This window comes from Dermacentor albipictus, unplaced genomic scaffold (assembly GCF_038994185.2).
Source record: "Dermacentor albipictus isolate Rhodes 1998 colony unplaced genomic scaffold, USDA_Dalb.pri_finalv2 scaffold_16, whole genome shotgun sequence".
Lineage (NCBI taxonomy): Eukaryota > Metazoa > Arthropoda > Arachnida > Ixodida > Ixodidae > Dermacentor > Dermacentor albipictus.
Window position 1 is genome coordinate 8,575,849 of NW_027225570.1, and position 144,179 is coordinate 8,720,027.

Here is a 144,179-nt window from a genome sequence, read left to right on the forward strand (position 1 = left end):
GTACTTCTTATTTTCACAAGACCTACCACCCTCTCGTTAATGCTATAGAATTCCTATACATTACCAGCTATATCCTTGTGAATCAGGAATCCGACTCCTAGTTCTTGTCTCTCCGCTAAGCCCTGGTAGCACAGGACGTGCCCGCTTTTTAGCACTGTATATGCTTCTTTTGGCCTCCTAACTTCACTGAGCCCTATTATATCTCATTTACGGCCCACTAATTCCTCCAACAGCACTGCTAGACCCGCCTCCCTTGATAACGTTCTAGCGTTAAACGTTGCCAGGCTCAGATTCCAATGGCGGCCTTTCCGGAGCCAGGGAGTCTTAGCACCCTCTACTGCGTCGCAGGTCTGACCGGCGCCGTGGTCAGTTGCTTCGCAGCTGCTGGGGATTGAGGGCCGGGGTTTGATTGTTGTATTCATATAGGACGTTGTGGCCAAGTACTGCACCAGGGTGGCCAATCCTGCTCTGGTGAGGGAGTGCGTTACCGGTTGTGGTCTCCGGGATCAGGCCACACTCCAGGCTTGTTTATGCAATTTTATCAACCCGCGGATTTCTTTTATTTCTATAATTTTTTTAATGCGGTGGAAAATTGCGCGGCACCGGGATTCGAACCATGGTCCTCTTGCACGCGAGGTGGATGTTCTACCTCTACGCCACCGCTGCACATCCTGCGTAGATTATCGTCATCTAAACCACATTACCGAGAAAGACCTCTACCCCTTGCCTCGCATTGACGACGCCCCCAACTGTCTCCCTGGTGCCAACTACTTTTCATCAATAGACCTTCGGTCTGGAAAATTTCTGTGGATGAAAACGACCAAGAGAAGACCGCGTTCGTCACCAGTGATGGTTTATATGAATTCAAAGTTATGCCATTCGGTCTGTGCAACACCCTAGCAACCTTCGAACGTATGATGGACTCTTTGCTTCAAATGGTCAACATTCCTCTGCTACCGAGACGGCGTTCTCGTATTTTCGCCTACATTTGTGACACACCTTGAGCGCTTATCTGCTGTTCTTCAAGTCTTGCCCGAGGCTGAGCTTCAACTAAATTCATCGAACTGTCCCTTCAGTTAGCGGCAGATTACAGTGCTGGGCCACCTCGTCGACGCTTCCGGTATTCAACTCGACTCGGAAAAAATTTCGTGCTGTCACGTGCTTTCCTGTACCTTAGTTTATCAAAGACGTCCGATGTTTTGTAGGACTCTGCTCTTAATTCCGACGCTTCGTTAGACTTGGCAGCGATTGCCCGAAAAGTTACTGATCTTCTGAAGAAGGACGTGCCGTTTACGTGGGGCCACGCTTAAACACTGCCGCGTTTTCCCACCTCATCGTCATTCTCATCACGACACCTATACTGGCCCACTTTGACCCGTCCTCTCCTACAGAGGTGTGTAGTGATGCCAGTGGTCAAGGTATCGGCGCCGACTTAGCCCAGCGCCAACAAGGTCAAGATCGTGTTATCGCCGACGCTAGCCGCCTCTTCACAGCAGCGGAGCGCACCTTCTCTATCTTTTTTTCTACTTTCAAGTTTGCTGGCAGTCTCCTAGTATAACCATGTACCAACTAGCCAAACAAGCCACTCTCAGGAGCGCAACTATTCGATCACAGATCGTGAATGCTTGACTCTCATCTGGGCGGTTTCCGAATTCCGCCCGTACTTGTAAGGCACGCACTTCTCTGTAATCACGGACCACCACGCGCTCTGCTGGCTTTCCTCCCTCAAAGATCCTACCGGCCGACTTGGTCGCTGGGGTCTGCGGGTGCAAGAATATTCCTGTGCAGTAGTGTACAAGTCGGGCCGATTACATCAAGACGCAGACTGTTTATCACGCTATCCAGTGCACGAATCAGGCGCCGACCCTGACCCCGATGCCAACGCTTGCGCTTTTCCGTCTCTCAGCTGCTACACGTTGCCGACGAATAACGCCGCGATGCCAGCTTACGCACCATCATTGATGGCTTGGAATCTTCTCCTTCTGATTCGTCCGTTCACCTGTTTGTTCTCCGCGATGGTGTATTATACCGCTACGATATACGCCCCGACTGTCCTGACCTACTCGTCGTCATTCCTAAGCACCTCCGGTCAGCTGTTCTCCAAGAACTTGGCGATTTTTTTCTTTATTCAGACATATCACCGCTTAGCCTGAAAGCGTTACAGCAGGGGGGTTACAAATATGAAAAGAATACATCTTGATTCACACTGCGCATCTGTCCACATGAAAGTCGATTCGAGTGAGCGATAGCTTTAACAAAAAAAGAATTGGCATACAGGCCCATCGTAGCCCGGTATTCTCTAATATTGCACTGGTGGTCAGTGCATGCCGATATGCAGTTTGGCGGGTTTAAGTACATTTCTTTATAAATTCCAGTTCTGTTATGATAGATTTCATAGAGAAACTCTAGCCGCAGTTTCTTACGGCGAGACGACAGGGATTCCCAGTTGAGCTCTTTTTTCATTGCTGTGAGAGTGTACTTCCTCTCGTACCTACCCGAGACGAACCTGGCTGCTCTGTTTTGTATATTTTCTAGTTTATTTAAAAGACATATTTGTCACGGCTCCCAAAGGGTACAAGCATAAAACGACAGAAAGCTGAGCTAGTTGGTAACGATTCATAATGCAAAAAAGAGGTGAGGCGTGCAGACAGAACACAAGAGTAGAGAAGTGGACAACACGAACGCCGCCTATCAAGTAAAGGAGTTCTGAGGCGAAAAAAGAAAGAAGGCACAAAACTCATCTGCGCAAGCTCAGGAATGGTATCACCACGTGTCAGTCGGTTACATGTGCCAGTCTCCGTGAGAGATAACTGTTAAGGCACCTAATCTCTTCCTTATGTAAAGTAATCGAAGGCTGTCTCACGCACGCACTGGGACGGTGTATCACGCATGGGGCGGTGTATCAATCAGAGGCTAATGGAACATAAAAGGTCGTTAACCGGTGGATCGCCTTCTAATCTTTCCATACATTGCCAAGATTGTAACTGCACGCCCGAGTTCAATTATATTCAATTCTTTATTTGCAGAAATAGAACACACAGAAATACCACAACTGGTTGGACCCATAGTCACAGGCTAGTTGCGGGTCAAATGAAAAATTGATAACAATTGCAAGTACAAAGCAAATAAAATACATCACGTGCATACACATATTTGTCGCACACCATTAAGTTACACGAGCGTACACAATGAAATGCGAAACAGTGAAAAGCACCTTATACTATTAAACATTTCTAAGTAAACACAACACACTAGTTAAGAGGATTGCAGGCAAGTTTCTGCATTATTATGAGCACACATTATTAATATCGACAAAATCGAAACACGAAGATATGTTCAGCAGGTGTCAGCGAGTTACTAAAGAAAAGAAAGGACATCATAATTGTTACCATTTAAAAGCATTATTGAGGCTAAGCAAGTATTTCTTAAGAACCAATGAAAAATTATTTGCTTGTTTTATTTTTGCTGGTAGTTAATTCCAAATTTTTGCCCCTGAAAACTGTAGCAAACGTTGTCCGTAAGTATTTTTAGTTGGAGGAAGATTAAAATTACCGCACGTTTGATTTCTGGTCGCACGAGAAGATGGGTAAAATATAGAAACATGAAAACGCAGTTTGTGTTTAACAATGTTGAAGACACACGTGGCAATTTTTAATTCGTGTATGTTGTCATACGGCTACACATTCATTCTAGTAAATAAAATCAGACTTGGTTTATCGTAACGTGAATGGGTAATTATTCTCAGGGCGCGCTTTTGAAGTTTGCGTACATTTTCAAGATAAGTTTTGTATGTCGTAATCAATGATTCATTACAATACGTGATATGGCTATGGATGAGTGCAAAATATAAAATACGCAGTGTGTTAGTATCGAGACTATGCCGTGCTTCTGAGAGTGCACAGCATCCTGATGCGAGCTTTTTCCAAAGTGCGCTTATTTGTTCTTGCCAGTGCAGATTGCTGTCGAAAATCACGCCCAGATATTCAAATGAGTTGACTTCGTCTAATGGAAAACCGTTTATTTCTAAATCTAATGATTTAGCGGGAAAGGTATTGTTACGCTTTCGAAATACCACATACTTGGTTTTACTAACGTTAATCGTAAGTTTGTTCATTGAGAACCTATCACTTGCTTCTTTCAACTCTTCGTTTGCTTTAGTTTCCAGGTCACAAGTGTTATCGGATGTTACTACAATACAAGTGTCGTTGGCGTACATAATTGGGTATCACTTGTACCAAAAATAAGTGGGAAGTCGTTAATGTATAATGAAAATAAAAGGTGCCCAAGGACGGATCCTTGAGGGACTCCAGTGCGCGTATGCTTAGGCGATGATGCAATATTGTTCATTCTTGCTACTTGTACTCGTGCATGAAGGTAGTCAGTAAGAAGGTCTATTGAGCTACCGCGGAAACCATAATGTTGTAGTTTATGTAAGAGTATGTTGTGATCAACTGTATCGAATGCTTTTTTTAGGTCAAGGAATATGACACACACGAGTATATTATATTGTAAAGCTACACTAATCATTTGAGTTAACGTTAACACTGCTGTCGAAGTTGAATGATTCGGACGAAAGCCATGTTGCTGTGGGCACATAACCTTGTACTTATCAATAAATTTGTGGAACCGATGCGTTAGAATTTTTTCAAATATAATATTAATGGTACTGAGCACGGATATCGGCTTGTAATTACAAGGGTCATTTCGGTCTCCATCTTTGAAGATGGGGACAACCTTAGCAATCTTCAGCTGAGACGAATATCTAGAACAGTTCACGGAGTGGTTAAACAAGTATCACAATACTGCCCCTAACATATCTATATTCTCTTTTATCATTCGAATAGAAATACCATCTATTCCGGAGGCTTTATAGGCTGACATCTTATTGACTGTTGCCATCACGTCTTCAAGTTCAATGGCATACATAACGAAAGTATTAGGTATGGGACTCTGCAAGATAGATATATTTTCTGATTCACTAAACTTTTCAGCCATGGATGGACCGATACATGCGATGTATGTGTTACAATTCTCTACAACGTCGTTATCAGTGGTTTCGGGAAGCACAGTTAGCTTGCGTTGTTTTCCTGTGATTTCGTTTATAATTTCCCACAGCTTTTTATGTTACCAGCGGTCTGTGTAATTAGGTGAGCATAATAGGCCCTTTCGCGCGATCGAATCATAGCGACAGATTTATTCCGCTGTACTTTGAATTGCTGTAAGTAGTATAAATATTATCTTTATTATGGCGCCATTTGTCATGCCAGAATTCTTTGGCCTTAAGTGTTTGAAGTATGTGCTCTCTCATCCAACGGCACATGGGCGTATCATGTCGACCCTTCGAGACCTTGCGATTACTCCTATCTACGGCGATATTAATATATGTAATTAGGTTGGTTATTTCAATGTCGATATCCTCGTTCAAAATTTCACTGAATTTAATACGAAGGATTTCCTCTCGTAATAGCTCGTAATCTATTTTCATTCCAATGCGGTTTCTTATTTCTTTGGTACAAGTTGGATGATCTAAAGCGGCAAAGATAGGTAGATGATCAGAGATTGGCTCTTGGTAAACGCCTCCGGTAACCCCCGAAGATGAATGCGCGATATTGTACAGACATAAAAATGAAGATACGCGTCTTATGGTAGAGGCATGGCATATCTATAATGGTGGAAGTGCATGCGTGAGTCAGCCTTCGATTACTTTACATAAGGAAGCGATTAAGTGCCTTAACAGTTATCTCTCACGTAGACCGGCACATGTACCCGACTGACACGTAGTGATACCATTCCTGAGCTTGCGCAGATGAGTTTTGTGTCTTCTTTCTTTTTTCGCCTCAGTGCTTCCTTCAGTTGATAGTCGGCGTTCGTGTCGTCCACTGCTCTCCTCTTGTGTCCTGTCTGCACACCTCACCTTTTTTTTTTGGTACAAGCATATTCCAAGATAGGTCGTATACAAGTTAGGTACGCCGTGCTTCTAAGGTTAGAATTTGCACATATTAAATGTCTTTGAATGTAATTCAAAGCAACTGCCGCTTTGCTAACCACACAGTCCACATGTGCCCGCCAAGAGCAGGCCCGACAGCATCATGCCCAAATATTTAGTCGTGGATTTATTACTTCATATATTATTCATTGGTAAACCGCATATGGACGCGCTTACCCGTATTCAAATTCATTTTCCTCTTAGAGCACCATATGAAAATACGTTCTAGGTTGGCCTGCAGCTTGAGAACATCACGTTAATTATCATTTTACTATACACAATACAGTCATCCGCGAAGAGCCGCATGTTACAGTCAATCCCTAAGTTAATGCCATTGATATATATAAGAAAAAGAAGAGGCCCCAGAACAGATCCTTGCGGGACGCCTTATGTGAGCTCAAGATAATCTGAAATTAGTACCATTCAGGACAACACGTCGACGGCGACTTGACAAATAGCTTTTTATATCCAGCTAAAAACACTAGAATCTACATTTAACATTCGAAGTTTAGGAAGTAGTACAGAATGGCAAACAGTACCAAATGCTCTGCGGAAGTCCAGAAATATGCAGTCTATTTGCCCACCCAAATCAACTACAGACGCTAGGTTATCATAAAATTCAATCAGTTGTCGTACTGAAAAGCCCTTGCGAAATCCATGTCTGTTCGTAAGCAATGTGTTGTCCGTTAGATGTTTCATGATAGCCTAATATATTAAGTGTTCCATGATGTTGCACGAAATCGAAGTGAGATAGGTCTATAATTAGTAACCTCTTTTTTTGAGCATCTTTTGTGAATTGGGACTACATTTGCCATTTTCCAGTCCTGTGGCATCTGACCAGCAGTTAATGACTTGTGAAAAATTAAATAAAGATAAAGCGAGACAGCGCGAGCACACCGTTTTAAAATTCTGGGAGATAGCGATAGCCTTAGTTTCATCAAGGTTCTTTAGCAGAGTTTCGATGCCACTAACGCTGAATTCGATTGGTTTCATAAGAGGAACGTTGCTATTGCATTGTGGGCTGCATGCAGATTGAGAAAGACTGATTCGAAGTATCTGTTTAAGCATGTCGCTTTTTCTGCATCGTCAGGAAGGGTGCGTTCATTGTAAATAATTTCATTTATTCCAACAGGATCGGACCCACATCCCTTCAAATATTGCGAGAACGGTTTAGGACTTGTTTTAATTTTGTCATTTAATCGTTTAAGATAATGTTCTCTTGCTTTTTTTCAACAGGACTTTGTATTCGAGTGTTAATTCTTGTAGCCTTTTAAAACACCCGTGTCTTTCTGTTCTTTTGTATCTTTGAAACACATACCTTCATTTTTAACTAACCTCAATACGCGAAAGGTGATCCATGGTTTTTACACTTTTGGAGTCTAGCCGATTCAATACTTGGTATGAACTTCTCTGTAAGGTGAAACAGCTTATTTTTAAATGTTCTCCACAAATATTCTACTTCGTGTTTATCCTCAAAGCATTCAAAAACAGGAAGAAAATCAAGAAGTTTATCAGGTATTGATGAATAATCACCCTTTTCAAAGAAGAAAACTCTTCTACTGATGCACCTTTTTATGCGCTGTACTTTCGTTTTAATCCTTGCTACCACAAGCCGATTATCACTAATACCTGGAATTATATAAACATTAACAACTAAATTAGGCGAATTACGAAGGAGAAGATCTAGGGTACTATTCATTCGAGTGGGTTCGAGGACATACTGAAAGAAGCCAAAACTATCAACCAGGTTCCTCATTTCTTATTAGTACGGTTTGCATTCATAAGATCGCATGTGCCGTTTTTCCACTTTAGGTTGGGAGAGTTGAAATCACCCGCAAGCAGTATTATTTGGCCAGATGCCTCCGAAATGATATCGTACAGCATTTCCAAAACATGGAAATCCGTGCATGGTAATTGATAAAACGCTCCAGTGACGAAAGAAAGATTATTAGCCGGTGTAACTGCACACCAAACCTACTCGACCGAGTCATGACCGATGTTCAACATCGAAAACGAAAGGGACGAAGGAACTAATAGAAGAACACCGCCATGACCCGGCCTGTCGTTGCGATAAGCAGTATAGTTGCAGGGAAACACCTCGCCATCAGTGATGGATGGGTTAAGCCAAGATTCAGTACCAAACACTATATCTGCCTTTAATGATGTTACAAGAAGGCTCAAGAGATGGCGCCACCACCCCGCACGTGCTAAAACCCCTCAATCTCCCAAAGTAGCGCCATTCACTTCCCTCCTCCTCCGCTCGGCGCGGCCTCGACGGTGGCGCCGCCGGTGGTGGGCCTGCCGTAGCAGACAACGGCTAACACGCTACGGGAGGAAATCCGCGGAAAGGTTCGTTCGAGTCCTGCGGAGCAGTTTTTTCAATCTGGATCTTGCTTTGTCAGTCGGTAACTGGCCTTAATAAAGTCGTGTCGGATTTGCGGAAGAAATAGAGAAAAGCGCCATTATTCAAGGCGTATTTAAGGCGTAAAGCGCGCGCACGTTGAAAGTTCGTGTTGCTGAAACACGACACAAGCACGCGGTGTGCTCAGACACGCGAGTAATTATCAGAGTTTCAGGTTTTGACAGCGTGAAAGTATGTGCACGTGGTGTCGTAGGTTAACTTACGTACCTGCAGGATGCTTTTGTTCGGCCGGCGCGTGAGAGATTCCGACTGTCTGCGGTCAGCAAAGCCTGGCAGCAGGGCCGTTTCTGTTCCGCGCCTTTTACAGATGTACGTAGCTCATGCACAGGTTGTGGTGGCCATGAGCAACGTTTTAACACATAGGCGGTATAGATAATTTGAACAACGTACCAGCATATGAAATCGTTATTTATTTATTACAGTGCAAATGGTTAGAATTTGATAGAAAAAAAAGAAGGAACTTGATGGGACAACTGGAAAGAGGTTCAGAAAATAATTATCCCCCTCCCCTCATTGGCACCAGCAACACTTTTGTTGAAGTGCTAATTTAATCTCTGTATACTACTGCGTCTGTATTCTTTTGCGTTGTAAGTTTTCACAAGGAAGCAGTGTTGCGTTAACTGGAACAGTCAAGGCACACAAGACAGAAAAAAGTTGATTCTTGGGTTTTACATCCCAACACCACGACCTCATAAGGCACGCCATAATGGGGGCTCCGGATTAATTTTTTTCCAGCTGGGGTTCTTTAACGTGCCCCCAATGCACTGGACACGGGCCCGTTTTGACACGGGCGTCAAAAGAAGAGGTTGGAGGAGCCGTGGCACTTACTTCACAAAGCCGCGCGTTCTTTGCCACTTGCTCGAAGTCAGCCCGCCCGATCTTGTGAATCCACACTTTTCTTCGTTTTGCGTTGCGCCCGGCGGATGGTAAAGCAAAAAGCTTTTTGCCGTCACTGGGTCTGTTGTGGCAACCGTAGGCGCAGCAGCACGGCATCGCAATTAAGCACTCGGCCCTAACACATTGTATAAAACTACCGCGCTCCTTCAAACCGCCTGCCGTACTTTCGTCGCGCAGGCCCAAGAATGGGGGTCGCAGCGCGCTGGAAAGAAAAGATATACAAAAGCGAGACGCCTGCTCTGCGCCGGAAAGAAAAAAAATATACAAAAGCGCGGGGCCTGCTTTCACGTGACACAGATTGGCCAATGGGGGAGCGGAGGGGCTGGGGCGACAGGAGGAATGGAGGAGGAAGCGCCTGGGTGAGCGGGGTGGCGGGAAGATCTAAGAATGGCGCTACTTTGGGAAAATTGAGGGGCTTTAGCACGTGCTGGCCACGCGCCCCTTCTGAAACCTCCGCTCCCACCGTCGCGGCAGCCCTCATCCTCTATGAACTCTGAGACCAGACGACATATCAGGTTGCGTCTGGCTCTCCCGCTCCTCTCCTGCTGGTCGGCCGCCGCCCTGTCTCAAGACACTCTACTCTCTGTGCCTCCATGTAACCACACCCATTCCTGTGTACTCCATGCTTAATAAACCCAGTTAACCTCCGTTAACAAAAGTCCAGTGTTCTATCGTCCACTATACGAGGCATAACGAAACAAATGACTCAACCTATCCAGCAAACTCATCTTGTTGACTATACTGCGGCAATTTACCACCGCAATAACTAAACTATGATAAACACAGCAAATACCATTTGTACGTCACCGTTTTGACAGGGCAACAACTTCCTTCTCATCGTCCCATGTACACGCTCTGCCATCTATGATCAGCTTATCAGCCTTCAATGTAACATGGTTTTTATTATCCGCCTTCTTTAGTTTTTCGTGTTCCCAAAGTTTCGTTCGCACTGCACGAATTTCAAATGAAAAGTCCTGTTCTACACTGTAAGAGGAGCCCTTGAACTTGCTTGCATTTTTGAAAACGGCCATTTTTTCTTCATCGGATGAAAATTTACAATTATAGGTCTTTTCATCCGTTCAAAAAGCGACCAACCAGATGTGCCCTTTGAACCGACTGCAGTTTGATTCCCAAATTAGTAGCGCAGATACCCTTAACCAAGGCTTCAGCTTGTTCCCACGTTTCGGACCGATCATTGTCATCTATCCCGTAAAACACGAGGTTGAATCTACGGTTTCTGTTTTCGAGGTCTACATTTTTTTCTTTTGCAGAGTTCTTACTTGATGACTTAGATCCCTAATTACAGTAGCTTGTTCTTGTACTAGCTTCATAACGTCACCTATCTGGTCTTAGGCTGTGTCAAGTCTGCTGTCCATTTCAGCCATTTTGGCATCATGGTAGTTATCCTGGAATCAATGTTTTCTAACTTATTCATATACAGTGGCGTAGCCAGAAATTTTGTTCGGGGGGGGCTACGCCACTGGCCCAATATATATATATATATATATATATATATATATATATATATATATATATATATATATATATATATATATATATATACATATATATATATATATATATATATATATATATATATATATATATATATATATATATATATATATATATATATATATATACAGTGAAGTAGACGCGCGTATGAAGCGGTTTATTGACGTTTCGGCCGGGGTCCGGCCTTCATGAAGGCCGGACCCCGGCCGAAACGTCAATAAACCGCTTCATACGCGCGTCTACTTCACTGTCAATATTTACCCGGACCCAGAACTGTTTTTTTTTCTGGTATATATATATATATATATATATATATATATATATATATATATATATATATATATATATATATATATAAATAAACGAGAAGAAAGGGGGTTAACTGAGGGACCCGATAATTATTAGTCATATAATGAGAAGCCAACAAACACTGACACCAAGTACAACATAGGGTACAACATAAGTACAACATATATATATATATATATAGCCTCCTCCTTAAGAAGAAGCTTTAGCTCAGGTGCTCCCATTTAAGTACATGTAGAAGGGGAATTCGTTTTTCCCTGCAACCACTTCACCAAATTTGAGGAGGTTTGTGTCATTTAAAAGAATAAGTTTAATTCTAGTGACTACTGGCTTCGAATTTTTCATTTAGGAGGTCAATTATTTATTAAAAATTGGCCAAAATTGCAAATTTTCAGGAAACGAAACTATGAAGTTTAAAACTCCGTGACTCAACAATGAAAAATGATATCACAATTCTGTGAATTACATCTAATAGTACATCTACAGCGGACAAAATAGATATGTTACACATGAATCTCAAAGAAATTTAGTATTGTGAAAATACGGCTTTTGCAGAACCCTTGTACACAACGTAACCAATTCACGTAAGATACATATTGACACAGCAAACTTGTCCGCTTTGACTGTTATAATAAATGCCGTTTACAGAACCACAATATTTGTTCTTCATGCATAGCTATTAGTTTGTAAACGTCGTGCTTCTATTTTTTCAAACTTTTGAATTTTCCAAAATATTTTAAACAAAATTCAGGCCCTAAATCGAAGTTCTGTTTCCAACAGACACTAGGATTTAACTTTCTCACTCAAATGCAACCAATTTCAATAAAAGCGATTAGCAGGATTATCTCAGTAAAGCGTTTTGCGTTTTACAAGTATTTGAATAGGCCGCGTCGGATTGGGCCCGAGCTAAAGCTTCCTCCTAAACAATTTATCGTGGGATCAAATACATGAATAATAACTGCATTGTTTGGCCCGGTCTTGAAATGTCTTTGCAACGTCCTTTGAACCGTTTGCTCCAACGCTTCACAGTGGTCAATGAAATGCAGTGTTCAACGTACACGGCAGTCATATGGTGATTAATTTCTGTTTTGGAAACACCTTCAGCTGTCAAAAACTTCGTGACACCGAGTTGTTCAACTTTCGAAGTGTCCATTATGTGACGCAACCATATTCAACCCAGTGTATGAGAGCATTAAAGAACATTTATCTTCACACCTGCGTGTCACTTTTGTAAATGAGACATGCCGTTCTCCTACGCGCATGCCTCGCAGATAATGAACCGAACCATTATTGCGCGGTTAGGGTGGGCTCACTTTCATTTGACTCGCCCTCGTACATTAGAAATGCAAAGATACAATGGGATATGCAAATGCGAAAATACGGCTTGATAAAGGACAAAAAAGTGTCACTGGAAACAAAGTTCACTGCATGTATACACAAAACCTCGCAACAAGATATCCAATGAGTCTATGTATGTAAGAAGAAGTAACTGTATATAATGCGTCAAACAAGGCAAATAAACATGTTGCACAATCATAGATTCACAGAATCCTAGATTCCGCACCCATTCCATCCACTCCCCCCGATGTATTGCGCGCGACGGAAGGCGGCGCGCTTGCTCCCCGTTTTTCTCCTTTGCGCACACAAGACTGAGCCACCATCGTCGGCTCACCCATTCCACCTCCCCTCCTACGCTTTCACTCGCACATACAGCATGCAGTGCGTGGTCACGATGTTATCACCCTTGGACTTTATACGAAACATGAGGGCGATGGCAGGAATGCGCCTGGAGTGTCCATATAATTGCCTTCGCAATAATATAATAAACGCATCCGGCAACTGAAGCGTCCTGTCGCCCATTACTTTCCGCAAAAGAAGTATCAAAATCGAACTTTCACCATGCGGCAATTCGCTGCGCCGCAACAATGTATTTTTTTTTCTGTGAGGCGGAGGCACCGTAATGAAAAAAAAACGCATAGAAAAGTATGTAGGCCAGAATCTAATGCCTACTTCGGGCACCTAATGGGGCTACGGAAAAAATACCGAAGAAAACACTAGACGCTTGGTCCACTGAGAACCATACGCATACTGCTCAGTATCCTACTGCGGCGAAAGAAGACTTTCCGGAAAGGTTCCGCCCAAGGAATGCGGTGCAATCCGAGTCCCCGCAGTGATGGCGGCGAGCGACCATTGTTTTTTTTTTTTCTCGTCTGCTAGCCAGAAAGCGTCCAAAACTCTGTCCGGTGAAAATCCACTCGGCCAGAGCAAACCTAACGCGTACCGAAGTGCACCGCACGGTGGTCGGGGCCATACGAGAAAAACGTATGCGCTCTGGTTGGCTCTGCATGGCAGCCCGCGGGTAGGGTAGCGAGAACAAAAAAAAAATTGAAGAGGCTCAATGTGTCCTCGCGAATAAAAGTCAAAGTAGAAAAAATAAATAAGAACGTAGTTACTTTGGCTGGCTTTAGTGTCTTGACATGGATGTTCTGGCGTAGGTTAAAAAAAATGTTGATATTTTTTTATGTGACGTGACGGCACAAATGAACCACTCCAACGCTTCGTCTCATTGGACCTCGCTGCCTGCTTTGTCAACTCGTCTGCTAGTGTGTTGATTTGGCTTGTCTCATTGTATGTTCCGATGTAAGACTTTAGAAAAGTCAATAGACCTTTGGCGTCAAATGTTTATAACAACATTAAACCCACAAAGTTCGGCAATTGAAAATCTAAAGCACAACTTTGGAAATGTCAATGCACCTTTCACATCAAGAGCTTATGAGATTTATATCCATAAAGTTTCAAAATTGATATCCATGCGCTCCATAGATTCCGTGGCCTCAGTGAGATGCCGCGGCGAGCCCGCTCACCATCAAAGCGCCCTTGAAACTTTGTGCTCGGATGGGACTGCTTGGCGTTATGTGACTCCCGGTGTATGGCCGTTGCCACGAAATCCAGCCCGAGTTTGCAATCTTCGCGGTTAAATGTCTTTTCGAGCGTCAAAAAGACATTCTAGACAAAATCCAGAGTGATTTCCGGTGCCGGGGGTCGCTTTGGTCGGCGGTGTATGGACAGCACGAAAAAATTTCGGGGGGGGGGGGCTGAAGCCCCATAAGCCCCCCCCCCCCTGGCTACGCCCCTGTTCATATAGTATCCTGCAGTTTCTTCAAGAAATCCATTTCGCCTTTATCAAAAGGCCCAGGGTTGAGCTCAATGTCACCGGAAAGTAGCAAGAGCAAAACGAGCCAGAAAACTCGGTTCACAACTAAACGAAAACGTCTATCACGTCTAGCGTTTACCAACGGCAGGTCACCTTGGCGTCTCCCGCACCTACGACCGGATTTGCCGACGCTTCTTTTGGCCAGACCTTGCCCGCTCCTCCGAAAATACGTTGCGGCGTGTGAGAAATGCCAGCGCCGAAAAACACTATCGACGATCACTGCCGGGTGCCTTCAACCACTCGAAATTGCTTCGCAGCCGTTCTTTCACGTTGGCTTGGACTTACTTGGCCCTTTTCCTCTTCCACGTCTGGCAAGAAGAGGGTCGCTGTGGCGACAGATTACGCCACACGCTACGCCATCACCAGAGCTCTTCCAACAAACTGCGCCACAGATGTGGCCGATTTTCTTTTGCGTGACGTGATTCTGCAGCATGGTTCTCGAAACCAAGTGCTCACAGACGGTGGTCGGACACTTCTTTCTAAAGTCATCACTGACATCCTGCAGTGCTGCTCAACCACGCACAGGCTCACTACGTCTTACCATCCACAGACTAATGGTATCACGGAGCGTCTGAATCGCAATCTAACAGACATGCTTGCAAAGTATGTCTTGTCCGACCATACTGATTGGGACCTTGCCCGAACCTATGTCACTTTTGCATATAATTCTTCGCGTCATGACACTGCCGGTTAGTCTCCGTTCTTTCTGTTGTTCGGCCGAGAACCCACATTGCCAGTGGACGCATGCCTTCTATCCACCACAGAAGAGACTAGCGAGTATGCACTTGACGCAATCACCAGGGCAGCCCTAGCATGCGAAATTGCCCGCGCTTGCCTCCTGACCTCCCAAGAGAAGCAACAGCGTTTGTACGATCGCCAACACAGAGACGTCCACTTTTTGCCTGGATCTCTGGTACTCCTGTGGTCCTCGACTCGTCACGTTGGTCTGTCAGAAAAACTGTCTCGGTGCACAGGCCCATATCGAGCGCTGCATGCTGTGACTATAGTTCCGTACGAAATCGCCCCTGTCGGTACCAGTGCCTCACCTGCCCAGAGTTCCACTGATTTTATGCATGTCTCAAGCCTCAAGCCATACAACTCTCCTGTTATCACTCATATTTAAACGCACCGGGAAGTTGCTTCTGCCGCCGGGGATAATGATACATGCATATTGCCCTATCATAAGAAGCCAACAAACACTGACACCAAGGATAACATAAGGGAAATTACTTGTGCTTAATGAATGAAATAAAGGAATGATTAATTAAAGGAAATTAAAGCGGATGAAAAAACAACTTGCCGCAGGTGCGAACCGAACCCACAACCTTCGCATTTCGCGTGCGATGGTCTACCAATTGAGCTACCGCGACGCTGTCTCCCCATACACTTTTTTGGGTACTTATGTGTCCTAGTAGAACCAGTAGAACCCCGGGAGTGTTCGCCAGCGCCACTGCTCGCATACCTTGGCGGCATCCTTTTTGCCGCAGGCGTCACGGGAACGCGATCTTTTTGGGTGAAGGCAACTGGTCAATAAACCCACACATGTTACCTGAAGACATCAATGTTGCCGGATTCGAGACCCTCGTAGTGTAATAGACGAGAAGAGGGGCTTAACCGAGGGTCCCGATTTTCATTAGTCATATCATAAGAAGCCAACAAACACTGACACCAAGGACAACATAGGGGAAATTACTTGTGCTTAATAAATATAATAAACGATAAATTAAAGGCAATTAAAGTGGATGAAAAAACAACTTGCCGCAGGTGGGAACCGAACCCACAACTTTCGCATATCGCGTGCGATGCTCTACCAATTGAGTGTTTCTTGTGGACGATGCACGCGGGCGCCCCGACGAAGATGGCGAACGCTCGCTGGCTCTCGAGCTGTCGGCTGAACAGACCAGCGGGGTAGCTATCCTCTGTAAATATACTTTGGAAATAGTCTCCAAGTCCTAACCCTTCGTTCGCGTAACGATATAAACGACTTATCGATGATAGCGTGCGCGCGGCATGGCAAGAAAATGCCCTGGCGACACCTCTGCACATCTCTATACACTATACACCTCTATACGGCTTGCCTGCTCTATCGCCAACGATATTCTAGTACACTATAGCCAACGATGTCGCAGGGTGTGTGTGTGTATATATATATATATATATATGTCAGTGTTTGTTGGCTTCTCATGATGTGACTAATATATATACACATATATATATATATATATATATATATATATATATATATATATATTGACCCATTACTCAAGTATTATTGTGCAAATAAAACGACACTAACGTAAAAGAAGACACACCACGATTAGGCCATGCGCTAGGCCTTCACCAGAGCGCTTGCAACAAGCTGCACCACGGATGTCACCAATTTTCTTTTACGTGACGTGATTGTGCAGCACGGTGTTCCAAACCAAGTACTAACACACCGTGGTCGGACATTTCTTTCTAAAGTCATCGCCGACATTCTGCAGCCCTGGTCAACCAAACACAAGCTGGCTACGTCTTACCTTCCACAGACCAATCAATGGTCTCACGGAGCGTCTAAATCGCACACTAACAGATATGCTTGCAAAGTATGTCCTGTCCGACCATACTTACTGGGAGCTCGCCCTACCTCACTTCTTCTCTACGTCCACAGTTTTTTTTTTTTGCACAATATTGCTCGAGTAATTGATTATCAACGTGCCCGGAATGCTGCTCTCATATATATGGGCCTATATTGGCTTTCAGCATAACCGTCGGAATAAAGTTATCACGATTGCACCTAATAAGAGCTGCGACACGGAAGCAACGTACGTTCAACATACCGTCAACACGCTAACTTATTTGTTGACAAAACATCATTTTACAACAAGCGCTGGCCAGACAGAAAACTTCGTCGGCTGCGTATGCCAAACTCGCTCCAAAGACACTCGGGGCGGCCAAGCAATCGCTGACTCAAGCCACGGCCGGGCTTCGACCTAGGAGCGTCTTGAGAACATTCACAGGCAACTGCCAGGAAGTCAGCGAGTCGTTGAAAGTTTTTGTGCCAGCAAAATGGGAGCGAAATTGAAACATCTTCATTTCGAAGACAAATTTAGAATATCCACCATCTACAATTAGGCATCGTGAAGCATTGAGCCACGCAACTTGCTTCACCGCTAATCTAAGAATCCTCGGGCTAATCGCAGGACATATATCGAACCCCGCATCGCAAGAACGGGCTATTTTCCCATGCCCTTTACCTGTGGTCTTCCCTCACACAGCGAACACAGCATTGAAACTCAATCTATTTAAAAGCGTTCCTCGCTTTTAGTCTCACACGTAGTCCTGTATTTTGCATTTGAATACTTCCCAGCTCTCCTGGAGAGGCATGCTGTAAAACTGGGATTCAGAAAAGGGAAAAAATTGCTAAGCCTGTTGTTAATTGCGTCAGTTACCTTTTTTATGTAGGATTGTTTTCTTACGTTCTTTGCGCCATTCAAGGCAGAACGAAAACTCGGCATGGATAACTCTGTGATCATTAATTTCTTGAAGGTAAGTTATATGTGATAAGCTCTTAGGATTCGTAGTTACTATAAGATCCAAGATATTAGCACTGACGCCAGAAACAGACATTCGTTCCCTTACTAACCGAGTGAGATTGGCATTCAAACATATTTCTATAAAATCCTTTAATTCTCTGTGGTTTGTACCTGAGGGAGCTAGTTTCTGTCAGTCAATAGCGGGATAATTGAAATCTCCGAATAGCAATATATGTGAATTGGATGTGCAGTACCGAGATCACTCAGAATATTGTTCAGCTCACTTGGAAAGTTAGGTGAAGTATGCGGAGTCCTGTAGCAAACACCAAGTAAAACGGATTGCGCCGATGAGCGAAAAATTAACCATAACATTTTAGATCAGAGACGATGTATAATTGTGTGCACGATAAATTAGGGCCCACAGCAATCAAGACACCACTCCCTCGAGTGCATCTGCGGTCATTTCTGAAAACTTGGAAACCTGCCAAATCAGCAAGTACTTCTGTATCAGTGACATCAGGGGTAAGCCACGTTTCGGTTAGTATAAGTATGCTGCTGTTTTAAGAAATCATGATGTTAGACACGAGTTCACGCTTAGGTAGGAAACTGCGAATGTTTGTGAATATGACAGGTAATGAAAGATTATTTCTTGGTATGGTTTGGGGGCGGGTAATCACATTTTTTCGGGCGGAGGATTGCTATAACACTTCTCTTTTAGTTTCATATATGCTATCAAACACGTAGCGCTTCGGTCCGATGTGCAGGGTTTTGTAGCGCAGATTAAATGGGGCAGATTGCTTTCTGGCAAACGCCACGAGGTGGCTGAGAGCAATTCGAACTGCACGAGAAAAATCTTCGCCAATACTATAATTGGTACCTTTTAGTTTCCGGGCACTCGACAGGACAGTTTTTTTTGTTTTGAAAAATGTGAATTTTGTTATTATTGGCCGGGGTTTGTTATTCGAATGACGTCCGAGACAATGGGCGCGCTCTATCTCTTTTGCATCGACGTGTATATCTAAATGCCCCCGGCAATGTCTAATGATAAGTTGTTCTGATTGTGCGTACGGTTCAGGTGTAGTTTCAGGGAGTCCGTAGAATACCAAGTTGTTCTGTCGCGTTCGGTTTTCTGCATCATCAAAACGTGCCTCTAGTTTTGAAATTAAGCGAGTAGCTTTAGTTGCATCGGCGCTGAGAACTTCTGTATCTGTTTTAAGTGTTACAAAGCTTTCGTAATGGCTCTCAAGTTCGGCCATATGTTTGCCGAGGTCAGATACATCTCTGTCTGTCGCTAATAACTGAGATTTTAGATCTTGAACTTCAGAAATAAGCTTGGACTGGCCAGTATATATCTTCTTTAGCTCAGCGAGGATAGCTGCAGTATCCGGACCAGGGTTAGTTTCTATATCACCGGAGAGTAGGAGTAGCAGCGAAAAAAACGACATGAAAACAATCAGCAACAACAGCGTTAAGGCGCTGTCGGCTTGGCAGCTGTACTAAGTAGTAGTTATTGGACTGATTTACGCATTGTAATAATTTTGAATTATGCACTCCTCTTTTTCTCTATTATATTTCCAGTGCTTCGAAACTGTGCTTGCAAAACAGTGCTTCAATGTGTATTTGCCACCCTCTGCATTATTTAGGTGCTTTACTCATCATGCATTCGTACTTTCTATTACATTTTTTCTTGAGCTTTTTCTACTCCTTCACCAATTTGTTCAGTTTTCTTTTTTTTTTGTACGTACCTTTCCCCTTCTGCCTGGGCCTTCTAGGGCCTGCGGTATTCCTAAATGAATAAAGATAAATAAATAAAGTAATCCTTTATTCACACCACACCAGCCTTCCCATCACATGGAGATGATCTCGTGCGCCTTGGTTTCCAACAGCTTCTCCATAGAGGCAACATCTGCGTTCCATGCATCCAGTTGCTTCTTCATGCCTGCAATCTGTGAACCATCCACAATATCACCTACACAAGGCAACACACAGGCATGCATGCAGGACATCCAAGCAAACTTTAGCCGGTTTAAAGGTTTTAGCAAGGTTTAAAAATATGCCACCAAATGCATGTTGTGCATGTATGGAGCAAGTCACACTATTTCTTGTATTCTGTTGAATTGCAGAAATACTCAGTCAACTAAGCAAGTACAGTGAAACCTCTTTAAACCGTAGTTGGCCGGAGCTCCAAAAAAGTATGTACTAAGTGGTTGTACTGCTTAACCGAGATAGCATGAGATCGCCCACTTACCTGTCAAAAACGGAACTCAGGGAGAGTGCAATAAAAGGGCAAAAACATGCAGTATTTATTCACTTGGTATGACAAAAGTCTCCTATTTTCGTTTGATGCTGCGGTGACCTAGCAGCGACGACAGCAGCCTCAAACTGACTGAAGCTGCAAACCAGCTTTTCAGCCAGACCCCTCTTCTGGGCAAACCCTCGCATTCACTTCTCGTTAGTGTTGCATATTCTCCATGCATGGGTGCAGTAGCGCCCATGCACGGCGAATGTAGCACCCGCGCACGAGTGTAGTAGCCAAAAGAAAAGAAAAAAAAAACTGAAAAAGGCTGTGGAACCAAACATGGGTGACTTTTCATGAAGTGTGCCGAAGGGGTTGTCTAAGAGATCCCCCTTTCGTGTGGTCGGTCCTATATAGGTTAGACCGGGCGTTGTATTAATGAGCGTGTCAGGGAGCATGAAAGAAATGTTGAGCAAATGAAAGAGGGCCCAAATTCTCCTAAGCACATCGGGACCTGTCCCTCACGATCTTGTGAACCACGTTTTTAAGATGTGCGGATTCTTGCCTGAAGTAATGATACTAGAGCAAGGGAACTGGTTGAAGCCTATCACATAGGCTAGAAAGGCAGCTTGTGCGTTAGCGAAACTTCGATATCATTATATAAGGCTGAGATGAGGTTTCTTGAGCGTTGTGTGTCATGAATGTTTGATTAGATGCGTGAGTGAAAGTTTGCTCTGTGCGCATGTGTTGACTGACGGTATATATGTGCCTGCGTTCTGGGAATAAAACATTTGCGAACGGCGCCCTCTCCCATTCTCTTCTCTTGTGTGTGTTCGTTTATTTGACGTCTTTATATTTTATAATGAACAGCTACCAACTAGCCCAACAAGAAGTGCCATCCCCTTATTTTGATTTTTCCATGCAATTTGGTAATAACAATTATCGGTTATAACAATGAAATTTTTGTGACACTTGAATGTTGTTATAAGTGGGTTCGACTGTTTTTGCGGCCTCGTAAGACGCTGCGCAAGACCGTCTTACTCGTAGAAGTATGGATCGGCACACGCGCGAAACGTCCGCGTTGCTTGCCGACGCGGAGCCAAAGAGGAAAAGCCTTCTCCTTTCCACGCTGAAGTAACCCCGCTGTTAGGTGGCGTTAGCAGAGCCACACTCACGCCATCTCTTGCAATGCGCTTCAACCACACCGACTGCCATGGGCACCAAGCCACGTGGCGAAGCCGGATTACAGGAGACGAGAGCTGTGCGGGTAAGCAACTTATCAGGGGACTCGTGAGAGTTACGCATTTCCACAAGTTCCAGCCAGGAGCTGGCAATGTTTGCTGTATGCAATCCAACCCATTTTTCTCCTTCTGTGAATTTCCTTCGCATGATCAGAGATCCCTGTGATTAATTGACCTAGGTCAACATGCTCTTCACAGACTCTAGAGGCTGACTGGCGATCTTCAACTCTTGTTTCTTTGCCTGGCTATTTATCATTATCTTTCTCTTCTGCATATTAATCTTCAACCCTACTCTTACACTCTCTCTGTTAAGGTCCTCAATCATTTGTTGTAACTTGTCTGCATTGTTGTTGAATAGAACAATGTCATCGGCAAACCAAAGGTTGCTGAGATATTAGTCGCCAATCTTTACTCCTAAGCCTTCCCAGTTGAATAGCTTGAATACTTCTTACAAGCACGCAGTGAATAGCATCGGAGAGATTGTGTCTCCCTGTCTGACCCCTTTCTTTACAGGTACCTTCCTGCTTTTCTTCGGTCTAATTAAAAGTAGCTGTAGAACCTCTGTAGATATTTTCCAAGGTATTTACGTAAGTGTTCTATACTTCTTGATTATGTGATGCCGCTATGACTCTTGGTATCTCTACTGAATCATATGCCTTTTTGAAATCTATGAAAGCCATACAGAGAGGCTTAATACACTCTGTGGACTTCTCGATAACCTGATTAATGACATAAATGCGTTCCATTGTAGAGTGCCTTTCTGAAGCCAGCCTGTTCCCCTTGGTTGACTAAAGTCCAGTGTTGCCCTTATTCTATTGGAGATTATTTTGGTAAATAGTTTATATAATACTGTAAGCTAATGGGCTCATAATTTTTCAATTCTTTAACGTCTCCCTTTTTGTGGAATAGTATAATGTTTGCATTCTTCCAGTTTTCTGGGATCCTTGCAGTCGATAGACACTTCGTATAAAGAGCCGCCAGTTTTCCAAGCATTATGTCTCTTCCATCTTTGATTAAATCGACTGCTATTCCATCTTCTCCTGCCACACTTCCTTGTTTCATGTCTAGCAAGGCCCTTCTGACTGCATCGCTAGTTATAGGAGGAGTTTCTGCATCCTGTTCATTACTGTTTCTAATTGAGGTATCTCAACTCCACTACAGGTCAGTATTGAATTCTTCCGCTGCTTTTACTATACCTTCGAGATTGCTGATGATATTACCCTGCTTATCTTTCAATGCATATTGGTTTGTCCTATGCCAAGTTTATTTCTCACTTATTTCAGGCTGCATCCATTTTTTACGGCTTCTTCAGTCTTTCCCACGTTATAGTTTCGAATATCACTTATTTTGGCCTTGTTGATCAGTTTTGACAGTTCCGCAAATTCTATTTTATTTCTTGAGTTGGGCACTCATTTTTTGTCATTTCTTTATTAGGTCCTTTGTTGCTGGCAAGAGCTTGCCTACTGGTTGCCTTGGTGCCTTGCCTCCCACTTCAATTGCTGCCTCTGAAGCCAGCCTAGTTACGGTTTCATTCATTAGCTCTATGCCATCCTCATCTCTCTGTCCTAAGGCTGCATATTTGTTTGCAAGTACCAGTCTGAATTTGCTTGCTTTTACCCTTACTGCCTCTAGGTTGACCTGTTTCTTCTTGACCAGTTTTGCTCTTTCTGTCTTCAAATTGAGGTGAATCCTAACCCTCACTAACCTATGATCACTGCACTTCACCCTACCTATCACTTCTACATCCTGCATAACTATGCTGGGATCAGCAGAAAGTATGAAGTCAATTTCATTTCTTGTTTCCCTATTAGAGCTTTTCGAGGTCTACTTTCTGTTGTTACGCTTCCTGAAAAAGGTGTTCATTATGCGAAACTTATTCCTTTCTGCAAATTTTACCAGCATCTCTCCTCTAGCGTTTCTAGAATTGACATCATCGACGCCAATTGCCTGTTCACCCGCCTGATATTCCCCTACTTTTGCATTGAAGTCCCCCATTACCACTGTACACCGCGTTTGCACTTTTCCCATCGCTAATTCATATTCATAAAACTGATATATTTCCTCATCATCATGACTGGATGTTGGAGCATAGGCTTCTACTAACTTTAATCTATACCTGTCTGTTTGATTACCTGTTTGATTACGACTACTGCTACCTTCTCGTTAATGCTGTAGAATTCGTCAATGTTGCTTGCTATGTCCTTATGGATTATGAATCCTACCCCGTATTGCTTATCTAGGACACCTCTATAGCAGAGGACATGTCCGTTATTCAGCAATGTATAGGCCTCAACGTGTTCTTCTAATCTCACTAAGGTCGATGATATAAGGCCGATGATCATCGACTAGGGGCATACTAGCCTGCTAACTGGTAACCTGTAAATACTTCATTATATTCCTGAATAAATCAAGCAGTCTGTTTTGCACAACACAACCTTCTTGCTCGCCTGTTTGTGGCAACACTAATCCACCTGTATTTTATATATATATACATATATATATATATATATATATATATATATATATATATATATATATATATATATATAAATGCATTAAGCTTGAAGTGCAGCAAGCAGATTACTACGAGGCTTATGAGTCGACTCTGAATGCAAATATGTAAATATCAATGCCTCAGCATTGCACAGAGCTAAGTTTTTCTTTTCATCATTTTTCTCAAGATATGATTTTTGGTCACTTTGCTTGTTTGCTGTATCTATATCTTTGGATCTAGGAGAGCTAGAGCTATTATTTCTTTTGCAGCACAAAGCTAAAAGCATTGAGAATGCAACGCTGACAGCAGATTTGTTTTTATTTTCAGCTCCAAATTCTTTTTATTTATATTTACACTTGCTCTTATTATTGATACTGTGAATGCAGAATTTTAATGGGCTGTAAGATGACAAATACTTCAAATCTCAACTTCAAATCTATTTCCAGCAATGCTATTCTTACGCACTCTAGTATCCAACTATATGTTGTTTGCAAGTTTCCCTTTTGCAGGTAAATTTTAAGTGTTTCAACAAACCATAAAAGGTAATTATTAATTATCTGAGCAACTACCATGTATATGCAAAATATATTAAGATATTTAAAATAAACACAATACAATGAATGAGCACATGCAGTTTTACCAGATTTGATCAAGAAATAACAAAGTTATGTCAAGAACCCATGTCCCCCCTTTAAGTACCCCAACGGGTGCTTTCGCATTTCGCCCCTATTGAAAGGTGGAGCTTATGTTATATTTCAGCTATTCTAACAATTTCTTTACTTAAGAAATTAATGCATAGATTGTGCACAAACCCCAATTTTAGTGTATTATATTTCTTCAGAATTTTTTTTTTGTGAGTCACAGTTTCACATGTCAAGATGACATCTTCTTAGGTAACTTTGGTGGGCTCTAACTCTAGTTCAAATTGACCTGGGATACCTTAATGCATTGTAGTTTATTTCCATATCCTAACCACCAAGTTCGGCTTTCTTGTCTAGATGCTAATTTTCCTCCAAGATGAACCAAATTTGTACAATGTCACAAGCTACTTGACTTAAGACAAAATGTTTGGAATCACCACATTAAAATACACAAGGTTTGTTAATGTAGTTAAGGTACAATTGACGACCAATAATTCGGACTCCACGGGGAACCTAAATAATATCAAATATCAAACGTCTGGAAAAAAATGAATGAATCCAAAAAAGATCATTTTATTTACATGTTAAGGCCCTTGTGCAAAGAATAGGTAAATAGTCGATTCGTTGCTGCATGCACTTCAGCTTACGTGCAACCAAGTACGCCTGTATTTCTGCCAGTTTTATGCTAACGCTGTAGGCTGATGCAAGGACTGCAAAGGCTCAAGTCAGATCTGCATGTGAAGGCTCTGGAGCACAGGGCAAATCATCATTCTAAAGACCTTAACCATGACACCTGTGACAACACAAATAAGGCCATGAAAATGCTCATAAATGATTTGCACACCAACAGACCCAAATGCAGAAATCACCCTGACAACAGTACTTCCCAGGATCGCAAACAAGCACAGGCTACTTATACAACAATCAAGAGTCAATCCTAGCTCTTGCATTAGGGACAAGTAAGCTCAATGATTTCAGTGATGGAAGTGCTGCACCAATTGTGCCAAACTGCGCCATGAAGGAAATCCTGCTACATGCTGCACAAAATTCTAGTTTATGGAAGGTATTGTGCTAGGCCTGCACCGACCCGCACCTGCTTCGAATTGGGAATACATAATTTGCATGCCCGAGAAGGGGTCGCGCATCAAACCACTCTTCTTCGCAACTCACCCTCACAGACTTTTATCGCAGCTACAGCATGTAGACCTAGCCCTATTTGCAAACGATAGGCACAGTCAATGTATTGTATAGTATTCTAGGCCCGATAGTGCCATTGTATAGGTTACGCTCACATTCACGATTGCGCATTTTCTTGCGGGGGGGGGATGGCAAGGTGCCAGAGCCACGATTTGATTATGAGGGACACGGTAGTGTGGAACTCCATATTGATTTTGACTACCTGGGCTTCTTTGACACGCATCGAATGCATGTTCTTGCATCTTGCCCACATTGAAATACGGCCAAACAAGACTGTAGGCATATCTCGCTGACCGCCACAATAATGACGACAGACAGCACCAGCGATCTGGCCACATCTCGTCATAGTGTGCTTATCTTTGACAACACCATTAAGTGGACTTAAACGAACTGATTTTTTTGGTTTTGTCGGTGTGGATAGCAAACAAAATGCAGTACTTGCAAGCCACCTGAGCTGCCTCGCTGACCGGTGTTTGCTTTTTGTCCACGAGATGAAATGCCGTCGGATCGTTGCTGGCAATCTTGCCAGTGGTTTATTTCTAGGCATTGCTTTGTGAAACACTTGCACATTTGATCTAATGTTGTGCTGTTAAGTACTCGGGGTGTCTACCAAGTTGAAATTTCTAAGTTTCCTGAGTTTTCCAGGTTTTTCCTGAGTGCCTTTGCAATATTTCCTGAGTGACACAGAACTTTGTTTTATGTCAAGACGGGCTCCCTACATCATGTATACTTTGTTTAGCACAAAACAACAGACACAAGGAAGACGACAGGACAAGGCGCTACTCTCAACTGACATCATTTTATTGCGTCACTCTTTTATAGACCGCTCAAACTAGAGGAACATGCGCAGTGAGCACCATACGGTGGAGCCACCAACATCCGATCCTCGGATGTTGGTGACACCACCGCCCGAGAGTTATCGGAGGCATTTTTCATTCAGTCATTGGGGTCACAATGCATTAGTGTGCCTTCCTTAACCTTGTACAGCGCTGAATTTGGTTTTTTGGATTCTGTCGCGTGAGTGCGCTCTTGGGATGGGATGTTGGTGGCTCCACCGCATGGTGCTCACTGCGCATGTTCCTCCAGTTTGAGGGGTCTATAAAGGAGTGACGCAATAAAATGATGTAAGTTGAGAGTAGCGCATTGTCCTGTCGTCTTTTTTGTGTCTGTTGTTTTGCCCTAAACAAAGTATTCATGGATTCACACCAACTAGCCCGCCAAGGCATTGTGCTCCCTACATCATGTCGCCCCGATGGTGTCACTCTCTAGTAAGCATGTTAAAAAAAATAAAAAAGGCAACTTAATCCAGTTTGAATACTAAGGGGTAGTGTTTATTTTATTCAAAAGAAAACAGAAGGGAGGTGCTAGTAAAATGCACAGAGAACAAAATATCTTCGAAAGGAAATAGTAAAACCCATTGCAAACTGAGTCGAACATTTTCAACTACAAATAAAAAAGAAGATGCATACAGAATATTTTCGTACATGAGCTATTTCTATCGATCAATAGCAAGCTAATTGGTATGAGGCACGAAATTTATCAGAAGTAAGATTGTCTCGCAACAGGTGGTAAGTCAACCTCAACTGTCCTGAGATACTCAGCCCGCGCACAATGCCTCAGTACTGCGTTTCACTGCTTTAAAGATTTTTTTTTTTTACTTGGATGAAAGACACCTGCATCTCCGTGTCAGCCAACACTGCTTTTAGAGTGCAAGCTCCCTAAAAAAATTGGCAGTGTGCTTCCTTCCCCATTCATTTCTCAATGCGTAGGTCCTTTTTCTTCTTGTTCTCTTTAGGCTGCACATTAGCCACACGAACTATTTGAAGCATCTTCTTGGACAATTGTGCAGTCAGCGTCCGATTTTTCGGACTCCCCAGGGACCGACAAAACGTCAAAAAAATGAATGCATGTCTTTTACAGCCCTTAAGGGTTGAAATCGCCACAGGCACGCCCGAAAAAGTTCTGAAGGCCTGCACTCATTAGGTATATCGGTGCGCATACTGTGACAAGATGGCTGGTGTACGCGTGTATAATTAAGGAATACATACTGTGTCTCGTAACAGTTGCCCCTTCCCGTATTTGGTATGCTTCACAGCGTAACACTTCTGTGATGCGGTGAAGCTAACTTTCGGAAACCAGCATTATGCAATGCACCATCCTTTCCGAACTTCGAAGCCAGTCGCGATGACCACAAAGGCGGTGTTGGTGCCATTATTGACAGCTGCGAATTCTTTCAATGGAAAACACGGTACAGAACGGCAAGGAGCTTAAGCTAGGTCTAGCATTACCGCGGTGGTGGCTACGGCAGCCAGCGGATCTGCGTGTGATTGTGCCGGTTCGAGGCGGCGAGGTTATCTAAATGACGGTGGTTGTGGCTTTTATTAATGCCATTTCGGGCCTGCAGTCACGGGAAAAAGTCCGGAAAATCGGAAGGCGAAGGGTTCTTGCGTCCGAAATTTCAGCTTTCTTATACATTGACCCTATGTGGTACGTACTGGTGCCGTGAAGCCGTCCAGATTGTCTGGCATCCCGAAAGTCGCTCGTTGACTGTACTCTGGCAACTCCTCCAGCAGACGACGCGGCGTAAAAGACCATTCGCTACGATTCCTCTCTGTTACTCGGGCCAGCATTGCCGTGACTTTGGGTTCCCTTTCAATAAGTTAACAGCAAATTTTCCCTGATAGAAGCACAAATTCCCTGAGTTTTCTCTGACTTTTTCCAGGCTACTCAAAATCCCTGATAATTGCCGGTTTTTGGTTGGTAGACACCCTGGTACTACTTCATGTGAAAAAGAAACTAGCAGAGTCAGACTGAGACTCAAGACTCATTCCGAGTTCGACTGCGAGGGCACCGTTGGTGCCATTTGATGCGGCCTGTTGATAAGTTCACAAGAAAGACTTCTTGGAGCCAGCAAAATGCTGCCTGGAAGGCAAATTAAACAAACAAGCTCAAAACGGTGAAATGCTGTCCGAACAGTGTTGCCACGACACATTAAAAAATAGTAGATTTTTTCGCAAAATATCAGTAGAAATCAGTAGATTTTTTAATTTCAATTTTCGCACTCAGTTTATGAGCCCACAAATCCAGCGCTTATATTAATACTCTGTTGAAGTATTGTAGCTTCCAGGGAATAGTACAAAAATTGACCCCGAGATTCTTAGCGATACTTTTGAAAAACCCGGGGATCCAGAGAGCCATTGTCAAACACGAATTTAAAAACAGTGAAGCCCTCCGATGGCCTATTCAAAGGTGTCAGATGGTAGTTAGTACCTGAAAGCTTTAGAGTATAGTATCTTCCAGACAGGGGTAATTGGAGATCGCTGGGAGAGGCCTCCATAGAGGCCTCCGTGCTGCAGTGCACATAAAAATAGGTTGGTCATGATCATGATGATGATAATGGTGGTTTCATAGTTGTGGGGTTCGGTATGCACCAGTATAGTAACTCCATGGTATGCACCCACTTTCACAAATTCACTGCCTCACCTTTTCCCATAGAGCATAGAAACTCTATGCCTTTTCCCCACTTTGCTCTAACACAGAGTTAGCGCCACGTTTGAGAGTCTGGAAACGCAAGAATGTATGTTAACCTCGGAAACAACCACGTTTCTTTTTTTCTCTCGTTAGGTGGCATCACATTAATATAACCTCTGTAATCAATCGATTACAGAGGCTATATTAATGTTAATTAATGGTAATTAATCGACGGACGGTGCGTCGGCTCTTGATCCCAGTCGGTGCTCCTGGCGACTTGCAAGCTTTGTTGTCGTGGCATCGACCGGCCAGCTCCTCTGTCTCGGATGCCGGTGTCCCGAACTATGGCGGTGACATGGCACTCCGGCCTGCCTGGCTAGGCCTAACACCGGGCTCCGCCGCTACCTCTTCTAGTGCCGGCAGGACGCCCCGGGGACTACCGTCCATGCTAGTCTGCCGAAGAAGGGGGATCCAATTCCTGGAGTGCACGGCACTGCCGTGGGAGGCTGCAGCAGGTCCAGGGAGCCTCGCTCGAACGTCGCCGAGGTCGACGGCCACACCCTGGGTAGCCAGTGTCACGGGACAGTCCGAACCTCCATGGGTCCCGTCGCCAGTGCGAAGCTGGCACTCCAACCTTCTTGGCCCAGAGCTACGTCGATAATCCCAGCTTGGCGCCGCTTCTCCTCCGATCGCACCTCGGGTCACACGCCTCGAGGGCTCGTGCCGTTCGGACCGGTCGCGCACATCGCCCTCTTTTCTTTTTGTGTCCCATGCCTCTTACACATGACACATGGGCCAGTTAGATTGACAGTGGAAGCGGGATTAAGTTTGTCACCACGTGTCCAACACAGTCTCTATGTTGGACGCTGATCGACTCAAACATTGCGCATGCTCTTGCACATTAGGACGTGCTGCTATTGTTACTATTCCCTCTGCCCGCATCGCATTATCATTTCCATCGGTCCTGTCGACCAGGGTGAACATTGTAGAGGCGGCCCCAACAGACGCTGCACTGCTCTGCGAATTGCTGCGTTCGGGCACCGTGTGTGCAATCCCCGCATCGGACCGATGTTGGGGAGCACTTGCAGTGACCAAGTCCGGTACCACGTGAGCCGGGGCCATCCTGTCCGCCCACAGCCTGCTCGGCACTGCTTTAGCGTTGAAAATGAAGCAAGGTGCTCGTTTGGGCAGCATCAAGCACAAGGGGGCGGGGGGAGTGTTGTGCAGCGGCCGCGACATGTGGCACTGTGCAGTTCTCTATATCAAATATTTAAAAAATCGAATACTAGATATTCTATTCGGTAATATTCGAGTATTCACACACCCCTAGCTGACGCACACAAGTCCTAATGCGATTCTTTGGGAGCACACTTTTCAGTATGTTAATCTGTATCAAACCTATTTCCCACCAACATTGGCCACTGGGAATGAGCCTAAAAAGAAAATGTGTGCCACTGTGTATGTGCAACTTGGCATATGGACATACCTGGCCAGTCTTCCAGAATGACCCAGAAACACAAAGAAAACAAGAGGCAAACTTCGGCAACAGGAAATGGAACAAGTGAGAAAAGGCCAGTGCAGTGTGGAGAAGGAAATGAAGCAAGTGGATCAGAGCATGCATTGCATGAGAAGCAACATAGAAGTGAAGAATTTGGCAACGCAACGATGCATCAACATCGGCATTCATTGTGAAATAGGTTCTGCCAAGATTTCTGGCGGTCTGGTAGCGCCCACGGCTGAGAACCCAGACACCATCATGAGGGCAAATGGCGAGGATGCCCTGATGTGTGACTTGTGAAGTAGCGGAATGGACATTCCTGTCACGGTAACATTTGAAGACTTGGCAAGGGCAGACAAACCAATGTGCATAGCTCATGTACGATGAAATAGTGTGTGAAGTTCTTCCACAGCCAGAAAGTGGTTTCAACAATGATGATGACTGCCCATAATCGTCGGTGGTGGATACCACAAATGTAGTAATGCTCATGCAAGTGTTTATGGGGACGACATGTCTCTTGTACAAATCCACGCAAGTGGCCTATAAACATTTTTTTTGTCTACATGACGGGACTTTCGTGCTGCGCATTTTTTAAATTATTTTCCAGTGTCCGCCTAGACATAAAGATCGGTCGAAAACTGTACTTTTGTCAATCTGTAGTGACATTATGACAACTCACTAAATACTGATTGATCAAGTTGCATGCAAGCATATGTGCAAGCAGCATTCTGTTGAGAAGGCGACACACCTGCCACAGACGCCCTTACCTGGTCGCGTGAAAGCACACGTGGCTGCACCCACTGCATGTGCACCTGTCCATCCACCTGGTCAATGGTGCCTCGCACTAGGCCTAGGGACAGAGCCTTCATCACCAGCACCTCCACCTGCATCGCACGTCAACGCTGGTCAGACACTGACAAACACGTTGCGGCCTTGCTCCAATGAGAACGGTCATATGACACAAGTCAGAAGCACAACAGGCAACTCTCCCCCTTTTCTGTAACAGGTGATAGGTGGGCAGAGCAGGTGACACATCAGGCATGTGCACCCCAGAAAGAATTCTTGTGTACACGGCATGAAATGATGTGGAACAGCACCTGCCTGCTTCGCCTTCCCCCATTTCAGACCAGTTCCTACATGTGCACCCTCCGTTTTCCCATTTCTTTCCACAGGCTAAAGCCACTGGGTCTCTGATTTGTCATCCTGGACTGTCCAGAGCTGCCTAAGATGCTGCATATGCAATGCTCATTAGCTCGTAGCCCCAGTTCAGGCAACTGCCAGGCAGTGCTGCTAGTTTAGTGATTTTGTTGCTAGATTTAGCAACTTTGTGTCTGTTTAGCGACGAATTTTTCTATTTAGAGACTGCAACTTTCTTTTCTCTTAATGCCAACTAGAATATTGGCTATCCTCATTTGCTCTCTGATCCGTTTGTCTCTTCACGTTACGCTTAACATTTTTCGTTCCATCACTCCTTACGTGGCCTTTCTTTGAGCTTCTTTGTTAACCTCCAAGTTTCTGCCCCATATGTTATCACCGGTAGAATGCAATAATTGTACACTTTTCTTTTCAATGAGAGTGGTAAGCTCCCAGTCAGGATTTGGTAATGACTGCTGTATGCACTCCAATGCATTTTTATTCTTCTGCAAATTTACTTCTCACGATCAGGGTCTCCTGTGAGTAGTTGAACGAGATAAACATATTCCTGTATACACTAGAGCCCGACTGGCGATGCTGAATTCATGTTTCCTTGCCAGGCTACAACCCCACTCTTGCACTTCCTCGGTTAAGGTTAACGAGAGCTTCAGCATGAGGCAAGTTCAATTTGAAGCTCGTGCCTGTCTGCCGCTGCACTACATGTGAGGTGGCCTGACTGCATCACACACTTCTGGGCGCCACCAATAGCAGCCTATTTTCTTTTCTTATGCAAATCGACGTGATGAGAATTAAAGTGAGAAAATGGGATGAAACCACTCCACATTGCTCTTCAATTTCACTTCAAATTATGTGTGAGCAAACTTTCGGCCCAACTCATTAACATGAAACTTGAATTTTGAAATCTATCTTTAAAGATACCACGCTTAACAATCTACTACTTGTTTATGCATGCGTGGCGCCAATCTACAGAATTTAATAATACATAAACCTAAGTCGCATGTCCAGTACGTTTCTTTTTTCTAAGTGCTCGCGTCTCTGCCTGCTGGAACCATCATCCTGTCGTGGCAAACTTGTTGAGGCACGGGGCCATCCCTGGCACTGCGCACAGAGAGCGAGCTTGGCACAGTGCCAGAAACACTGGCGGCTGTACGCGCCCACCTATCTGAAGCCGAGCCGTGCGAAACTGGTGCAGTAGAACCCCGGTTATACGTCCGCCGACTCTGTGACATGCTGGGTTTTACGATGTAATTGAGCAGTCCCAGTGAGGACAATGCGTTCAAAACCTCCATTATACAACATGCAATTATACATGTCCCGTCTCATGCAATGACCCACTTGAAACTGAGAACATTTTGAGTGGTTTTGGTTTCAGAGTCCTGCAGAGTATTAGTTTATAGTTTAAACCGAAGCTCCTCGCAACTCTTTTGTGCAAAACCATGCATTATAGGCAGAATTTATTTTGGTCATATTACATAATACCCGAATTATACGATGCTTTAGCATGGCCCTGAGAAATTTGTATAACCAGGGTGCCATTCTAGCATCGCCCAAAGTGATTGACCAAGGAGAATACCGCTCCAGATCGTAGTCGAGCACAACATGAACCCACAATACAGTCAGCTGAAGCAGTTCAATGTACCCACAGCAACCTTCATGAAAGCATGGCTCTGTTGCCACCTTGAGATGACAACCCTGTGCCTGACAGCTTGGGCTCGCTCTGCATGTGCTCCATCCAATCATGCACAGAAACTTGTGCACAACTGCCAAAGAGATATTTTACAATAAATCAACGTGTCGCTGACACATTAAATAAAAAAAGATATGTCCTTATTCATTGGTCTGCAGCTGCTAAAGCAGCATCTACAACAGCATCTACATGTACAACATTATACAATGTTGTTTCATTGCATATTTCCCTGAAGAATAGAGCTGTTAAAAAGCATGTGTGTGGTGCTGGTACAGGCTTTACATATAAGCTAATGTGCCACGTGTCCGTTGTCTTTAGCGGTGTGAGCATGGACTGTCATCTCCTGCCATAGGAGGAGAGGGCATCGGGAGAAAATCTGCGCCCTAAAGCTCTTGCCTCAAAGGGCCCCTCACCAGGCCCCATAGAAAATTTTGGTTGTTCACTGGAATTTGTTACGTGTCCTCTAGGGAACGTTCTGTCGAAAAAAATTTTCAAATCGGCTCATTAATAGCCAAGATAGAATTATTTTCGTGCCGCGAACCCATGATTTCAGCAGGTGGGCTCTACTACCAAGCAAGGTGCTCTCTCCACTTACCCCTTCTAGCCTTCGCAAGCGAAATGCCTTCCCTGTGTTCGCCCGTACCAGACCTCGAGGATCGCGTGACCCATACTTCGCAGGCCCTGCCTTCATTATTTTTCTCCTCGCTTTTTTTTCCCTGCGCTACGCCTTTCCGCTGACCGCGCCACATGCAATCTGTTGTCTCGTTCACGCAGCACACGATTTTGCATGCTGTGCACAAGAAAACATGACTAGCGGTATAATTCAGTGCTACACAAATACTGAGGCAGAACAAGTGAATCGCAGAGTGTGATCACATGCAGGAACATCGTAGAAAATGGCATAGTTTCGGTACCTGCGCACAGGACAACACGACCGTGGGAACAAGCAGACGAAGCAGAAGTACATCTCTCTTGCTTCGGTGTGAAGTAAAACGAAAAGAAATACGCAGACATTCTGTTTGTGTGTTTTGTTATTTTTCTAAACTTCAATTTGTCAATTCAAGCAACAGACTGCACAGATAACAGATGTTGCCTTGAATAATTCTCAAAGTCGCGTGTCATCACGAGCTACGTCACACTGCGGACACAATTACTCAGGTGCAGGAGCCCGACTACATCCCCGTCCTTCTCCGCGCGGATTTGCCGCGAGTGAAGAGGGAAACAGAGTTTGGATTGAAATTTCGGCCTTTCCGCAGCACGTGGTGCTGTAATTCTTTGCAAACACGATTGTGGTGTGCATTGTATGCTCTGCGCTTGTCTGCTCAAAATGACCAAACCTGGTGAGGGGCCATTTAAACTACAATAGTAGGCATTCGGCTACAAATGCACCCTGCAACTGGATCGTGCCAGGGCATGCAACCTTTGTATTAATGTTTGTGAAAGTCCGTCCACCACTGACTGCCACCCACTGACTACAAAAATAGGCTAAAGAGCCAAACAAAGCTATTTGCTTTAAGGGGGAAGGCTACCCTCAAACACAATTTTTTGTGTTCCTTGAAATACAGTATAGACTGCTTATAACATCAGTTGTTGGAGTCCCGAATATTGGCACTATAGCAGTAGGGCACTATCAGGGGTGGCATACTCTCAAGTTCAACAAATGGCCACAGAGGGAAGAAAAATTGACCGTGTGGCACTGCTAATAAAACAAGCATAGTATAGCAGTTTGAAGTCTTCATGCATGAGCCCTACCACTGCGCTAGAAACGCAGTAGTAGGTGCAATTTTAGCCTACACTTCCTCACGCACTTATTGAAGCGCTTTTATATATGCCAAAGAGCACAAAGTTATCATTCCTAATTATACATTGTACTTTTCATTAGTAAGTTTGTAGTTTTTTGTTGTTATAAAGGCAAAATAACGTTCAGCACCATCAACCTTTCACTTGACCTCTGACCTGGATTTAAAATGTTTACCGGTATTCTCGCATGCATGGCAAGCATGGATTCATTGGCTCGTACACTTAAATTGGCTACTTATTTTATGCTAAATGCTAAAACCAGTTTATTGCACTTCGTTATCTCACATTATTTTAACTTCAGGCAAACTGACACGCTTGCACGTGGAGATGCAAGCCCGAAAGCTAGGTTTCGGTCGTGAACAATGTGGAAAATGTCTGCATCGAAACAGGAGCCGGATTCTGTTGCAACTGAAGATGGCAATACTGGTGAGTCATTTAACATGGCTGCTTCAATCGTTATGTAATATTTGTCTCGTTAACTTACAGGGGGAGACAAGTCAGCGAACTAGATCCTGCATTACTTATGGGCATCCGTTGCTGCTTCTCAAATAAACCTTTAGTTGTGAGGCCGCCACTTCCCCAAAAAATGTTACGGGGAGATGTGAAGAAGGGTTTATCTAGAATATTTACACAGTGGTAGCGAGTGGCACAACAACAAAGATGGCAGGCTGGGGCACAGCTCGTCTGCTTTTTCTTCTGCTATGCAACATCTTAGTGGGTATGTGCCAGTGTTTGTAAACGAAACGTCTCTTTCATCTACAGGACAAGTGGCTCATAACAATATAATTTCTTTCCGCGAGTTCGTTAAGATTTTGGTGCTGGATGGAGGACAAATTTTCGCATTTGCGGCAATGCCACGTTGACTCTAGAATTTCCTTTGAGATTAGCGCTATGCATAAATCAAAGTCTAGGCACCGTTCAGCTTCTGGTGTCCACGTGCTAGGTGGTCTAAGAGTTTCTATCCTGTTTTCCTATGTCTCGCCTATCAAAAAAGAATTCCTTGATGCGTATGCATCTTGATAACTCTGTTATATCTCTGTGCAGTTCGTATTGGTTTACTGTGTTGTTCGTGGAACAAGGCATTAGACCACATTTCATGAGATCCACTTCATGGGGGTTAGACTCTGTGATATGTCTACTACGTTGCTGCAGTGCGCTGGATGCTCGCTTGTAGCATTATCGGTAGAGCTATGTGCTATAGGGGTCATATTAGTTTTCTTGGGTGGATCTGCTGCTCCAATACCTTTGTGCTGGCATTTAACTAGTAGGTTTTCCTCCCTAGTTTTAACAAATTGTTCAAGTTCTCTTTTTTTTTCAGTTATGATAAATTATGCTGTTGAGCTTATTAGTAATTATCATAAGTTGTTCCTTGCAGCGTTTTTCCAGAATATTAATTAAAGAGAGCGATGCATTTTCTAGGACAGCATTCCATTTGAATAATAGCCTGGCAGGTAAAGAGCCGAGGACACATCTAACCTTAATTCTAAGGCTTTTTAGGATATAGGTGAGATCTGTAGTTTGTTTGCTTGGCAGCGAGTTTATGGGATTGGAGAAAAGGGTGAGATTTGTTGTTGAGTATGCTATGCTTAGTGTGTGGTAGTCATTTCTATTTAGTTTGGACAGACCTCTGGGGCAAAACATCTTGAGGTGGTTTTTCTATGCTTATTTTGTTATCGAGGCCTGTATCTGCCTGCTTATTAGTGTCTGCAGCTGCTTGCGTGAAGGCTTCGTGGGTGGCTGAGGGCATCCACATGAGCAGGTGCTGCTCAGATGGTGTTGCTTCAACCGTCTGTGCTTCTTGGGTTCTAGCTTTGGTGGAACATGCATATGAGCTGCTGCTGACGATTTCAGGCATGTGTTTCTGTTTTGGAGATAACTGGGACGAGGGCTTTACTGGTGTTGGTGGTTGTGTTGGTTTAAAGGGACACTAAAGGTTACTATTAAGACAACGTGGACTGTTGAAATACCATCCCAAAAACCTCAAAACGCTTGTTTCGTGCCAAGGAGAGACTTATTTTAAGAGAAAATGCGTTCTGAAGCGTCCGCGTACCTCTAGCGATGTTCAAATCGCCCGACCTCCGATTGAGGAGTACTGACATCATGGTCTCATAGTGACGTTGCGCCATCGGTGAGTAGAAAGGCGTCCGCAGACGGCGCTACGGCTTTTCTGCGCAAAATGCAAACGCGCGGCCAGAAACAGAGCCAAGACAGAGCCGACAGCAGAGCGAAAGCGGGAGCCCGCAGTATGGTGGCTAGCGGAAGGAGAAACACACGACCATAAGCTGGTACTTTATTCTATGACGCAAACTTCGACGCTTGTCGCAATGGACCCTGACAACGACAGATTGGCTCACGATGCTGGGCTCAACAACAGTGATTTGAGCACTGACGAGCGCGACCTGCTACTGAGGGCTCGCACTGCCGGCGTCGTTGCGTACTACGATGGCAGCCTCAACACCGGCTCTCCGGAGCGGGAAAGCAACGAGGGCTTCCCACAACATCACATGGACGTGGCATTCTCGCTGCTGGTTCCAAATGAAAGTTTCATGAGCCAGCAGAACCTGCACAACACGACGCAATAACGAAGCTACTGAAACTCCAAAGCGTGCGCGGCGCAGAGTCGAGCGAAAACGAAACCTTTCGACCACCCATACTACTGAAGGGTAACGTCAATATGTTATTTTTTCTTAGAATCGAATAGACGTAGACAAGTAGCATTTTCTTCCATCTATAATCGAATGAAATGATATCTTTAATACGAGTAGTTGAGTATTAGTAACACAAATTATGAGGAGTGCTTTCGTCATCGGGCTAGTACCAGAATGTTGCTGGGGGGTCTCAAATTGTGTCATGCATTTACTTCAATTCCTCGGTTACTAAAGCTTTGTTCACGATTATATTGACGCCTTAGATGTTCTAGAACATTGCTCTACCACTTTACTTTACTTTCTGGTAACCTTTAGTGTCCCTTTAAATGAGTTACTGAGCCTGTACTTGATGTTGTTAGCAATTACCTTGATGCCATAAAAATTGGGGTCTAGTCCGTCCCGGGCGAACAGAATGTTGGGGTCCTGGTAAAATGCAGCATCGTGGATGACATCGATGTTTTCATGTTGGTTTCCAATGTCCAGAAGAAAACCACAGTGATGGATGCGGCACTTGGTCTTTTGGAACAATTTTTGGACCAGAAAAAATCATAGTTTGGGGAAGAAATATATGCTTTCAGAGCAGAAAAATTTGCTGTTTGAAGCAAGAAAAGAATGCTTTGGAGCAGTAACTTACTGCTCTGGTGCAAGGAGGAAGCTCTTTACAAGTTATTTCTGAAACATTGCATTCAATATGTATTATACCATGATGCAAATATTTTTTTCTTCAACTTGCTGTTCCAGTTCATTGTTGTTACATTGACGCGAAATAGGTTTGCACGTGTTGACACGGGACCCTTAAGGCGAGAACGACGAAGTTCGTGGTTGCGCGCGGGCTCTCCGAAGACCAGCCATCGTTAAAGGCAGACGTTTTTTCCCAATCTCATCATCATCATCATCAGCCTGGTTACGCCCACTGCAGGGCAAAGGCCTCTCCCATAGTTCTCCAACAACCCGGGTCATGTACTAATTGTGGCCATGCCGTCCCTGCAAACTTCTTAATCTCATCCGCCCACCTAACTTTCTGCCGCCCCCTGCTACGCTTCCCTTCCCTTGGGATCCAGTCCGTAACCCTTAATGACCATCGGTTATCTACCCTCCTTATTACATGTCCTGCCCATGCCCATTTCTTTTTCTTGATTTCAACTAAGATGTCATTAACTCGTGTTTGTTCCCTGACCCAATCTGCTCTTTTCTTATCCCTTAACGTTACACCTATCATTCTTCTTTCCATAGCTCGTTGCGTCGTTCTCAATTTGAGTAGAACTCTTTTCGTAAGCCTCCAGGTTTCTGCCCCGTAGGTGAGTACTGGTAAGACACAGCTATTTTATACTTTTCTCTTGAGGGATAATGGCAACCTGCTGTTCATGATCTGAGAATGCCTGCCAAACGCACCCCAGCCCATTCTTATTCTCCTGATTATTTCCGTCTCATGATCCGGATCCGCCGTCACTACCTGCCCCAAGTAGGTGTATTCCCTTACGACTTCCAGTGCCTCGCTGCCTATTGTAAATTGCTGTTCTCTTCCGAGACTGTTAAACATGACTTTAGTTTTCTGCAGATTAATTTTTAGACCCACTCTTCTGCTTTGCCTCTCCAGGTCAGTGAGCATGCATTGCAATTGGTCCCCTGAGTTACTAAGCAAGGCAATATCATCAGCGAATCGCAAGTTACTAAGGTATTCTCCATTAACTTTTATCCCTAATTCTTCCCAATCCAGGTCTCTGAATACCTCCTGTAAACATGCTGTGAATAGCATTGGAGAAATCGTATCTCCCTGCCTGACGCCTTTCTTTATTGGGATTTTGTTGCTTGCTTTATGGAGGACTACGGTGGCTGTGGAGCCGCTATAGATATTTTTCAGTATTTTTACATACGGCTCGTCTACACCCTGATTCCGTAATGCCTCCATGACTGCTGAGGTTTCGACAGAATCAAACGCTTTCTCGTAATCAATGAAAGCTATATATAAGGGTTGGTTATATTGGGTGACATTTCTGGTGGACGTGCAGGGTACGGTTGATGTTAAGATCTCCGGAGCATACCCCAGACCTAAGCCCGGCGAGTAGTTCAACCGAGCTTACCCCTGTACACGTACGTGCCAGCTGACGCCTCCAGGGACTCCAGCCACAGTACGGTCTGCTACCTGAATGAACTAGAATGACGACCCAACCACCTCCTGCCACTCCTGCAGCATCGCACGGTGTCGTCCATCACATCCGGATGCCGAATCTGTTCCACGGAAGTGCTTCAGAGGACGCCGATGACTGGCTTGACCATTTTGACCAGGTTGCCAACCTCAATGACTGGAACCACGAGCGTAAGCTACATTACGTGTATTTCGCTCTTGAGTATTCCGCGAAAACATGGTTTGAGAACCACGAGGCGACACTGACGCCATGGGAAGAATTTCGTAGGCAGTTCCTCAAAGCCTTCGCCAGGGCGGACAGGAAGGAGAGAGTGGAGTTAGCGTTGGAGGCAAGAATTCAAGGCCCGAATGAGCGAGTGACTGCGTACGTAGAAGACATGAATCGGCTTTTCAGACGTGCGGACCCTTTGATGACTGAAACAAAGAAGGTGCGCCATCTCATGCGTGGCGTCAAAGAGGAAATGTTTGCTGGCCTAATTCGAAATCCGCCGCCGACACTTGCAGAGTTCCATGACGACGCCACTACTATGGAAAAGGCCCTTCAACAGCGGGCCAGGCAAAACGACCGCGACGCCGTGATTTCAAGGGAGCTCTCTGCCGTTACCCTCGGTAACGACGTTGGCGCCTTGCGAGAACTCATCAGGGCTGTCGTCAAGGAGGAACTGCGGAAGATGCAGACGACCACTGCCCCTGTGGGACAACTTTCCATTGTGGAAATGGTGCGCGCCGAGGTCAGACGGGCCGTCCATGTTCCTGGACAGTACGAGGCACCACAGCAGGTACCGCACGCCGAAATGAGTTACGCTGAAGCAGTACGCCGTCCGCCACCCTCAAGTGCGTGCAGCATGGTACACCCCACTCAACAAATGGACGTAAGCTTCAGGCCGCCTCGCAGCCCACCGCACATCGCCGAAGAAAAGACTAGGAATAGCGAAGTCTGGCGCACCACAGACTACAAACCCTTTGTTTTCATTGTGGCAAAGCCGGGCACATCTACAGAATGTGTCCTTATCGTCATGTGGGGCTTTGTGGATTCTCGCCCAATGCACCTCGTCCACGACCTGGTGAGCGGCCGCCGGAAATAGAGAGTTTCGTCGCGAATCGTCGCAATGTTGATCAGCGATGGCCGGAGCCCCGTTTGTCGTCTCCTGCTCGTTACAGGTCACCATCACCACGCCAAGCCTTTACTCGCGGCGCTCTGAGACGCCGCTCGCCTAGCCCGGCGGGTCGGGAAAACTGAGTTCAGCGACCTCCGGAGCTGAGGCCGCTGACGACGACCGTACGCAATATCCTCCACTACGACGACAACGACGAAAACAGAATGACGCAGACGTACAGACGGAGTCGAACACCTTACAAGAGGTAGTAACGTCAAACATTCCCGTCACCATAGACGACGAAGAAATAACGGCGTTAATCGACACCGGAGCGGACACCTCAGTTATGAGCATGGACCTTGCCTGCAAGTTGAAGAAAGTTTCTACCGAGTGGACAGGGTCGCAGATTCGAACTGCAGGAGGCCATCTGCTAACCCCGGTAGGAAGATGCACAGCGCGTGGGCATTCGTGGGTTTACGTACCTCGGAGATTTCGTTATCCTCCCAAGCTGCTCGAGGGACCTAATTCTGGGAATGGACTTTCTGCAGGCTAATGGAGCTGTGATCAGCTTACAAAAGTCGCGGGTAACGTTTTCTATGGCGCAGGCCATAGCAGGGAGCGGCACTGACAACACGTATGTCAACACCTTTAGTATTGTTGACGAGAACATCACGGTGCCGCTAAGGAGCAGCGTATTGACCCTCGTCACCTGCGACGCATTCAACGGCTATGAGGGTATTGCCGAGGCAAACATCCCGCTGCTGCTTGAAAAACACATCTGCATCGCCCGGGGCCTTGTTTGAATACAGCATAAGTGCTCGCAAGTTTTGTTGACAAACTTCAGCCATGAGTATCAGCACATCCCTCAAGGTACAGCTGTGGCATTCCTGAACGAAATTGCTGACTTCTCCGATATCGACACGTTACAAGTGACTTCACCGAACGCAACAACTCACGCCAGCCTGAATACCCACATCCACATTAATGCTGACTTAGCAGATGTCCAGAAGGATCAGCTGCTGGGCCCACTGACAGAATTCTCCGGCTGTTTTTCCACGGAATCCAAAGTCCAGCGCACTTCTGTTACGCAACACTGGATAGTTACAGAGGAGTCGGCGCGGCCTGTTCGTCAGCATTCGTATCACGTGTCACCTATGGAGCGGGAGGCGATTAAGCGTCAAGTTCAAGAAATGCTAAATGATGACGTCATCCAGCCGTCGACAAGTCCGTGGGCATCGCCTGTCGTACTAGTAAAAAAGAAAGACAACACACTCCGCTTCTGCATTGACGGCTTAACCGAGTCACCAAACGCGACGTTTATCCCCTGCCACGGATCGATGACGCTTTGGACCGTCTGCGTCATGCTCAGTTCTTTACTTCGTTAGACCTAAAGTCAGGCTACTGGCAAATCGAAGTGGACGAGCGTGACCGTGAAAAAACCACCTTCGTGACTCCCGATGGGCTGTACGAATTTAAAGTGCTGCCTTTCAGTCTCTGTTCCGCTCCTGCTACGTTCCAACGAATGATGGACACTGTACTCGTTGGACTAAAGTGGCAGACGTGTCTAGTGTACCTAGACGACGTTGTTGTGTTTTCCAGCACGTTCGATGAACATCTCGCCCGGCTACGAAGTGTTCTTACCGCAATACGCAAGGCCAACCTCACCATCAAGCCTGAAAAATGTTACTTTGGCTTCCAGGAACTCAAGTTTCTAGGCCACGTGGTCAGCTCCCAAGGTGTACGACTAGACCCAGAAAAACTCGCTGCCGTTGCCGAGTTTCCTCGTCCTAAAGACAAAAAAGCTGTTCAGCGGTTCCTGGGCCTCTGCGCTTACTACCGTCGTTTCGTTGAAGGCTTCTCAAGGATTGCTGAACCGCTCACGAGAATGACGCGACAAGATGTGCCCTTCGCGTGGACGGAAGAACAAGAGCAGGCCTTTACCGAATTGCGTAAACGCCTTCAATCCGCTCCAGTGCTGGCACATTTTGATGACACCGCGGCAACTGAAATACACACCGACGCCAGCAACATAGGACTCGGGGCCATTCTGGTTCAATGGCAAGATGCCGCAGAACGTGTAATTGCGTACGCCAGTCGTAGTCTGACAAAAGCAGAAGCTATTATTCAACGACCGAAAAAGAATGCTTAGCAGTTGTGTGGGCCAACAGCAAGTTCCGACCATACTTATACGGCCGGCCATTTCGAGCGATCAGTGATCACCACTTGCTCTGCTGGCTTGCCAATCTACGAGACCCGTCAGGTCGCCTCGCTCGTTGGAGCCTCCGCCTCCAGGTATACGACATAACTGTTGTCTACAGATCCGGCCATAAGCATAGTGACGCTGACTGCTTGTCAGGTTCTCCTATTCCTTTGACATCCTCCAACTTGGAGCTAGATTTGCCGTTTCTTGGTGTTGTCGACGTGGTGCGCATGGCTCACTATCAACGTGCAGACTCTGAGCTGCTACCAGTCATCCGATATCTCGAGGGAGCTGACGTTGTTGTCCCACGCCCACTTTCACGAGGATTGACATCGTACTGCCTGCGAAACGATGTCCTGTACAAGAAAAATTTCGAGAACAGCCAGGAAACGTTCGTTCTCGTCGTTCCGACGGCACTGCGCGAGGAAGTTTTACAGGCGTGTCACGACGATCCCTGTGCCGGCCACTTAGGCTTCGCGAGGACATTAGCGCGCATACGGCAAAAATACTATTGGCCACACCTATTTTCGTCGATTCAGCGCTATGTGCGAACATGCCGTGACTGTCAGAGGCGTAGAGTTCCACCCGTCAAGCCTGCCGGCCTCCTTCAGCCTTTGGATCCGCCTCCAGCGCCGTTCCAGCAAGCGGGAATGGACCTTCTTGGGCCGTTCCCCACGTCCTCCTTGCAAAATAAGTGGATGATCGTGGCAACTGACTATTTAACTCGCTATGCGGAGACGAAAGCTCTGCCGCGGGGAACTGCTGCTGAAGTCGCCAGCTTCTTCGTCCACAATATCGTGCTTCGTCACGGTGCACCCGCTGTACTCATTACTGACCGTGGTGCAGCGTTTACAGTGGAGTTATTGCAACAAGTCGTCACCCTGATGCACACCGACCACCGAAAGACCACAGCCTATCATCCCCAAACTAACGGCTTAACAGAGCGCCTAGACAGAACATTAGCCGACATGCTCTCCATGTACATTCATGTGGAACACAAAACATGGGATGAAATTTTGCCATACGTCACGTTTGCTTACAATACCGCTGTGCAGGAGACCACCGAGTTTACACCATTCGAGCTTGTTTACGGACGTCGCGTTACAACCCCCTTAAACGCCATATCAGGCCCAAGTATTGGCAGCACCACTCTGTGTATCTCTTCAAAAAATGATTTGGAATGTCATCTGGTCCGCATGATTTTTTAGGGTCAAGGTTGAGCAACATGTTAAGGATACCCGCATCAGATATGATTAAAGGATCGATGCGCAATGTTGAACTGCTACTCAAGTCTGAAAGGTTGCCGTCATCTTCTGTGAAGTTCGAGTGAAAATATGTATTGTAGGCATTAGCGTTGTTAGTTTTTTTTACTCAGGAGACAGGTCTGATAACGTGTCTTTAGTAGGGCGGAAATGGTTGCAGAATCGCTGGGGGCTGTTTGTCAGAAAGTTAGGCAGTGTTACATGGAAATAATGTTCCTTCGCTTCTTTGGCTGTCTGTCGAAAATGTGCTACTGCACATGCTAGTTTGTTAGTTTTGGATGGGCGTGATCCATGATTTTCAACAGAGTTACGTATTCTTTTTACATGACGCTTTGCGTGGATGACTTCCCGAGTTATCCATGGACTTGCTCTCTGTGGTCGCTTTTTTTTTTTAATGGAACATAGTTAGTTACGCAGTAGGAAACCATATTCTTAAAATGGAGCCAGGCTGCGTTCACATCGATTGACGGGTCGGAGGTTATTTCAGTAAAGGCTTGAAATTCGTATGCAAGGTGGGTTAGTATGCTGGCGCCATCCGCATTCTCGAAATTGGGTACTATAGATGTACTACAACACGTTCTTATCGAGCAGTCCAGAGGCAACAAGCATAGCGGTATGTTGTGATCTGAAATGCCTTCAATAATTTCTGTCTGTGCTTGGTGCCCTAAGAAATGATCACTGCTTAGTACAAGATCAAGGATATTGTTTGCTGAACTGTGCTTACGCGTTGGTTCTAGAACTATTTGGTGAAGGTTAAATGATAACATTAGGTCAAACAGAATTTCTGAAGATGATGTGTGATGCATAGTTACCCAGTGCACGTCCGGAAGGTTAAAGTCTCCCATAAGGAAAATTCTAGAGTTGTTAGCATATCAGTGTAGAAACTCATGAATCGCAGAAATGCTTTCATCACCCGAAGAGGGGCTTCTACAGAAGCAACCCACACAAATATAGTATTGTTACGAAGAAGCCTGCAAAACACGCTTTCAGCACCTGACACATGTGGCAGTAAAACAAATGGAAGTTTTTTCTTTATCACAAGAGCCATGCCACCACCACGGGAACCCGGATTTTTGCGAATGACTGAATAGTTCGGTGGCATAATTTCATGGCTGAAAATATCCGGTGAAAGCCACGTTTCCATGACGGCAACTACATTGGGTTCGCGATCAGTTAACAGGTTTTCGAAAGATTCTATTTTGTTTAGTAAGCTTCTTGCATTTACATTTATGATTGTTAGTTGTTTTATTAAGCTCTTCTCCGCGTCATTCGCGGGCCGTTTATTTTGCTTGATTCCGCTTCACTTTTCTTAAGGGGTACTTTGTCATTGGTTACATCGTCCCAAATATGGGCACGACTGTTAATGCACAGTTTGTCGAGGGAAACTTTGTCGCAATTGTCTTTGGCACTGTTCCACAGTTTCTTTCTGATGTCCCGAATTTTAGGAGAAAAATCTTTGCCAATGGCAAATTTTGAGCCTTTAAGTTTAAAGCCTTTCTTCAATATATCCGATTTGTCGTGGAAATTTAGAAGCTTAAAAATTACTGGCCTAGTCATTATAGTTGTGATTAAAAAAAGGTCACAGTTTCGCTCAAAAGGTGCAGCATCAACAAATTAGTAGACAGCTACACTAAAAATAAGGATAGTTGTTTTATACGCTGTATAAGCTTTTAAACATTCACTTACTAACTAATTACTAAGCATGGTGACATGCGCACAGAAGCAAACATGAATACATTTCGCGCAATGACCGCGGAAACTCTATCAGCGATAGCAGGACCGAGCGGATCATAGAGCGAATTGACCTTCGCGCGGCCTCTCACTTCAACGTGAACTAAGCGATGAGAGCACAGCGCGATGCGCGCCTAAATGCGTAGGCGACCATGTCTCCATCGCAGATCGCTTTCAAGATAGGTGCCTCGTGGCCGCGCCATGCAAAGCAGCCGCCGTAGTAGAATGCATCTCCTGTTTGCCCCAGTCCTGAACGCAAGTTTGGGAACTTTGAACACCCGTGATGCAGCCCGATTTCCGTCTATCACCACACACATGATCACTTTCCTTTTAATTATGGCATCGTGATGAAGTCAGCCTCTCTTTGCAGTAGGCCCTTCCATGCTGATAGCACAAACGCAGAAAACGGAAAGACGGATGATGCAACATGTACCACAGCACATGGAGGAAGCTACGGCAGCTAGGCTCGAAGCGCGTACAAGGCGGCCATATTGAAATGCCTATGACGATACGGTATAGCAGATTTAGGGTCGCACTCGTTTCTAACGTGCACAAAATGTTTGGACCCGTTTTATGAGGCAAAAAGTGCACGTTAGATTCAAGTAAATACAGTATTTCGAATCTGCTTTTTGATCTGATAATGGCACTGTTCCTTCCTTCACCTCTCCTTTTGTACCAGCAGATATCGATATATCTTGTTCTGGAATTCATGACCTCTTACTAAATAAGCATAGACATTACTAAAAGGGCTCGTCTAGATAGTATTTCAAATATATTTTTGAAAAGGTACTCCGAATGGCGTGCACATTACTTAATAATTATATTGTCACGCGGTGGTGACGTTGAAGAACACAGTAGCAACACTGTGAAAGACAAAACTAACTTTTATTGGGCGAACCTGTGCCCACAAAAACAGGCTACCCTTATAGCACAACGATAGCGGCGAACACGGTTGGCGATCGGCGAAAATCTGATCAGCGCGTCAAGCGCGTCGGCTTTTATACATCAGTCGTCGAATGTTCCAGAGTAATCATTGGGACCCGCGTGCCTTCCACAAAGTTCTACACCATTCGCGTCGCGCACACATGCGATCAGATTACACAAGGTTCAGACACAGACAGCGGATGGAATCATCAATAACATTCCAGAAACTTCTGATACATGCAGGCGCGTCCTGCACTGTGCGATAACATTTGTTAGGCGGTGAAACCTGTCACCCGATAAAGACAAACAAGTACACGTGTCAATATTTAAGAAATCACTTGACTCCACACAAGTGCCACGAATTTCAACAGCTGCCAATGTCATTCCTATCTTCAAATCGGGCAAGAAAGACATTATTTCTAACTATACATAAATTTCATTATTATCTACATGCTGTAAACTTCTGGAGCATATAATTCACAAGCACATCATTCAATACTTCACTAATAACGATATCCTTTCACAGCATCAACATGGTTTCCATAGTAGTTTTTCCACTGTTAGACAGTTGAGTGAATTCACGCACAATATTGCCTCATCACTTAACAATCGTGAACAGGTTAACGCTATTTTTATTGATTACTCAAAAGCTTGTCCTTAAACTTCACACCTTTTTTTTACAAGCTCCTATGCTGATAAATTACTTGGCTGGATTACACATTATTTGCACCTTAGGACTCAGTTTGTTAGCTACAATCGGCAGCAGTCATCAACAGTTCACATTTCCTCGGGCGTTCCACAGAGTTGTGTCTTGGAACCCCTGTTATTAATAAATTATATTAATGATGTCATTCAACTTGTTACTAACACTTGAGTTAAGCTTCATCTCTATGATGATGACTGCAATTTGTACTGTAACGTCTGTAGTGTCACTGATCATGTTTTTCTAAACCAATGTGTTTCCTTCTTTCTATAACTGAAGCAGAACGTGGCGAACGGAGATTAATTTTAAGAAAGCAGTGACAATGACATTCACTAATAAGCAACAACCCTTGGAAATTAAGTATGGCAATGTGGAACACACACTAGAAAGAGTTCAGGAATTTAAGTACCTTGGTGTTGTATTCTCTTCTAACTACTAAAGTGGCACAAACATATTGACCTTATTTCCGCAAGATCATTTTAGAAAATAGGGTACTTAAGAACTTTGAAGGGTATGACCAAAGAATGCAAGCTAACAGCCTATAAATCACCTCATCTTGTACATGACACCTCATCTTATACATGACAAAGATAAAACTCAGGTCCATGCAGCAGAAAGCTATCAGATTCATTTTTAACCATTACGACTGCAACTTTTCACCTTCAGGGCATTACCATGTCTTATCTGCGAATTGCTTAGAACATTGATGAAGGTGCGATCGGCTTACCATGTTACGTAATGCTGTGTATAAATCCGTTTGTACAGCTGCCCCTATTTTTTTCACTGGTCATTCTACACCTGTGAGCCCCCCTCCCCGGTCTGACCCTTTGAACAGTGTGCCATTTCTGGTCTTTTTTCTCGATTGTCACAAGTATTCTGTTTTTCTATGCACAGTTCACACTTGAACAGTTCTCTGCAACAACTTCCCTGTGCACAGTTTGTAAAGCAAGTGTTTAAATGTGTGTCTTCATATTTCCTTTTTCTTGTTTTATGTAACCGCTCCTGCAATGTCTCAAACCTGTGGCAGCAGTATCTGTAAATAAATAATAAAAAAAAAGCTATGCGGTTTCCTAAAACTGGACTTTCTCACAATTGCTTTTCAACTTTGGTGCCCACCCTTAAAAAGCGCCTTAAGCTACCTAAGTACCACAAACCTGGACATGTCTGGCTACTACCGGTTGATTAAAAGCACAAAGCAGTCTGCACCATAGAGCTCCCCCAATCCACGTGGCAATATCTGACAGGCCTCTGGCAAGGTCAGCCCTGCTTGCTGCAGCAGCAGCAAACGACAGTACCTCGTTGAGGGGCAGGCACGCCTGGGCAGCAATCTCCTGGAAGGAGAGGCGGCTGCCTGGCCGCTGGAAGGCCATCTCCATGAGGCACAGCAGGCACATCTTCTGGCGCAGGGACAGCTCACAGGCCGCAAGGTCCGGCTATGGCCACAAGAGCGAGCAACACATTTGAGAGGCACTCATGGCATGGCAGGGAAAGCATGCGGCCACGCCACTAAGGCATCAAAAACACACAAGGAAAACTTGCCAACACACCCGCCCTCAACTGCAAAAACTTCCTCGGGGCAACCAAGGGAATGCAGCAGCAGTGTCTTTTCCTTGGGATGAGCAACTTCTTCAGCTGCACAGCTTGGCCCTCGTGCACAAGTCCGATACAGCTTAGACCACTTATAGTTAGAGGTGTGCAAATACCAAAATTTTTGGATTCGCATTCGATACGAATAATTAGCATCGAATATCAAATAAGCACATGCCTTTATCAGAAAGTTGTTTTATTTTAACATGTGTTTGTATCCGGAATGCGGTGTATGCCCTACCTTATCACAACAGGACGAACACACTAAGTGTTGTTGACTATTATCGCGCTCTTGCCTACATAACGACCTGACAATAAACCCTGGGTACATACTTGTTCCTGCCACCATGTAGTGCCTCAATCTTTGGCAAGATGCACATCGCTTCGCTAACAATACAGCGTCTCCTTGCCTGTCCCCTTCTTTGTTCTCGCCAACCTGTGCCTTATTATACTGCATAAATTTCCCGTAAGCTCAGAGGCCCTGTCCCAGTCGCCACTCATTTGCTGTCAAGAAATAAGCTCAGGAGTGGGCTTGGAGCCTGCAAAAGAGTTCCCGCTCGCTGTTCCAAAACCCGTGCCCCATGCTGCTGAGAGAGGGTGTGGGTATGTTGGTTATTCACCGTAACGCAAGTAACACAGCGCAGTAAGGACGAGAGGCAAGTCGAAACAGGACATACACCCATCCAAATCTGTAGAGAAGGTAAACCGCCACACACAGACTGTGTTAAGAATTCCAGTTCCTTCACTGATAAAGCCACTGACAGCCAACTGACACAATCATCTCCTGCCCATGTGATTTCGGTAGCTTCTACGATTTCCCTGCTTAAGCTATTACAATGGCGATTACACGACAACAGACTGATCAAAAAGAGGATGGCAATGTGGCTGCACATCACATTTTTTACAACGGGCTGCCAGTTGACAGTCTGTAGTTATATTGCTGACTTTATTGTTGTACTCTTTCAGACGCACATTCAAGCCAGTCTGACCACAGCAGTGTCAATGTGGCCACTATAGTTGCTGCTCGCGATTTGTTGCATGCCCACGAGTGCAGACGAGAAGAATCGAAAGGCGCCTTTTTTGTTGTTGTTGGCCAAAACCATTATTAACCCTACAAGTAATAAAGCCAAGGCAAGTTTGGTTGTAGCTTTTTTTTTTTTTCATGGAAGTGCGGAAAGTGATGAAAGGAATGAAGTGGGGCATCTGCTTAAGAATGTTTGGTGCATGCAGACCTTGATATATATTCAAGAGTCGTTCGCATAGTATTTTACAGCATTCGACAGATGGTAAGCGCTATCATCATAAGCTAGACTTCGCACAAGACATATCGCTGCGACAAGTTCGGGGTGCAATCACTATGCGAGTGCGATCATTATGCGAGTAAATACGGTATACTCATCCTATTGCACCTAGTTGAGATTCCCAACTCTAGATGACCACACATGTCCATGTTGTGCCACTTGTGTCCCGCCTTTCATTACATTGCCGCCTCTGACACCTAAAGCAAGGATGCCTCCTCAAAGCGAGGCAATGAAAGCGCGTGTACTAAAAGAAAAGGTACTTCAACGACTCCTCATTGGACCACAGCTCTGTAGTTCTTTTGCCAGGAAACGGAAAGTGATGTGTTCTCATCTGATGACTGATCTGTGGATGGCCTGGAGGACCTTGCAGCTTCCCGTGAGTCTACCATAAGAAGACAGCCTAACTGCCTTAGGAGCTGCGTAAGAGCAGCCACTATTTATGTGCATATGTTTGCAACATTTCGGTTATTTGTTTTCTTCATATTTTTTTTCGTAGTGTATCGAGCTCTGCAAAATGCCTTTTCGCAGGACACCATGGCCATGCAGTGAAGCCTTCTGCAACCTATCTTTTTACGCAATTTGTGAAATAAAGGAACTCCTTTGAATTGAAATAATCGTGCCGTTATCTTCAGAAAAAAGAAAGCTCTACAAACTGAGCAAAAAAAATTTCAGGTAAATTTGGTACAATTTTTTTTTTCTTTTTTTTCCATGACAGCGAAAGGGTTAACGCATTAAACAATGCTGTACTAGAGAAGAGATCCTGCCTCTACAAGAGGCAGCAGCATCTGCCTGCACAAGCTACCAACTGACGTACCTGCAGTGACCAGGCAGGCCGCAGGGCCTCGTACTGTGCCAGGGATCCACTGTTGAAGGCCGACAGCAACTGCACCACCCAGTGGCGGTCAGTGCCCTGCAGGCACTCCAGGATTGGGTGTGCCAGCTGTAGTCATCAACACAAGAGCACATTATCATGAAGCAGAACGACAACAATTTTTCAGCATAGACTGTTCATCAGATTCACTCCTTAATAAAAACAGGTGAGCAGTTCACACATTTACAGCAAACTTCTAAGCCTGTCCTTTCCTTGTCTTCTTCAAGCACAAGGCAAAAGAGGAAAACGAGCAACCAGTACCCCTACCGTGTTTCACAGATGTACCTAGTGTCTGTTTGCGTTATTACAAAAAGTACTTCAAACAAAAATCAATCGAAATCTCAATTTATCACATTCTTTCTGCAATGCAGTGGTTGTCTTCAACTTATATTTTAACCAGTCATGGAGGAGTGAGGGGCAACAACGATGTTTCTGGTGAGCACCACTGGGAAATGATGCAGTTGGCAGTGGTGCAGTGATTTGTTTGAATGATTAAAATACAGTGAAACCTCGTTAAACCGTAGTCGGCCGGAGCTCGGAAAAACTACGTACTAAACGGTAGTACTGTTTAAGCGAAATAGCATGAGATCGCCCATTTACCTGTCGAAAACGGAACTCAGAGAGAGTGCGATGAAAGGGGAAAAAACATGCAGTATTTATTCACTTCGCGGGACGTACGTGTTATTTTCGTTTGATGTCGCGGCGGCCTAGCACGACGACAGCGGCTTCAAACTTACTGAAGCTGCGTGCCAGCTTCTCAGCCAGCCCCCATCCTCTCGGCAAACACTCGCACGGCAGAGTCCTGGCGTTACGTATTCTCCGTGCACGCGCGCAGTAGTGCTGCATAAGTCCAGGGGCGCCTTTTTTATTGCCGGGTGCCGGAGTTGGAAAACTTTTCGTTTGGAATAGTTACGTTATCGCGCCCCTGTTCTCCTTGCGACGATCGCATTAACGAGGCTGACGTAACGCGCAGCTTCTGCCACTGTCGGGCCTGAATAGCCCGTGCTGTCGCTTTCCGTGTCGTCCTCATCACTGTCGCTAGTTGACACTTCGGCAACAACAGCGGCATCGATGGTGAAAAGTCGAACCTCGTAGCCGACATCTCTTCGCGGTCGCAGCAGCGCTGCCAAGCAACTTCGCATTCCAAATGCCACACACTGTAGTCAACAGCATATCCATGTAGCGGGCAAGCGCCGACTTCTTCGCGTCACGTTCGGTAGCACGCACGATGTCTAATTTTTCTTCTATGCTGAGCACCCGGCGTCTTTTTTGTCCTCGCTCGCACGACGCCACAACGCTCTCTGGTACGACGTCCATGCGGCGTCGAAATGATGTTGATGTTGATGCGGCTTCACGTGCAAACGCACAGGGCGCTTGGAGGCCGTTGTACCGATCTCTGAGGCTTGTTGTTCTGCCGGGCCGCCCGATGGAGACGACGCACCGCCGTGTTTGCGCGACGAAAAGTGGAAACGCTACGTTTTAACCGATGCGTACGCAATAAGCTGGTACGGTTTATGCGGATACAAAATACATTATGTTCAATGGCCGCTGAGTCGGGGAATTGACTTTACTACTTTTAAACCGAAACTACTGTTTAAGCGGGTACGGTTTAACGAGGTTTTACTGTATGGTTATTCTGATATCGGTTGTTTGACCTACTCTAGAAGCACCTCCAGTTTATGCATCTGGCAACAGAAAGACGGTGGCCTGAAAAGTGTTCGAGGTTCCTTTTGAACCGGATGCAACAAGACTCCTTTCAGCAAATGGATCCAATGCACATCTGCAAGGCATGCAACTGCAGCAGAAGTGACAAAACAACAGAGGAAAACAGTAGCGCTGACTCCACTCATCTGAGAGGGACACGTCATAAAATGCCGGTTGGCAGTTCACAACACAATAATCCCAAGCAGATGTTTGTACATGGAATATGAGTTTGTCTGTTGTGCCTTTTTGTGCAGTTTCCTTTTCTTGTTTGGTTTCATTTAGATTGAAGTTTGCAGAGAAAGAGAAGGAGTTTATTTATTTTTTGTTTCTGTACGTGGAACTTTGTTCAGTTGCTGTTTGATCAAGACACCCCTGACACGGATGGGTAGCGGACAACAGAATCTACAAATGCTGTTGTGCCCCACCAATTCTGGGAGCAAATTCATCAGGACAACTGCAGCACAACACCAACCCAGTACTCCGCATCACAGAAAACAGTTTGTGAACTTAATTTTCTCTAAACCAAGCAGTGAGATATTAATTAACCATACACTGCTTCATGAGTAATATTACTACTAATCTGGCAAACATTCCACTACAACATGGTTGGCAATAATAGTGAATGACTATACAGTCAACCTCTATTAATTCGACACTGGCAGGACCAACGAAATATATAGAATTTATCTGGTGGGTCGAACTAAACAAGACGCAGAAAAAACGCCAAACTGGTGATTCATTAGCCAGTATCTGCACAAGTCAACACACCCCCGAACCAAACATATAGAAAGTGGGTGCCACTATCTATGTGTCCAAAGTAGAAAACATTGTAGAAGTAACAATAAAGCTCCTAAACAAAGTAGAGATCTAACACACACTCAATTTCTTAGCAAGAAAAATGGGCAAGGGTTCAACATGTGCTGCACTATGGCGACCGGTTTCCAAAAGTCAGCTTCGTTGCATAGGTAAAGTCAGCTTCACTGCAATACACTTGAGTTAAACAGTAAAGCATAAAACGTTGCAAAGGCAGTTGTGGTTTCGTATTTGATTGCACTGCACAAGCAATGTTAGGCCCAATTCACTCAAAATAAATATAAAGGCAAGCAGTAGAATCAGGCAAAGCGAGTTACGGTTCTAGGTTTCAAATTTTCTTACGGCCGGCCGCATTTCAAGCAGAAGGTTTGGTGCGTTCGACGCGTTCATTACCCACTAAACTCAGCCAGACAGACGTTGCCCCTAAAGAGTTTGCTATAGGGGTAACCATAAGCATGTCTGTGCTGGCTGGTCAAGTTCAAATTATCTGGTGAAGGGCAATTTTAGGATAACTAAAGTTTGCACCTATAGAAATGCAAGCCGGGACAACCTTCAGTGTGGATCGAATTAACGGGAGTCGAAGGAAGTCTGCTGTACTGATGGCAGACAGCATGTCACTTCTCTGCCAAAAAAAAAAAAGATGCCTATTGGAAGCAGTTATACAGCAAATATACAAGCATGAATGTGACAGTAGAGCGGTAAGTTGGGCTAGTCGGTGGAAGTCCATTTTGTAATAAGGCGCGTCCTGTCCACTTATACTTCTGTTGTCCGTGTGTTCATAGTGCAGTAACCCCCCTTATTACAACATCAACGCGACACCTGACAGTACTCAAGCTATGTATACCAGGTAATATAACCAGCTCCAAAGCCCGCAACTACATTCTGTTGTGAACTATGCAGAGCATACCACCAAGCTCTTTGATGCACTGTACCTAGATATTGAGCCAGAGTGAAATAGCAGTGACTGACGGTGACATCCGGTGCAGGAGAGAGAGATGGGTTGTTGTCATGGCAACAGTGCTCACCAGTTCGCCAAAGTTGTAGACACCCTCTCCCAGCAGGGCGGCCAGGCACAGGGCAAAGGCACGCTGACGCTGCTCCGCCACTGAAGATCGCCGGGACAAAAAACAATATTTCATTATCTAAATCGCTTCTAGAGCTTTGTAGTAACAACCACATTTATCATCAAGCGATATAATCCAAACAATATTAAGAGAGGCCTCAAATCACCAAGAATCTGTTAACCTGCCAACAAACAGGGGTGGAAGTCACCAAGGGTGCTCTGGGAGCAGCAGATTTGCCACATGGGATCAGCTTGGTAAAACCCAACATATTCCTTATTTGTTAAATCACTGCAGAATAAACGTCAAGTTAAATCCCCAGTAATTGCTGCCTGTTTTGTCAGTTTTACACATTGCTTGCCGCAAGAAAGCACTCCGATATATTGAACAAAAATAAAGAAAGAACAAAGTGGGCCCTGCGCACACATTGTAGGCAGTCGCCAACCAATAATTTGGACGCTGAGCTTTTGCTCGACCATTTGTCTGCAGCACTGCCACAGGCACCATGCGTAAGTGGGGCATCTGCTTTTGGGTAAAACTCGATGACCGTTTACTTTCGCACACCAAGCAAGTGTCATAAAAAACTGGGTTAAGCCTGACATCTCCAGGAAGTTCCACTCTTCGATAAAGGGTAAAAAAATAAGCAGGCATTACAAAACCAGTCAGCGCTACCACGCCAATATCGACATGAGAGGGTTGTTGTGGAAAAACATAGCTCTGCATTGCAAGCAGTAGCTGTGATGTTGACAAGACATTTCCGCAACTAAGGCGACGCCCGGCAGGTCTAGGACAGACACCAAAATGCCGAAAATAAAAATAATCATGTACGTCAACGAGAGCTTCCAAGACAAGGAAAAGCGTTCTTGCAGAGCATGCCTGTGTGCACTAATTGTGCTTAATTGTTGTCCTGAAAAAAAAAAAAAAACGCAAATGAATGTGCAATCAATGTTAGTCTGTACTGTTTAGGATTTTCTTTTCTTTCCATTTCTTATTTTCGGATCACTCTTTTTTCTTTCTTTGTCTTGTTAGGAATCTGTACTTTTTATTTTTGTTTCCACTCCTGTAAGAGCCTGTTAAGGCTTACAGTATTAATAAATAAATAAATAAGTAATAATCGCCTAGCACGTGTCTATCGGTTTATGTGGCATTCTAAAGTATAAAGAATGCCCGACAGCAAACGCATAAGTTTGCCGCATGAATTGCAAGAAGCTCTCTTCCTGTAAACCTTTAGTTGCAAAAGAGAAGCCGAATGAACTGTAATGCCATCTGAATGGGACTAGTTAATCATTTATCAGTAGAGATGAACTCTATTGAATTCTAAAGGAGCCAAAAATTGAGCACGTTCCAAGAGCTTGCACAAAGGCTGAAATACGCCAAAATGCATCAATATACGTGGTGCCACAATGACTCTACTGACAAATTGTGATTTCAATGTGAAATTTGCAAAATGTGAGTCTAGCTTTCGTTTTCTCTCCCAATGGTCTTGATACCACAAAGTTAAGGAAAATTGTGTTCTGAAGGAATCAGACTAAGTCAACTTGATATTTCTCTTGTTATTGTCTCTTTTACAACAACTTATTCTTTACAAGAGAGGCAAGTGGTACACCTGGCATGTTAAGCTGCATCCAAATGCTAAATGTCATGTGTGTAAAATCACAGCCATAAGGAGTCCCACTGAGTGGACCATGAAGCAAAGTGCTTCTGCCTTGTTTTGTGTATCGGAACATGCATAATTAAAAATATAACTTTCAAATGTGCCTCCTGCTTCTTTATTCTGACACTTCTGCCGTCCCCAGCTTCGAACTGTGCTCCTACTGCTATGAAGAATAACGCAGTCACTACTGGCCAACTATGAACGCTCTTATTCGGTTGTGCTCGTCGCATCTCCCACTCTTGTCACTTGATATCTCGCCTTATGGCCAACCTCCTAAACCTTGTTGTCCTCCTTATTGTTTGGAGATTCCAGTTACTGTGAATCTTGGTGAAGACTGCACTGCCACTACTGCAATCGCTTGTAGGCCCATAAAGTGCTTCCCAATTACTGCAAGACGGAAAGAGTGATGCAGCTAAACAAGAGCCAATACTGTTGAGCAGTGCTAGATCTTTGCTGCAGGATCTGATGAAACAGTATGATGATGAAGATGCTATCATCAAATGGCTATGATGATGATGATGGTTTATTGGCAACTCCTCTGAAATGGGGTAGTGACAAATAGTCACCTAGCCTGCTTGAGTTAACTCAGGCATTTTCATGTATGTCTCCTAAATCTTTCTCTTCCTCAAAACTTCTACACCTACCTTGTATTGCTGCCTATGCCTGTAACGGACCCAGTCATACCGATCCCTGCTTTTCTTTTCCCACCACTACTCTAAACGTCTCTTGCTTATATTGACTGCTGACCAGTCGATGCTTTCGTCCACTTTGAACCCAAGCACCCCTGGAAGGTGCACATTACCTTCGGGTATCACGGGGTAAATGTCTGCGTATTCCATTTGGATGTGCTGAGTGGTCTCCGGATTTTTGCTGCAGCATACACGTGCCTCATCTATAACCAAATATTTGCTCTGGTATGTTTTTGCACTTAGGCAACCGGCTCGAGCCTCAAACAGCAAGGCACTGTCCTTTGAATTATTGTGCAAATTTTCCCCTCCAATTTCTTTCTTCTCATTCTTGTACATCCATATGGTCCTTTTTGTTTCCATTCTTTGCACCCATTTAACTGTCTCTGTTTCTCTCACTTTCTTTCTGATGACCCCTGGTTGTCTATTGACAGTTTCAATTACCTTGCACTTGGTTGCCAACTTCCTTGACCTCTTCCTCCATTCTAAGTCTACGCTTTTCAAGTTCACATACTTGTACACTTTAGCTGCCCATATATTTTCATCCATGTTCCTGAGTATTTCTTCAAAAACTAATACTGCTCCGCGCTTCTCTGACTTCACAAGAGGCCTAACCCATGTCCCCTTGCACTGCCTCATTTGTGCTCCTAAAGCCAACCAGCCTGGCAATATTTGTTTGCTAAAAAGAGGTGAGGCGTGCAGACAGGACAAAAGAGTAGAGAAGTGGACAACACGAACGGCGTTCGTGTTGTCCACTTCTCTACTCTTGCGTCCTGTCTGCACGCCTCACCTGTTCTTTTCCGTAATGAATCCTTACCAACTAGCTCAGCTTTCTGTCGTTCTAAGCTTCATTTCTAGTACTCTGAGAACTTTTCCATGTTCCCCAACTTATCTGCACAATTCTGTTTCGTTAGCTTCCTTAATTGCGATATGGATGTTCCGTGCCAGAACCATGTCGTGGTTTAGTCGTAAGCGTGTCGTCCCATTGAAAGTTTAAATGATGTGTGGCTTCCTTCAACCATCAACTGGGCATGCCAGGAGGATTGGAGCTATTCTTTCCGCTGAATCATGCCGCCAAGTTAGGTTCTATCAGGAGTGTCTAAAGGTCCGTTGCGCGGTCGCCATTGGAACCGCCTCTACGCCGATTGGAATGGGTTAGCCGTGCAACACACGGACTTCCTATGGAGGATGAAACTTCCGGAGCTTCAACAAAGTAAGAGGAAACACGTTTCTAATAATTCACCGTCAAATAACGTACTGGTTCTTGGAGACGCCATAGTAAGTGATACCCATAGAAGAACCCTTGCCTTAGGTCCTAAGCACAGTTTTAAGACTAACATAAAACCTGTTGACGTTTTAAGCATACCGCGCTGTATTTCGGATTGCATTGCTATCATTAAACAATTAAATGCTCATTTTAAGACGTCTGACCCTGTCCGACCGTTAATTACCTTGAGGAGCATAAACTTAGACCCGTAATATCTGACAAGGAAGGTTATTTCATAATTATGCCAGATGACATGCTTTCAGAAAAAGCGATTTCAGCTATAGAAAAGAATTTACAGCCGGTAAAACCCAAGCCTTCGGTAGTTAAGCAATGTGCGGTTGACCTCTTGTCAAGACACAATCTTGATGGGGTTGTCTGTAATGTCAAGAAAGCAAAATCCCTCACCTTAGAACTGTTTTTCTCGGCCAAGACCCATAAACAAGAAATTCCTTTTCATGCTACAGTGTCAGAGAAAGGGACTTGGCAGGTCTATGTCGCTAGTTACCTACAGAACTGCTTAGTTTCACTAGTTTTTTCAGAACCCTTTTGCTTACGCAATTCTCAGGCACTAGTTCAGTATTTAAGAAAGGAAAATCCTGGTGATTGTACAGCTTTTAGCATGAATATTGAAGACCTGTATTATTCCTTGCTGCATGATGGGTTGCTAAATTCTGTAAATGAGTGCATTAATGAACAAGTGCAAGAGTCGGCTTTTATTGACAGATGTGGTGTTTCCACGGGAGCTTTTTCTAGAAATTCTTTCAATGTACTTGAAGTCGATGCTGATTGGGTGGAGAGATGGCGTTTTTCTGCAGAAATAAAGCATTTGTATTAGCTCAAAGGTTGGCCCTATTCTTAGCAATAATTACCTGAGTAAGGTTGACAGCTGCTTAGAGAAAGCCTTAGGTGATAGCGTTATCACGATATTTCGTTACGTTGATGATTACCCGATTTTCTGCAATTGGGAAGAATTAACATAACAGTAACACAAATACAGCATAGTACAGTGAAAATGGCATTGATTCCAACCAAAAGCAACTTTAGACTTCGGTCGACTTGCCTATGGATTGGATTGAGACATAAAGGCGCAGGTCGCAAAGGTAAGGCTAAAAACCACATAACTAAGTATATTTATTTTAAACATGTGAATTTTGACATTATTCGAATATAAGGCGAATGAAACCAGTTATCAGCCGGCTGCAGTTTGTCCTCGCACCAACCTGTTTCTGGCGATTGCATTCCTACCTATTTATATTCTGCTGTAAATTTACTTCTTATGATCAGGGTCTACTATGAGTAATTGGTCTAGTTAAACATACTCCCTCATGGACTCTACAGACTGACTGGCGATCCTGAACTCTTGTTCCCTTGCCCGGCTGTTGATCATTATCATTGTCTTCTGCGTATTAATCTTCAACCCCACTCTTACACTCTCTCTGTTAAGGTCCTCAATAATTTGTTGTAAGTCGTCCCCAGTGTTGTTGTATAGGGCAATGTCATCTGCAAACCGAAGGTCGCTGAGATATTCGCCATTGATCCTTACCCCTAAGCCGTCCCAATTTAATAGCTGAAATACTTCTTCCAAGCATGTGGTGAATAGCATTGGAGAGATTGTGTCTCCTTCACTGACCCTTTTCTTTATAAGTATTTTCCTACTTTTCTTGTGGAGAATTAAGGTAGCTGTGGAAGCTCTGTAGATACTTTCCAATACATATTTTTTCATTCACAAATTCTTCAGTTTGATTACAGAAAGCCATGAGGGTCAGGACTAAAGGTGCTAGCATGCGCCTGACTCCTCTACAATCATGCGCTCTAGCGAAGCAATCAGGAAAGCGTAAGAAGAAGGAGAAAAGGAAAAAAGAAGGGGAGGGGGGATTTGAACAAGGAATTCATGAGGCAAGTTCGAGAAAAAAAATTATGCACTGCAAGCTAAGAAAAACAAACACCTGATGTGCAACCATAAAAACAGCCTGAGCAACACAGTTTGCAACCACTCCAGTGGAACAATGCACGTGACATTTATTGTACTGTACTGTACACCCGTTCGAAGCGCCACCCGTGATTCAGGGGCAGAGACGGACCAGTTTGCTCAGGGTGAAGAAGACCACAGGTACTCCATACCTACACGCCACTTTCTTGAAATTATGACTAACCCTGTGACCCTGTAAAAATACTGAAAGATATCTATAGCGGCTCCACAGCCACCGTACTCCTCCATAAACACAGCAACAAAATCCCAATAAAGAAAGGCGTCAGGCAGGGAGACATGATCTCTCCAATGCTATTCACAGCGTGTTTACAGGAGGTGTTCAGAGACCTGGATTGGGAAGAATTGGGGATAAGAGTTAATGGAGAATACCTTAGTAACTTGCGATTCGCTGATGATATTGCTTTGCTTAGTAACTCAGGGGACCAATTGCAATGCATGCTCACTGACCTGGAGAGGGAAAGCAGAAGGTTGGGTCTAAAAAATAATCTGCAGAAAACTAATGTAATGTTTAACAGTCTCGGGAAGAGAACAGAAGTTTACGATAGGTAGCGAGGCACTGGAAATGGTAAGGGAATACAGCTACTTAGGGCAGGTAGTGACTGCAGATTTGAATCATGAGACTGAAATAATCAGAAGAATAAGAATGGGCTGGGGTGCATTTTGCAGGCATTCTCAAATCATGAACAGCAGGTTGCCATTATCCCTCAAGAGAAAAGTGTATAACAGCTGTGTCTTACCAGTACTCACGTATGGGGCAGAAACCTGGAGGCTTCCGAAAAGGGTTCTACATAAATTGAGGTCGACACAACGAGCTATGGAAAGAAGAATTATGGGTGTAATGCTAAGGGATATGAAAAGAGTAGACTGGGTGAGGGAACAAACGCGAGTTAATGACATCTTAGTTGAAATCAAGAAAAAGAAATAGGCATGGGCGGGACATGTAATGAGGAGGGAACATAACCGATGGTCATCAAGGGATACGGACTGGATTCCAAGGGAAGGGAAGCGTAGCAGCAGGGGGCGGCAGAAAGTTAGGTGGGCGGATGAGATTAAGTTTGCAGAGACAACATGGCCACAATTAGTACATGACCGAGGTAGTTGGAGAAGTATGGGAGAGGCCTTTGCCCTGTAGTGGGCGTAACCAGGCTGCTGCTGCTGCTGCTACTGCTGATGATGATGATACATTACCGTATTTACTCGCATAATGATCGCGCTCGCGTAATGATCGCACCCCTAAATTTTGTCGTCAAAATTCGTTTTTTTTTATGTCCCGTGTAATGATCGCACCCCGAACTTGCCGCAGCGATATGTCGTGTGCTAAGTCTAGCTAATAATGATCGCGCTTACCGTCTGTCGAATGCTACGCGAACGACTCTTCAAGACACGCCAAGCGGCCTGCACGCACCAAACATTCTTAAGTAGATGCCCGATTTCATTACTTTCATCACTTTCCGCACTTCCATGACAAAAAGAGGTACAACCAAGCTTGCCTTTATTATGGGTTGCTTTATAATGGTTCATGTCAACAAAAACAATAAAGGCGCATTTCGATTCTTTTCATCTGCACTCGAGAGCACGCAACAAATCGCGCGCGGCAATGATAGTAGCCACGTTTACTCTGATACGTTAAAAGCGTACCCTATTCATACGCCGACGCTCGTAACACAGCTAAGATATTCGCCCACCCTTAGCGGAAACGTGTCTTATAAGGATAGTAGTGAAGACAAATGCCGCAGTTTCCGCAGCACGTCGGCCATGAATTTCTATGTCACTGGCAGCTAAGCGCGCCCACCTGTTTCTGTCCCCTCAAAGTGGACATGGCTACATTATTGCCGCAAACTTGCCGATATTAACAATATTATTCATCACCGATACGGAAGAAACTGTTTCAATGCTCGTAATGTACTCGCGAGAAGAAAAAGAAATCGCGTTCGGCTTGCTCCGCCGGCCGCCATTTTTGTTTTGGTGTCCTACACCCGCTATCCCGCAGCAAATGCGGGACGAAAAAAGATTTTTTTTTTTTTCGCGGGAAATTTAACCCGCGTAATGATCGCACCCCTGAATTTGCGTCAATTTTTCTGACAAAAAAGTGCGATCATTATGCGAGTAAATACGGTATTTGATTATATCCCGGTTCTTTACAACGATGTTTGGTGTAGTAGAAAAGGCAAAAATGTTCAATTAGTATACGTTTCACTATTGTTTTTCTGGAAGGCAGCAAAAATCAGTAAATTCTAAAGGTCCATCACTGAAATCTGGAATGAATCAGTGAATAGCTGTGGCAGTACTACATGTAAGGCCTGCACCCCACTTTCAGCCGCGAAAATTTGTTCACGTTTCAGGAAGGGTCATGTGCATGCCTACATGCTTGGCCTCCAAGATTGCAATGCTGCAACGTTGCAATCTCAGAGGCCATACCTGCATGCTGGTTAATTTCTGCAAGCTGCTACTAGATGAGACTAATTACTGTCCAGCTGATGATGGCACTGTCATCGTCACGGTCTCCCACCGGATCTCAATCACGTGCTTAGATTCACAGTGCTTCAACGGTAATGGCTGTGCTAAGGTGTATTGCTGCGAGAAAAGAGTGCGTGGATTTTGAACATGTGCATGGCTGTTTTGCTTGAGGCTGCAGTCCAGAGTTTCAAGGCAATGGAAATTTCAAACTGTAATGGACAGCAGAGAGGATGACCAGCTTTGGCAGAGATCTGATAAGGCAAGCTCATCAAACAAAGCGGGCAGCAGAAGCGGCATCAACAATTGAATAAAAGCACTCATGTCTGGCCACTAGTGGTTGCTACACTATTCTTCATAGCAATCTGAGCATCTTCAGTGGGCAGCCGTAAGCTTGCCTCTTGCAAGACCTGCACCCTGCAGAACATCCAAAAAACAATGTACAGCCCTTACACAAGCAATGTACAGCACAATGTAAAACAATGGTCAGTTCCGTACAAGAGACTGCACCCAAAGGTAAGCACTGTAGCAGCCAAGCTAAGGAAAGGCTCTCACCGGGAATGTGGTCAAGCGATGTGCAGCCGAGGAAGCGCAGGGCGTCCCGGTAATAGGCCTGGTGGTCACCCATCTGCTGGTGGTAGTCACTGCACAGCTGGTAGAAGCGGCCATGCACCTTCGTCACGCCCGGGAGGGACTCGGCCTGGGACTCTGTTTCCTCCAGAACCTTCTGCAAAGTGGGCTCGAGATCAACCTTCGTGCCAAGCAGAGGCTGCAACAGCAATCTGTCTCTCATATCACACTCACCTGATTCTGGTTAGTACGCAGAAGTCGCAATCATGCAAAGCTCACTACAGATCCTAGCCAGAGATATTAAGCCATTTCTTAAAGCAATAGAAGCAGACTGAGGTCAGTACTATTACTTCTGTTGCAAATACAGACAAGGCTTGGGTAAGCACAACTACCACGGCAGCAACGAAACGTGACCAGAATGTGGTCGGGTCTCGATCACGCTTTCAGGTCGAACATGAGCGCGCATTAGAGTGCTCTGAAAGAACCAGGCAAATGTGTTCAGAGTTCTAAATTCTGACCAAAGGAATGCAAAGAGCGCTGCCAGGGCACCCTTGTACAGTCGAACACATTTAAATTCAATGGTTCTGCGAAAAGTGGTAGTTCTATCCATAGTTTGTTATATATGCACACGGCCTTGAAAACAAACAAAAAGGACTGAAGCTGGCATCAGCAATTACAAACCGCCTTTTTCATTTTCCTGTGCTGCCCTCTGCAGCAGGCCACTGTAAATGTTTTGGAAGGGTGCCAGGGCATCTGCCGGTTGATTTGTGTACCTGCACCCATGTTGAGTGCGCGTCGAATGTGCATTTCATGGATCACAAATAATTATTGATATCTTCTCTGGAACTGCACGTCATTCTTGGAAGCCATGTAGCACTCACCGACTACTGGGTCAGCAGGCCTGAGTGTGCTCTTGTGCAAACACTGGGGTCGATAAAGCCACGCTGAGTTCAGTTTGCCGACACAGCTGACTTGGAAGTTTGTTGGCGGTGATTTCTGCACTTGGAGTTCACTTTTTGTATTCTTTTTAGACATCATTTAGGCATTTTGCACATTCAAGAATTCTTAGAGTGCACTCTTCCACGTCGGATTTATCAAAGCGGTGCACTTGTTCACATATTGTGGAAGAGATGCATTGCTGATATAGAATAATGCCAAATGTAGCAAAGTATGCATATCTGCACATATGTAGCGTGTTGCTCCACTCTGAGATGAGTAAATATGAGCGGCCGAACCACTTAAACAATGGCAACTGTGATACAGATGCACATATTAGAGGCTGTTAATTTATTACTGATTTTCACTTTAATTTAACTCTATTACACCTACAGTCTGTGAGTGCCATGAACCATCCTTACAGAAAACTGTTCACACATAGGCGCTCATTAATAAGCCGTGTTGTTCTCTCGCGAAAACACGGATGCCATAACTGACATCGTTGGTAAAACTGAGTGAGACTGTTGCTATGCTGCTCTGTACCAAAATGCACCATCTCTTGTTTCCTGTTTGATGCAGAGGTAAACAGTGAATCTCTCGAAATGAGAAATGTGTCAGAATAACAACATGCACATACCCACCCATATACGTCACGAATGCGACCGACAGCCTACACGATGAGGCAGAGATTAAAACCCCCTACTTTAGTACAGATGGCACTGCAGTGCCGTGTTGCCACTTCCCGCTTATTGCGTACGTGCTGCAAGAACTGAACTGTAGCTGATTTCAAATCGCTAAGGCTAGAACTGAATTATAAAAAGAGTTTCTGTGATCCTAATTGCTTACATTTCAGTACAGCACCGCCAGTAGCAGGCGCAGAAACTCGACAGTATCAACATCGGCTGAAACCATGTGCACGGCACTTGAGAGGCTTGAAGCTTGTGCATTTCAACTGGGTAGGCATGCTTGACTCATTTTAAGCACAATTAATAATTTATACATCTGGAGACACTGTCGCTATCGCTATCGTGTTGTCGGTTCGACGGCCGATCGCGTGGGGCCCAGACGAACGCAAGCTGATTTTGTCGGTGCCGTCGACAAGAAAGCCCGTCACAGTAGAACAACTCACACTCGTCGATTGCGTTGTATGCAGTTGCGTCGTTGTCGGCCTGGTACACGGAGCAAGAAACATTTAGGAGTGGAAACTCCGCTGTTTGCGGCGACCAGATAAGGTCACAAGCCCGTGGAGCCATTATGCTAGCGGCGCCTGGTGGCCTGGAAAAATATTACCGCCGTTTCAGTTGCCAGGGCAACCGGTCGAGTGTGTTGCTCCCATTTGGCCGTGCGCGCCTGACTTCTATTGAGGGCACCGAAGAAGTGGCCGGAGAGCGCGCCGGAGCCGCCTGCCCGGGCACTGCATTTGTTTTTTTTTTTTTTTTTGCTGCGGCTTCTACGACACGCTGCAAGGCACCGCCACTGCATACGGCCCCGTCGGTGCATACAGTTGTGACCTTATCTCGTCGCCAGTGCTCGCTCGCGCTGACGGGATTTTTTTTTTTTATTCAGCATTGATTCAGACACAGTGAAGGTCTTGGATGGCAAGGCTAAAGGCAGTACATTGTCTGCCTGACTAAGGCCCTGTCACCCATACATTGCTCAACAGTGTGGTAGCATATAACATACAGATAGTATACACACATATCAATAGCGTGGATTATACGTACATAGCATACATTGCACACATACGTGCATTAAATACAACAATAACTATACAACTTTCTAAGTAGAAACAGTTTAGGATCAACAGAGTAATATAAACACGAAAAAAAAAACTATATATATATATATATATATATATATATATATATATATATATATATATATATATATACAAGCACAAAATGAAACGCACTTAAAATAATTGTACATAAGACACACAAAAAAAACAATTAGCACAATGTCAATCAGAAAGGGAAAGCAAATATTTTTTCATGGCACTTTTAAAGCAGTTTAATGATCTGAAGTTTTGCGCGATAGTGATCGTGTTAGGATGTGCATTTATGAAGGATGGGACTAAGTATGCTAATTGTTTTTTACCGTAGTTCGTCCTGCAAAATGGAACTCTAATATGGTCATGCCTGAAATTGTATTGGGTTTAACTTGAGAGGTGGTTTTGATAAAAAATGAGTGAATTAACCTTCTAAATGTCTTCCTCCGTGGCCTGGTATGATGGTTTCAGTGACACACTGTGCTGAATAGTCGGTCAATCGTTGGCATAAGCATCTTGTCGGTCTCATATCAACTCAGTGTTACAGCGCCTTAAACGAGTACATGAAGTCAAGAGCGAGCTGCCACCACCAGCAAGTGTGGGCCCACGCGGTACAAAGACTTCGTCAGCAACGTGACATGTTTAGGTGTCGCCCAAGCGTAATACACGGGTTTTTCCTTAAATTTGCTAGCCATCAATGAAAGGCAGCAACTACATGGCACACGGTGTAGTCCAGACCACTCGGACAAAGCCCTGACCGCTTTCGGTTTTAAAGAGGAGTTGCAGTCTTACGCTGCGTATGTTTTCGGCACCGCACCGATGTCGAGCTACTAGTGTTTGCAACAGCGTGTCTCAAAGAGCTTTTTATTATTATTTTTTTCTTCAGTGGACTTCTCAGCATGCAGCCACACGCGAGACCCTACCAAAACGTTTTGCGACGAATTTACTAGGGCAGGACGCATGCGTCGTTGCACCATGAAAACGGTGGACTTGCCTTGGTCTGAAAACCAGATTTGCAGTGTCATTTTTGTTCCCGGTGCCTTCTCTAAAAACGTCCAACTAAAAGGTGAAATGCAGTGTCATATAGCTCCTTCAAAGTGGTACCCGGTTCTGTTCGCCTGTCATTTTGAAACTGAAAGCGCAGCAGGCATTTTTTATTAAAGAACTTGTGATATATTTTACTACTAGCGGATGCATGACAGTATTCTTCAGAAGAGATGGAAGCATTCTAGTTGGCCAGGATATAAAATTCAAAAACTACCGCGAAAGTCTTGGACATTATGGTGTCGGCATGATGACTGCACAAAAGCCACACAACAGCCATTAAATAACTTTACCTATGTGGCTTCGGAGAAAAGTGTCGAACAGCTGTGTATTACCAGTACTCACCTACGGGGCAGAAACCGTAAAGGCTACTCAACAACAGACCATATTGACACTATCAATCAGGCAATAGAGAAATGTGCGGAATATAACCAACCCTTATATATAGCTTTCATTGATTACGAGAAAGCGTTTGATTCTGTCGAAACTTCAGCAGTCATGGAGGCATTACGGAATCAGGGTGTAGACGAGCCGTATGTAAAAATACTGAAAGATATCTATAGTGGCTCCATAGCCACCGTAGTCCTCCATAAAAAAAGCAACAAAATCCCAATAAAGAAAGGCGTCAGGCAGGGAGATACGATCTCTCCAATGCTATTCACAGCGTGTTTACAGGAGGTATTCAGAGACCTGGATTGGGAAGAATTGGGGATAAGAGTTAATGGAGAATACCTCAGTAACTTGCGATTCGCTGAGGATAGTGCCTTGCTTAGTAACTCAGGGGACCAATTGCAATGCATGCTCACTGACCTGGAGAGGCAAAGCAGAAGAGTGGGCATAAAAATTAATCTGCAGAAAGCTAAAGTAATGTTTAACAGTCTCGGACGAGAACAGCAGTTTACGATAGGTAGCGAGGCACTGGAAGTGGTAAGGGAATACATCTACTTAGGGCAGGTAGTGACCGCAGATCTGAATCATGAGACTGAAATAATCAGAAGAATAAGAATGGGCTGGGGTGCATTTGGCAGGCATTCTCAAATCATGAACAGCAGGTTGCCATTATCCCTCAAGAGAAAAGTGTATAACATCTGTGTCTTACCAGTACTTATATATGGGGCAGAAACCTGGAGGCTTACGAAAAGGGTTCTACTTAAATTGAGGACGACGCAACGAGCTATGGAAAGAAGAATGATAGCTGTAACGTTAAGGGATAACAAAAGAGCAGATTGAGTGAGGGAACAAACGCGAGTTAATGATATGTTAGTTGAAATCAAGAAAAAGAAATGGTCATGGGTAGGACATGTAATGAGGAGGGAAGATAATGGATGGTCATTAAGGGTTACAGAGTGAATTCCAAGACAAAGGAAGCATAGCAGGAGGCGGCAAAAAGTTAGGTGGGCGGATGAGATTAAGAAGTTTGCAGGGACGACGTGGCCACAATTAGCACATGACCGAGGTAGTCGGAGAAGTACAGGAGAGGCCTTTGTCCTGCATTGGGCGTAGCAGACTGATGATGATGATGATTTCGCTTCGGGCAATAATAATGACATGTTTGAGCGGTAAAACATCACCGTGAACAGTTATCAGCTATCGGCAATGCGTAAATGAAGCATCGCCAAACTGTGATCTCCTAAGAATGGCACAGTGACCACCGTTCCTTCCCAACATCGCATTGCGGCAGTGCATGGTACAGCATTCTCGCCGACTCAGGCTGCATCAACAGGAATGCTTGAGTGGCCATTGTTCCCAGGATAGAAAGACAGAGGGTCATGGAATTGGCTCTGCGATGGCGGTGCCATTTGCGACTTTGCTGTGTTTCATGCAAGTGTTCACGAGAAGCGATACTGGACAACTTTGTCACAAAATGGACTCGCTGACTGCACCACAAAGCAGCCATGTAATACCCTTACCTTTGCGATGCAGATGACTGTCCTTGTGATTACCAGCCTGCTGATGTCGACTGTGACACGGCTGTCTATAGGGGCGTTATCGGTGTTCGCACTGCCAGGCACCGAAAATGAACCAGAATTCTGCCACCTACCACCTGCCAACTGCTCATCTTCTCTGAATGTGCCACCAGAGGGCTGCAGTCGCCGGAGATCGCCGTTAAAAAACCTAGATAAAATGCTCGATAAAAACATCATTGAGCCTTCTTCGAGTCCATAAGCATCATTGGTGCTGTTGGTTAAGAAGGATGGGAGAGGCACTTCTGTGCGGATTACTGCCATTTGAATGAAGTGAGTAAGAAAGGCGTGTACCCGACGCCGCAAATGACAATGTCCTTGACTGCCTCTACGATGCCAGCTACTCCTCCTCTAATCACCTTCGATCTGGATACTGGCAGGTCGCTGTCGACAATATGAGCAGAGAAAAAACCACATTTATAACACCTGATGGTCTTTTTCAGTTTAAAGTTATGACTTTTAAATTATGTAACGTGTCGGCCACTTTTTTATTATGATACATTGTATTGTATAGTATTGCTTCAGGGTTTCAAATAGTCCACATGCCTGTGCTACCTTGACGTTATCGCCTTTTGACCTGCATTTTATACTCACGTTGAACAACTCTCTACCATACCCGACGTTTTTCGTAAGGCCAGGCTGGAAATCAACTAATCGAAATGCCATTTCAGTCACCACCATATTACTGTTTTGCACCAGCTTGTCGACGCTTTCGGTATACGATCTGACCCAGACAAAATTTGTTCTGTCCGAAACTTTGCGGTTTCGAAGTGAGTCACATTCATAGTTTTGTTGGGCTGTATTCCTACTTCTGCCGCTTTATTCAAGGTTTTGCTGCTATTGCTCGAGCTCTCACTGACCTTTCCAAAAAAGGCATACCCTTCCCATGGGGACCTCCACAATCTGCTGCCTTCTCTCGTCTCATCACACATTTGACCTTACCACCAACCCTCGCCCACTTTGACCCTAATGCCCCAACACAATTTCATATGGATGCCAGTGGTCATGGTGTTGGCGCTGTCCTAGTCCAGCATGGCCAAGATCACATTATCGCTTAGGCCAGCCACCTCCTCTCCCCCCCCCCCCCCAAAGTGCAACTATTCTATTATAGAACAGAAATGCCTTGCTGTTGTCTGGGCAGCTGCCATGTGCCATTCTTACCTTTACAGTCAACCCCTTTCCATAGTAACCGACTACCATGCTCTCTGCTGGCTTTCCTCCCTCAAGGATCCCATGGGCAGGCTTGGTCGTTGAGCTTTGAGACTCCAAGAGTTCTTAAACTCTGTGATTTACAAGTCCGAATGCCCGCATCAACACGCGGATGCTTTTCTTGTGCCCCCGTTGACAGCTCGCATGCACCTGACATCGAGAATGCCACTTATGTATTCTCCTCTTTTTCCATACAAGAGGTATGGCTGTGAACCTACTCTTGTGGTCGACACATTGCTACCATCAAATATGACCTCAACAAGTGAATATCCAATAGCCAAAGTCATTGATGACATCATGCGTGCCTGCTCAATACAGCATAAATTTACCACCTCCTACCACCCTCAAACGAACGGCCTCACTGAGCGTTTGAACCGCACCCTTACAGACATGCTATCTAAATATGTTTCAGACGATGACCGTGACTGGAACGAGGCTCTACCTTACAGTAAATTTGCGTATAACTCTTCCCATCTCGAAACTGCTGGCTTTTCGCCTTTTTACCTTTTGTATGGCCGTGAACCAACGCTACCACTGGACACTGTGCTTCTGTCCACCACAGCTTCAACTAGCGCTTATGCCCGTGATGCTATCGCCCATGCTGACCATGCTCGCCAACTTGCATGCACTCGTCTACAAGTCTCTCAAGGCAAACAAAAGCAACACTATGACCTCCGTCACCGTGATGTCCATTTTGTGCCCGACACCCTCGTGTTGCTTTGGTCACCATCACGTAAAGTTGGCCTTTGTGAAAAACTGCTTTCCTGCTACACAGGCCCTTATTGCGTGCTTCGCCAAGTGACCGATGTCACCTACGAAATCGCTCTAGCCACGCCCACTACGTCCTCCGCTGTGACAACCAGTGACATTGTCTATGTCGCCCGACTCAAACCCTACAACTCTCCACGCGCCTTGGATATTTAACAGCACCGTGACGGCGCTTTTGCCGCTGGGGGGTAGTACTATTACGATATCATCGAGCGATGCTCAAGGGATGAGCCGCGGCGAGAACGACGACGAAGTGGGTCTGTGCCCTTGGCACGGGCGGGTATCGGCCTGGTGGTCTGGCTCCAGTGTAAATACCCTGTGTATAGCCTCTTTCATCTGTGTTTTTCCACACGTAACAATATCTTATGCTAGGTGGTCGCTGTCAAAAGCGGAATGCAATTATGCTACGACTGAAAAGGAATGCCTCGCCATCATTTGGGCTACAGCAAAATTCCGGCCTTACCTATATGGCAGGCCATTCAAAGTGTGTGTCCGCTGTGTCCGTGTCTTGCCTCTGTCTCTCGTCCCTTTTCTGGCGCTAAAAACCTCAGTTATGGAATACCAACACACCCTAACCTACGCTCAAAGTGGTCAGCGACCATCACGGGTTGTGTTGGCTAGCTAACTTAAAGGACCCTTCAGAACAGCGGGCGTGGTGGAGCCTCAGACTGCAAGAATATGACGTCACGCGAATCAACAAGTTGGGACGAAAACACTTTGACGCCGACTGCCTAACGCGCGCCCCCATCGATTTCCCACCGCAAGACGATAAGGACGGCGACGCCTTCCTCGGAATAATAAGGGCGGAAGACTTCGCTGAATAGCAACGAGCAGACCCGGAGCTAAAAGGCCTCGTCGAGTATTTGGGAGGGAACACCGACGTAGTCCCTAGGGCAGTTAGGCGCGGATTCTCTTCGTTCCCGTTACAAAACAACCTGCTCGTAACGAAGAACTTCTCACCAGCCCGCGCCAGCTACCTTCTTCTTGTTCCGTCAGTGCTGCGTCCAGAAGTACTGCACGCCCTATATGACGATCCAATCGCTGGGCACCTGGGGTTCTCCCGAACGCTGTGGAGGGTACAGGAAAGGTATTACTGGCCGTGTCTGAACGCCGACGTCGCCCGTTACGTCAAGACATGCAGAGACTGTCAGCGACGCAAGACACCACCGACAAGGCCAGCAGGATTACTACATCCAATAGAACCTCCTCGCCGACCATTCTAGCAGATGGATTTGTTGGGGGCGTTTCCGACGCCAACATCCAGGAATAAGTGGGATCGTCGTAGCGACGGACCATCTCACCCGCTTCGCTGAAACTATAGCTCTACCAGAAGGCAGCGCAACCGAAGTGGCGAAATTTTTTGTCGAGAACATCCTGCTGCGACATGGTGCCCCAGAAGTCCTCATCTCCGACAGAGGAACGGCTTTTACAGCAGAGCTCACCCAAGCCATTTTGCAATACAGCCATACAAGCCACAGGAGGACAACTGCCTACCACCCGCAGACGAATGGTCTCACAGAGCGCCTGAACAAAACCCTCGCCGACATGCTAGCAATGTACGTCAATGTCGAGCACAAGACGTGGGATGCGGTCCTGCCGTACGTAACCTTTGCTTACAATACGGCGATGCAAGAAACAACACAGATCACTCTGTTTAAGCTGGTTTACAGCAGGAATCTAACGACTACTCTGGACGCCATGCTGCCGTGCGTCTGCGACGAAGAGAATCTCGACGTCGCCACCTATCTACAGCACGTCGAAGTAGCCCGACAGCTCGCCCGCCTGTGGATCAAGAACCAACAAAGGACCAACAGCCGACACTACAACCTTCGATGACGCTACGTCGAGTACCAGCCCGGCGACTGTGTTTGGGTTTGGACCCCTATACGCCAACGAGGACTGAGAGAGAAGGTTTTACGCCACATTTCGGACCGTACAATATCATCCGACGCATTGGCACACTCGACTATGAGGTCGGTCTAGACGGCATTTCGCTATCACAGCGGCGCCACTCACAACCTGAAGTAGTTCATGTTGTGCAAGACTTCAGCCATTCCACCAGCGCTAATGAACTTTGGGGACGTTGCATAGCTGAAGTTCGGACTTTTTTAGGGATTGTGTCACCTTGGCCTTTGTTTTTTGTTGTTTTGTTACTTTGTTTAACAAGTGACCTTTTGTGTTTCACTCTCCTGTTATGTTTGTAGCATCGGGACGATGCCTTTTGAGAGGGGGAAATTGAGACATGAACTCGTTTATCTTTTACGGGTGAGCGCTTTTAACGTCTAAGAAATGTTATCGCTCAGCACAGGACGCGTCTACATGTATTGGAAGTTTCTACAATGTTATTGATGCTTCTATCCGCTGTCTGTTGTTGCCGAACCTTGCTTGACTCGCTGATCAAATTTTGGTGATCGCCGAGTGTGTTTGCCGTTGTAGCCGTTCTTTAAGTGTAGCCTGCTTTTGTGGGCACAGGTTCGCCCAATAATAGTTAGTTTTGTCTTTTACAGTATTGCTGCTGTGTTCTTCATATGTCACTCCACGTGACAATATTGTAAGAAAAGTATATTGTACATGTATATCCACATAGTGAAGTATTAACCATGGTGAGAACCAATTCACACTCTTATTTGGATGGAAGTACTCACCTCAAACCCATTAACAGCGCTTGTTGCTTTAAACGGCCCCTCATCAAGCCACATAGCAAATTTTGGTTATATGCTGAAAGTTGTTATGTGCCCTCTAGGGAACGTTCTGCTGTAAGAATTTTTCAGGTTGGTTCATTAATAGCCGAGACAGAAATATATCAGTGCCACAAACCCATGACTTCAGGAAGCAAGCACCACAGCCAAGAAAGACTCTCTCCACTCATTCCATCTAGCCTCCGCAAGTGAAATTCCTTCCCTGCGTTTGCACATACCGGAGCTCGAGGATCGCGTGACGCGTGCTTCACGAGCACTAACTTTCTTTTTCCTCACTTTTTTTTTGCTGTCTAGCACACTTCCACTGACAGCATTGTGTGTGAACTGTCTTTTGTCTAGTTTCGCGCAGCCCACAACTTTGTGCGCTGTGCACAAGGACACCTGACTAGCGGTAAAAGTCAGTGCTACATGAATACTGAGGCAAACACAAGCGCATCACAGAGCATGTTTGCACGCTTGAACACAGTAGAAAATGACAGTTTTATTGTCTGCACACATAACTGCAAGACGTGGGAACAAGCAGATGAAATGGAAGTATGAACATCTCTCCTGCTGCGTTGCGAAGTAAAACAAAAACATGCAGACATTCGGTTTGTGTGTTTTATTATTTTTCTAAACTCCAATTCAGCTATTGAAGCAACAGATTACACAAATAACACATGCTGCCTTGAATAATTCTGCAAGTCACATGCTACCATGAGCGATGTCAGCACTATTACGTACTTAGGTGGACTTGTGTGTTGACTCTCCAGCTGGGAGCAGGGCACCCACGAGGAGAAGAGCAAACAGAATTTGGTTTGAAATTTCCGCTCTTTCCGTGGTGCGCAGCATTGTAATTCTTAGCAGACACGATCGTTAACGCACATTATATGCACGGCGCTTGTCAGCTCAAAATGGCCAGACTTGGTGAGGGGCCCTTTAAGGTCACCTAAAAATTATTTGCTAGCTTTTTTTTTGTTCAACATAAGTCACCCTGTAGAAATTAAATCTTCAATAAAACAAGGTTGACCCTGTATCTTTCTAGACTCGCACTGGCTTCAGGAATATTTGCAAGGCCTGTGAAATTGCAGGAAAGGATGTTTCTGACCTTAACGCTCGCCATGTCTTTGGCAGCCAGCTTGTTCTGACCATAGAGCACATTGCAGAGGACGACAGCTTCAGGGTCCGCCTTCACCTGCACACACCAATGTGGAGACATCGCTTGAGCAAACAACAATCACCTACCCAATTTGAGAGCAAGTGCAGTGAAGTGCACAGTAACCTAGCTGTATCATCTCGCCCTTTTCCTCGCCTCCTGCGACAAACGAGCAAGAGAGCTAATGAGTTGTTACAAGTGGGTCTGCAGCAAGCAGTCAGTGTAGAGCGAAGACAAAAATGGGGACCGAGCTGTCATCTGCTGGATGAGCCTTGCACTGTTTTCGCTCTCTGTCCACTGACAACACGGCGAAGCAGCTTAAAATTACTGCTTTCTCCACACAGTGAATCATTCAACGCTGAATATTCTGCACAGTGCTGATGGGATGCTTGTTGCTTCTATTCAATGGTGCCATTCGAACGCGTCAGTATTTTGTCTGCTAACTGGGAAGGATTTGGCTTCACTTATTAAAGGGGGGGGGGGCATGGGTTGTAGAGCTGGCCTATGTTATTTCTTGATCAAATCTGATGAAACTGCATTATCATCATCAGCCTGGCTACACCCACTGCAGGGCAAAGGCCTCTCCCATACTTCTCCAACTACCCCAGTCAGGTACTAATTGTGGCCATGTTCTCCCTGCAAACTTAATCTCATCCGCCCACCTATCTTTCTGCCGCCCCCTGCTACGCTTCCCATCCCTTGGAATCCAGTCCGTAACCCTTAATGACCATTGGTTATCTTCCCCCCTCATTACATGTCCTGCCCATGCCCATTTCTTTTTCTTGATTTCAACTAAGATGTCATTAACTCGCGTTTGTTCCCTCACCCAGTCTACTCTTTTCATATCCCTTAGCATTACACCCATAATTCTTCTTTCCATAGCTTGTTGTGTCGTCCTCAATTTAAGTAGAACCCTTTTCGTAAGCCTCCAGGTTTCTGCCCTGTATGTGAGTACTGGTAAGACACAGCTGTTATAAACTTTTCTCTTGAGGAATAATGGCAACCTGCTGTTCATGATCTGAGAATGCCTGCCAAACGCACCCCAGCCCATTATTATTCTTCTGATTATTTCAGTCTCATGATCCGGATCCGCAGTCACTACCTGTCCTAAGTAGATGTATTCCCTTACCACTTCCAGTGCCTCACTACCTATCGTAAACTGCTGTTCTCTTCCGAGACTGTTAAACATTAGTTTTCTGCGGATTAATTTTTAGACCCACTCTTCTGCTTAGCCTCTCCAGGTCAGTGAGCATGCATTGCAATTGGCCCCCTGAGTTACTAAGCAAGGCAATATCATCAGCAAATCGCAAGTTACTAAGGTATTCTTTATGAACTCTTATCCCCAATCCTTCCCAATCCAGGTCCCTGAATACCTCCTGTAAACACGCTGTGAATAGCATTGGAGAGATCGTAACTCCCAGCCTGACGCCCTTCTTTATTGCGATTTTGTTGCTCATTCAATTTTTTGTGCTGAATTTAAATATCAATTATATTATGCATACACATAGTAGTTGTCAAGATAATTAGTAATTACCTTCTATTGTTTGCTTGAATTAAAATTTAACTGCTAAAGGGAAAGTTGTAAACAACACATACACAGATACTGCAATGCATAAGGATAGCAACGCAGGAAACATATTCGAAACTGAACAATTACTTGTGATTTTACAGCCCATTGAGCTTCTGTGTTCACAGTATCAATAATAAGTGCAAATGTTGATGCAAAAAAAAAAACACTTTGGAGAAGAAAATTAAATATCTGCTCGCAGCATTGTTTTTCCAACACATTTAGCTTCATGCTGCAAAAGATATAATAGCTCTAGCTGTCCTAGACCCAAAGATAATGACGCAGCAAATAAGCAAAGTGACCAAAAACCATGTTTTGAAAAAAAAAGAGAATTGAATTGAATATATCTTTATTTCCAACAGATTGGAGGAGACAGGAAAGAAAAGCTGCAAGTGCAGCTTGAAAAAACACCCCGCCCCCTATGACTACAAGACATGGTCAGCGCGGAGCTGCCGCATGTTTTGAACAATACGAAAATACACGGTTTGCAAGAATGCGCAAGAAGCACTAAGTGAAAAGTGAGTAGTTGCGCGTAGTGAAGTTACAAAATGTTTCACACATGAGAGATGAAAAAAAAAAAAACACACACATATATATATACACATATATATCTAATATAAATGTGAACAGAAAGCTGTAAACTCATCTAATATGACTTCTGAAATAGCTGACCATATAAACATGAATATTAGTCCAGCTGAACAAGTCGAGAAAATTCTGATGGGGTAAGGGCACATATATCAATTCCAGATTTGTTGTAAGCATTTAAAAGCCTCGGTAAATTGTTTTTTAGCATTTATGAGCTGTAATTAGTTCTAAAACAGTGCACTGTCCAGGGTTTGGTGTTGTGTTTCTTGTGAAACGTGAGGGGACACGTTCTTCCAAACATGATAATTTAACAAGGGATAGATCGCTTTTCCTGTTCATGTGATAAAACGTCTGCAAAAGTCGACACCTACAGATTTCATGCACTGCAATAATTTTAATCTTGTCAAATTAATGCTCGGTGTGTGAATCGTACGGAACATTTGCGAGGACGCGTACTAAAGAAAGAAACTTTACTCAGTGCTATGCAGTAATAGCTACTTCCATATTTACACTAAGAACTGACTAGTAAGCCCCAGGAATATAGTTCGACTGCTTGGCTGCACTGATGTGCCTCTTTACTAGGCCAGCTGCAGGTTTTCGGCTCATGAGCGCCTGCGTGCTGATGCCACAAAACGACGGTCATCTTTTTCGGTCATGCGCTTCGTACTGAGGGAGCCAGGGTTCAGCCCAAGTTCTTTCAATATGTCCCCAGAGCTTCTTTCATTGCCTGCATAAAACTGCATAACTGCCTCAGCTACCACAACTTCCACGCTGAACAATGAGGCATGTCGCTCCTTGGGTGCAAGTGCCCATATGGTGGAGTGCAAGCACTCATTGCTGTTCTGCGTTTCGCCCCGTAGAAAGCGCTGAAGCAACTTCTTATCAGAAAGTCTCTGGTATACTGGAAACAGGGCCTTACAGGCATGAGGAGGCAAGCTGCAGGGATGTTTTTGTGCAGGCTCGCCCCCAGCCTCTGCAGCGTTCTGCCAACACTAAGAGTTGGGCCTTGTTGGGCAAAAGGTGTGGTTGGCCACTGTATCACTGAAAGTGATATGATGGTTATGTGGCCATCACAGCCCTCTGCATGGCATCGACATCCATGTGCGCCTTCAGGGCCCAATAGGAACTCAATTTATTCATGAGATCATTGTGATTAGATGAGATCATTATTCATGAGATCAATTTATTCACTAGAAATCTTTAGGTTTTCGATAGGTTTCATTTATCGATAAGGTTCAATGTTAGCATTTTATTCTATTCTTTAGGTATTTTGCGTATCACTGTTTTTTCCATTACCAGTAAGTTTTCCCTTTCTATGTTGTCATGACTATGTCATACACGTCGTCCAGTTTTGTGCAATATCTTAGTGCATATATCAGAAGCTCGTCTACATTTTGGTATTGAGGGCGTCATATAAAAATCTTGTTTTTCTTTAATATGTGTGTGTACATGAAACGGCCTTCGCGTTTTCTAGCGCTTTTTTTTTATTTTACCGTCTGTTAACTTTTGTCTTTAGTACTCTTGTATATGTCATGCACCTTTCACTTTTGCTCATTTTTTGAGCGTGTATCACACCACGTTGCAAGAAAAATCTGTTTTCGGGAACGAAGTCAATAAAGCGAGACTAAACATCTCTAGTGTTGGAAGTGGAATTTTTTTTATGTCCCAACACATGCTGGTATAATATAAGTATGGGCAAGACTGCGTGCGTGCCAATGCATAGCCCACGGCGCACCACGCACCAGCTCGCAAGCAATGCCAATGCGCAGCGTCCCGAGCTGGCGCGTGGTGCACCGTGGCGCGCATGCGATTTAAAAAAAAAAAAAAAACGTGCTGCATACAGGTTAAAAAAAGTAAGTGGCGCGCACGGCATGGGGGAAAGAGAGCAGAGTGGGTCGCCACAGTAAAAACAAAAAGAAAAACGTTTGGGAGAGGAGGCACCCCAGGGCTGCTTCTGTTGCCATGACAACGTAAACAATCGTGTGCGCCGCCATTTTGCTTCTGCATCACCCTGCCGTTAGGGCCGTAACTGAAGGGGTCCTTGGTGCTAGCGTCAAAAGAGTGTCTGCTCGAAAACAGCCAATGGCAGCCATGCGGAGATTCACCCTTGTGCTATGACTGCTTGCTCCATTGGCGACAGCAAAACAAAATGGCGCGCGCATGTGCATGCTTCAGCGCCGTGAAGCAAACTACGGAAAATCCGCTAGGCCCATCAGATGGCTCACTGCGTCAAGCAGCCAATATGAGTGTGCGCTGGTACATCACGATAACGCGTTTTTACTAGAAAACCAATGAACAAGCAGAGACTAGGGATTTGGTCATCCTGGCGGGACTGTATGACACTGCGCCTGTGGGGAGCATAAACACACAAAGTCTTGTGAATTCTTGGAACACCCACAGCACTTTTCCAGGTAGTGCTCAAGGAATGCATCAATTTGCAATAAGGGCCCTCGCAGCACTGTCTCAAGTTCAAGGCCCTTTCAAGCAGGTGTAAAAACACTGCAAACTCTCGCTACACATTGTACACATGCATAGTTACACCCACCTTCTCCTTGGTCTTGGTGATGAATCCAAGGCGCTGGTCTATATCTGCAATGCAGTAGTGCAAAAAATTAGCAACACACCGACACCGCTGCATGGTGGCTCAACAGCAATTTCATCAACACTGCAGTCACACCCCAGATAGCCACAAACATCCAATAGATGTACTGCAGTGATCCAAACATCCAGCAAAAAATGGGATGCCCTATGGACATCCTTTGCATGCACATACATCTAAGGGATGTACAATGCTGTCAAAGTGTTGGATGTCCAATGAACATCCATTTAGTTCGTTCGCAGACAAAACTTTGGATGTCCATGGAACGTCCATAAAGTTTGTACTTCAGACGTGCATTGTAGGCCCCTTAAAGCTTTCACATTGTCTACGCGTGCGCTTTTACGATTTTGATGTGCACAATGCTGCATAGTTGGAGCCTGTAGTTTGGTGCGACAATCGCGCGGTATCATCAGTGATCATGTGATGGATGTCCATAGACTTCCCATTCTTTTGCAATTAATGACTTCTATACTTCCGACTTTGGAAAAGTAATTGAAAAAACAAGGTACAGTATGTTTGGGAATGAATCGACATATATAGTAGAAAAAAAGTACTGCATGAAAATTGTATCAAGGCACTCTACCCTTGTTCAGCACCTCAAAACTATTTTAAACTGTGGCAAACTTCCAGTGTGGAAGTGATTGCGTGGCCCCCAACACTTGACACTCCATCTTGGAGACCATGTGTGTCAAAAGCATGCTGGAAAGCAAGGAGCCGGAAGCATGCCAAAAATTTTGCCCTAAATGAAAAACGATGTTTAAAGACGTCAGGAAAGTTAAATGATTTAAAGAGATTGTATGCAGCATTATTGTCCAACTATCAATTATTCTCACAGTTGGGTGCCTGTCACCATAAGCGCAGCCATTGCAATGGTGCAAAAGATCGCAAGATAGCGCTATGGTGTTCTAGAAGGGAGTAGTGGGCTCAGGAGCCAGAGCCCCCTATGCATTGCAGAGAGGCGGCGAGTGCGGACAGGATGCGGATTTTGGTGGCGGCGCTGTAGTCACGTGGGCTGGCTCCCTCCGCTGCTTCGCCATAGAATAAGGGGCTTCGCGTGTTTGTTCATGCATGCTTGAATCGCGACGTTGACTGTTTTTTGGTGTTTCAACCTACCGTTCAAGTTTGTTTCGTGTGCAGTCGGCCGAACACGTGAGAAGTAGGAATGTTGAAACGTCAACGGCAACGACACTGCTTTGCTTCCGACTATGAGACAGGATATAAGTGGAAAAAAGGAAAGCAGCCGTCGTTCACCATGCCAAAAGATGAAGAAAGACGGTGAATTTGGGAACGCAACTTGCACCACCAAGACAAAACCTAGAAGAAACATGTGCGGTTCATGAACTTCATTTCAACCCATCGTGTATTTTTTGTGCGAGACTATGTGCACATAATAAACGGTGAAAAGGTGCATACTCCACGAGGTAAGCCGGAGCTCCTGCCCAATGCAGTGCCAACGCTGCTGGCAAATGCCATAGTTACTTGTCAGAAAAGTTGGTACAGCCAAGACGACCTAGGAAGCGAAGCAGCGCCAACGTGACATGTTACAACAAAAGGTCCAAAGTGTGTGGTGATGAGCAATCCGATTGTCATGAAACGGAAACGGATGCCGATGAAGCTGCCGCGACGACGTCTCAACGTGAGGCCGGTGTGCCTGAGAATTTACTGGCTTTGAGTGTTCCCTCCATCTGCTGGAGTTGCTACCGTGTTTCCGATTACACTGGTGTTCTGTACTGCAAATTGAGGATGCACGCCAACCAAGAAGTAACATCAGAAAGGGTGGTGATCTTCTCGCCAGATGCGGAGACGAGGACGCTCGGCGTCACATATACAGTATACCTTTGTGGCCGAATGGTCGACCAAGGATACGTCACATGGGATGTGGAAGCCGAGAAAATTCTACAAAATGTTGACACATATCGTATCTGCAAAGGTGCATTGCAAACTAGCAGCATGTCATGGGCGGACTTAACTAAGGGCCTTGAGCTGCAGGTGATCACCCGTGAGGGCACGTACTTCAGCAAGCGCTGTGCTGGAAAAGAACCACCGGAAGGTATGTTTAACTGCTGCATGATTGTAATTATAACTGTCACGCAAATAATTTTTCATCATAGTTTTTTAACACCTGTACTGTCTGTTAGAACGGATCAGGTAACTGCCCCATTTGCTGTTTTTGGTTTTCAGGGTAAGCATGCATCTCCTGTCGATACCTGAGAAAGGCCCTTCTAATGCAACAGTCAAGGCTGAAGCGACAACTTAAGAAGAAAGTCTCAATTAAGGCACAGAAGCTCCGCGCAGCAAAGAATAGAATCAAATGACTGGCACCTCGCTCTGCAGCCCTCAAAGACCAGCCGATCAACATGCAGCAGGAGAACGCCTCAAAACCAGAAGAAGTCCTGCGAGCACAGATAGAAACTCTGCCTCTCAAGCAGCAGGAATGTGTTATGTACTGTTTCGCTGCTGCAAAGAAGAAAAATGCTAAAGGAAACATCTATTCAAACGATTGCATTCTTGAATGCATTCTATCGAAAATGAAACGCGCCAAATTGTACGAGCATCTTCACAGACATAACATCATTTCCCTCCCGAGCAACAGTACATTGAAGCGCTACCTGAGGCTCTACAAGAGTGGATTTGGGTTCAGCCACAAAGTGCTAAAACAGCTCAAGCTCAGAACAAAACATATGAACAGCATGAATAGACATGGCGGCCTTTTGGTCGATGAAATTAAACTGTCTGAGCACCTTATGGTAACTCCTTCAGGCCACATAGAAGGTTTTGTCTACATGGGCCCTTTCACGTCTGAAGGGCAAACTGTAACCTGCAACCCCGGCATGGTAGTAATGTTCGTGCCATTTACTGGAAAATGGAGCCAGGTTATTGGTGCATTTGCGACAAGCGCTAACGTGAAAGCAGAAATGCTTGCAAAAATATTCATTGAGGCAACAATTCTTGCTGAAGCAAGTGGACTCTTTGTCGATTTTGTTACGCGTGATGGCACATCTTGGAATAGGCAGATGTGGCAAATATTGGGAATTTGAGTCAAGTCAAACAATATCACCTGAAAGCTAGACCACCCTGTGGACTCTGCTAGGCATCTCCACTTCTTGTCCGATTTTCTGCATTTGCTGAAGTGCCTCAGGAACATGCTCCTCAAGCATCCTCTGAATACACCTGATGGCATGGTATGTGGCAAAATTTCATGTAACATGTTATGTTATGTTCATGTAACAAAGTCCATAATTTCACTTTCATCTTGTGGACGTTCCAGTAGAGTGTTATTTATGCTTCTAAGTACAATAACACAAATAAAGAGCTAAATGTCTGTTTTATATTATTTGGCCATTTTTTTCAGGTTTCTATCCAGCCTTTGAGGGAAGCTTTCAAGATTGACTGCACCAACATCACTTTGAAAGCAATGCCTGACCTTTCATCTGTTCATCTGCAGCCAAATGGTTCTGAAAAGATGCGAGTGAATTTCGCTTTTCAACTCTTCGGAGATCGTGTTATCAATGGACTCCAGTTTTATAAGGATAGACTAGAGGCTTCATGGGGAAGCATTGATGCTACACTGTCACTCTTTCGTTAAGCAACACAAAAATAATCCATGTTACTGTTATTCTGCATGATGGAACAACCCCATAAAAATATCTAAGCAATTGTACTTTGCATTGTTTTGCGAGAACATGGTTTACCTCACTTTCCATATGCTTGCTGATAATAAGCAGGTATACTGACTGTATTAAGGCGTCACATAAAATAAAATATAAAAATCGTCTAGTGGCAGCCCCTATTCCAAAAAGAATTTCCATTTCTGTACTCTTTCAGGACCATCAACTGCCTCATCAAGACGATGACATACCACTTTGCAGCAGAAGCTTTGCACCCCTGCTCCAAGAAGGCACAGACACTGAAAGACTTTCTTGAATTTCTTTCTTCTTGGCAGAGTCATGCTAAGGGGTAAGTGGATTTTTAAGCGATTCAACTGCAGATGGCCTAAGGGTGACGATATCCAGCACATTATCAGTGCTGGATTATGTTGTCAGCCAGGGATTTAGGTATGTTATGACATCCAGGTTAAGCCAGGATTTGCTGGAAAACGTTTTCGGTATAGTCAGGCAATCATGTGGGTCTAATGACCACCCAACACCAACACAGTTTCTAATTGTCGTTAATTGCCTATCCTTTTATAACCTTGCGAAAATAGTAGGCTCAGGCTATGCTGACATTAATGGAGCTAGTGGAGAAATGAGCTCTCTCCTAAGTGCACAAAATGCTCCATCTCAAGAAGCCAGGGTTGCTGCAATCGACCAGCTCATTGAGGAAGGAAACCTAGCTTCAGCCGAGCACATGCTTCGTATTATTCCTGCTGAGCACAGAGAGTTGGCGGAGCAGAAGAGCAATGACCGTCGAATACATTACATGGCAGTGTATGTTGCTCGAAAGTTTCTAAAGCGTTATGACTGCATGCCTTGCAAGGCCTTTCTTTTGGAAACCCCCAATACGAAAAGCAGAAACTCTGAATTCACTGTGACATGCGACAAGGGAGGGTTGTTATATCCTTCGCTGGAGCTTTTCAGGGCAGTGGAGAAGTTGGAGAACATCTTCACTGAGTTTTTCAGCCGAGAGAAACTCTGCAGTGACAGCATAGTGGATGTAATGCTGCTATTGAAGGAGAAATTCGGCTATGCCTTAGGCTGCAGCCAGCACTCAGATGCGCTCACAACAGAGTTGACCATGTTCTATGTGCTGACCAGGCTGCACTGCTATGTAAAAGGGATCAACCAATCGCGACAGGAATGGCTTAAAAAGAAATTGCACGCGAAGATAAGCCATTGCTCATAGTGCCTCTCTCGTAGCAGCCGTGAACACTGAAAATGGAAACAAATTGCATGTGAATATGAGCCGTTCCTCACAATGCCTCTCTCGTAGCAGCCATGCACTTTGAGAAAGGAGTAGCTGCCCATCTTTTGTGCCAATAAAGAGTTGTTTTTGGCCACCATGAGTTCTATTTATTTTGCTGTGTTACGAAATTTCGCTATCCCTGGTAACCACTACAACCGCATAATAGTGGCATCGCCATAGGATTAATAAACTCCCCAGCTTTCAGTGGATATATGCTTTCATAAACAAAACCGCACTTAAAGGAATAAAACCTCATCATATCAGGCCTCTGCTCCGAACGTGTTAGTACATGCGCCGCAATTGTTTGGCTCACTTGAACTTGTGAATGCGATTTAGTCCTGAACTGTATAAAAATTGTTAATGGCAAATGAATTAAGCAATTTACCCATTCACACATTTACCTCTTCTACGGTGTTTGCAAGCTTTTAGTTTAGAAATCAGTCGCATTGCAGTGCGGCCGTTAGTCTGCACTCGTTGGGTCGGCTTTATTTGCATGCAAGCTTGAAGAATGTCCGCCTTTCCAACTTTCTCTGTGCCTTGTCTTAATTTCAGAGGAAGTTTGCAGAAAACATGCTACGGAGCTGCGCGCTTTCTTTTTTCGGCATGACACCAAGTGCACACGGCTTTCTCTACAATGAAAATACTCAGAGTTTCGCGTTCCGTACAGCCCATGCTCTAGTGGCGCCATCTGCCGGCGTCGACATGAGATGCCACACCCGCAGGCTCTCCCTGACCCCACTACCCCTTTCTAGTTCGCTATAATAGCGCTAACCTTTCCGTTCTCGCAACGAACCACTTTTATGTTGCAATGCTGATGCTGCTACAATTCATTTCTTATTCCCAGCCATGTCTGCATTGGTGTCCGGTTGTCAGCAGGCACATGGTTTTCAAGGTACGTCGGTGGCTTGCTTTTGTACTTTCTTCCTTTTTATGCTGATAATGAGCGCTTAGCATGGGCCGGGAGAGCTGATGCACAATGCAAATGCCCAGCGGTTTCAGCAGTACCCTTCAAGGCATGTCGGTGGTATTTCTTCTCGGGATAGTATTAAACTGAGCCAACTGGTGCATAGCTAAGACTAGTTTGAACAGCTGAACCGCAACCCGAAACAAATGGCGATAGAGAAGCGTCATTCTTGTTTGTCTTCCTTTGTGCCGTGTTTCAGTTCATCTTCTCATACTCGTCCTGGTCTTTCTTTACTGTACGTGCTTCTCGCGGTCTGCAGGTTTTGTGCACAATAGCACAGCACGATGGTTTCACTAGTTCTGCCACACATTTTCGATAGTGGTGCTTGATGTTGTGAGGTAGTCACCGTTCGTGCATTGCTTTTCTTCTGTCTGCCGGTGGAGGTCTTTTGTAGTAAGGGCTGTCTGTAGAGCTATGTGATATTTTGCTCACTTTGCTGCTCCTCTGTAGGTTTACATAGCTCCTGTATATAGCGTGCAGTATTACGTGCTTGTATCATTTGTAGGCACAAGCCATGTACTTTCACGTGTTCTTGAACAGTCTATCCTTTTGCACATGATATAAAGGTTTGCTGTGCTCTACTGCTTGCAAGGACAAATTTTATTGCCAGTGGTACTATTTAAGCAGATGCCTTAGATCTGTCTCCATGATAAAGATGCTATAGGTGTCCATTTACACTTTAGGATTTTAACCTAATCACTGAATTTAGAGAAGCTGAAAACTGGTTACTTTACGCGTCTTAAGCTACCTTGTATATCTTACTCATGCATTCAGAAATGTGCCTTAACCTGAAGCCCATGCTTGATTTGGTCGAGATAAAGCCAGGCACCCAAGGAGAAACAGCGAGTGTCTTGGGCACGTTCACACCTGTCGTTACACTGACAGTCAAGCATGGGCTTCAAGTAAGGGTGAATATCTGAATGTAGGGTAAGTAATAAGCAATGTGTTTGCATAATTGTAAAGATTCTGTCCTCTTTTTCAGGTTTAGGATGCTAAAGCCAGCCAACAAGAGAGTAATCTTCCACATACGGTTCGCCCTCCAGCCCCACATAGGAGCATACCGTGTGCCTTTAGGAGTGCTGACAAATTTTCTTCCTCTTTTGAAACTGGTAGCGGTCTAACTTGTAGTCACAGTAATGACTACAAGGCTAAACCTCACAATCTTCAGCATCTAAAAATAATGTTCGCTTTGAAGTGGCAACCTTAAGATGAGCACTCACTGCAACATGCTTCCTTGGTAATACTGCTGTGCGTGCCAACCACTGCTGCTATGTTGAGCCGAGTGTATGAACACTAACCAGATAACGCTACAGAGATGTAGATGTAGCATCTCATCTCCAGCATCAGCTGAATCAATGATTTGGCCTTTTGTGGCACCTGATTGCATTTTAAGTAGTGCTGTACATTTTCTAAAATGTGGCAAATATAGAATCCTGTTACGTGACGTTGGGCTGAGTATATGGAAAGCAGTGAGGCAGTTAAAAGGAAAGGGCTGATTTGATACTGCTATAAGTGGCTCAGCACTCTGAGCAGCATGGTGTGGCCTGTTACCACTGCATTTGGTTGACGAGTGCATGCCAAGTGTGCTGTGCTACCAGGTAACCACTAACTGAAACTACATTGACATTCCTTATGATCCATGAATCTACATACGTATTGGCTGTAGTCTCACTCACATGGAAATATGGTATGGTTATTCTACTCAAGTAATTTATAGAGCATAACATATTTGTACTTGTACTGCACGTTTACTTATTCGAGGACAATGACTTCCTTGTCGAGTGAGAACAATATATTTTTTTTTTTATGCAGTAGCTGTGTTCCAAATTTTTCTCCTTTATGGAGAAGCTGATTTGGCACCCTTTTGCTGCAGGGTGTTGCCTGCTTCTCTTACAGAATTTCTCATTGTGCTAATGTATTGGTGATTTTCAGATTCATGGTTATATTGCGCTCAGTTTTACACAGACGATATTAAGGAAGGACAGGACGTGGACAGACGCAGTGCAAACTACCAACTGTTTAATACTGTCAAAGAATGCGCTTATATACAAGGAGATATGGCGCGGGCGGCATAAAAGATATGACAAGTTGACGACATGTGATCATAGTTCGGGTCAGGCATACATCATTCACTTGCACCCGTTCGCCCTGGCAAACTCGACCTCAGCTTTGATAAGCACGACAGACGGAGTGCTTACGCACATTTCTTTTTCTTTAGCTATCGCAAGCGCCTCCCATATTTCTCGCTCCGTTTTTGTTTTTGATGTGCCAATGACTGTGGTGCTTTCTAGTAGCGGAGAGCATTTGCATTGTTTGCAATGTGCAGCCAAGTTACTAGGTGCTGTCAGAAGCTGGCACGTGTATTTGTGCTCCCGTAACCTACCATTTAGACAACGTCCAGTTTGCCCGATGTATACTATCCCACAATCTAGTGGGATTTGGTAAACAACTGAAGTAGCACATTTCACGTACTTTTTCACGTGCTTAGTCTGACAGACCGTAGCACTACGGTTTGCCTCTGGATCCTGCGTTCACCCTCTTGCACATGCCTTTTAGTTTTTGTGGGCGGAGAACAGAACTTGAACATCATGGCGTTGGGCTGTCTTTTCTATCCTATGTGACAAGACATGAATGTAAGGCAACACCACGCATTTTTTCAATTTTTCTTTTTCCTGTGTTTTCTGCCTTTTCCTGTTGGTTCTGATTTTGGGCAACAAGTTTTCACAGATTTGCACCACCATGCTATTTGGGTACTCGCTGTTTCTTAAAGGGACCCTGAAACGCTTTTGACCATTTTCTACAAACATACTCAGTCGTTAGAGTAGGTCCTTCTGATCATTAATTGACACATCTAAGTGCTCCGCGTAAAGCGTGTAATTTATCATAAGGTTTTAAAAATGCACATCGCTGCCGATCACAGCACACTGCTCGGCGGAATTTCAAGCCGCCCCTACCCATATGACCGAAATCACGCATACGACGTCAGTGGGGCGAGCTATCCGATTGGCTGACCAGGGCGCGCGATCGATAATTTTTCCAACTTTATGGTAAACAAATGATTTTCGTAATAGTTGGAATGTTAGTTAATTTGTTTTTATGAAAAGAAAGTAACATAAAGAGAATGCACAAGAACAATTTTTCAGTACACTTAAGCACTTCCAGCACACAGCAAGTGTGGTCTGCTTGTGTTACAACGTACTCCATTTTGACGAGAGCTCCACGGTCAGAGTCGGTCTTAGTCTTTTCGCGAGCAATATTATTCGACTTTGTTGCCTTGTGGACTGCAAACGTAGCGACTGGCAATATGTCAAGCTGCGGCATCTTGTCCCTCTGTAAGGCAGCGTACGAGCGAACTGGCTGCTGCGCATCGGACTGCCGCTATTCGATCGGCGCCAGGATTTGCGCGCTTGTGGCCGTCACTTTACACCGGAAGATTACTAACGCAATAGCGTTTCGCGAGTCCAGTATTAGGGAAAACGCAAGGGCAAGGGGACAGAGTCTGGCCGCTTGACTGTGCCGTAACGGGATGAGCCATGAGATGAGCAGAAGGGCAAATGTGAACGGTCTGCACGGTGCAGCCACCTGGTGGCACAGAGCTCAACCATACACAGTAGCAGCAACAAACAAAGTGTACTCTTTTTTGCTGCTGGTGTGTATTTTTCGCAGAAGTGTAATCATCAACACATTTTTATAAATGTTTAAAATGTTTTACACTTGGTTAGAGCAATATTAGCACTATGTTTGGCTGGTTAAGCGCCGCGCCAAGAAGTGTATGGATCGTGCAGACCGATCAGGCCGCTCACGTACATCTACGCTAAAGTTCCTTTATCAGCTTGAGTTTATGCTTCAGTCATTTGCCGAAATTACCAGCTTGCCTGTGGTTACTGTAATACGAGACACGTTCGACGCTACGACAGAATGCTCGCAACGCACGCTGCTTCGATAGCTCTCGCTTGGGGTCGACAGCCAAGCGGCTAGCGGAGAGGTCTCACGTGGGAGGGGGCGAGCTCCAAAACAAACGGAAGCGGACGATGTGACGTCGCATCGTGACACAAACCAGTGAAGGCGGAGCTTAGGCCCACTCGCTCGGCAAATGAGTTGAGGAGGAAAAGCATGGCTAAGGAGGAGGGTAACTTCTAATCGCTTGTAGCTCCATTAATACGTAACGCTTCACTTAAATTGTGGTGCGAATGTTCTACTTAAGCTGTACCCTACACGTCTACAAAATTTGTCTGAACCGTTTCAGGGGCCCTTTAAGCGGCTTACTTGCAAATCGATGCTCTCCCTCAAAGCATGGCGGCATGATTTTTCAATTGCTTGACTGATGCAAGCCTTGGCGATGCCTCTTTTATGATTTTAGAATGGCATGAGTCATACCTCAGGATTTCTTTTTCTCCTCTAGTTTTGCAGCACCAGCAGATGTGGGAGCGCAATATAACCATGAACGTTCACCAACTAGCCCCCTTCATTGCTTTACTAAAGGCTTTCAGATTGTTTTTCCTATAGGATATATTGCCCTTTTGGGCCTTCAGCTGTTGCTATCCTTTATGTTTCACTAGGTTGTTTCTATTTCTTCTTTTACTGAATACAAGGCTAGTCAAATAGTGCTTTGATGTTTCCATATGTGAATTTTGTTTTTGTTCATGAGAATTAAGTTTGATAATGTGCCATTTGTGTTTTGTTTTACTGGATAGCATTCAACTAGCACTGCGCTGTGAGAAGTGCTCGTTTGCAAGCATTGCTTTCAATGTCTCATTTTGTTTATCCTTTAGTATGTTTCTGCTTAGCTGTTATGCAAAATTAATATTTTTGTATTGGTACGTGTGTTAAGTGCTCATTGTACCTTTCAGAAACCAAGAGATGACGTTATGTTGTATTTTTAGTGTTCACTTTATGTTCATGAGGCAAGTGCAGTCTGCCATTGTATTTCCCTACAAATATTGTGTGCATCATTACGTACTTGTCAAATGGTTGATACCAATAAGAGGCTTCACAATAAAAAGGCTGGTGGTGACAATTCTAGTTTCTCTTCACTTAGTTATAGTCAACGACCGATTTTTCGGCCCCTCTAGAGAACGTAAAAATGTCAGAAAATTCAGGCAGTCAGAAAAAATGAATGCATGCAAAACAACGCAGCTTTCTTTTCTTTTTTTCGCGGACTTAGAGGGTAAAGGGCGAAGTACCAGGCTTCCATAACCCTGCCAAAGCATCAGTGAAGTGGCTATAAAAAGAGGCATTCAAAAACTCTGTATGCAGCCGACTGCCGGTTTATTATGTACATGTGCATCGTCGGGCAGCTGGTGTTATTGCCGCAGTGGCTTGAAGAACTTGTTGATTGTTGTTTGGACGGCGTTCCGGTTGGATGCGATCATATTCGCCTCGATCTGAACAAGGGTCATGTCAGCACTGTACACAGATGAAAGAGTCAACAGTGCTCGCGTCAACTCGGCGCTTGTAGGCGGCGCAGGCATTGGCTCCTCATTTTTAACATCGGAGTCTTCCCCAACGGTACTGCTTTCCGTGCTTCAATGCCATTGTTGAGGACGACGAAGACGGAGTGGGAGCCATCGAAGGCAAACGAAATCCTCAAGTTGCGAACAGTGGAGTTCGCTGACGAGCGTCAAAGCACCCAGGCCTAGCGTTGCAGAGCACACTTGACGCAACAGCACAACCACACACCACACTAGCCAAAACGTGGCCTGGCAAACAAACGAAATGGCGCCGCTCTGGAAACTCCACCGGAGGCGGAAGTGCGGCGATGAACATAGCCAGCGTGGCCAGACCAAATCGGTGTGTGACGGCTAGATTTGGCTAGTTGTTCAAAGCGGTGATATGCTTTGGCTGCAAGTCGATTTCCTTCACAAGGGCGCTGCGCGAGGAGCCAAAGGACCTTCCGTCGCATCAAAAAGTCTGGAAAATTGGACGGCGGGGAGTTCGAGCATCCGAAACTTCCGATGTCCTTATACATTGATTCTATGGGGCTCGTGGCGGTGCCGCGAAGATGTCCGAAATATCAGGCATGTCCAAAAGTTTGGGCGTCCGAAAATTCAGTCGTTGACTGTAGTGCCACTTTTATTTGTTGTCCCAAACAGCCCAGGACTGTCCGAGAAGCTGCATATACGCCAATAATCACTGGTTGTAATAGCGTCTCACATCTCAAGCAGTCTAGGGCAGTCTGGGACAACAAATTGAAGAGGCCCAGTGCATGCATGCATAACGAATAAAAGAAACAGCCAAAAATAGTACAATGGATGTCCTACGGACGTAAGTGTGGTTAATATTAAAACATGCATATTGCATGTTTCTTGTCGTCGATGCACGTGGACACCCCGACGAAGACGATGAACGCTCTGGCTCTCAAGCTGTTGGCTGAACTGGCCAGCACTGCAGTTACCTTTTGTAAATTTACTTTGTAAATAGTCTCCAGTCTTAATCCTTTGTTCGCATAACAATATGGATATCCATTAGATGTAGTAAATATCTATTGGATGTTTTGGATATCTATTAGATGTAATAAATACATCTACAGGATGTTGTGGACGTCTATTAGATGTTACATATATCTAGCGCTGACGTCCCCACAACATACTACTTACATGTTCCGGATGCATTTGCGATGATCGATAGTACATCCATGCACCGTTTTCTGGATAAATCTGGATATCTAATTGACCTACTGAATCTCCAAGGTTTACCATATTGCTACGGGGTAGTATTCCCACTGACGAAGAGCCGAGTCTTCCTACGTAACAATATTATGCACATCTAATGGATGTATCTGGCAATCTGGGACAGGCAACAACAGCACTGTACTGCACATGTTTCAGGAGTGACAAGCGTAAAGAAAGAAAGACGAGGAAGAAGGAGTAAAGCGAGCGCGTGGAGCCGCCATCTTGGAGAAGGGGCGCGCGCAGGGAAGGACGTGGTGGCCGGGCGCAGCGTTCCAGGAGAAGAAGGCCAGAGATAGCCTCTCTGGGTCCTGCCCCAGTTCCTAAGCAACACATCGACGTCCTGCCCAAGTACCAGGCTCGGCGAGCAGAGGTCCGACGTCCCCGGAACAACCGCTGGCCCAGACCTACCTGCCAGGACACGTCAGCGTTTACACCGCTGAATGTAGACACGCGGAGGCTGGCTGCAACTAGTCACCGTCCCGTCTAGGGTACTAAGCTGGGCCGGCGCGCTCCAGGAGCGCCAGCCAGCGCGAGCCCTGCTCTGCCAAAGCGCGACAGCTCCTCAGCGACCGTGCCTTCGTCACATCGGCCGGGGCATCGGTGATGCCGGACACCAACGACTGAAGACGACCAGATTACAACGGACCACAGACAGGGGGACACCGATACCCGCCTCGAACAGAACTAGTACTGTAAGCGCCTCTACTACAGCGAATAGACGATCGCCGCACAGACGTTAGTAAACGCGGTAGTGCGAGTGGAAAGCTTAGCAAGGGAGGACGCATTCCGTGTGTAATAAGTGTTGAATCTTACCGTGTGTTCCTGTTGCTAAAATAGCCTATCGAATGAATGTTACGTGTGTGCTGCATCTTGCGATCGTGTGTTCCTTCTGCCCGCTCAAGCTAGCGTACCAGGCGTTAACGTATGCGTGACAACATGTAACCGATAAAATCAAGTTGGCTTGCATTACATCAGACACATGCAAGCTATGAGTTTGTTCCCAATGCGCTTGCGCTAGATACTGCACAGACAGCCTGATACGGATTAGCCAAATAATATTTATAGAAATAACATGCCCAGTCAACATTAACAAAATCTAGACGGCCAATTTTGAGAAGGCAGTTATTCTACCATACTCACACAATGTCTCGTGCCACCTAAAAAGAGATAGGAGAGACATGGATTTGCTGCACTGTTTTGCATTCCATGCAACTTAAAAAAAGGAGGCTCAACAAAAGGTGTTACATAGTTTTTTAAAACACTCATGCACGAAATCAGGTTAGAGTCACAAAAGCATGTCTAGCAAGACTATGAAGACCCCGCAAAATCGTGCAACTGTCCTCCCATAGCAGAGCTGCATACTGATGATACTGCAAGGACAAACAAGTTCACAGAGGAAAACATTCATCGACTATTACAATTCACCCTAATGCAAACTGAGTGCCGCTCCATTCACATTTTTATTTTGGTACATATTGTGGCAAAGCCTTTAAGAGAGACATGTAGCATAGTTGTCAATCGTTGAAAATCTTATCTGTAGGTGAAGCGCATCAGATTCTATACATGACTCATCGAAGGTCCCAGTGTAATCGCTGGTGTCGTGCGGATTCCAGAAACCATTGCACAATTTGTGTTGTGCATCAGTCAGATTACAAAACAATCACAAACGATTACAATGGAAAAAAAGCATGAACGAGACCAAACCAAGCAAACCAAACAAGCGCGAGCGGGAGTTGATGCGAGCAGATGACAGTACAAAACGAGCAGTCCAGCTAAGACCAGATACGAGTACGCATTGAGTGGTCATGCAGGTCCACATGACACCAATTCTCGTGTGCATGTCACTGACAGGGCTGATCACCACTGTTCGAGCTTGCGTCTTTTATCTCCCGCTCTGCATTCGCTCTTTCATCTTCCGCTGTGCTTGTTCGCTCATTTATGCCGCCAACAGTGCTCGCCACAGGAACAATGAGTAGCTGCACGTCAGACAACCAAGCGAGTGCTAAGCATGAGCACTTCCTGCGCTGTTGATGTTAGCAATCTCCTAGGAAACACAGCCAAAACTGATATGCAAAAACCTGTTACTGCAAATTATTCAGGGCATTCCAAGACATGCTAGTATAAGTCCAGGCTACATTCTTGGTCTCGTGATTCTGACCAAGGAGGAGATAGAGGCTGCTCAGCAGTAGTACATGGAGCAGGTGACAAGCAACTCACCTTGGATGCTCTGGGAAACCTGGGCGGCAATCTCTACCAGTGACAGGGGCTTCATCCTAGAACAACCATTCTTCAATCACCACACCGGGGAGTGCAGGACACTGCTGCCAAACCTTCATAATACAGTTAAACCTCGATATAACAAAGTAGGTAAAATCAGCAATTTGCTTCGTTATATCAAATTTTTGTTGTATTGAAATTCGACCTTTTATGCAAATAAGTAGAGTCACCGATCGATTTTTCTTGCACGGAAAGGGGCGACGGAATCTTTACAATCATTGGGCAATCAAAAAAAGCAAATTTCAATGAAAAAAAACTATTCAGTTTGGTGAATTTGGGAGCCGGCAACAAATGATATGGTTTCATGCCACAATTATATCTTCTCATAGGAGGTATGAATTAAGCGAAGCCGGCAACACTTTCGAGGGCACTTTGCCCCTGTGGCTGATAGCATCGCCCACACTGGGACGACGCCTGGTTAGCTCAGATGGTAGAGCGGCTGCCCTGGAAATGCGGTGGTCCCGTGTTCGAGTCCCAGACCAGGACAAATTTTTCTTCAACAAGGCTCTTCTTTCAAGAAACCCGTATGGGTTACCTTTGTAGCAATTGCTACTATTGGGTGAATGTCTAATCTTCCCTTTATTAATTACTTCTCTCCACCTAGCAGGTTTCCGCAAAACTATTATGTCAAACTCTCGCCTCTGCTTCAAGTTGTTGATGCATTCGACTTCGCCCTACCGTCTGCTAGACGCCTGGTTAGCTCAGACAGTAGAGCAGCTGCCCCGGAAAGGTGGTGGTCCCGGGTTCGAGTCCTGGACCGGGACGAATTTTTCTTCAACTACGAGGCTTTTTTTTTTTTCGAGATACCAGTATGGGTTTCCTTTGTACCTACTGCTACGATTACGTGGATGTCTCATTTTTCCTTTATTATTGATATGGCTTCACTTCGGCAGTCACTCTTGTCGCACGGCGCGCGATTTAAGAGGTGTGTTTGTAAACAGCCACTTCTAATTCAATAATTTTTTATAATTTTTTTTTTCAATCAAGCTTGCCCACCTGCGGATCAAGAACTGGCATAGGACCGACAGCCGACACTACACCTTCAGCGACGCTATGTCAAGTACCAGCCCGGCGAAGGTGTTTGGGTTTCGACTCCAATACGCCCACGAGCAGTTAGCGAGAAGCTTTTACACCCTTATTTCGGACCCTACAAGATCATATGACACATTGCCATGGCTTCATTGAGCGTTGCCAGTGGCTTCACAGTTTCTTTCAAAGGAAAGGCTTCAGACCTGTGGCAGGGACAACAGCGTAGGATTAGTAGCTTGCGATGTAATTGAAATGGTCATTTGGTCTGATAGCACATTACCCTCAATGCCTATATGGCCAGGTACCCACTGTATTGACACGTGTACTTGTTCATCTTTTTCAGGTGACCACTTTTCACTATCTAACAACTGTTATTGCTCAACACGGGACGTGCCCGCAAATATCGGAAGTTTCTCAAATGTTATCTATGGTTCTTTTTGCTGTGTGTTGTCACCGAACCTTGTGTAATCCGATTTCATGTATGCACAACGCAAATGGGGTAGAACTTTCTGGAAGACACATGGGCACCAGCGATTACTCTGGAACCTTCGATAACTGATGTGTAAAACCCGACGCACTTGACGCACCGGTCAGATTTTCGCCGATCGCCGACTGTGTTCACCGCTGTCGCCGTTCTTTGAGTGTACCCTGTTTTTGAGGGCCCAAGTTCGCCCAATAAAACGCTAGTTTGATCCTTCCTAGATTTGCTGTTCTCTTCGCCATCACTACTATGTGACAATATAAAGACATGCTGTTTAGATATGCAGTTAAACCTCGATATAACAAAGTTCAATTCAACAAAATGCTCGATATAATGAAGTATTTAACATTTCATAACCTCTTGTCTATAGGACACTACGTATTTCGAACTACAATATAATGAAATGTCACTGCTGCCTGCCAAGACAATAAACGGAAACTTCCGCAGAAGCAGATGGTCAAATGTTTGAATTGCAAGTTGCTGCTTGCAAACGCACCTCTCAAGTCGCATGCTGCGCCATAAGAGTAACTGCCAAAGTGGAGATGCGTCATGTTCCGTATAAAGCCCAAGTGCCATAAGATCCTATCGCGCCCCACGCACTGTGTGCTTTAGGTGCGAGTGAAAGTGTGCAAGCGAGGGACAAGAGAGATCGTGGTTTCCCAAATGCTGCCTTCTCATGCGAGCAAAGGGAAAGGAGGGGAGGAGAGCAATGTAAAAAAAAAAAAGGGCGCTCTGTCCCATCTCCTTCCTTATGTCATGTGTGTTTTCGTGCTTAGTACCCAAGAGGAGAGCAAACTCGCGATAACACAATCAAGCGCACGCGAGGGGGTGGGGGTAAGTTGATGTGCATGGCTGTAAGCGTGACTGAGCACATACGCAGCTGCGCACCCTGCTTTAGAGGTAATCTGCCACATGGGAAAAGAGTGGGTGAACCATGAAAACGTGGCACCATGTAAGCTGTCTTACCGAGCGTTTAGTATTGGAGGTTGCGTAATCTCGAGTTTCGGTGACCCATTGGAGCAAGAGGCAGACGAAGCATTCACTCAATGCTGCCAGTGCTTTTCCTGCTACAAAATTAATTACAGGACTCGGAGACAAAAATTCAAGTATAATTAAGGACTTTCAAGGCCCTGTCACAGTTTCTTCGAAGAGCGCAGAGCAGCACACCATGTAGCAATTTTTTATTCACAGCATTTCTAAACCACTATACTTGTACTAACGAAGTCAGTACAATCGGCACTTTGTTATATCAGAATTTCGTTATAATAAAATTCGACCTTTTATGCAAATAAGTAGAGTCGCTGACTTTCTTTTTTTGCACGGAAGGAGCGTTAAACCTTTAGAATTATCGTGCAACCAGAAAAAAAAAATTCACTGAGGAAAAATAACTTGCTGTATTTGAGAGAGTGTGACCAAAGATACAGCTTCACGCCGAGTTGACGATATCTAACATAGATGGTATGGAATGAAGCCTGCGGAGTTTTTGCGCTCACTTTGGTGGTGGTTGATAGCATCAACTACAGTGGCATAGCACTACAGTAGAACCCACTTATAACACTATTCAAGTGCCACGAAAATTCCATTGTGAGAATCAATATTTGTTATTTATTTATTTATTTTATTGTACCCTCAAGACCGAAGTATTACAGAGGGGAGTGGGTAAAAAAAAACATAGACAAGTAAATAAACAAAGCAGCAATAAACAACAAATGTGATTAGTTAATTGCTTCCGGGAGTGATGATGTCTGATAAGGCCGAACGAAACTTAGAGTTGTCCTTGATTGTGACAACTGCGCCGGGAAGGTGGTTCCATTCGTGGAACCACCTGCAACCTGGTTATAACAGATTTGTTATAACCAGGTCGCACAAAACATCACAACAGGGGATGGTGTAGCTGTTCCGAGAAAACTATAATGGTGGAGAGGCCAGTTCTCCTCCGTATCACCTTCCTCTATCCGGCTTCCGATTATGTTGACTCGTTGAGCTGTTTAACACTGTTTCCTGTGCACCCTGATCGGATGTTGTTAAAGGGACACTAAAGCGAAACAATAAATCGGTTCAAACTAATGAAACATTGTTTCAGAACCCTGCAGGCAGTCATTTAAAAAAAATAGTTTGATTACTAGATGAGAAAATGAAGGTCCAAGTATCAGTACTTGAATTTTGTGTCGAAACCCCAGCACCAGTACGTCAGCGTGATGTCAGGGATACCAAAGTATGTTTTCACATTTGGGCCGCGTTGGCTGAATAAAGGTCCCCGAAACTTGCCATGTTTAATATTTGGTTCCTTTAGAACACAATGTGGTCAACCTGTACCGCTATATATAATTAGGAAGCCCTAGAAGATGCCATAAAAATCCATGACGTCACAGCCCCCAGGTTCGGGAACTTAAGTAGGCCTCACCACCCGTATTTCGTTCTTGTGCTTTTCCTGGCTTACCAGACGTCTTATCGTTGTAAGAGTGGCGTTTTGGGGGTTGTAGAAAGGTAATTTGCTGATGCAGAAGAAATCATTTTTCACTTTAGTGTCCCTTTAACAAGGCACGGCTGTCGGCGTTCAACAATGGCACTACTATAACAACTACAGACAGGGGTCACGGATGGCAAGTAACATACAAGCTCCGCTGAGGCATCGCTTTGGTGGCCCCAAAAACGTGCATTTTAAGAGGTGCGGGAAGAAATCCAGAAGAAAAGCTGGGGACGTGACTGCCACAAGCATCTCGTTATGTATTTCCTGCTGGCTAGCATGAGAAAACTGCACGTCCATCAGCCTTGCTTGCTTTACGCGAAGCTTGCCAACATCCTTCTCCGAATTTTTTCGGTCCCTTGGAGTTCCGTTTATTGAGAGTCTACTGTAGATAGCGTGCTTTTTGGTATTGCATGCTTCTTCGCAATTTCTTGCTTAGACAAGAGTCCGGTGTCCACTTCCCGCAGGATATCACTCTTCTCTTGCAGTGTTTTGGCGCTGCGTTTGCCGCAGGCACACACCATCTTCAAGTCAGTCGCAACTTTGATCCGACTGTGCCACACCACCGATGTCCACCAAAGCGAACGTTAGCCGAGGCTTCACACAATCACAAAGAATCGCGACGGCCGGTAGCTCCTAAGCTGAAAACAGATGTGCACAACCGATGAAGACTGCCGAGACAAAGATGCTGAACATGTGCTGAACACGCTGAACAAGATTTGCAAAGCCTCCGAGATTCGTAACAGGCAAGAAGTTTTGGAGGTCATGTAGAACAGACAGGAGGCAGCTGCTGCTGCCTTCTGGCCGACCCCGTGCCAGTTAGATTTTTCCCGATTTTGCCTTCTCTTGCCGTTCTCTCCGTTCCGGAGGTTCCGGAGGCAGCCTTGTGTGTAGGCAGTAGGCTTGTTTCTCTGGCCATGTGCCAGGCGCCAAGCCGCTGGCACAGTGGTGCGTAGTTTGAATTATCCGCGGCGGAACCTTCTCACGTTTCAAATTAACAGACTTTTTTATACATAGACTTCTGTGGAGCTTGGCCAGACCAAATCGTACAGTTCGAATTATCCATAAATTCGAATTATTGAAGTTCGAATTAACGAGCTTTCACTGTCCTCTGCCTTTTAAGCGAGATGAGATAGCTTCACTTTCTTTAAACCATTTCACTGTCACGGACGTACCGGTATGTCTTCGCGCTTCTCCCCCACAGTGTCACTGACGTACCAGTACGTTCTCTATCGTGCGTTCAAAATTTCGCGCCTGAGCGCAAAGCTGGCGCGCCTGGACTGGCCACGCCATCTGTTGACTCTTTCTAGAAGTTCGCATTTTCACCTCGACCTGTGTTAGTACATGTATTGAAGAGTACGGTGCGACTGCCACTCGCCCCTCTCACTTTGCTGAGTGGCGCGGTGGCTCCGCGTTCGCTGTATATCATGCGTCGCGCACGTGTGGTTATGGGTTCAAGGGTTGTTCTGCCATCTCCACTGGTTTGAAGGTTTTTATTTTTCTTCTGTTGGTGTGTCTGCTACGGCGCATGAAGTTCAGAGGCACGTGCCGTTGCCTCTCCGAAAAGAGTGACTCGATTGCTGCTTTCGCTCTCTCGCCGCACCCTCGCTTCCGACTTGCAGCAGTAAACGTAAAGCCCTTCGAACTTTGTTTTAGCCTTTTTCCATCTCCCTCTGTCTTCTTGATCACGCAACGTCCCATTTCCCTCTATTGTGCGGGCGACTGAAAGTGCATCCTCCCTGCGCATGGTTACTTTCGGATGGCTGAGTGCGCGGGACCTTCATCTGCTCATTGGAGCGGTGGCTCTTGCGATTCAGAATACAAGCCGAGCTCGGATTCGGACTTGGACAGAGTCTCATGCGAGGAAGAGGCAAGTTCCACATCGTCATATTCGGATGTTGAAAGGATGTTATAGTCAGGCTGATGATGATGATGATGATGTTTACTAACAACAGCTGCAGAACAATGAAATATGCATATTGCATAGACTATGTTGTTTGTACACCAATCATAATAAAAAATAAAATGCTATGTTCATTCCCTGTTATGCTCGTTCCTTGAAACCAAGCCGACACTGGGGGTGCGTCACGGCCAGAAAGGTCCGACAGTGAAAGGGTTAAGGGAAAGGTGATGTTACAACCTCAGTTTCGGTTTCACAGTGTTTTTATCACTAGTGCCACACCGCACTCAACCTTGTAAGTTTACTGCACCGAGTTCCTGTTTCCATCCTTTGAAATAAGTGTCAGTCTTTGTTTGGTTCCCGTTGGAAGAAGTCCTCTTTCCTTCTGCAGCGCTCCACACGCCGGTCGGTATGCCCACTGAGTAAGCCTGTCCCTTGGCCAGCGTTGTCCGACAGCACACGACTACATCACTACATTTCCCGATTAAGTTTTGTGCAGTGGACTGCTGGTGGTTTTCGTGCATGTGCCATAGATTATTCTTCATTATTTCCAGTAATAAAATTCAGTTGATAGTTGCAGCATTGTTCCACTGTTTCGTACCTCTGCTATGTTGTGGTGGGTTTTCACCTTCAATCCTGTACGAATTGGCCCAGCTTTTGACTTAGGTGTTCCTCACCTTCGTCTTGCCTTGGCTACTCTCTATGTTTAATTGCAATCATCAAAGAATGGATTTTCTGATGCTATCATTATCAAAATATGACAAAACAATTTGTAAACTATGAGAGGGAGTTATGCAGTTGTGGAACAGTGGAAGAATCTCCCTATCACATCTGCGCAGTCCAAACTCAGCTAATTTATATATATTTACACTGGCAAGGCGAAGTTTGTGCAACAAGCATGGACAGGCAGATGGCTGGTCTATAACTGTCAATCAATCCACTGCCTATAACTGCTTAGTGCAGTAACGAGAGCTTGTTCCAACAATACAGCAACAATGGCAAGAGAAAAGTGCGGCCCTGAAGTTACGAGCAAACAAAACAAAAAAAGAGTCGGCCACTCACTTGTTTTCAAATTCTGAAATGAAGTTCTCGTACATCTGAAAAAAAAGAAGCCAAAAATTAAAACCAAGTACTAGCGTTCCTAACTAGAAGACAACCCAATCGCCAAAGCACTGCAGCCCAGCAATCTTTCCCGTCCAGTCTTGCTGTCTCGGTACCCGACTCCCTTCAGTAACAGGCAAGCTGCCCTATTAGGCCCACCACCTGCCCTGCCCGTTTTTGGTGTTTCATTGCTGAAGCTTACTTTGTCAGCTTTAGTCTCGTCATTAAAGAACTTATTCAAATCTAGGCCAGCCCCGATTTTAAGCCAAACCCTGAAAGTTCGAGGCCAGAAAAAAGAAGAAAAAAACTTGCGTCGAATGTAGGCCGAACAAAAAAGCAAGGACAGTGTTCACAAATGGCAACGGCCAAAACGGCCTTTACTGAATATGAAAACGCCGAGCTCATTCTACATTGCTATCTTCCTTATCGCTGTCATCACCTCGTTGCGGCCAGCACACACAAAAAGCATAGCAAAAAGCCCGGCTTCAATGTTTTACGATGCCTCTGTAGCTGGCACAACTTTTCGTTGGCTCCAAACATCACCTGTTTGGAGCCATCATGATCACGCCACACTGCACACCTCTATGCCGATATGACACAGTTCAGAAAGGCGACGTCACTCGTATACTTCAGTTGGCTACTGGCGAAGCGAGTAGCGGCTGCAATAATGACCTTTTTAGATGGCACTAGTTATGCACCATATTTATCAATTTCAATTAAAAACTGGAACATTCTTTAAAATCCTTCAATGTAAGCGAACCCTAGAGTTTGATATAGGATTATTTGAAACAAAAAATATTCGCCGAGATTAAAATAAATACGGTAAGTACTAGGGACCGGTTATGCACTTGGCGTTTAAAACAATTTGCTCAGCACGTGGATCCTCATTATGTCCGTGGCTTGTGCGCAGCTCACTTTTGTTTCCATGCCAGGCTATGTGAACACTACTTCAGCCTACCGAACCCTATGACGATAGATTAAAAGCCGACCCACACTCAGCGTTTTTACTGGCATCCCTTGGCATTGACACCGAGAGAGACAAGCTGAAATCCCGAGGTATAGGCCCGCCAGATCTCGCTGCCGGAAGCAGCTCAATGAGAGGAGAACAATCGGCACCCAGCCATGCTGCTGGCTACTTTTGCAGACAACTCCCACTGCAGCCAGTTCAGACGTGCACCATTGTGGTGCATCTGCAAAGGCAGCCACTCATGCCTTCATATGCACAGCAGCCTAGAATTTTTTGGGGTGTCTGACATAGAACTATAAATGAGGCATAAAAGCCATAATCAAGAATATTTCTAATAGCTTACTTGAATTACATGACACACTGCTTCAGGTTAAGTTCAACTGGTTACATTGTGTGACCCCAGGCTGGCGCGCTGGTCAACGTGTGGCTGTGCGACCGACCCTCCTCGCTCACGCGCCACCACTGAGAGACGGTTGTACATACGCTGAATGTGGGGTGGCGTTAATGCTCAAAAACAAAGCTTTACTAAACATAGACACTGTACTACTAGCCCAATGACATCGTAACACCTCATTATAATAGTGTCACTAGTACTCAATCCCCGATCGATAATAGGTCATTGTAGGACGGAAGAAAATGCCGCTTCGCCATGCTTACTCTATTCTTATATTAACTGAATAGAGTTAAAATAAAACCAAGAAAAAAAATCAGGCGAATACTATGCACTGTAGGAATAGATGTAAACGAAGCTTCCCATGTTGTTTGCTTTGATTGATGACAATTAGTGATGAATTTCTTCAACGTTCAGTCTAAAATGAGAATGGCAAGTTGGTGTTAAACATTACCTCACGTGCGCCACTGCTGTTTGTCTGCATGCCACAGTGAACACTCAGGGAGACGTGTTTGCTACAGGTGCTGTTGTGCGCCATTGTTCATAACATCCAAGAGGATTAAGCATTGTCATTGCTTCACACAGCACATCGCATCCTGGTGTTAACAGCGCAAAATGTAGACGGCCATGTATAGACTGCCACGTATCATGGCACAAGCGTTAAACTTTATTTGAATTTTGGGGCTGTACATGCGAAAACACCACTCAGATTATGAGGGACGCAGTGGCGAACTTCCAATTAATTTTGATCCCGGGGTTTCTTAATGTGCACCTAAATTCAAGTAAAGAAGAAATTTTGTACACGAGAGTACAATAAATCTAAAGTACACAGGAGTACACGGTCGAGATTGAACCCACGACCTCGAGCAATGCCATAGCCACAAAGCTACCGCCACTGGCACAAAAGTATTGATTCGATGTTCAGCCACTTCCGTAGTGTCAACTAGATGCCACTGTGCTTAAATGTAGCTTTGTGCCTGCACATCCTACATCAGTTGCTTGTCTTAACATATTTGCGCAGTGTTGATTTTTCAGAAATAGCAGAACTGTACTGTACATGCCTTGAAATTAAATACATCCAACTCGTCTGCAACCGGCTGTCATGTCTAGTACTAGTAGCGTTTCTTTGTCTACTTGTGTCGCCTTTTTCCTCGGCCGCCCTCCCCCCATGTACGCAAGCTGTGAGTGAAGAGTGACAAGGCTGTTATTCACTTGTTTCACGACAGCGTCGATTCTACCCATTCCCTGCCTCTTCTCTACATCCCCTCTGGGCTGCTGCGCTTTAGCGCAGAGGTAAGTGCTGCACTTTCTGCAATGCTCTCGAGGGGTGTCACGGATAATTACAGTAGTCAGGAGGGCACTGTGGCGATGCCCAGGGAGCACCAGAGATCATTGTAGCAATACGATGGAAAGATCCAAACGAGCTTCTTGCGTTGCCTTTCCCTTCTGCCACGCCCCTGCCATGTATACGCAAGCTCTGAACCATCTCCTCACATGGCATGCAAGATAGCAGCACCAGTGGGAAAAGTCGAAGGAAAAGCCAAAGAAAGCTTCGCCTTGAAACTTCGTTTTCATTTAACCTTATGCTGCCTGTGCTCTCACATTTTGGGATTTTTGGTATTGCATAGTGCTGTGATGGTTTTGCTGGCTCACGAAGTTAATGCTAACTGCAAAGAGCAACTTTTGCTGCATCCATTTCATGTATCTGGCTGGTTTCTGGTCACAGATTCATGTTATAGGCAAACAAATCATAGCACCAGAGCTCAGTTGCTGTTACTCAACGATGGTCACAAATGTTAGTGGAGACACGTACAGCGTCACACTACATCAGTGGCAGTGTCAAAGAATGCTGCCCATTCAACTATAATTTTCTCCTGAACTAACCATTTTATTGGCACAAAACAAGTGCTTATAAGGAAATGTTGAAATGGTATATAGCCAGTCCATGTCGACTAAATATTTCCAATTAGCGTCCCTTTGTGTCCTCTGCGATCTGTGGCAAGTTATCTCCATATTTGCTGAATGTCTTGTGCATAAACCATAGTGTACCAAGATATTATCAATTCATCTTCCTGGTCTAGCACTCTGCGTGCAGTGAATGTATACATTATTCCTTCCTATTGAGAGAACAACAAAATACAGCAAGCTCTCCTCATAACCAAGTCACTGGGACAGGAAATTGATTTTATCATGAGCCTATTTTGTTAAGACTAGGCAAACTGAAAAGAGCCAGTGTAACATAGGATATACACTGCAATGATGTTGGAGTTTTATAGAATGGTTCTCAAGACAAAAGCTGCACTCAACAGCAGCGACATAACAGTGGCTGATGCCCGAGAGCCTCGTTTGCCCATATTCGCCACTCAATGGCAGGGTGGCCTTCACAGCACTCTCTCGTAGGTTCATACCGCAAAGAAAACAGAAGTCTAACAAGGCCTGTCATCAGCACAAAGAAAGCAGACAAGGACAGGCACCAACTAACACCGTGTGTCCACTCTCTTCGCACCGGCTGAAATGCGTCCTGCCAGCATGAAATGCGACATAGCATGTTCTTACAGTTGCAAAGACTGCACAGCGCAGCATTTCAGCATGATATGGTCACCTCGGTGCTAGAAACCCTTGCCAAGGAAGCGCGGGGCCCATCAGAGCTCCGCCCAAGCGTAGAGCCGCAACGTCGTAGACCTGTTACTATCCTGTACTACCACCAAATCTCCCACCGCCTCAAAAAGGTGGCCGAAAAATGTGAAGTACCGGTAATTTTCACGACACCCAAAAAACTGGCGGGCATGTGCAACATGGTGCAGGGTAAGAACAAAAGAAATGAATGTCATATCAAGCACGTCGACAGGTTCGTCCCATGCAGAATAGGGGTAGTGTACCAGATACCTCTCGCTTGTGGCAATAGCTACATAGGGCAGACGGGACGGTGCCTAAACGTCAGACTGCAGGAGCACCGCGCAGGAGTAGAAGGATTGGCGGGGGGTGGCAAACTGGCTGACCATTGTCGCCACTGTCGTAATTGCACGCCCAGGTTCCGTGACACTAAAGTCTTGAAGATGTTTGCATCACAACTGAGCCGAGAAATCTTTGAAGCTTACTGTATAAAAATGCAATCTGGCAGCTGCGTAAGCAGCTCTTCAGTGTCATCGAGCGATAAAGAGTTCGAATATTTACAAGCAAATTTGCGGCACTCACGCCCGCATGCCAACGTCACGTGATGGCTGTCTGATGATTAGCAAGTGCGATTACGATACTTGTATAAATGTGAGATTTCCCGGAGTAAACCTTAGTTGAAGTCCGCGCCTTTCCTGTGTATTCCTTCTTTGTCCCTTGTTTTTGTGCGGTTACATGATGCATTCCAATAACGACCACCAACTAGCCCGCTTATCCCTGTTAAATATATCAGGACATGAAAAGCAAAAGGGCCGTAATAAAGCTTATCCAATCCAATTACATAGCAGTGTGGTGTGGATTACCCAATCTACACTAAGCCCAGTGTGGTGTAATCTGGTATAATATGCACACAACGCAGCTGGGGCAACAAAATACAGCACTGGGAAAATTTGCTGGACAAGCTCTCACCTGGAACAGGGCATTGCCCTGCTGCATCTGCGAGCAACGGACAAAGGCCAGCAACTTGAGAGTCAGCTGGTGCCACAGCCTGCAATCACAGTTGAAATACACCGCCTTAGTTAGCAACCTGCCAGTGCTGTTCAAAAGGTTGGATCAGCTTTAACCCACAACACCAAAAAACTTAAATGGGTTACAGGATCTGAAAACTATCCCCAAACTGACATGTATCTTCTTGGGCATGTTACTAGTCAGTGCCAAAGCTTTGAAGAAGCACTTTCAGAGAGAAACTGCTGATATTTGTCAGAACTGGAGATGCACACATCAGGCCAGTCTATGGCAAAACTGCATCCCCTCAGACTGGGCACAGCCTTCTGAATGCATTTTTTACTTTACTCTAAGCACACAGGCATGGGCAGGACAAATAATGAGGAGGGAAGATAACTGATGGCCATTAAGGGTTACTGTTATATTCAGTTTCGTAATTCATTTCAGTTCTTTATTCCCCAGAGGGCGCTTCTGTTCTTCATTATATATATTGGTTGTATGTGGTAAATACACGGCTTTTTACTTCAGGACGGCTGGAATCTGATTTCCACCTTCGGTCAATACCACATTGGCGACGAGGATGTTGTGAACGTACCCCCAGCCTCGCTGTGCCGTCCGTATCCGCTTACCATGAGCTCCACCGGGCTTGCTCCACCACCGTTTTTCCTTCCGACGCCCGGCCGTCCCTCACTGCCATGGGAGCAGTGGGAGCAGATGTTCAACATGTACTTGCTGGCATCTGGAGCCGCCGCATTCAAGCCGGAGCAATGCAAGGCTATTCTTTTGAATTGTTTGGGGGCGGTGGGCCAGCATATTTATCAGACGCTACACCGGCCGCGCTAAGTGCCACAGCACTCGCCGATGACAAGTATGTCGTGGCCCCTCCTGACAAATACGACTCTGCACTCGCCGCATTACGGCACCAATTTTCGACGTCGCACAACGTTATCGAGCGCCATCGCTTTCACTGCCGCAGCCAACACACAGGCGAGTCCGTTCATGACTTTGTTGCCGCTCTACGGGAGCTAGCGTCACATTGTTCGTTTGCCTTGCAAGATGATGCTCTGCGAGACCAATTCGTTGCCGGCGTAGCTTCCACTCGCGTACGTGAGCGGTTACTGCTCGAGGGTTCCACACTTTCATTCGAGAATTCTGTTCGAATTGCACTTCAGTTTGAGCAGGCGGCTGAAGAGCTAAAGGAGCTTTCTGCTTCGGTCAAAGCAATTTCATTGCAGCAGCGTCGAAAACCATCGTCGCACTCTTCGAAAAAAAAAAAAAGGAATTCACAACCGGCAGCCACCTTAGAGCAGAATTTAACGAGGAGCGCGGGCGGCTCACATGCACCACAGCGGAACCGCCCCCCTGAGCAGAACCGAGAACAGAGCAGTCACTCCAGTTCGCCACATTGTTTCCGATGCGGCTCGCGGAACCACATCGCGCCAGCGCCGCAGTGCCCAGCGCATGGCAAGACTTGTTCGTTTTGCAGTCGCAAGGGCCGCTTTCAAAGGGTATGCAACCGCAAGCTAACCCAAATGCAAGGCCGAGTCCGTGAAGTTGAATTTCATGAAGATGTTTCGTCATCCAGCAGTGCTGAGGAAGTTTTGAATGTGCAATGTTCCGTGCGTAGCGGAATTCATATTCAAGTGCAACTCGCGAATGTCACTTTGACATTCCTTGTTGATTCAGGGTCGTCTGTTTCAATCCTGTCGGAGCAAGAATTCAGTCGATATTTTCAGGGAGTTCCGCTCCTACCTGCTCTACATGTTACTCTATTTGACTACTCTCAACGGCCGATTCCAGTGCTAGGTTGTTTCCAGGCAGACATTCGGTTTTAAGGCCGCACAGCGTCACTACGTTTTTATGTTGTTCGCCGAGGCACTTGTCTGATCGGTCTTGACTGCATTAAAGCCTTGGATCTTCGCACTGAGGGTTCTGTTCTCAAGTGCTTATACACGTCCGTTGTTCTGCAGCCAGCTGTTGTTGACCCGCTATCCTGTTCTATTTCCACACCGTCAAGCATGCAGCCCCGTAACAAAGCTCTTCCGCCAGCCTTAGCACATCAGTTCAGTTCACTTTTTAGTCCCGAGTTGGGTCTTGCTAAGGGGTTCACGCATCTCATCAAGACATGGCAAGGCAAGCAGCCTGTAACTTCGAAGCTTCGCCGTCTGCCATATTCTCTCCGGTCACCAGTATCAAATGAGCTTCAGAGGTTGCTGAGCCTTGACATCATCGAGCGGATCGATGCTTCTGAATGGGTGTCCCCCATTGTTGTTGTTAACAAGAAAGACAGTAGCATCAGGATATGCGTACACCTTCGAGAGCCAAATAAAGCTATTGTTCCAGACAGTTTCCCATTGCCATATACAGAGGAGCTGCTTCACGCTTTGGTAGGCGCTACACACTTCTCCAAACTTGACTTGGCTTCCACTTACCATCAGGTTCTCTTGCACCCTGACAGCAGGGATCTGACAGCTTTCATCACTCATGATGGCCTTTTCCGTTTTAAAAGAGTTTGCTTTGGGTTGGTTTCTGCCCCAGCGGCATTTCAGAAAATGATGGCGACAATCCTTGACCGCTGCCCTGGCGTGTTGTTCTACATTGATGATGTCATCATTTTTCGCAAGACCGCAGAACACTTTTCAAACTTGAAGACCGTGCTGCAAAAGATGAACGCAGGTCTGGAACTGAACAACAAATGCCTTTTCGAAGTTCCAGAACTTGCTTTTCTAGGGCACAAGGTCACTGTGGTATAGTGCCGCGCCCTACGAGAGCTTTGTGTTATCATACATTTATGTTTTGTAGTAGTCTAGCTAGATGGCGCACCCCCCTTCTGTCATGTGACAAGCTTGGACCACTTAGGAGGTGCCATCTGGCATGTAGAGTCTTTTTTTTGGTAATAAACGGCCGCGAGCCGGCTCAGTCCTGGTCCGGTTTTCATCAGAAGCAGTTAGCTCCGCGTCTGCCTCTCTGCGTCGGCGCTCGCCGCGCGTTCGCCGGATGCCAGGCCCCCGCTTGCCTGCCGCTGCCGACAAAACATCTTTTGGCGACGAGGATGGGACTTTCGCTGCGGGGTTCCAACTGAAGCCCTGGGAAACCAACGAGCTTCGTAAGTGAAGCGCCCCTTCCTGTGTCTGCACGGCACGCAAATGCCGCCGACGCATTTGGCGTCGCGAGGCTTCCGAGCCTAGGCTTTCTCGAACCCTTTGTTCTTCCGCAAAACTCGCGCCATCTCTCGTACTGCGCTTCAACCACACCGACCGCCGCGGGCCCCAGGCTGCGCGGCGAAGCCGGATTACAGGAGACGGGAGCCATGCGGGAAAACAACATATTAGGGGACACGTGAGAGTCGCGCATCCCCACAAATCGGAAATAGTTTTTTTATAATTGGTTGCCCCGCTGGGCTGATGAGTGTCGTTTGCTGGAGTCCAAGTTTACCCGAACATGTTCCATATCTTTTTTCGAACAAGTCGGAGCAGCTTTCAGAAAAGGAGGGCCGGTCGTTCTCTACCAGTCTCGCTTGCACGGCATTAATGCGATTGCGGTCACACGCCCTCTCAAAGAAACTTGAAAGCTCATATTCAAACGAGGAAACTGACAATGCCACGTTCTCACAGCAGCAGCCTAGGCCAGGAGATACGGCTGACGAAAAACAGAGGACTCAGAATAGTGACGGATAAATTACCGGATCAGTGACAGTGGGTAAGGAGCCTTTTGAGACTTGGGAAAACGGGGCGCCTAGGGCTGAAGTGGAAGATTCACTGTTTAGTCCAGCCTCCTTTTGCTGGGAGCAGCTTAGTAGGGTTGACCGAGAGGCGCTTATCGCGGCACAGTAAAGTGACCCTTCGCTGACTACGCTGCAGGCTAATGTGAATGAAGGAGTGGCCCTAAAGAACATCTCATTCTACACTAGGTCAGGTCTCAAGTACCGGAAATATCAGGATTCCAAGGGTTAGACATACAACCAACTACTCATGCCAGAAGAGTACCGACCACAGCTTTTAGATTTAGCGCATGCGAATGCTTGGGCGGGTCACCTCAGTATCAAGAAGACGAAGGCTAGGCTAGTGCAAGATTTACATTGGCCAGGATGCTGCTGGAAAGAGGTTGAAACACTTGTTCGGTCATGCGACCCATGTCAGCGAGTTGGCAAATCCAACGACGTTTGGAAGGCCCCAATGAAATTGGTGCCCATTATCAGAGAACCATTCCGGAAGCTTGTAATAGATGTGGTAGGACCCCTCCCGGAATCCCGTTCAGGTTGCCCATATATACTGACCATACTGTGCGTGGGAACAAAATTTCCCAAGGCAATCCCATTTAAAGAACTGAACTCCTCGTGCATTGTTGATGCACTGCTGTCCACATTCGCCCATGTTGGCTTCGCTGCGGAGATTCAAAGTGACAACGGGAATGTGTTTTCTAGTTGCTTGACAACAACGTTCTTTGAATGCTGCGGAACAAAGGTAAATCATAGCTCTATTTTTCATGCCCAGTCGAATTCTGTTGAGTGGACGAATTCCGTTCTTAAGTGGGTATTGAGAGCACTTTATTTTGATCATGACGAAGACTGGGAGGCCTACATCCCAGCAGCACTCTTCAAAATAAGGTCAGCGCCACACGAGAGCACTGGGTTTAGCCCCGCAGAGCTAGTTTATGGGCATAGCTTGAGGTCACCACTGAAGTCTACTGAAAGACGCTTGGGAGGGTTATCAGGGGGACCTACGTGTAGTAAACTACGTGCTAGATCTGCTAGAAAGGCTGTCAAAAACCAAGGAGCTCATTGAGGAAAATATGAAAGCTGCACAGAGCTCAGCAGACTTATTATGATAAGTCATCACAACAACGCACATTCCACATTGGCGACACGGTAATGTTGCTAGACAGTGCAAGAACAAAGTGGTCGTTCAATGGGAAGGGCCTGCTAAACTGGTGTTGAGGCAATGCCATGCAACATGTGAGTAGGTGCTCACTAACGGATAATGCCTACTCGAGCGGCACTGCTCTGAGCATGGGTGCACTCCAATCTATAAAAACACAATACTTTCCGCTCATAGAAATCAGACCACAAGGGAGATTATTGAGGCCTACTATATAGAAAAAAGGGGGTCGCATTGTGTAAGCATGCCATCGTTAAATTTGTATGACAGTAGAGAGTTTTAGAATAGGGGCCCCAATATTTTGGGGCCCCAAAGAGCTTTGCGGGTGTTAGCGTTGGGGCACGCAGGAGTGAAGAGCTTTAGAATAGGGCTTTGCGTTTGCGGATAGTGTCTTGCGCTGACAGCGCCACTACGGCGTCTAAGAAAAATGGTTAAAAATAATTAAATAAAATATACCATTTTATGATATGAATAGTAATTTTGACATGCGTGTATTTGCGTTTAACTACAATTTAGAGGTTATTTTTCAAGCAGCAAACAATTAGTTGTGCTTAGTTTTTAGCAACAAAACCAACTTTACGTGCCTTCACCAGCCAAGCTTAGCCGTGTTGGGCCTACGAGCCATAAAATCCACACTCGAATTCGGAATCAGCGGCGTCTAATGAATCAATCTTAATAACACACGCTAGTTGAGAGAAAGCGATAACTGCAGTCATTTTTCCTAGCTTGCGAACTTCACGCGTTACCACGAATCGAACCCAGTTTGGTGCTAGGTTAGAGCCGTCGCTTCGATCGGTGCCGCCATGTTTGTTGACGCAAAGCTTTTGGGAACGCTTTTTGAGCTCCCGCTAAATCGGTGAAATAGCGTTCCCAACGCAAAACCCAAACGCAGTTTGCGTCTCGCGCATGCGCAGTGGCTTCGACGCTATTTCTTTGGGGCCCCTATTCTAAAACTCTCTAGTGAATTTTAATTTTTAAGCCGCCTCATAGTGTAGCACCAGATTATAGGATTTTGAGTTTTTGCCTGCGCACTGATAATGACGCCATCGATGGCAGAGCATGTGGCTATGGGTTGTGTACATACTAAGTTTGTGTATGCCTTCGAATAAAGTTAGTTGCGAGTTCAGCGCTGTCCTGTGTGTTCCTGCCTTCGGTCTTTGTCATATGGCGCTGTCCCTTCAAAATGTTTTATCATAGCAACCTAATGAGACCGTATTTTCATCGTCAGGCAGTAGTAAACTTTACCTTAAATGCACCGGAAGGACATAGTGATTTCTTGTGTTTTGCTCAGGGAAGTGACACTGCAGCTAACGAGTTTCTGGAGCTAATCGCTGAAGAACAGTGCCTCTTGGAAAGCCAACGAGACGATTTGAAAGAAATTGTTCAGGACTTCGAACCAGTATTTTCTGACCAGCCAGGGAAAACAACTCTAATCGAGCACGGTATTTAGTTCTCTGCGAACAGCCAGTCTGCAGCAAGCCGTACCATGCCTCGCCACGGCAAAAGAAAATCATGGAAGCTAAGATCCGCTGCATGTGCAAACTGGGTGTCATTGTGCCCGGAGAAAGTGATTATACTTTCCAACTTATCCTGGTTGAAGTTTCAGGTAAAGAGCCAAGACCTTGCGTGCACTATCACCGATTAAATTCGGTAACCATAGACCAGGCGTATCCAGTACCTAACATCGAAGGGAGAGTCAAGATGGTGGCTAATTCCATGTATATCTCCACTTTAGATTTAGTGCGAGGGTATTGGCAAGTCCCACTGACCGAATGTGTGTCTCAGTATGCAGTACTCATCTCGCCATAGGGAACATTTCGTCCTGTGATGTTGAGCTTCGGCCTAAAGAATGCTCTCTATTGCTTTTCGAGCCTAATGGATCGAGTGTTGCACGGGTTGGGAGATTTCGTCCTTCCTTACTTGGACGACGTGGCGATTTTCTCCAACACCTGGGAGGAGCATGTTAATAATGTGCGCACAGTCCTAAGTCGACTGTGCAACGCAGGCTTCACTGTCAGGGCGTGGAAGTGCCATTTGGGGTGTTCTAGTGTGAGCTACCTGGGTCATGTCGTGGAGCCCGGCCAGCATAGACCCTCCGGGCTAAAAGTTGCTGCCATTTTGGAATACCGGCGTCCAACTACAAAGTCGGAAGAAAGGGCCTTTCTGGGAGTGGCGGGGTACGTGAAAAATTACTCGGATCTCGCTAGCCCTTTGACAGACTGTCGCCACAATTCAGAGCCAACGATCATTTCATGGGATAAAAAGAAAAAGAAGGCCTTCTAGAGCCTGGAACAAGCCCTGGGAGGAAGACCTGTGCTTACGGCCCCTAATTTATCTAAAGGCTTTATTATACAATGTGATGCGTGTGACCGCAGCCTAGGAGCCGATGGGCACGAGTGGCCCGTTTTATATTTGAGCCGGAAGCTTAGTGTCAGAGAGGAGGCATATAGTATGTCCAAAAAAGAATGCGCTTGTCTGGTATGGGCTGTTGATAACCTTGCTTGCTATGTATCTGGGTCATTGCCCTTTGACTTGGTCACACTGTGTAACCTAGAAATGACCATCTATTCAGGTGGAGCTTGTCACTTCAGCACCATAATTTCTCTGCTCGCTACAAGAAGGGGAAGCTACATACAGATGCTGACGGACTTAGCAGGGCCTTTTAGGCTGCAGCCTATGCTTATCCGAGAGCTTATCCTAGAAGTTAAAAGCTTTAATGCAACATTTTCATGTATGCTCTTGTCTCTTCAATTATTTTAGCAGATTGAAGTTGATTGATAATCACTTACGAAACACAATCGTGTGAACAGTATCGTAATGTTAGTATCACCGATTAAAATTAGCCTCCGGATCACTCGAGAGCCTACCTCACCCACTTGAATGGACTATGATTGCAAACCAAGTGACAGAATTTCGCTTGGAGTGAGACAGGGCAAAATATGAACTTTTTTTGATCGCCTCAGCTGTGTCTGGCCTACCCGAATAACTGTCAGGAATTGCTTTGCAATCTATCCTTAACTGTTAATTCTCTCTGAATGTGTCTTCTTCGAGAGCACTATTTGTAGAGGTCTGTATTCCGGGCTCTTTATCGGGTACGCGTTTCGTGTTTAGTACAATAACCGTAATGGTCAAACTGTAACGTGGTAGTGAAAAAACAAGGGAATGCAAGAGTATGTGAGTAGCAAAACAAAAATAACAAGAATTACAATGGAATGATTGCAGGAAAAGAAAATATAATTTCAGAAACACTGCATCAAAAGCAAGATAAAAAAGAAGCAAACATTTTTCAACTGTCGCATGTTCAGCTGTCAATGCATTCAATGCGTTCAGTGTTAATAAAAAACAACATGGGCGAGTTATCCAATTCGGTAATTGTGCGAGGAAACAAGAAGTATTTAAAGGTGCTGGTCCTGGCAAAATATGGAGTTAATGACTTGGCATGTCGGTGCCTTGTTAATCGCCCTGTTAGCAGTTGTATGTATTGCTGTGGATCAAGAGATAGTTGATTATTTTGAAGCAGATAGAGGAACTTAATCCTGTGAATTTTCCTTCGCAATTTTAGTGTCTGTATATTATTCATTTTCATTAAGTTTGAGGGAGAGTCAGTTGAATGGTACTCAGAAAATATAAAGTATAAAGCTTTTCACTGAATTTTTTCTACTGCATCGATGTTGTGTTTCGTGTGCGGGTCCCAAACAATTGCCACATATTCTAGTGTAGGCCTTATAATACAGTTGTAAGCCAGCAGCTTAGTTTCCAGAGGTGGCATTTTTAATTTATGCCTGAGCAGACCAAGTTTTCTTAAGGCTGAAGCACATGTAGTAGAGATATGCTTGTTCCAGGAACGCTCATGCATTATGATAACCCTCAGGTACCTATATTCCTCGACTTCGGATAAGGGTTGAGATGCAAGATCATAAGTAAACGGTAAAGGGTGCTTTTATTTTAGTAATTCTCAAAGAAACTGTTTTATCAGTGTTAAGCTCCATGTTCCGCTGTTGGCACCAGGAATGAATGCTCTGAAGGGTAGAATTTAACAGGACATGATCTTCGTGGCATTTAATTTCATAACATAAAACAATCATCAGCAAACAATCATATTTGAATGGGGTGAGCGATTACTTCTTCAATATTATTAATATATATTATAAAATAACAAGGGACCAAGCACGCTGCCTTGAGGCAGCGTGCTTAGCCCCTTGGCGGATATTTGAATGTGGGATGTGCAACTGGGGTTTATCATGTCATAAGAAGCCTTATCATAGTATCACTTGTACTGTGTACATCTGAAGAAGCAGGAAAAAGCAAAGGACTTGCAATGTTCTAGCTGCGATAAACTGATTATAGTTTTATTTACCTTACCTTTGTGACTGCTAAACAAAGTGAAACATATCTTGGGTTGAATGAGCCACTGCAGCACGTACTAATATGCATACAAACTGCAGAGTGTGGGATGTGCAATGATGGGGTAACGTAAAACTATTCTAATGTGTTTTTATTCCAATCTCCTGACGTCAAATTTGCGTAACCACCGACGTAAACATTGGGCGGTGACCCGCAGCACTGCCTCATCAGCCCAATCAAATGCCCTCTTAGTTTATAAGAGGTCGCTTTTCTTTTCTTTCAAAACGAATAAGATTGCCTAGATTGAGCAGTTTTTTGTTTGCAATTGGCTGCCAGGAGGCGAGGTGCACACTCAAGTCGAGAAGGTTTCAATGGGGCCGAGCCAGCACACTGAAAATAGACAAGAAGATGAAGGTGGTGCTGGCGTCTACAATTGGTTCGCTTTCCCTTACTTAGCTTGCCGTGGCTGGTTGAAAATTGCGGCGCCGTGCAACAGAAGGTTAAGAATGCCGCCACAACGAATCCTCAGCAGAGAAGAGTTGGCAGAGCGAGGTCGTAAACATGCTGAAAGTACTCGAAAATGTTACACATTCATGCAGAAAATTTTATGATATGCAAATAAACTCATGCTCTCCAGCAGTTGCGTGTAGCCAGTGCCTGAGCGATCGGCGGCAGCCATCTTTTATTCCTCTCAGAACAGGGCAGCCTGCGACTATTCAGAAAAAGATTCAGTTTTGTTCAGCATATTAATGCATCTTTCCCGCATACATGTGACTTTGACGCAGCGAGTTTTCGCAGTTTTGTGACGTCATGTGACAGGCACATGAAGTGGGTGCAGCCCAAAAACATTTGACCAATAGCTGAGGGCTAATGGCGAAAAGGCATCGAATGAGAAATAACTACTCTTCTTTTGTTCGGCCCAATCGTGCATAATCAATCTGTACACACCATATCAGATGGACAGCTATTGTGGTTTTCGTGATGTTGCATGACAGACAGGCGAAGTGGGGATGGTCCAAAAAGGTTTTGACCAATCATGAAGGGCTCATTGCAGAATTGGAATAGAAAAGTTTGGACAAGCTTTACGTTATAGCGCCCACGATCTAAACATATATGCCTTGTGTACATCTGAGGAAGCAGCCAAAAGCAAAGATGTGGCTTTTTATTTGAAATACTTGTCTCTGTGGTGTGGATCTTTTCTTTTAGAGATATTGAGCAACATACAAATCGTAAACCTCAATGCAATCGTAGAGCAGAACACAGGTCGAGTGGTAGCTGACAGTCAAAAGCCTAAAGGGTGGTACGTATTCACTGCTGTGTATAAAAAGTGAATCCAGAAAGACGTCATGTCAGACTTTACCAAGAAATCTCCCTCTGTCCTAACTTTACACTATGCACCATTATCTTGATGGGGAAAAAACAACAGTGATAAATTTTGGGGGGTTGGCCACTTTTTTTTCTTTTCTTTTTTGCAGCCATATTGTGCTTGCGCCCTCATCCCACCTTCACCCCACTCAGCGTCCTGATCTGTGCTGAAGGGCTGAAATCCGGGCTAGTTGGTACATAGCTGAAGTAAAAACCAGTCAAAACACAATGGACAAGAAGAGAGGTTCACACCATAGAGTTTCCTACAAAAATTACTAGAGGGAACTCTGGCGCTGCAGTCGTTGTCCTACCATGGGAATGATGGGAAGTACATGGATTTGTCTGATCTTCCTGCTTGTGGATTCAGACGTTCTTGTGGCTTTGTATATTACGCTACATAAATGTTATTGTATATTTCAGCACAATCTGTATTCTTCGAAGTGCAGAACACGCTGGGAATGCGTACAATTGCTAATAATGGCAATGATTGAGCTTGTCCAGGTGGCTAAATTGAAACGCGCCAAGCGTCTCAAGGCACTAGCATGCCCGCGATAAATTCATATGGGCACTTCATTCGCTTGCTGATGCATGCGTCCGTGGCTTAATGGTTTCAATATCAGGCTTCTGTGCTAAAGTCCCTATGTTCGAATCCTGCCATCGGGCAATTTTAATGATGTTAATTAATTATTTATTACGCAATACACTGCTGAAAATGACGAGTTTACAAAGCCGCAAAGCCATTTGAAGCAAAAAAATGGCTGTGGCTTAGGTAAGGTTAAGCCCAGGATGCGAAGCATACTAGCCTTTATTTTAGTTGTTGAACCACTGTTTAGCCTGGTGAACTGCTGTTGCTTGGCTATATTTGGTTCGGCTAGACGAAGAAACAACTCATGCATTACTGCTTCGCCTTCAAGAGTGGAACGCGACAGCGTTCCCGTCGACCCGCCAAGGGGTGTAAGACAATGGGCTACAGGGCAGCGACTACGCGCCCCGCATTGGACGCGGTGAGCGTCGAGCAAAGCAGCGTTCGGCGCGGCAACGAAATGTGCGCCTGAGCAAGAGACGCACGCCTTAGGAACAGCTCGTTTCTAAGGCAACACCGCATTCACTAGAGGCGCTTTTGTACCGCTTTGAAGCGTCGTACTCGTGGCTCAGTGGTAGCGTCTCCGTCCCACACTCTGGAGACCCTGGTTCAATTCCCACCCAGCCCGTCTTGCAAGAGTTGAGCCAAAGCCACTTCTCCTCTGTCGTGACGTCACGGTGTCACGTGGTTTCAAGGCGACACCGCCGCGCCTGAGGAGCTGGGTTGAGCTCTCGTAATATGCTTCGCATAAAAAACGAAGTTTAGGCAAATCCATGTACTTCCCATAATTCCCATGCTGCGACAACCGCTCCCATTGCAGCTACCACACTAGCGCCAGAGTTCCCTCTAGTAATTTTTGTATGAAACACGTCTCACAAAGAGGTTCATCACACACAAAGGTTCATCTCTGCTACAAGGGCAAGTCAGAACAGATGTTTGTGGATCTTCGTAAATAATGCAACAAGTACACGGTGACACACTGTGACACTAGAATGGCACATCTAGAATGAAATACTTTATGCATTTTCATCGACTGCAATGCCGACACATATTCTAGGAGTGCTTCGCAGGCGCAGATTGGATTCGGTTTGTCCACGAATTATCAGAACTGCTATGCCGGCTGCAAGCATTGCCTTTTTTCCCGAACACGCGCTCTGCTGAGCCAGCTGCCGACAAACTTCCACTCTCTCTACTGTGCTGACTGCCGGAAAACTTTCACGCGGTCTAGCTGCCGGCAAATTTCCACATCGTTCGGTCACATTGTAGGCGAAATGCCGACAATAATCCATACAGCCTAATCTACAGCCTGCCGGGAACTTATACAGTTCCTTTTTGAAATGTCATGTTCAAACATGGGAAAGCAGGGGGAAGTCAGGAGATGGAAATTTAAGAAGATGAGCAAAACAAGAACAAGGTGAAAGCAGGAGCCACCGTTACGACAAGTGGACTTGTCCATTGTCGGCCTTGAAGACAGGTCCACTTGTCAAAACGTTGGCTCCTGCTTTCACCATGTTCTCGTTTTTCTCACCATATTCAAACATATTAGTTGAGCTCGTCTGCCCAACGTGATCGTCTGGAGACTGGAATTGCAGGCGTATCAAAATACGAGAGCACCCTGCAGGACGGAGGAGCGCGATCGGCGCTGGCATGCACATTTTGTCCCAACGCGCTCAAAGCCGGCACGTACCGCTTGTTGTACAACTCCTCGAACTCGGCCCATTCCTGCGACAACTCGGGCGGACTCTGCTCCTGCTGCTTCTTCAGGTAGGCACCCACGTCTTTGGCCATAACGGCGATGAACACACTTGACAACGCACGCGCTCCGACCAAACGCGGTACTCTTGCTTGTCACGCTTATGGCTCAATCATAGATTAAAGAACAACGTTAGAGAAGCGAAACTGTACCTTCCGCAGTGGTTCGAAAATAAGCAGTGGCAGCGCATGGAACTTACCTAAATGGCCGCCAGATGGCAATGCTAAAAAAAAACAGCAGAAATGCATTTTTTTTTAGAGCATTATCCAATATCATACAGTTTCTCACAACTCTATGTCCAATATCGCCGCTTTTCGCCGCATACGTCCGCAACATAGAGTTTCATATTAGTATACCTAGAGGCAAATCTGGCGCTGCGATCGTTCAACCCAACGTTCTTAGACATACTTCAGTTTCGCAGCTCCGCTCGGGAGATGGCCGAAGTGGTGGTCACGCGAACTAGCGGCGCTGCGATCGCGTCTTTCGTCACTTTTTGTTTCGTTTCTGATAGAAGTTGCGTCATTTCTGGTAGTTTCTGTTTTATATTTTGAGAAGTAGTTATTTCACAGTTATTAATTTTGAACCTTTTTGTGAAATATTGTGATATCTGAGCTATGTATTGTAAGTGCGTTTCTGGTAAGGAACTTGAAACTTGACTTCTGCTTTCACTTCTGGTTTCATATTTGTTGCGCTGCATCGTCAGTCGCTATCCTTCTCCGTTTTGTAGGTGTTGTGTGATGTGTCGCGATTTGCTCTCTTGAAAAGCTTCTTGAAGAAGCGTTTCCGCATCTCATGACAGCAAGAAGTTCCCTATGCCGTGCTGTTTTGCCCCCGGCTGCACGAGCGGCCTTAGACACGATGCCGCTGGTCACCATTTTTTCGCACCGCCGCAAGACGCTGGAGAGTTTAAAAGTTGGGAGCGCATGCTACACCGAAAATACAAACGCCTCACAAACAAATCAAAAGTGTGTGAACGCCACTTTGAGGACGACGACATTTTGAAATACTTCAAGCATGTTGTGGGTAACAAAGAAATAATGATTCCTCGCGGGAAATGGATGCTTGCTCCCGGCGCACTTCCTCGGCTCTTTCCTGGGCTACCTGAGCACATCTCAAAGCCAAAAAATGTGAAGCGAAAGCGACGTCCACCAAAAGAACGAGCGCAATGCCGGCAACTACATCGGGCGAAGCTTGTAGTGACAGCGCTTCAACTTCAAACCTGCTATTGGGCTTGGAAGAAGGAACTTCAGAAATATGCGCTACACACTTTGCGCTCAACGATCTCACGTACGTGACACTGCCTTCTGCGCTCTGGAAGTTCGAAATTGTTGAGGACGACGCAACACAGAAGCGATGTGGAGTATTTTATATGAGGCAACTGGTAGCCGCGGGCATCTGCGAGTAATGAAAATTGTTGTGCTTGAAGAGGATGGCACTTAAACGGCTACAGCAAAATTCACAAGAGGCTATTTCGAGCTGCGACTAGCATTGCAAGTGTGGAAAGAATCCTGAGAGAAGCAGAGAGCTTGAACATGTGTGCGGCCGTGAAAGCAGCCCAGCGTGACACGGCGACATCAGATAATATGCATCACAAGCAGTGCAATGTACTTACAAAGCAACTATAGTCTGCGCGCGTTGTCTTCGTCTACAGAGGAAACTTCGACTGAGCATTAAGGCTCCGAGCGCAACGCTCAAGCGATATCAGAAACTACGCAATGTGAAGAAGAGGCTGCATATAAGGGCGGCTGCTGCGCATCAAAAGCAAAAGAAGGAAATTTTGGCTCTGAAGAAAAGGCTTTCTGAAATGCCCGATAACAGAATCGAGGAAGCGTTGGCCGAACTTCCGCCTTTGCAGCGACTTGCATTTATGACATCGTTTAAACAGTTGAAAGCAAAGTCTCCGTGTGGCGCGCGGTACAATGCGGACTGGCTTCTGAATTGTTTAATGCTGAGGATAGCGAGCCCTCGAGCATATAAGCTTCTGTCTTACATGAAGATGCTGCCCTTGCCCTCCCTGAGCCGTCTCACACAAATACTGAAAGGAATACCATGCTTCAATCCTCTCTGTATGGAAGCTATTGGAAAACAGCTGGGCAACAGAGCAGATGGGAAGAAATTCGGCACACTGATTTTGGATGAAATTAAGTTACGCCAGGCGTACGATTTCAACAAGTCAACCTTCAAACTTGATGGTTTTGTGGACTACGGCGGTATTTCAAATGAAGGAACTGACCAACTTGCAGATCATGCGCTCGTGCTGATGTTCGTACCACTTCTGGAGAGCTGGGTGCAACTGATTGCCACCTTTGCCACGAAAGGTGCTGCGCCTGGCAAGATTTTAGCAGAGCTGGTGTTGCAAGCAGTAATGCAATTGCATAAACATGGTGCTATGGTGATCGCCGTAGTCAGTGACGGGGCTGGGAACAATCGCTCGATGTGGCAGCAGATGGGAATCAGCGGCAGCGTAACCTCACCTTCTCACAAGATTCCACATCCATGCCTGCCTGAGAGCGCGTACCTTTATTTCCTGTGTGATGTGCCACATGCACTGAAGTGTGTACGCAACCATTTGCTCAAGCACAAATATGGACAGGTGAGCTAGCGTAGTTTATTTCATATATAACCTGTGCTGATTGGCGTCGATAACTCGCTGACAGAGCACGTGCAAGCAGCCAGAAAGAGGGCAAAATTGCTTTGAGCAAAAGTAGCTCAAAATTACTTTTTTGTGCACAAAATAAATAAAAAGTGTCACTGTGTTTGTTGTTTGTTTTGTTCGTCAAAAAGAAAATGAATTAAGCTTTGACATAAATATGTTCATAGTATTTAACTTCGTCCTTGTCACTGCTCACAGATCACTTCCAACTCATTTGCACGTCCCATGATATCCGCGGACAACTATAAAAAATGCATGTGTCAATTAAATTTATTAGGCGAAGCGTTGACGGGGGTGGATCAATTAATTCACCACAGCGTTGTCTCAAGCGACTGCTGGGCGTGATGCGTTAATGTCCCTACGTCTGCACAGGCGCTCGCCGTCTTTAATGAATACACATCTTAAGAATAAGCAGCGAAAAACAAAGCCCCTGCTGAAGGGAGCACCGCGGCGCTTTTATAGGGAAAAAGTTGGTTGAAAAGCGGAATCGCAGTGCACGACCTCTCATTTGCGGTGTAGTTGCAGCTTCTAAAGACTAGCTAGACATGTCATTCAAAGGTCCTTGGCATAAAATATTGTTAGGGCAGCCAAAACACAGTCGTCAAAGAGCAAACGGCACAGGCCAGTTGGGGAAAACGACCCACCGCAGAGATGACATCGCAGGAGTAGACGATGCGCGCTGCGTGAGAGATGTGTCACTGCAGCGCCGATAGTGCACAGACACCGTGAAGTCCCCGTTACTTACGCGCGGCAGGTTTGTCACAAAACTCAGACTGCGTATCTAAACTACATTTACCGACGGATAAGCGTTTACAGGCCTGTTGGTGCAAACGACGCGTCGCAGCAGGAGCAGACGACGCGCGGCGCATGACGAAAGACGCGACTGCAGCGCCGGTAGTTTCAGTGACACCCGTTTCGGCCACGTCGGCCAATGGGCTCGCATAGGGAGCTACGAAACTGAAGTATGTCTAAGAACGTTGGTTCAACCATCATGAGAATCATAGAGTTTCTCACTATAGTGAGAAACTCTATGATGAGAATAATGGGAAGTACACGCTTCGGATTGGCATTCTATTGACTGGCGAACTAGCCTACAAGTATTTTTTTGGCAGTTTTGGTTTCGCTTCAAGCGCAATTGCTATAACCTACAGTGGGACAGTGCAACGAAAAGCTCTCTGCCTTTGTTATGTTGCTCGGAGAGGCAATAGCGCGCTGGGCCAGCGACTGGGATGATGCTTGTGTCGCGGTGTGGCGTCGAAGCCGTGACGAGAAAGCGGCGGCATCGTAAACGTTGAAAGAACATGTTTTGAGCGTTTGGACCTTTGTTTGTTAAGTGTATTCGGTTGGCACTGTAGCGTTACGTGCTTTATAAAACTTCAGAATAGGACAAAGAAGGCACTACTGGTACAAGACATATAGAGTTGTACTTCTAGTGGCTTGACAATGAAATTTCATTGAGGGCTTCAGTATGTGCTCGTTTATGTGCTCATCGAAATGTGTGTTTTAGGACTTTGAGAACACAAACTTACTTGTGGTAGAAAAGATAACTGCTTCCTAGCTGTAGTCTAGTGTCGCACAATGGGCACCCGCAAAGCCACGCTGTAACGCTTCGGAAGCGGTACGCCAATATAAAATATGATGAAGCATACTCGTAGGAGGCCACTAGCGTCCTAGCTAGCACTGCAGCAGATGTGCTTAAAAGTACTTGAAGACTTTCAGCAATCGTGAAAACCGACGCAACCTTTCGAAAGAGCGAGAGAGTTCGCAAGTGCCTGTCGTCTGCGAGAAAAGTCTCGCGTTTGCAGCGAGCAGGCGTCGTAGCAGACGACACTTGTAGCATTCCGATCAAGGGCGCAACGCTTTGTCACAATACAACATTTTTATTTCCAGAAATACTTGATGAGTATTTTTATATAAGTACATGCACGGTTGTTTTGCTGTTGCAAAAATGAATAAATAATTATTTTTTGGCGTTAAATTGGGAACAGAATCACACAAGTATGCATACCCTGGTGTGTCCTAGTGACAAACCATAGTAAACTATGTTTCCCTTCCTCCGTGCTATGTTTCCATCTCAAAAGTCATACAAAGTTTATCTAGCGTGTTGTACATTATATAACATACTGCAGAAATATAATTAGATTTTACGCGATAATATTTCAGTATAGCTTTGTTTACTGCGCCAGAAGCAAACGCCACTAGTCTGAAAGTGTCTAAGTTCACCCGGTCGACGGAACGCAGGCGTTAGGTTCACTTAAACGTCACATCCGGGATGTCGCATTCATTCTTTGTTTTTCGCGTCCGTGATGTCACATCCGTCCTTGGTTTTGGCGGCAGAATGGCAAGCTCAAAGGTGAGCTACGCTCAAACAACTGGACAAAGATGTGGATCGTTTATTTTTTGGGGCTTGTGCAAGCGTAAGCTATCGTAAGTACTTCACTTTTCCATTCGATGTGCCTCTACTATGCAAACCTACGCTTTCGGCTGCCTGATACTTCATTTCCAGGTTCCTTACCAGCTTATTTTCCTTGTGACGCATCCCGCGAACCGCCGCACCGATCAGCCAGTGCTACAGTGTGCTGGTAAGAGCCTTTTTCACAATCACTTGAACGTAACATTACCTGGTTACGGTGCTGCTACACGGCAGAATGTGTAAATGGCAGATGACCCAAGTGCGGCATGTGCGCGCACTTGTTTAGAGAAAATAAAAAGTATTCATCATTTATCTCGCAATGTAAACGCACATTCCTGACACATGGTTCAGGTCTGCCGTCCGCCGACTAAGGGCGGTAGTGAATGAAGTCGCTAAATGAGTGCTATGCGGCGTCATTGCACGCGCGGGAAACAGCGTTCGTTTACATAGTAATATGAGCCTTTACATAGCAATATCGCTGCGCTGTCAACAGCCATTCTCTGGTAACCTTTCTCCGCAGCGTAACGCTCGAGTGCTCTGTGCAGATGTGACAAAGGTTGTGTGTGCCGACATTCTGATTGCCAGTTCGGCTCATAGAAGTGGTATATTTAATTTCGTGAATGCATTGGTTTTGCCTTTTCTCTACAAGTTGGTCGCTTTCCAGTGTGTTTATTTCGCTTTTGTTTGTTAACACGAACATGTTTTTGCAGCACGTATACACTTTCATCAAAAATAAAACGCGCATTGGCTTTGGTCCGAAGCAAGTTTCTGGTGTGAAATATAACTTCGCCCGCACTCTTTCGGTGCGGTGCGAGCAAAGTCTGGATTTTGAAACATTCTGTGCCTATTACATTGCTCTTCACATTTCGTGTGTGGTCAGAGCTGCACTTATCAAGGGACTTTTGTTATCATTTATCAGTCGGCCTTGAGAGAGGGATAATAAGTGTGACGCAGAGAGAAAGAAGTAGCTGCGAAGCTGCGAAACCTGCTGTTGGGGCTCCTTTCGTACCATTATCAAGGTGGTGTGCTGTCTATTCGGGTTTGCGATAGGCAATGCAGTTACTTTCAATCAGCTTATTTGAGGGCACTGCTTTATGATGCGGGTGAGAGTTCACTCACATGGTATTTTTCATAGTTCGTGAGGTTATTTTCCAGTCGGTAAAACTGTACGCAATTAGTATGTGGCTGAAAACACTGCAGTTAGATGTCATTTTGGGATGCCAACAAATGCCTCATTGACACTTTGAAAATTATGAGAGTACTTCTCGGGTTAGATCATTGTAATTACCAAATTAAATCTCAGTAACGAAAGAATTCCTGGCTACTACTCCACTTTACTGGAAACAATATGCACTAGGTTTTCTTCGAGTAACGGAACTGTTTTTTTTTAAATCTTTGTGCATGATAGCTGTGGAACACTCTCTCTCTTCATCCCTATACCCCTTTCCCCAGTGCAGGGTAGAAAAACGGACATGCGTCTGATTAACCTCTCTGCCTTTCCTCTCTTCTCTTTCTCTCTCCCTATAATTCACTCAGTAACCATAATGAGGCCAAGCCAAATTCACTCGAAATCAGAATCAACGGCAGTCATGTGCGGCAGCACTTATGCTCGGACTAGCAGAAAAAAAGAGAGAGGCTGCAGTTTTGCAGAAAGGCGAAGCAGTGTTAGTGATAGCCAAGTATGCGACAATTACACGAAGGAAGATTACACCAGCAAGGGGACTCAGGCTGTGAAATTGAACTGTCTCCTACTATGAGGTCATGTTTATACTTAGCGCCGTCACTTCAGTGCTCAAGTCTTCGAGGTCAAGCGAAGTTTCTTGAAGTGCAAGAAATATATATATATATATGTATCGTAAGGAACCGCTTTATTCCAGCCAAGCTTGGACTACTACCTCGAGGATTAAACTGTGCTGCTGGTGATGATATATGCAGATGGAAAAGATGTGCAGATGATGAAGTTGAAAGTCAGGCATGTGTTGTGCCCATGCTAATTCTCTCTCGCTGTGGAAGCGGCCGCCTGGCAGCGCGTAAGTACTATAAAATGCGTCAAGTATTTGGTTTTAAGCGGGAGACACGCACTATCTCTGTGCCACAGCAACGGGAATCGGGTGGCGTTCTAACAAGCGAGACATGGTAATTGACAGGTGTCTGCTCAATGACTGTGGAAAGTCGAATAGAACACGAGAAATTTTTCGCATAAGCCAGGAATGCACACAGGAGTCCAAAGAACTTCGTCACCAGGAGAAAAAGTCACAGCACGGTGGGTCGAGTCGTAACGAAACTTGCGAGCGTCCTGGGAGACGTCGGTGTTAAGCGGGGCGAGGCGTCTGCACTCTGCGAGGCGAGACACAAACTGTTCCAAGAAAGGAACTGATGGGGGTACAGGAGTCGAAAGGAATGATACATCAAAAATGAAACTTGGTGAACAGCCATAGATGAAGAAAAAATGCTAAAATCCAGTAGTACGTTGCGTAGCCATGTTATAGGCGAATGTCATGAACGACAGGATTGCATCCCCGTTCGTGTGGCCAGGGTAGATGTACAGTCGCATGCAATATGACTTGCAACACTCTTGTTCGTGGTTGAAGGGGCTCCACGGCTGCGCAGCAGCTCTGACGTTCGAAATAGCAGTTTAATAGACAGCACTAATTGAAGCTGTGTTTCGGTCTGGAACTTACCATGTGTCTGCGCAGCCGTACAGCCTTGGAGCCCCTTTGACCACGGGCACCGGTGTTGCAATTCATATTGCACGTGACTGTACATCGCAATCATCAAGCTGTTGGTCTGCGGATGGTAACTGGAAGTCGTCTTGCGAATTGTGTTAGAGGCGCACAGAACTTCGGTAAGGATAGAAGAGAGGAAGACTGCTGCGGTCACTGAGGAGAACGCGCGGAGCGCTGCGGTGTAAGATAATGTTGTGTAGAAAGAAATTGGCGACTTCAGCAGCTGTCCTGGATGGTAGAGATGCTGTCTCCGCATAGCGTGTTGGATGGTCTATGGCCGTTGCAATCCAACGATTTCCATGTAAGGTCATGGGAAGAGGACCGTACAAGTCTATTCCAGCTACTTCAAAAGGCGAAGCGGGACAAGGAACAGGTTGTAAAGAGCCAGAAGGAGCTGTTGGGTTTGCTTTGACAATGAACGCAGGGTGCAACATACTTCGCAACGGCTGAATATGGGCCAGCCCAGGAGCAGCAACTTCATATTCTGTTGTAAGTCTTGTGGTAGCCTAGATGACCAGTCGTCGCATGATCGTGAAAGGCTTCAAGCACCTCACATTGCAGAGAACATGGTATGACCTGGACCCATTTGTTGCCATTGATGTGATAAATGTTGCGAGGTAAAACCCCATTGTGCAGCTTGAATTGATTAAGTTGTCGACGACGTCAGGTGTTTGGAGGGGACGAAGAATCTTCGATGCGTTGGAGAATAGTTCAGCAGTATGGGTCGATGCGTTAGTGGGACACAAGGACAGATTGGCTGTTGTGTCTTAGCCATTCGAGGGTTACATTGGGTAAAGCCGATGAAGAGGACTCAGGACGTACACAGTCACGGAGAGGTTATGGTGAATCGTCATGATTCGGCAGAGGGTAGCAAGAGAGAGAATTAGTGTCTTGATGCTTCTTTGCAGCCCTGTAGGTGACATCGAAATCGTACTCGTGTAGGTGAAGCACACAGCAACCCAGCTGACCTGATAAATTCTTTAGCGATGAAAGCCAGCACAGTGTGTTATGGTCGGTAACGACTGTGAAATGGCGACCATGAAGATATGGGTGAAATTTTTGCACTGCCCAACAGCAAAGCACTCCTGCTTGGTTATGGTGTAGTAATTTTCTGCACTGGTTAGTGCACGACTAGCATAAGCAATTACTCGTTCGCGGAATGTGTTGTCGCATTGTAGTAGAATGGCACCGAGACTGACTGCTAGCGTCGGTGTGAAAGATGGTGGGCGCGGTTGGATCAAAGTCGCACAGTACTGGGTCTGACGTCAGAGCATGTTGAAAAAGCAGAAAAGCATGTTCACATTCGTCGGACGAAACAAAGGGCGTATTGCTGGGGAGGAGTTGATGGAGCGGGGACGTAAGTGTAGCGAAGTTGCATATGAAGTGCCGGAAGAAGAAAGTCCAAGAAAACTGTGCATGTCTTTTTGACGCAGTGGACACAAAATTCGAGGATGGCAGTAAGCTTCTCGGGGTCCGGTCGAATACCATCCTTGCAGACTATGTGCCCCAGAACTTTGATGGCCTTGCTGGCCAAACTGCATTTGTGTGTGTTTGTGTGTGTGTGTGCACGCGCATGTGCGTGTGTTGAGCTGCAAACCAGCATTTGCAAGACAGACAAGGACTTCATCAAGATGTTGCAAATGTTGTGAGAACATGGTTGAAAACACAATTTCGTCGAGATAGCACAGACAGGTTTTCCATTTCAAGCCACACAAAACTTACCGATCATGTGTTCGAATGCGGCAGGCACATTGCAGAGTCCAAAAGGCATCGCACTGAACTCGTAGAGCCCATCAGGGGTAGAAATGTCGTTTTTGCTTTGTCGGATTTGGACATCGGTATTTGCTAGTAGCCTGGTCTAAAGTCAAAGCTAGAAAAATACTCAGCGCCGTGGAGTGAATCTAGTGCATCATCCATCCGTGACACGGGGTGAACATCTTTGCGCACGATTTTGTTCAGCGCACGGTAATAGACGCAAGAACACACTGAGCTGTCTTCGTGACAATTGAAACGACATGAGTGTCAACAGCTCAAGTGACAGTTGATCCACGAGGCAACAGTTGGGGTTCGATTTGGTTTATTGCAGTAAGCAATGCAGACCCCTCAGAGAAGCGAATAAGGCCAGGGGTAATCAGAATAGCTCAAGATAGGGTATGGTCATAGGTTAGAATGAATATGCCGCCATCCACAATGTTACGTACGGGAGTTGACACCTATAATCTCTTCTCTAGGTGGCCAAAGAACGTAATCGAAAGAGGTGACGAGACGAATGCATTCTTCGTGGTTAGGAAGAGAATTGCCAGTGGCATCCAGTTGTGTGAGGCGCTGACGACAAGAGATAGAAGCGAACGCCAAAGATAAGAAGTCCCACCCCAAGATGAGTTTATGGTTCACTCGCGAAATACCGCAAAAACAATGTGGTAAAGAATTTAGTCTATGGACACACGAACAGTACACGGTGCGATTGGACTAATAATAACGTTGGCCGCTGCACAAAGAGAAAGGCCAGAGTAAGGCAATTCTTGTGTTTTATAGAGTCCCGAACAGTCACATGGCAATAATTGCCAAGCGTCTTGCAACATGGAGCCACCTCAGAATTGCACCAAACAAAGATGATAGATGCAGCCAGTCTTGCCAGATAACTAAATTTTTACTATTCTGTATTGTTTGCATTTTTTGTGCAAAGGGAATTGTCGCAGAGAGTTTTATCTTCAGTGGCCTTCAGTTGACGTCATCTGCTACAACTAGCACATAAGTTTACTCCATAGCACCACTAGGATGGAGACATTGTGTCGTGGGATGCTTCTTTAAAAGTGGACAAGAAGATTCTAAAGGAAAAGTGTGAGATGGTCACAGTAATAACCAAGGCATTTGGCATGGGAATGACCCAGCTATGAAGGTATTATAAGATGTGGACAAGCATATAATACTAAATGGCGCCTTGCACGAGTCTCAAGTGTCAAATGCAATGAGTATTGTGCATTGAAAGGGCCAAGGATGTTTTGTACATGCAAGGGAACACTATGGGCATTTGATAGCAGTTGCTTAGATGTACTACATTAACAGGAACCAAACGAACTCCCTAAGACATAAGCATGCAGCAAATTCAAGGACTAGATGAAGCTTCAAAGAAGTAACTGCATTTCATGTAGGATAGGTGTGAATGACCTTTGTGCATGAGATCAGTGACAAAAATACTAAATGAATGCAGTACAGTGTCTGTATCATATCTTGTGCAGACCAAACTAGCCTGGAGTTTCAGCGTTCCTTGTCAGTTCATTTAAATAGGCACTACATTGTTCAAAGTGCAATATTGTTCTACAAAACATAATATGCAAGATGCAGCATGCTAACCCTCGTGGCTCAACAACTACTGAACCGAAACCTCAATGAGCAGTGAAGCTTCCTTGTAATTTTCATCGTAACCATACTTTTGCTCTTGAAAGTGAACCTCTTTAGTGAATTTGCTTGTGTAATAATTTTTCTTTAGGCAAGTATTTTTTATACATGTTAATGTCTCAATCCTGCTTTTTCTTTCCGGGGCTAAAACAAAATGCCTCTTATTTCACTTTGATCTTTTGACCTAGGAAGCCATCATCTGGTGCTGTGTACAGCAAGCACATGCTTCGGGCAAGGAGGGAGCCAGCACCATATCTACACCAGCAAGAACCTCGGTGCTCAAAATAAACATTTTCTGTGCAAATACCTGTCTTTTTATACTTCCAGCATGAATTAATAAGTTTCTTTTGCCTTCACATGCAGGAAGGTTTATAGGAATGAATAGTGACTGTTGAATGCCCAGAAAAAGCCTTGAAGCCATTCTACTTGTACAGTGATAAAGTACATGTGTACTTGAACTTGATAGTACAGAAACGAAAGGCAAAGTAACAGGCAAAATGCTCGGGGCAGCAGTCGTATAAATGGTAGATGAACACTGCTAATTGTGCTGTCCAGTTTCATTCAGCTTGACCAAATGTTGCAAGAATTGCCTTCAATATGAATCATTCAGTTTAGCCAGCTAAAGTCGAACTCGTACAAACTTTGGAATGTCTGCTGAGGATTTTAGCATAAGTGGTATGTGTGCATCCTTCAGCAGCACTACAAGCCCAATAAGGTTGTTGCGTTACTGTCCCCCCTCCCTTGGGGTTATTGCAGTGTCTACTTCAAGTGCTTGAGGGTATAATGGAGAATGACTCCATTCTCCAATGAGAAGGCTATATAAATATCCAGGACAAGAGCTGGTAGGCCTGGTTATAAGCATGAATTAGATATGTATAGACCAAAGGCAATATGAATACAATATGTTAAATTGCATCCATATGTGGGAACTGCCCACATGAAAGGAAAGAAAGTGCAATACTTGCAACCTACCAACACAAACATCAGTCTAGGGAAGGATTCTGTAAGGATCCACTAAGTGGACTGTTTCAGCACACACTGATTAGGTAGAGCTCTAAGCTGGTAGAGCAAGCGGCAATCGTCACCGTGGGCTCTCGTGCTCTATTCATTCAGCGTGTACTGGAATGGTCAGTCCACTTAGTCAACACTTACAGACTAGCCCCCTAGGGCTTTGGAAGCACGCAGTATATTAAGCTTAAGTCTGGAGTGCTACCTCCTGCTTATGTGGCAAGTCCTCCTGTTTACCTGTTCCTTTCAACTGAGAGTTGAGCACTGCCTAGGTTAAGTCAGAAAAAGCAACCAGCGTCCATAGAATTCAAACTATTACTATTTGCCCTATATAAGGGGACAGTGAAGCCTAAAATGACACTCGACTTGGGCCATATTTTTCGCGATATGCCCGAGAATATTGGGATTTCCCATCAATTTTACCCTTCCTACATCACATAGTGAACAACCTGAAAACTTAACACTGTTGCGCAGAGCGATGAAGGGTCGGGATTTGAGCGAGAAAACAACACATGACACCTGAGCGCAAACTATGAACTGGTTTATTTTTCTGCAAGTGAAGCGTACATAAAGCCTACACACATGCACAGGAGTCCTCTTCCCGGTCTACCTACACCCTCTATTGTCAGCGATTATGCTAATCTCTTTATTGCTGAGTGCAATAGACGGCGGGCTGACACATGAGCCCTGTGGGTCCACCTTGAGGTTGTATGCTTCCACGACTTGTCTTTTCGTTTGGTTCCTACTTTTCAGCAGAATCATTGTCTTGTGATAATCACTAGTTGATAGTTTGTGCTCAGGTGTCTGTTGTTTTCTCGCTCAAGTCCTGTCCCTTCGTCACTCCGCACAACAGTGTTAAGTATGTTGAACAAACTAGCACACTGCACAATTTTCCTGATCTTGAAAACAATTGTAAACTAAAGTCCGTGAGAAATGAAGTGTTCTGTCATGACATACAGATTTATGCATGATCACTTTGCTATATAAAAATACAATTTTAGCCAATGTTAACGAAGAGCTTCACTTTTGGCGTTCACTTAAATAATGTCTGTGATGCATTGTGACAGTACGAGGTCCTGGAGATGCTACTGTGGAGATATGTCAACATTGAGCCTATTCCTGTTTAATCTATGGATAGATGCCTTCACGAAGAGTTGGAGAAACTGCACAATACAATGTTTTATATCACATGTAATAATTATGCTGTGATAAAGTGTACACGCTGAGCTTAATGTTTTAGAAAAGCTCAAGAAAAGGCTCCAGAATAGGTATGATGGTTAGGCAACCTTTTATTTGGCTCTCTTCATAGTGAAGTCTAGACGCATCACCTCAGCCACACTTAGTAAAATCTGTGGGCTCGTACAGCCCATGCCTTTACTGCACAAGTTGCCTTGGTGCTCCCTGTCTTGACAGGTAACACTTAAGCACTCTCTCATGCACATGTTTGTTCCAAAGCTACAGTTGCTAACTAAAGTAACTCCCACATGCGATTCTGTAACTCTAGACCTAACTGCAAAAACGCATGCAGTACTACGAGTTTGGCATGGAGTCCACATGACATGTGCACAACTTCAAATTTCGTATAGGCAACAGATAACTGGTAACCTGTTAGAGTAACAAAATGGATGCCAAGGAAAATTCACCCAAAGCTTCAGGCAGGAAAATGAGGTGTTGTGATGAGATAAATAGCAATCACATTTGATCGACTGACTAAAAGCTGGCAGGGGTATTGCATTTGACATGATTGAAATGAGCTGCAGCATGGCATGGTAACTGTGGCAGCCTTTACAATGCCGCGCTTTCTGAATTACACTTATGTGCATCCATATGATAAAAATAGTTGGTCGCTGCAGCTGCAGCGACCAACTATTTTTATTCAAGAAAGCCAGGTTTGTGGTTCAGCACACATCATACGCTGGCAAACTCACTGATGAGTCCACTCCCTCAGATCATCCCATGAGTCTGAGTGAGCCCAGCTGAGCAGTATTTTGGCGAGTTTGAGCCCGAGTGAGCTCGGCTGAGTAGTATATTCTTATGAGTTCAAGTGAGCAGCTAAGTATAATTTTGGCGAGTCTAAATAGTGAGTTCCGATTATTTTGCCAACATATATATGGTCCGTGTACTTTCGAAATTCAGGTACGACACTTGCGCATAGGTTGGAAATTAAGCTTCTCGCCAAGTGACTACTGCAGAAATGATCATAGAGCTAGAGAAGAACGATACGCCTTAATGATGCAGCGTGCCGCGCGGTATTTATGTGTGCAGCATGCCAGTGGATGGGTGCGTGTTTGGGAAATTAGGGGATTTCGACCCATCCACATATAATTTACATAATACCTTTCTCCATAGTGTATTATTGCGATAGCAATTTTTGGACACCCTAAGCGAATTTTCGCCATCGCCCTGATGTTTGGTTTAAAGTCCAAGTGTGACAAAAATTATAGTGCCCCGTTGCATCCCACATGCTGGGGTTAATTGCGAATGAAAGGGTGCGACGGTGAGCCGAGAAGGATGGCAGCTTTATGCGCGCTGTCCACGTCCCGTGATCAAGCGCGCGCTAGGGTGGGAGAGCGCGCGACGCCTCTTGCCCGGCCGTGCCCGTGCATATGGCTGTCCGCGCGCAGCAGAGTGCATATACACGGCCCGCGCGTGCCACATTTTTTAAAAGTAATTTGCGGCCGGTGTAAAGGCGGCAAGCCGACGTGGCTGCTGTTTTCACGAGTGTTGGAAGTAACGATATCTAAGTTTCGGACGAAACTTAGAGAACAGTGACTTAAAACAGTGACTTCCTTAGAGGGGCCAAAATATTGGGGCGCATGAGCGGCACGTATAGTAGAATGCAGTGTTCCATTGTAAAAAAAAAATTTGATGTAACAAAATAGAGTGCTGAGTGTTACGTCTTTGTTACATCAAGGTTCAACAAAAATTAAGCGCTGGAAATCAGCGCTGGACGCATATGCAACTCCTTACTCCACACTGAAAACATTTGAGAAAACAATTTTTTTAAATACTCTGTACATTTGTATAAATCCCTATAGCTGCAGATATTCCTCTGGTTTAGCCTAATTATGTGCTGCCTACATAACTTACTGACGCAGCACACATATATCATTGCGAAATTTATAATTTTTTTGCTTTTAGCAAAAGCATTCAGTTACTGAATTTTGCGAACAGAAAAAAAATTGCAACTTCCAATATAGCGCGCTTCCTAGGCTACTTAATAGCTACAATGTTTAAGGAACGTACTGTTTCCATGAGTGGTTTACTCATGCAGTAAGATGTACTGCTCCTACAGCTTGTAATAAAAAGCATATGCATCAACACATATTCTTGCTTATTTTCTCATCACAGAGATAGATGGGGCACATGAACCTATATGCTCACACAAATCAACGTGACCAACTACTGCGGAGACATGGCAACGAATTCTTTGTTTACCTTGTACACCACAAGTGCGAGGTTTGCGCATTCATTTGACTTCATGAAACCCTACAGGCTTTACGGCAATGCTTGCATGCAGTGCGGTGAAGCGCTCGACAAAACTGCACATATTACATGGTTTGTTTGATATTAACTAGAGATGCAAACGTTTGTGCAGGCAGGCAAGCAATGTTTCCATTCACGCAGCGCACCAAAAGAGCGTGGTATATGCATTTATCTGGTTTCATGACATCGTACTTTTGCCACTAGCTTTACGGCAGTGCTTGTGTATAGTGCTGCGAAGCACGACGGAACTGCACGTTATTATACGGTGTGCTTGAAATCCACTCGAGATGCAAACGTTTGTGCAGGCAGGAAACGAATGATTTAATTCACGTAGCACAACACGAGAGCGCGCTCTATGCAGTCCTTTGTTATTATTATTCAAAAGACTAGCGCAAAAAGCAGGGACAAAGACAGAGAGGGCGACAGGACGAGCGATTAGCAACTTGCTACTGGCAGGACGAGCGATTAGCGCTCGTCCTGCCATCCTCTCTGTTTTTGTCCCTGCTTTTTGCGCTAGTCTTTTGAATAATGATGACACACCAACTAGCCCAGCTTTCTTCCTTGATCGCAGTCCTTTGATTTAATAAAACTCTATTTCTGCCACAGGCTTCACAGCAATGCTTGTGTAGAGGGCTGTGAAGCTCGACGCAGCTCTAACAACATCCCGCGGTACACCCGATTTTTACCGAGTTTGTTTTCAAGGACCCCTCACAGGCTACATAATAAATTTTGGTTATACGCTGAAAGTTGTTACGTGCCGTCTAAGAAGTGTTCTACCGCAAGTATTTTTCAAATTGGTTCATTAACAGCAGATAGAGAATGATTGAAGTGCCGCGGACACATGATTTCAGGAGGCGAGCGTCGCCGCCTATATAAACACTCTCTCGACATTCCCCGTTCCGCCTGTGTAAGCAAATTTCCTTCACTGCGTTCTCCCATACCGGAGCCGAGGGGTCGCGCGGCGGGTATACTCTGCCGTCTTCTTTTCTTCACCGTCACCGGCACACTTCCGGTGACGGTGTTGCGCGAGCTGTTGCGCTTGTCTCGTTTCCTGTAGCGGACGATAATGCGCGCTCTACACGAGAATACGTGATTAGCGGTATAAGTCAGTGCCCCAGCACTGAGGCAAACGCGAGAGGATAAAAGAGCATGCATGATCGCAATGCTGGAACACAGTAGACAATGACGTATAGTTTCGTTCTCTGCGCGCGTGAAAACGTCGGAAAAAGGAGACGAAACGGAAATTCATCTCTCTTGCTACAGTGCGAAGTAAAACAAAAGCACCCAGACATTCGGGTTGTATTTTTAATTATTTCTCTAAACATTAATTAGTCCACTGAAGCAACAGATTCAACAAATAACTGATGCTGCCTTGAATCTAAGTCACGTGTCACTCTGAGTGCCATCACAGCACAGCCTGTGCTCCTATGCAGCAGCAAAGTTACGGGCATTCATCTGCTTGCTGCTGCGATAACATTATGACACTTGAACTCAGAGGTACGATTTTTGTTGTGTGAGGTTATAGATAGCCAGTAGACTACTTGTCTGATGTTAAATGCTATGACCCACTGGCAATCCACTATGCACTCAATGAAAACGTTTTTATGCTGTGTGTGGCGTGACTCACCAGTGACCCACACGCAAAAATTCTCGCTCTTGTGTTGCCATCTGAAGTTTGAAATTGCAACTAATATATATTTTTATTGCATTAATGGACATGGGGTGGCATGTTTGTTTCGGAGAGTGGCGTGGCGGCGCATTTCTCAGTTGGGTTTCTTGCAAACTTCCGCAGCAGTTTTTGAAATACGTGCCATTGGAATATAAGTACCTGCATTTTTCTTGCTACTCCCAAACTGTTCAGCGTGTCTAATAGATAGATCCTCATGCCCCTTACGGATGCAAAAAAAAAAGCACAATGCAGAGGAAACAAATAAACTTAGTTTTGGGCCACAAGAATGCACCAGCAACTTCGCGATCACCAGCGGATGAGTCAAGTGCTTCAGTGTCAGATGTTCAGCAGTGGACAGACAGTGAAATCAGTGAAAAAGATAGTGTTTACGAACCATCACAGACCTCAGCCAGCATGTCGAATGGAGAGTCAGACCTGATTGATGATTCTGAGGTGAATGATTCAGGATACGATGCTCTCATTTCTCTCAGCCCATCTCTAGAGAAATGGACACCGGCAACAACTTCTTTGCCTAGTGTGACACCACTCTAGGCCGCCCACTATCATTCAGTTGCCATCTAGCCGTTATGCCCTATTTTTATGTTCACCGTTTATTACGGATGACATTTGGCAAATGATGGTCAATGAAACAAACTGGTTCACACAAGTGTTCGAAGTCAACTACTCCTAAATCTAAATCATGGTTGAAAAATTGGACGGAAACCAATGCCAAAGAAATTAAAGCATTTATTCGAATACTGATTTGTATTGGTCTCCTCTGTCTTCCTACTCCCAAATCTATATCAAAGTTGAAAAATTGGATGGAAACCAATCTCCAACAAAGGAAAGCATTTGTTGGAATACAAATTTGTATTAATCTCATCCATCTTCCTATCTGAGTCACTACTGGGCAAAAAGTAACCTGTATGGTGTTGAACTCATTCTTCAAAATATGAGCCGTGACCGCCTTTTCCCTACTTTTAAGGTTCCGGCATTTTGCTGACAATTAACTGGTTGCGGAGTTCCAGGATCATGTCTTTAAGGTCGATCCTCTGGTAGAGAAATTGAACCAAAATTTTTGCCACTGTGCTTGAGCCGGGAAAGGAGGGTGTGATAGATGAAACAATAGTGCCATGGCGTGGCAGACTTTCGTTCTTACAGAGTCAGGCTGTTCAAGGCATGTATCAAAGACGGTTACAGGCTAAAGGTTGATGTATGTGCCGGAAAGTGTGACTGAACAGTTGGCATCGGACATGCCGAAGATGTATGCTTGAAACTCGTGCAAAATTACAAGGAAGTCGTGTGCCCGCTTTACGTAGACAACTTCTACATGAGTTTGCCACTCACTCTTCGCTTTCTAAAGGAAAGCACTTTCATTCGTGGCACAGTTCGCTCAGTGAGGAAAGGGCTGCCAAAAGATCTCACTGAAGTAAAGGTTGCAAATGGCAGTATTACCGGACTTCAGTCCAAAAATGGAGTGAAGGCACTGAAGTGGATGGACAAGAGGCCTGTTCTGATACTCACATCTGTCGCCAAATATGAAGCAACTTTGGTGGACAGTGGGAAGAAAACAAGGGACGGCGCACCAATCATGAAACATCAGGCCGGTCTCGATTACAATGCTCAAAAAAGGGCGTCGACTATAGTGACCAAATGACGTTATACCACAACTGCCTTAGAAAAGGACTCAAGTGGTACAGAAAGGTAGCTGTTGAGTTGCTTGTTGGATGTGCCATCATAAATGCGTGGAACATTCGTGGCATTCTTGAAGGAAACTCTACGCCAATTATAAAATTTCAAGATGAACTGGCTCATTCACTGTTCGGCCCTCATCAAGACAACATCGAAGAAACTCGTGGGAGAAGTGTCCACATGCTAAGAAAAACTGGCACATCGGCACACGACACTCAGTGGCACTGCACTGGCTGCTATGCGGCCAACAGTACGAGCAGTAGCCCAAACACTACGGTGAGAGAGAAAAGTGACCACTTTCTGTGAATAACGCCCCGGCAAGCCATTCATCTGTTTGTTGTGCTTTAATTCTAAGCATAAGTAACCTGAGAAGCAAGCTAGCTTCAACTGTAAAATGAGTAGGATGAAAACTTCAAGACATGGCTAATGTTCATACGAAATTTTAGCCTTTCTCTAACTAATAAATATTTCTAACACAGGAACTGACTTCTTGTCTTTTCTAATGGCAAGCACTTTGTAGTTCAACATAGGTTTCTAGTATCTTGAATCCATTGAGGGGCTACAGAATGTATTAAAGAAAGATAAAAATGCATAATGTTGTGCTGAATGTGATCAAGACACATGTACAAGAAACTATAGTTATATTAGTTCGATGAGGACAGTAATGTGCTTTAGCAAGTTAGAAATTTGTTACCAACTTGCCCACATTCACATCTTAACAGATTTAACATAGTTTCCACTACGTGGAGAACCTTGATCTACAGTGCTTTTGTCATCCTGAAGAAGGTTGGTGTTCCTGTTATAACACGTGTACTTAAGAAGCTCAATCTCTCAGGATTTCATGTTGTTTTACTTGACATAAGCTTACGAGGCTTACAGATAACGTGCTCGTATCTCAACGTAAACACTTACTTCCTTTCCAATGATTTTGATTTCTGTAAAAGCACAGTAAATTTCGTCAGACGAGAAGTGCAAATGCGTTTTTTATTCTTTCATACTTGGTGCTTGCTGTTATACAACTTACTTATATTACAACTTGCTTGTTTAGAGAACTCGAAAAAAAAAATGTGGGGGGAGTGTTTTCTTTTACTTTCCATTGACTCTGACTTTCATTATGTTAATAAACTTCAGAAGAGCTTGCTCTCAGGCTAGTTTGTACACACTGCTAAGAATAAAAAAATGGAGAGAAAACGGGACAAGAAAGAGAGGCCTACAGAATACTGATTTGTGCGCGGAAATTTATATCAAGGACGGGGTGCTGGAACAGGGAAGCTAAGAAGCCGCCACAACAAACTAGGGGAGCTAGGTGAATGGTTTCGATGTCCACACAGAAACATAAATATAGGAATGTTAGGGAATGCTGTGTCATTCAACAACCCCGTGAATGTTGAAAAGTGGGACAGTGATTAGCTGAAAAGAGTTTCAGAGAGCTCCAGGGAGTGGGGAGCTGGATACGGTAAGGGGGCTAGGGTGGCGACGCACATTAAGGGCATCAAGAATGAAGTGAAAAATTATGGAACATAGGGGGATTGTCTCATCACTGCTCGATCGCTCAACACCAGATAGCCGTGGCCAGTTGCCTTAGCCGAAATTCACCTACCCTGTCATAGCATTTGCTGTGCTTGCTGCTCTGCAGTCTTCACAATAGACAGGTGTCAGGGAAGCATGCCCATAATGCCTGCAATTAAGTAATAGGCGAGTTGCAAAATAGTGCCCGCTCTCTTCCATACACAGCCATGGCTGAACCACTCACTAGCAAATCTGGTAAGAAAATAACGCTGACCTCCACTGTTACTTGGGCTGCAACAAGTCTGGGCTGCAAACAAGAAGACACAAGACAGAGCGCTGTCATGTTTTTAGCACAGTTTGCTTTCCTAAGTAATGTACCAACAAGGTCATAATGTACATTATATAAATACATCAATTTGTAAACAAAATGATATTTTTAATATAGTCATTTTTAAAAACAGCACAAGGATGATAGCATAATACTAGGCGTAATGGCTGCATGCCTTAGCAATGAAAAACTTTTGTCAGAAGTTAAGCAAAGTTGTTTTGGCAACGTAAAAAATGTGCATCCTCATTGCTAAAGCATTCCTGTCCGAGGAGTGCTAGGAGTTTGTCTTGGTGCGATGTAAAACCCTCCTCACATTTATATAGTGCGAGAGAGAGAGAGGTGATGGGGGAGTGGTAGTAGCCAGTGGAGAATCCTTCCCTGAAATAAATTTCTGGCTATGTCACTGAATGTCTGCAATGCCTTGTAATAGCAATAGGTCTTGGATGGAAACACCATAGATGATACCAGTGAACCTATTGAGCCTATTCCTGTTTAGTAAAGTGATGGACGTTTCCCCAAAGAATTATAGAAACTGTACAATGGAATGTTTTGTACCACCTGTAATAACCATGCTGTAAGAAAACAGAAAGGCTGAGCTTAAATGTTGTAGGGAATCTCTTAAGAGGCTCGAGGACAGGTAAAGATGACTAACTCCCGTATTCTCCACTCAACACTCCACCTGGATTCAAATGCACAGCAGCCCCGCTCCTTGACAGAGGCGGTTGCTTAGCTTTAATTAAACTTCATGTCAATTACTGTGAAACACAGCATCGTCTTCAGTCTAGGGGTGGCACTGCGCTCAGCTCAGTGGAATGAAGCTTCCAGTCATAGATGGTTTCAGAATACAGGGTAAGTGACCTCACATTTTACTCTCTTCGTCGTGAAGTCTAGACACGAAAGCCTCGGTTTGAACAAGTAATGCTTTAAGCGTTCTCTCATGCATATGTTTGCTTTAAGACAGAGTCAGCTTACTATTTCCTGCTTCTGCCACATGCAAATGACACAAAAATATCTCAATAAAATGATTGTGACTTAAGTGGTACACACTCTCTGCAATGTGATTAAATGTTTGTAATAAAAGAAGCACTACTCATGCGCTGGTCAGCATCTGCAGCAATATGTTCACCAAGATATTTTTTTGTCTCAATATATTCGATATTGTTGCAAATTTAAGAGGTTTTGCAGCTAACATGTAGCTGTTTACTTGTGTCTCGAGAACATACAGCTTTAGGTGAGAGGAGCGCTATATTGCACGATACAAAGGAACATATTTAGACTGCTTGATTTATTTTTGTGCGAAAAACAATTGTGAAGGTTTTAATTGCAATGTAATACAGTAGGTGTTGGCAACGCGAACAAGCCATGCAAAGTGTATGTATTAGAAATGAACTATCCAGATGAGGACCCCCCACCCCACTGATATATGTCAATGCTATAATATCAAATGCTGTGACATTTAACACATATGGTGACTAAAAAAAAGGATAACTAAAGCAAAAGCAGCATTAATAAAACAACAATATCAAACTGCAAAATTTATATAATTTTTCTCAAAACTTTTATCTTCGCATAAACTGTGGCCTCGCGCACTGTGGGCACCTTTGCTAACAACCTTCACATTTCGCTAGTGCCAATTCTAGCTTCCCTCTAGCTTCTAGCTTGATTCTAGCTTCCAGCTCAACTGCAATGTTTTGAACGTCAGGGCATGTGCAAGTGAAAATTAGTTTGTGATGGCCACGTGGATCTGTTTCTCTGCCTGAATAATAGGGAGGAGGGCAATATAATTGCCTTGAGAACTGTTAAGCGGACGCAGCATGGTGGATGAGGAGCAGTAGCCGGGATAAAACATTTGAGGAGTTCAATGTAGTAAGGATACAGGAGTAATATGACTAACTTCGCAAGAATATGAGGCCATTATAACACTAAGGGAAACAGACTGGCCCATCACAATGAATTTTCAAATATTGTAACTGATCTAGAACACCTTGCACGGCTGCTGTAATTAGGAAAAAAAAATGTAGCATTGCCTTAAAAAGACAGCTCTTTTGTTTGTTTACTCTGCTATGCCACTGTACACATTATTACTATTACTTTTTTTTTCTTTTGGAACAGAAAGTCACCATATGCCTGGAGGATTTAGATCACCTTGGTGTGCTCCCGATATATGAACAGTTCGAAAACATTAACATTGTTGCTTGGTTTATTGCCCAAGTAGACCGGCACGTAACGACTGACTTAGGAAGCAGGCGTGTGAATATGCACACCCTGTATCCAATCAACCCCTATATCAATCAATTTTGCACAATTAGACCTCCATATATTGAACTTTATTGTAACAAACCGTTTTACTTTGCAGAACTTATTTGGTGTGCATATAGAAATCTTCAATTTATTGAATTCTGTTTATCTGCAATTTCAATTTATTGAAATTATAAATTCTTCTAAAACTTAAATGAGGATATGTGTTGCATTTGAACTGTAAATTCTATGGACGTACAAGCGCTTTTCGGGAGTAAAGCTTCACGATTTCCTTCCCAAGTTTATTCGACTTAAGGACAAAATTCTGCAGCAAAGTTACAAAACGACCACAGGTGACAAGCAGCTGAATGCGAGGTATCTGGTAAAGACCGACGGGGGAAAACTTACAAATCACAATAGCACACATTCAGGCGAGTATGTAAACAGGCGAACTAAGCAGGGAACAAAAACAACACAGCACTGCTTTCATAGGTCCCGAATGATCAGAGTTTCGTCAGAGTTGGTGCAAGCACGCATCCGCAGATGAAACGGGCTCCCACCGTGCATTGCCCAATACTTCGAGAGCTGACGCCTACACAACCACTGGGGTTTCTGCTCTGATGGTATAATGTTCGAATGATGTCGCGACAACGCAAGTACTTCCAATACGGGCGACGACCTTCCACAACTCCAGAACATCACAAGAGACCGTTTGCACATGTACTAACCAGCCAAACAAACTAACCACGGCAGCGAAGACCACTTAAATCGAAAATACAACGCAGAAACACCTCGAAAAGGTTTTACCATAGAGAAAGGTTACACCTTGTTTCACAGACGCTCACAAGAAATTCAAGAAATGTCCAAAGCGCACTACCGCTGCCTTTTAAAAATCCAACGGGAGCCACGCCAAATCAGTAACAAGTTGGCTATTTGGGTGAACGGAACGCACCCGTTAGAACCACCGGGTACGCGCAACGCCGGCCCACTAGTCTAAAGACCGAAGTCAATCCGAAGCCTGTATTTCCCATCATTCCCATGTAGGTTGAGGCAGTGCTCATGAGAACCCCCGTAGACACTAGCGCCACATTTCCCTCTAGGATATTTATTTAGAAACTCTATGGTCCGCAAGTTCTTTTCTCGTGCA

At 45.0% G+C, this 144,179-nt stretch overlaps 1 protein-coding gene and 1 long non-coding RNA gene across 2 annotated transcripts; one reads left to right on the top strand and one right to left on the bottom strand.

The window, feature by feature from the left end:
* Positions 1-19,660: 19,660 nt before the first annotated feature.
* LOC135901683 (26S proteasome non-ATPase regulatory subunit 13-like) lies at positions 19,661-120,037 on the bottom strand. Its single transcript, XM_065431528.1, has 12 exons — positions 119,846-120,037; positions 106,954-107,032; positions 101,975-102,009; positions 94,976-95,031; positions 80,168-80,211; positions 75,420-75,506; positions 63,930-64,101; positions 55,288-55,367; positions 51,689-51,814; positions 49,282-49,419; positions 31,401-31,517; positions 19,661-19,801 (listed from the first exon to the last, which is right to left on the bottom strand). The coding sequence occupies exons 1-12, from the start codon at positions 119,944-119,946 to the stop codon at positions 19,703-19,705; spliced, it is 1,134 nt and encodes a 377-aa protein (XP_065287600.1). The 5' UTR covers positions 119,947-120,037; the 3' UTR covers positions 19,661-19,702.
* A 4,789-nt stretch (positions 120,038-124,826) lies between these two features.
* On the top strand, positions 124,827-131,406 carry LOC135901714 (uncharacterized). Its single transcript, XR_010564237.2, has 3 exons — positions 124,827-124,991; positions 125,071-125,146; positions 131,291-131,406. It is a non-coding gene; the product is annotated as an uncharacterized lncRNA (long non-coding RNA).
* The last annotated feature ends 12,773 nt before the right edge of the window (positions 131,407-144,179 follow it).

Excerpts from the sequence above, each read along its gene's own strand:
- LOC135901683 (XM_065431528.1), bottom strand. The coding sequence starts at position 119,946 with ATGGCCAAAGACGTGGGTGCCTACCTGAAGAAGCAGCAGGAGCAGAGT. Across the intron at positions 80,212-94,975 it reads GGTTTCCCAGAGCATCCAAG|ATATAGACCAGCGCCTTGGA; the intron begins GTGAGTTGCTTG and ends ACTGCATTGCAG. Across the intron at positions 19,802-31,400 it reads GTGTGCTTTCACGCGACCAG|ATTGCAGGCATGAAGAAGCA; the intron begins GTAAGGGCGTCT and ends GATGGTTCACAG.